This window comes from Lycorma delicatula, chromosome 7, assembly GCF_047948215.1.
Source record: "Lycorma delicatula isolate Av1 chromosome 7, ASM4794821v1, whole genome shotgun sequence".
NCBI lineage: Eukaryota > Metazoa > Arthropoda > Insecta > Hemiptera > Fulgoridae > Lycorma > Lycorma delicatula.
The window spans coordinates 89,487,550-89,614,100 of record NC_134461.1 but is presented as its reverse complement, the minus strand read 5'-3'; the positions used below and the strand labels follow the sequence as shown (position 1 = coordinate 89,614,100).

General features: G+C 31.2%; 2 protein-coding genes across 4 annotated transcripts in view; both read left to right on the top strand.

Moving 5' to 3' along the window:
* The first annotated feature begins 11,204 nt into the window (after window positions 1–11,204).
* LOC142328143 (lysosomal aspartic protease-like) lies at window positions 11,205–73,168 on the top strand. Its single transcript, XM_075371684.1, has 9 exons — window positions 11,205–11,450; window positions 15,072–15,234; window positions 29,240–29,363; window positions 34,042–34,160; window positions 42,367–42,563; window positions 48,515–48,637; window positions 55,481–55,637; window positions 65,814–65,906; window positions 72,790–73,168. The coding sequence occupies exons 1-9, from the start codon at window positions 11,365–11,367 to the stop codon at window positions 72,946–72,948; spliced, it is 1,221 nt and encodes a 406-aa protein (XP_075227799.1). The 5' UTR covers window positions 11,205–11,364; the 3' UTR covers window positions 72,949–73,168.
* A 34,591-nt stretch (window positions 73,169–107,759) lies between these two features.
* LOC142328117 (uncharacterized) overlaps window positions 107,760–126,551 on the top strand; it is a 19,431-nt gene continuing 639 nt past the window's right edge. The window contains exons 1-4 of one of the 3 annotated variants that reach the window (XM_075371638.1): window positions 114,804–114,947; window positions 117,550–117,678; window positions 121,631–121,828; window positions 125,797–126,551. The exon at window positions 125,797–126,551 is cut by the window's right edge and continues 639 nt beyond it. In XM_075371638.1, coding sequence (XP_075227753.1) covers window positions 117,592–117,678; window positions 121,631–121,828; window positions 125,797–125,835 — 324 coding nt within the window. In that variant the 5' untranslated portion in view covers window positions 114,804–114,947; window positions 117,550–117,591 and the 3' untranslated portion in view covers window positions 125,836–126,551. Of the gene's footprint in view, window positions 107,837–114,803; window positions 114,948–117,549; window positions 117,679–121,630; window positions 122,188–125,796 lie in introns of those variants that run through there. The other 2 variants (XM_075371637.1, XM_075371636.1) reach the window with 2 other exon arrangements.

Genomic DNA, 126,551 nt, shown 5'->3' with positions numbered 1-126,551 from the left:
CCAGTGAAATATAATACCAAGCCACCCATTGGTTCTAATAAAAAAAAAAACTGATAAGAAAAAGAGAAACATGTTAATTTTTTGAAGTAAAAATATTAAATTTGGCAAGTATAATGCGAAAAAAATTAGTTATTAGCTATCATCAGTAGAAAAAACAAAACTTTATTTGCATCTTGATTTTCAACATAGAGACATCAAAGATCTGCTTATAAATGTTCAATTATGCTATTAAATTGTACAAAATTAAAGACTAAAATCTCTTCTTAATATTCATTTCACGTTGAAGTTCATTTGAATGAATTCAAATAAAAAAGGGAAAAATTAACATTCCAGAAATTTTACCATTAAGATTTTTCATTGTACCGGTCCTTTTGAGCGCCTTAAAAATAATTTAGTAAAAGCAACGTCAAAGCCAGTGCTGCAAATTAAATGAAAAATGGCGATGTTTTGTGTTTTTAATCAGAACGTACTCGATCTAAGAACCAAGCGTCATATATTTCCTTCAGTTGTTCCTTCTAACTGTGGCATTTAAGCGTAACGTTAACTTGGTTATGTGAACTTTGACTTCGTAGACTATGAATATGGATTTTTCCTCAAATAGTAAAATTGGTTAGACATCGTTTTATCTTAATTTGCATATAATTATAACAAACAGGTATTTAGATTCATGATTTAGTCGGAATTATTTTCATCAGACATATCATCCTTCTTTTGCTGTTTTACGCAGTGTACACACATGAGAGCGTTTAACGCCGCGTCAAGCGCGGAGTTAGTATTTCAGAGTGCCGTACACATGGAGAGCGCTTTCACAGTGCTTGGATCGCGTTCCAAACAAACAATTTTCATGTTTTATCTACAAAACTACTGCCACAATTGAACTATGGAAATGGAAGAAGTAACATGTATTTAGGTATTATACCGTCGATGTAAAACAAGACGAAGAAGGCAACGGCAGTGGTGGTTGCATTTTATAAAGAGATAGGATAACAAACAGTGTATTTGTGACAATGTACCAAACATTGAGGGAACACTCACCAAAGTTTTTCAATTATTTTCGAATGACTATATCGTCATTTGATGAGTTATTAGCTTTAATAAAATATCATATTTCCCCATACGAGTACGTAGTGAGGGATAGCATTTCACCAGAAGAAAAACTCGTCATCCCATTAAGGTAATTGTTTATTATTTTTAAAAAAAATTATTATTTTTATTACTTAATTTATTACAATTATTAATTTTTAAAAGTAAAAGAGTTACAAAAAAATTATTGTCAATTTGAGGAAATTATTTACTTAAAATAATAGGGGACTTTACTTAAAGTCCCCTAAAATAAAAATATATAGGCTGATTTATAAAAACGGCAACGTCCAATGTCACGTGATATTTAGTTGTAGATATCTGAAATTGCAGAACTAGTTTGAGGTGCTATGTACTGGCGAAAGGGCAGATGAAGATGCTACATTTTCTAAACGTTGCTGGTTAGGTTTCTGGTTGGTTTGCTGACGGAAGGGTGGTGGTTGAGTATTATAACCGATGTTACTGGAGAAACTGTCTTGAGATACAGTTGGCATTTGACTAAACTGACGATTGGCCCCGAAACCAAATTCGTTGTAGGACTGGGGTTGCTACTGGTGATAACCTTGGGCTTCGGTTTGTATCGGTATGTTATAAAAATCTTGAGCTTTCAAGATTTGAATCTTAGTTCGAATGCGAGCATGTTCTGGTACTTTTTGCGGCTCCTTATACAATGACAAACAAAACAGTTTGTCCTCATCTTCTTCTCGTTTTTCTCTTCTTGCAATACCATTATTTAAAATATCAACAAAGTGCTTGTCAACAGGATTCAATTTAAATTTTTTGTTACCAACCACAACATCCTGACTCGGTCCAGGAACTGTCGGCGGCTGTAAATCCTCACATTGTAATTCTTCTTCGAGTTGTATATCATAATTGAAAGTATACATACATGTTATGTTTGCTTGCTCCGGTTCTAGTTTTTATTTTCTTCTGCTTTTTTAATTCCCTAGAAAAATTATCTCTTACAATTTTTCACTTTTTCTACAACGTAGTTCCTAAAAACAAAAAAAAAAGAATGCACTACATTACAAACAATGTATTTCCAATAGATAATATTTTATGATAATCAAACAATAACATAACATATGATAAACATACTATTAATACTGACTTAAGAATATAATATATTCACATAAACGGACACAGTAGGCCTACAGAAACAGACACAATATACTACAGAGATAATATGTAAGAGATATATGTGTACATTTTTTTATTTTCCAGATATTTCGCCACAGGATGCTCTTTTGCTGAAATACATTACAATTACAGATTGGGGAAGTCTACAGCTGCAAGTATAGTGCGGCAAGTTTGTTCAACTTTGTGAAAAATACTGAAACATCTTTGTATTCCACCTACTTCTGAAGAGAGGTGGAAAGAAATCAGCGAAGAATTCCAAAAATACGCAAATTTTCCGAATTGTATAGGTGCAGTGGACGGAAAACACATCCGAATTGTGCAACCAAGTGGCACAGGGTCTCTGTACTATAACTATAAACATTTATTTTCAACTGTTCTTCTAGCTGTTTGTGACGCGGGGCTTTCCTATATGTAGATGCCGGGGCTTACGGCAAAAGTCGTGCCTCAGCAATTTTCCACGAATCGTTATTCTACAAAAATTTAAAGGAAAGTAAATTTAACATCCCAGAACCTAAACCAGTATCAAACTTAGACAAAACAAATTTACCTTACGTATTTGTTGCTGATGAAGCTTTTGGGCTTTCAAAACACATTATGCGCCCTTATGTTGGGAATCAATTGCCTCATGAGAAAAGAATCTAACTACAGACTGTCAAGGGCTCGCCGCTACATAGAATGTACATTCGGAATATTGGTCAACAAGTGGGAAATTTTTCAAAGCCCTCTGAACGTTAAAATAGAATTTGCCGAATCAATTATCATGGGGTGTTATGTCCTACATAACTACGTAAGGTGTTGTGATGGGTACAGGGAGTACCATTTGTAGCACATTTATGTAGCACAGTGAAGAAATTTTGAATAACAGAAGCAAATACGCACAAACTGTGAGAGACAAGTTCGCACAAATGACGGCAAACTTCCATGGCAAGACCAAATGGTGTAATCATTTTTGACAGTAAAATTTCCAGGTTTTTCTATGTAATTCGTAAAAACATTAGTATTCAGTTAATTTTCATAATCATTATTTTTTTCGAAATTGAAATTAAAAAAAAAAGTTTTTATATGAAAATGTAATATATTAAAATTATCTATCTACATTCACTATTTCTTGCATTTTATTTATTTTATATACAGTTATATATTATTTAATTAAAAAGTTCTTTAATTAAAGGATGTAGTTAGTATTATATAAAACCACAGAACGAAAGATAAAGTTTTAAAAAAGCTTTTGACCAACTAATCGTCCAATTAATCTGTGGATTCATAGTTTTTATTATAATATGTGAAGTGTTTTAATACGTGTAATACTTTGATAATGTATTATTACGAAAAAACGTGCTTATTTTTTGCAAAGGAAATCTTATTTTTAATAGTAAGATAAGTTGGGTATTTATTCCGGCGGAAATGAAAATAAAGATAACACTTCATTACTAATCTAATAAATAAAGGAAACTGTTAATATCTATTGTACAATCTTGTATTATTTTTTAAAGCATTGACAGATCTATTGTTTGGGTATCGAAAGCTAAAAATAGACATGGTAGACCACGAAAGAACTTCCGCGGCGAAAATAACAGAAGAACTATAGACAAAACATTTCTTTACCGAATGAGTTCTAAAGACTGGGCGATATCTTTCTTACAAATGCGTTCAACTAGTGATACATTTTTTGTTTAATTTGTGTATGTACTTTATAAGATAACTAATTAATTGATTAGAATACTAATAAATTTTATTAAATTTTGTAATAATTAATATTACGTTCTTCCAGGGCTCTTAGAGCGGAAGCCCGTCTGCTCCCCCTACTGTTACGCCACTGCTTACTTCTTTAAGTAAAGAAATTTTCAATTAAACAATACGAAAATGAAATTAATTATGTGTAGGATATTTACCTAATTGTTTCTTCTCCTCCAACGTGCTACTTTCCCCAGAAAAATGTCGACCAATTCCTCCCAAACTGACTTCTTCAAAGCTCTATTCTTGTAATTGATACTTTCCATATCCCAAATACATCATCTTTTTTGTACTTTATCAATAAATAATTCAGTATCAGAAGGTTCTGGTACACCCTGCGTACAAAATGGACAAAACCACGCGCTCAATTGATCGATTATGTACTTTGTAAAATCTAACTCGCGCTCGACGCGGCGTTAAGCGATCTTATGTGTACAAGGCCATATAAAGCCTAGCAACTGAAAGCGGTCGGTAATCGAGCGATTGACGAGGAAACTACGAACGCCGCGCTTCGGCGACGTTGAATAAAAGCGCCCGATTCCATATGTAGACTTCCTATGCTCAATGTTATTTCTAAGCGCGCTTTGACCCAATGCGCGCTAGTCAAGCGCTAATCATGTGTTCGTAGCCTTAGTCAGGAATTTCGATTTCATTCGTTCTGGCAAGGTACCTGTTGTTATCAAGAGCTGACTTTCGAGTTTTTTGAGAACATGCGAGGTGTTGATTGGTCACTGTTCTTTTAGGTTCTATAGACTTGAAGCAATTGGCAGTTTTCAGAATTTCCAATTCTGTCAAAAAGAATTCTCTACAGTCGTACAACTTCTAAATTTCCTGTTTGGTTTTCTCGACAGTTCCTTATTTCAATCAATAAAAGAATTCTATACATTTTAAGTATAATCAATTTTGTCTTTGATGTAAAAACAACGACATAAAATACTACTTTACGTCTTGTTTTCAAGACGTAGAAGAGAGGTCAAAAGGCTGATCCGTTATGTCAAGTGAGGTAAGCCAAGGATAGAAAAAAATACCTGATTACATCAGATATTTTAAAAGTAGTATTTTCTGAGACTGCGTAACTTTTGATTTGTCTCCAAATTAACTAAATTGGGTTGAGTTCACAATGATAAGGAGGTAAATGAAACACGGTTTTACCACTGTATCTTGCTAACTCATCAATTTTATAAACATTAAAATTACTTTTAGTACGAGAAACTCTTTGCAATAATTTGACCTTATGTTCATCCTCTTCAAAAATCACACCTTTTGAACTAGGCCACATTTTGGTATCATTCTTTTTCCAAGACACTGCTGGAATTTTTTCCTTTTTATATGAATGATAAGGAGCATTGTCTAAGACAATAACCGAATTATCTTCCAGAAGAGGTAACATATCGATAAACCATTTCTCAAAAGATGCCGTGTCGTTCATCTCGTTATAATCTCCTGTAGCTTTAGATAAAAAATTCCAGAGACCACCATTGACAAACCCGGTATCATTACCGATATGCGTAATTATGAGACACCTACCTTTACCAGATAGAGCCTTACTACCGGTTAATAAGCCTCACAAAAAGGTTTCTTTTGACAAATTCACAGCTTATCTTTCCAAACGAACTTTTCACGTGGTCTTCGTTGACTCAAGTTTCATCCATAAAATCAGTTTCTTTATTTCAGTGAGGTAATATCTTCGCCATAAAATGAAATCATCCTTGTCAATTAAAGCAGTTTCTCGGCCCCGTTTTTCGTTTTAAAATTCATTTTAACAATTTATAAAAAATTGTTCTTTGGAAATCTGGTAGATCGTTACGCCATTTACAACTCGTAACACTTTGTCTATTGTAAGCAGTTCGTTTCCAAAATAATTCGTGTACTGTTTTACGAATCGCGTTTTTATCGAAATCGTCAACTTTTTCTTCAATTGACCAGCGAGGTTTTGGTTTTAGGAGACCGTAATTCATTAATAGATTTATAACTGTAAATCATATTGTACAATGAAACAGCACAACTTCCACTTATGTTAGCAGTTATATTAACGACATCCGAAGTCAATGCCGTTGGATTACTCAGTAAATCGCTTTTGAAAGCATTTAAAATTACATGTTTTTTTGCATGACTTAAGGGCTTCTTTTCGCGGCCTTTTCTTCGGAAGGGATAATTCAGCATTACAACAGACTAGTAACCGATAAAACTTATCGATGACAGCAGGCTTAATGCAAACATATTTGAAGCAGTGGTATTTCAGATAGAACATTTTGAAGATATATCCTTGAAATAATGAACTTGCTCGCAGTGAAACTGAAATATCTTGGAGAATAAGAATTCAAAATTTCGGTCTTCATTAGCTGTTATAAAGGAAATAGTTGTAGATTTGATTACATCTGGAAAAAATTCAATTATTTCTGTCTGAAAACTGGACAATACTGTAGAGTCACATTTTGAATCCAACACCAGTAGTAAGAGTAAGGGTTCTAAAACGAGAGAGAGAGAGCGAGAGAGAGTTTGATAAGTTAAATTTTGAGTTGAATAATTGTATTGAAATAGATTAACAACTTTATAAACATCCTGCTACAATTCTTGACAAGGATTTGTTGAAAATCACTCAGTGTACTACTGAAAATGATGTCACTGGAAGATGTTAATGTTGGAAAAGTAAAATTGAGTAATAATTGTATACAACAAAATCTATGGAACAAAGTTATTAAAAAAAGAGTAAAAATAAATCTGATTCTACGATTTTGGCAAGTAAGCAGTCTTATAAAGTTGGTAAATTTAATGAAAAGAAAAAAGGATAAAACCTAAAACGAAAGGGATTTTGTCACTAAATTTTCATTAACAATGGCAGAGTTATTTCAGATTTATTGTTAGGCCTTAACTTGATTTTGTCAGTTATTAAATATTTAAAACTAAATTTAGTTCTTATAACTCCTTTCATGTGGAAGTAAACAAAAATTGATTTTAATTTAGTGAAATATCCTGACGTCTGTTCCGAAAACGCCTTGATATTTGGGTTGACTTAGAGAAAATATGATTCATAATATCAGTGTGCCGGTGAAGAGTGGTTCTAAAGCAATAATGACGGACCAAATTAAAACTATTTTGAAAAAAATATTTCATTTTTTATCAGAATATCAGAGGGCAAGAGGTCTTTTATTCCTTTTCCTGTAGCCTCCGGTAATTTCCTTTCAGATAATAGAGGATGAATGAGGATGATATGTATGAGTGTAAATGAAGTGTAGTCTTGTACAGTCTCAGTTCGACCATTCCTGAGATGTGTGGTTAATTGAAACCCAACCATCAAAGAACACCGGTATCCACGATCTAGTATTCAAATCAGTATAAAAATAACTGACTTTACTAGGACTTGAACGCGGGAACTCTCGACTTCCAAATCAGCTAATTTGGGAAGACACGTTCACCACTAGACCAACCCGGTGGGTTAAAGGGCAAGAGGTCTGAGTATGATAAACCTTACTCTGCATTTATTGTGAGGTACTTTGTAGCGTAATCATGAATGTTTATATGAATGCAAGAAATAAAAAAAATTATAAATAATGAGTAAAATTAAAAAGCTAACAAATCAAAATTATTTAAGGCCATCAAGTAAGGTATGAAATGAATATTTTAAAAATAGACTTCAAATATTATATGGAGTTTCATAACAATATGAGTGATTACATGTATAGAATGTCTTCACTAATTCCAAGCTAAATTCTATGTTCATAGATGTTTCAAATTTTTATATAGCGTAATAGTTATGTCAGGACACATTTTACACTATTTAAAGGTAGTGGAGAGAGGTTCAGATCCTTTAGGTAGCCGGCAGTGTCTCATATTTTGAATGTGAACTTTGCCCAAAATTGTATATCATAATAATCCCCTTGTTGAGACAAAAATACTTATTCAAAAATTTCTAATCGATGTAATTTAAAAGCAATAATTAATTAATTTATTGGAGAGAAAATGCCCATGATTTTTATTTATTGTAAGTAAAGAAATTAAAAATTATTGGGAACTAACTTAATATTAAATTTAGTTTTCAGTTTATTAGTACAAATAACTAAATACTTAGAAAACAAAATTATTCATTTATAAAATGCAAACTGAAATCCATCAAAATAAAATCATCTTTTTGAAACGATAATTCCATTATCTTTTGCCGCATAAAAAGCATTCAAAAACATAATGGCACAAACATTCTTTACTGTTATGTTAAAACTTGAGGTATTATGGGTAAAATTGTTTGGTCTTTTATCTTTTTTTTTAAATCTAATTATTGTTTTAGTTTTATTTTCATAACCAAAGATCATCAATTGTTTCAACTGGATAAACAATATTTTTAATGCACCTCGAAAGAAAAAAGTCAAAAGGAGTTAAATCTGGAAAGCATGTTGGTCATTGAACTGGAAATATCTCCATCAATTTTTATCATTAAATTTTTCCTCAATTATTTCTTTATCCAGCAAACAATATGGGCAAAAATACTATTCAACATGAAATTTGGAAAACACAGTAGCCTGTTATTCTTTTTTGTTTAACCTCCGGAATCACCGTAAGGTATTACTTCAGAAGATGAATGAGGATGATATGTATGAATGTAAATGAAGTGTAGTCTTGTACAGTCCCAGGTCGACTATTCCTACCCACCGGATTGGTCTAGTGGTTAACGCGTCTTCCCAAATCAGCTGATTTGGAAGTCGAGAGTTACAGCGTTCAAGTCCTAGTAAAGTCAGATATTTTTACACGGATTTGAATACTAGATCGTGGATACCGGTGTTCTTTGGTGGTTGGGTTTCAATTAACCACACTTCTCAGGTACGGTCGAACTGAGAATGTACAAGACTACACTTCATTTACACTCATACATATCGCTGAACGCTTGAACGCTGTAACTCTCGACTTCCAAATCAGCTGATTTGGGAAGACGCGTTAACCACTAGACCAACCCGGTGTGTTAAAGGGCAAGAGGTCTGAGTATGATAAACCTTACTCTGCATTTATTGACTTATTGTGATGTACTTTGTAATGTAATCATGAATGTTTATATGAATGCAAGAAATCAAAAAAATTATAAAGTGCGTCGAAATAATCACCGGACAAATATGCTCAACTATTTCCATTGTCAAAATTTGGGACAAGTAAAAAAAGCCTGACCGTCAATGTGGTTTAGCAAAACAAAACACTTTTTGTTGCAAATGTGGAGTATTTTACACACTTATATAAATACGAGTTGTCTGGAAGATCATATCAGATATGATAAGACTGTGTATATACTGATAGTCAATATCCTATATTACAATAATATATAGATATATGTAGTATATGATTTGACAAGATCTCCAGCAATGTTTCCTATTGCTTGTAAAACGTTTTTGTCTCGGACTTACTGCGGGATCAAACGTAAAAACGTGGAATTCTGATCTGATAGAAGTAAGCATGAAGGATAAATATATTAACTTTGGTATTGATAGTGTAAATGATCGGAAGGTTTCTGAAATATACAATTAGACAAAATGTTACCATTAACAAATTGTTGGGTAGGCTGGGATATCGTTCAGAAAAGATTTCTTAGAAAGAATTACAAAATTACTTCGAAAAAACCTCATATAAAATATGGTGAAGTGCAGATGAAAATATTTTCGCGAAAAATGTTACGTTTTAAATGTTTAATGATGCAAATACAAAATAAAATATTGTCAAATTACAAGAATTATTTCATTATTGAAAATTATTGTCGTCAAATATTATTGTTCATTTCAAATATGAACAATACTACGAGACAATACACCGAAACAATAAAGGCTCAAAGTTTTGAGGAAAAATTGAAATCCTTGGTTTTATCAGTAATAACTAACTACCGCCGATGAAAAAGAGATGGCAAGCAAAGAAAAGCAGGTGAAGAAAGTCAGAAGGTGGATGGAAAAAAGGTAGAGAGTGAGAAACTAAAAAAAGAAAAACCAAACAAAAAAAAAGAAAAGGTAGAAATTTATAACTAGATATCAAACATAAAAATTTGACTCCGGTATGTAATTATGAACTGGTACCGCGACCCATATATCCCACCATCGTTTACCGGAAGAGTAGTAATTAATGCGTTGTCAAAGGGTTGGATAGAGAGACTCCAAACGCAGGTTTTTCAATCGAGGAATGTGTATACGACGGTAGAAAAAATTCCCTGTGTGATAGATGTCGGTCACAAATTGAAAACAAAATCTGGCAAATTGACTCTGTACACTTGTGGAAGAATGGTTCGACTTACCGAATTTAATCGCAGCGTGATAGACAAAAAGCGGATCGTCGAAGTGATTAAAGAAATATTGAACGAAAAAAACGACGCCTAATTAAAGAATGTAAACTCGTAAACCCGGAATAAAAATATTGTGTTCGTGCAATCGGATTCTTAAAAAAAAAAATATTCATATAGTCTCCTAAATAGGCTAATTCAAGCAGTAAAGAGTTGTTTAAAAATTGAAGAAACAATTATTTTAATTTCTTATCAGTTACGAACGGCGTAGTTCAAAAGTAAGCTTGAGATTTAATTGAAAATTATACATAAATTTAAATGGCGCCGACGCTTTGTTTACTGAACTTCGACACATACGGTTTTCATTCACTGATTAAAGTAATTAGTGTAACACTGGTAAATAGATGGAAATACAATAAATATGAAACGCTATATGAAAATATTTCAATAGAAAAATATTTACTTTTAGTAAATATTCCCTTCAAATGCAGTATTTACTTTAAATAAGTCATATTTACTTTATTGAATAATAAAAACTTCAATAATATATTATGTGTCACATACGCGCAAATATACAAGTGCGCTCTCGTGTCCTCAGCGACATCGACATGACCATAATGATTAAAACGGACCACCTTAAAATAGAAGTTTAAAATTAAACTACTTTTGAAAGGATTTAATTAATTTCTTCATTGATTAAGAACCCGTGAGATAAAATTTAGATTTCAGATAACAAGTAAAGTATAAAATAAAGCAAACGTTAATGTTGTCCTGTTCTAATGAATGCAAATAACTAACTTATGAACATTTTATGATATTGCGTTAATATCGGGAAAAACGCTATATTTAGTTGTAGTCAGAGTTCATGAACGATGACCAATTTTAAAGTAGCTGATTATACGATACAGACGTCTTTTCTCTTGTAGAGAAGTTCAATGCCAATGTTCATTTCTGTTGCTTCGTAGTAGGGAAGATTGTGAACTTTGGTGGGGGTAATGAAACTGAGAAACATAAAATGTTACTAGTTGCACCAAGTTGCTTCATTCTGTAACGTTTGAATGACACGTAAGTCGGGAAGTTCAAACTACTGATTTCTTATTAGCTGTTTATTTAAAGTTATTTTTAGAAATTAGATTGAAAGAAAAGGGATAATATACACAGCTGAAAAAATGAATCTCCAGCATTTTATGTTTTGTATTTTGATCGTGTTATTATATTTTATGTTCTCTGCTGAATCTACAAACAATTTTCTAGAGTAAGTATTTCTTTGAGTATGGTTTAGAAACTAATAGAAATAGAATAATTCTAAAATTACTGTATAAATTGCCTTTGTACATTAAACATTTTTACTAATCACAGTATTTTATTAGTTAATAAAGTTCTTTAAAGTTTGAATGATGCAGATATTTTTTGTTTAATACTCGAAGAACAATGGAATTTTTTTTTGGCCAGCTAGCATTGGGTTTGAAATGAATCGAACACAAATTTTCTTCAGAATTCTAGAATGTTTGGTTTTATCATTAGAATGTAGTTTTCAGACTTATTCGTTTATTGGTTTAATATTTATGTAATGTGTTTTTGTATTCCTTTTTGTAACGTAATTTAAGTTGTATGTTTTTGTGTGAAGAACTGATCCGATAAACGGGCTAACCGGCAGTGAATATATTTTTTAAAATAGAACAATGTTGTAGTAGTGTTGAAAAAATTGTAGTTAGTCATTATTTTGTGAATTTGATTTACATATTGTGACTATTCTGGTAGGTATTTTAATAATGAGAAATTCGATGGTGAATACTACCATGTTAGTTTTATTTGGAATAAACAGTCGTTTCACTAGTCACAATAATGCATATTTGTATGTAGAATAAATCATTATGGTAATGCATTCAAATATAAAGTAGGCTGTGAGTGAAGTGAGTAAAAAGTAGTAAAATTTTTGATAGTTCTGTAAATACTGTACTGAACTGTTTAGCAACTAATAAGTATTGCATTTGAAGTGAATAAACTTTTACCAAAACTGAGACGTAGATAGTTTTCCATTCAAGTATGTTTGTGGCAATTCAGTATTTATGTGTAGTTTCCCATTTTATTTATGTTTTATTACAATAATTACTCGGTGGCAAAGTGACCAAATGTCTAGTATGGTCCCTTGTTTTTGGAGTTAGTTATATAGAAAATAAATGCAACATTAATTTTTTTAAAAATTAATCCTTTAATACGTTAATTACATAGAAGTTATATGACATCGTTAGTTACTAGATGAAGTAAAAAGAATCTGATTACACAAACAAAAGTAATAAAAATCATCAGAAGTTTCAGTAATGTAGTAATACTTAAATTAAGTAGATATACTACACATTTTAGCTGGAATAAGGCAAAAATCATGCCAGAAAAATAATATTCAAAATTAATAGAACAATTAAGCTTTACTGAATTTCTTCTGAATGTTGCAGAAAAATGAATAAATAAATTAACTATCAAGATAAGGAGTAATTTAAGTAATTTACTTACACCACACATAAATGTAAAGAAAATTTTTTGAAATTTGTCTACAAGAAAATCTTACAAAATATTTGTTTACTTTACAAAAAAAAAGCAAATTAAGATTTGTTTGTTACAGATTTGAAAATTAAACTCATGAAATATTCATTTAATTTATTGTAACAGAAAAGTCAAGGAAGAAAAAGGATTGCAGAAATATAAAATATTTTTTAAAAAGTATCAATTTTTTTTTGTGTAATTCAATTTCAATGTCTTCTACCTATTCATATTCTTCTTCATTCATGACAATTTCTTAGCTCTATACCATCATAAGAAGCTTTACTGATGTAATATATTATTGAATAGACTATTGCGGTTTTTGATATTTTGTTCAGTATCATCCATACTAAATACTCAAGAATATAAAAGGACTTACTCATTTGTCTGAAGATTTTTTCTATCATGATACATTCCTTTACATATTGCCTGATAAATATTTCTTTGACCACTTATAACTGTTGTCTCCTAAAAGACTAGCAGTTCTGTTTAACTTAGACATGACTATGAAATTAACAGTTTATATCTTCCCTGTTACATCTTCAAACCCTGTTGTCATGAATACTACAAGGTCGTGTTGCATCTATGGTCATACTTGCTATTTTTTTATTGGCAACACATGTCATTTGTACATTTATACTCATGTAGCCCTTTCTGTTAGTATAACAACAAAGATGCCCAATGCTCAGATTTTTTTTTTCAATACTGGTATAATCTATAGTCCTAACTAGCTGCAGGGCGTGCCTACGCAGCTGGGCTCTCCGGGTAGGTTATCCTGGTGGGCAGCTTCTTGGAGTGGGATTATTAGGTGTCTAAAATTGATTACCTCTTGCACAAAAATATTTTTTTTTAAAGATGAAAATTGATATAACGAAAGTTAAATTAGAAATTTAACTCTAAAAATTCTACTAACGAATTGGGATTTTCCGCTAGTGATTGGTACATTCCGGTGCCTACTTTTTGGTTATAGTACATTATTTTATGAAGAAAAAAATGACAAATAAATAAAAAAAATATGTAAAAAAATCTTTAAACCACCACTCTTAAATTAAACACACTAAAGATAAAAAATAATTTTAGGATGGTATCTCAGATTGGATTTGACAACAAGCTTTGATGGTGATATGTAAGATTATGTGAAAGTCATAGCTTCAAATTAAAAATCTGATGTTTTTGCAAATTTTTTCTTATGTGTGTTTACGCCACTCTTTACTGTTTCTTTACTCTTTACGCCATTCATCACGCATAAGAAAAAGTTTGTGAACATCAAATTTTTAATTTGAACTATGACTTACACATAATCTTACATATCACCATCAAAGCTTGTCGTCAAATCCATTCTGAGACACCATACTAAAATTATTTTTTTACATTTTAGTGAGTTTGAGTGGTGTTTTAAAAATTGTTGTAATATATTTCTCATTTTCTCCTTTTTAGTGCATTTAATATAAGAATGGTTTTTAAAAAGCTTCTTTTTATATATTATCTTATTTCTACTTTTTAGTCTATATAAGTTTATACTTTACAGCTGCGCCTAGTGCACAGGTTTGAGCGTATTCAGCGACTTTACTTTTTATTTTATCAAATGTTTTGAACTATCTACTCCTTTTGTACTACATTTTGAACTAAGTCCTCTGTTATGACAGCTTGGAAGTTAAGTTCATCAAGGTACCTTAAAAAGAGTACAATTTTATGTTCAGGTGTTCCAGCACCTTTTATTTTTCGTTTGACCTTGTTAAAAAATTATTTATTAAACTTAACTAAATATTTTTTTAAATGTACCAATCATCCAGGGGAACAGTCCAATGAGCTTTATGATTTTTACGATCGTGCAAATTCACATAAATAACCAATATTACACTACAAATGCTTCATTATATTTTACAGGCTGTTTTAAAGCACCATTAAAAACTGTCCGGTGTTTACTAAAAATTAAATAAAATATTTTTTTTTAAAAGTTATTTTAAGTTTTTACAAACACAAAAGATTTTTTGTATATAGTTAACAGTAAATACTAATGGAAGAAATGTAAATGGAAAACTTTTAATTTTTCTTCACATGTAATTAAGTATTTGCTGAAAAATGGATCAGTAAATGCTGTTTTATTCCAGTAAACCTGTTACTCGTACTACACAAATCATGTACTTACATGTAATGTTTTTGAATTTATTGTAAAGAAGTTTTGTTCCTAGGTAAACACAGAAATCTGTTCTATAATAATCAGAAGAAAATTGTTAAGAGATTCATAAATTGTATTCTAAAAGAATTTCTTTGTTATTGTAAAAATATAGATTAATTATCATTCTCTTATCCTAAATATTATAAATTTTTTTGACAGGATTGAACTGATACGGCACAAGTCAGCTTTTCATAGATTGTTGGAAATGGGAATACATCCTGCAGCAGTTGGAAAAATGTTTGGTAAACATGTATCAAAGCCAAAACCAAAACCAAAGAAAGATAGAACTAATGACACAGTACAACTCTTTAAATATATGGATGTAAGTTTTTTCTATTTATTTAATTAAATGTCATAACGTAAAGATTAAGTAGCAGAGTGTTTCTATACCTATCTGTTATTAGATGTTGGCTCTTTCTTTTGCTTGGTGAAGTAACACTAATACTGTGTGTGCTGGTTGTAAAACCTTCTTACTGAAATCAAACTGAAAATTTCTTGGAGATTATATATTCTGGGATTGTGTAATTACTTATCTTTAGGAAGCTCAAGTTTGTTTTTAGATGGGTATTTTGTATGGAGCAAAAACAATTTATTACAGCATGTAAAGCTATTCAATACCGATTAATTGATTAGTAATGTATTGCTACCATCCTGGATAAGATAAAGTGTAGTCTTGTGATAAATTGTAAATAGGATAAATTTCTGCTACCTGGAGGAGGTAGGTAGCATGTGGGTGGGGTCTTGCAGCATTCCTTTGAGTAGTTTTTTTTTCTGTAATTCCCCTGTGGTTAGATAATTCATTTTTCAACCATCTTTTTCATTGTGCCTGATATCTACTGTGGATTTTGCCTAGACTCCTACTGAATCTATACTAATTATGTTAAGAAACATACTGTATCCTTGTTATATGTGTGATTGGTGGGACTAGTTCTGCCTTTGAACCTAACCAAGATTTTAGTTTTCTGTTTTATTTTGCTGTAAAAATGATCTATCCAGGGCTAACTAGTTCGGGTAAATTTAGAGCTTTTAATTTCTTAAAATAGAATTCTCCAATTACGCTAAGCTGTGCTGATACAAATGGTAAATTTCTATTATTAAATTTTGTACATCAATGCAAACATTCCTCAAAACTAAACTGCTAGTTTCTACATTAATACAAGTTAATAATTTTTAAACAGTTGAATAAAACTGATGTATAACTGCTGTTCAGCAGTAGTTTTGTGACTAGTGCTGTTGCATTGTGATTACAGTTGAAAGTATTTATGACATTTTTCTTTGTTGGAAAGCATAAGTAAATTTTATTCTGAATTACTGTGGATTGCTTTTACTTGCATATATTACGTATCAGTGTCTCACTGTTGGTCTGTAAAATATTATTTCTTTTCTTTTTTTTCTTATAATGATGATTTCAGCATCAGAAATGACCAAAAAACATTTTGAATGAACAGTTATAAAAAATTAGTGATCTTTTTTTAGTTTATAAATATTTGGTGGAAATTCATATTATTATTACATTTGTTAGCTAATCAATATAGCCATTGATTAATAATGTGTTACTCCCAACCAGGGTAAAATTACACTAATCTTCTGGGAATTGTTGGTAGCATGGGTATCATCTGCTCCTGCATATGCCTTGAAGCACTTCTTGAGTAAGATTTATTTTTCTTGTTTTGTAGTCATGGGTAGATCATGCCTTTCTTAATATCCATCTTTTATTGTACCTTTTCTTTGATTCCGACTTCCCAGAGGTGTTCTTACTGCTGGGTGCCTTTTTTGTGGCTTTTATGTTTATTACAAAAATTAATTTTTTTCATTTTATAGTCAAAACAGCAAAAAATAAGCACAAATTTAAAAATACAGTAGACCCCCATTGTGACAACTGAATGGGGTCCAGAAAACCAGTCGTAAATTGAAAATTCAGCTGTATGTAATATAGTCATGTACTGTATGTAATATAGTCATAATAAAATGAAGTATACATCTTATAATTAAAATAATACAAGTCTTTTAAACTATTTTTTTATTACTTTTCCAAAAAAAAACATTGAGTACAATAAATGAGATTAAAATTTTTACACAACCAAGTTAACAGAATTTAAAAAAAATACAAAAACTCAAATAAGATAAACCATATGTACGTACATAAGTTGAAAGAGTATGTGTATTAAAAATTAAAAAGTCTTTTTAAACAGTTCTTACCAACTTTGTTTATGGAATTTAATATGAAACGTATCTGTTGTATCTTACTGTCGCAATGATGACGGTTGAGGATCCGCTTCTTGACTGCTCACCTCTTGTATAACCTTTCTTGCTGTTTTGAAGAAATAATGAATCGGCTTCTTAACTTTTTCCTCCATTATTGGCTGTGGTTACTGCCATACTGCATTCAAAATTCGAGTCATTTGATCAAAAAATATTTTAAGTATTTTCAATTAATTTAAATGCTTTGGAAAGCTTTTCTGTCCTTAATTTTTTTTGTTCAGCTGTGGGTTCTGATTCGCTTACCTTGTTGTTGAACTCTTCTTCCATTTACTGAGTATCTTGTTGAACACTTGTAATAACTTCTTCATTGGAAAGATCCTCTTCAACATTCAACAACTCAGTAATATCTTTGTTACAAACTTCCAGGTTAAGATTACTGGCTAACTTTTTACAATTTCTGTCACTGCAATCAACACAGAATTTTATTAATTTCCTTGTCGTCGTCCTTGTCATTATAGTAATGAGGACAAATTTTTTTTCATCCACTTTGAATGGATTTTTCAGAAACTTCCATCTATGTGTTGTTAATAACTTTTAGGGCAGCTTGCAGTATGTTGAATTTTTTCCAGTATTCTATAATATTTGGGCCACCTTCCTTATCAACGGCTTTAAGTAATTGTCGAAAACTATCATGCAAGTTATTACTTGCATTCGCTTTGAAACATGCAATGGTAGATTGATCCATGGGCTGGACTAGTGAAACATATTCGGTGGCATAAAGATTATTTTTACATTTGAATTTTTATCTTGTTGGCCTGTTGCAGTGTGGCTTTTGACATTATCAATTAATAAAACTGCTTTAAATGGAAATTTTCTGTCGATGCAATACTTCTTCACTTGTGAAATAAAATGTTCTTCAAACCAATCTTCAAATATTAAAGCAGTCCTTAACCTTAATTGCCATTTTACACTTAACTGCCATATAACTGGAAGAGTATTTTTATCAATATATTTTTAAACACTCTCGGATTCTCAAATCGGTAAATAACTAACAGTTTCATCTTAAAATCACCCTGTGTATTTGTTCCTGCAAGAATCTTTAACAGCTTTAAAACCAGAATACTTTTTTATTTCCTAGCAATGTAAATTTGTGACTGAATTCTTTTCCAGAACAATCCTGTTTTGTCAACATTGAACAAGGTGTCTTGAGTATTCTCTTTCTTCAATAATTTGATGCGGTGAATCAGGAAACTTTGTGGCAGCTACAGTATCCGTGCTTGCAGCTTCGCCTTACACTTATGTTATGCATGCCAGCTCTTTGTCTGAAACGATTAAACCATCCCTTACTGCCGCTAAAAGTTGCATCCATTTTGCCTCTGTTCTTTCAGATATTCAAAAATTGAAACAGCCGTGGCTGATATCATTGCCTGCCTTAGCGGGATATGTAAAGTATGAGTTTGTTGTTTATTTACTCTATTAGTATCGTCTCAGTTTCTGGAATTAAACTTTTGCTTTTCTTTAATATGAAAGTATAGGAGTGGCATTAGTAATTTCTGTGATTTATTTTTCTTTGCTTTTAATTATAGTACTACTGGTAGAATGAGACAGTTAAAATTTTTCTGCACTTTTGTTGACTTTTGAACCTTTACCATGAAGTTGTAAAATTTTTTGTTTAGTCTCTAATGTTATTGCCTTCCTTGCAATTTTAAGCAGTAGCTCACACCTTGGGTTCTTTTTTGTTTATATAACATTTTTAATCAAGCATAGAATGTCTTGGTATGCATAGAAAAACAAAACAGTGTCACAGTATTGACACCTGTAAACGAATACAGTACACTACATAAGACTGAATAGAAACATTATGAACAGGAAACAAGAACATTCATACACATACGACAAACATCCATTGATGATATACTGCCGCCAAGTTGAAGGAAGGATACTCCTAACTACATATGGAAATGGGCTATAAGACTGCTATGTGGTTCTACAGCCCATATGCAGTTGTCAGGAGATGTGTAGTCTTAAGAGGGGTGGGGATAGGGGAGGTTGAAAGCAACCTTGAGACGTGTAATGTCATAGTATGTATAGTAGCTACACAAAACTAACATCGTATGAATTCGGCAAAATGACTGTGTTCCTTTGCCTCTGCTTCTCCTTAGTACACAGTATTGTACATCACGGTAGGCTACTCATATGGTCGGTCGCTACAGTGAGCTTTGTAAATTATGGGTCTACTGTATACAAAAATGATTGAGATAACCAACAATGACAGACAAATTCATTCATAATATGCCAAATAAATCTCAGTTTTTAGAAGAATGACCCAAAGATTTCTTAACACATCCACATAAGTGAAGATCACGGAAGAGTTCAGTACCATAAAGCACCATTCATAGATAGATGAGTATAACACATGTTTAATACAACTAGTAATTCATACATATAAAAATACGTAAGAGTAATATGCTAATTGAATAGACAGTTCAAATATAATATACTGTGTGACTACACCCTAAATACTGGGATTTCCTAACTTAAATTAACTTGATAATAAAATTAACTGAGTGGTAACAGAATGAAAAACTATCAATTACTAAAGACGACTTGTCAATTTTATATAAACAACCATCGTCAGATGGTATATCAGATTTATCAACCGTCAAGATCTTCAGATCTTTTAAAGTCTTAAACTGTTCGCTCTGCTCCCTACTATAATCACTAGTACCAAATAATCACCTGTTTCAATCAGTTTCGCTTTCTTTCATAAACTCTTTGTTTGAGTTATGTATTGTTAAGTGACAATTTATTGTGCTTTTTATTATTCTTTTTATTTATGTGAAAAATCGTATCTTATATTTTATAATATTTTATAATCTCATACCTGGTATACCTTGTTCACCGAAAATTCTAACAATGAAATAAAAATCCGTTTTTCCTTGTTTCTGCATATTATTGTTAACAAAGTAACTAACTACTTTCTTCAGTTGCTCTCTTATCTGAAGCTGAGCTAGTCTTGCTCACAAGTTTAGCATTTTTGTCTTAGTTGAATATTTTTATCAATATTTGTGTATTTTTCCAAACATCCATTAACTGAACTACATAACTAGCTAGCTGTTTATGATTTTGGTCAACTTTAATCGTTGGGCTTTGAATTTACTACTTTAAATCATCATTAGTTGTCATACTGGCAGTAAAATATATAAATAAGGAGTATTAGTAGAGTCAAAATAAGCTAAACCAGCATAAAATTAACAGCTGCACACCAATTACATATTGTAATTTTATAATCTGTAATAAAGCTCTTAAATATAAAGACTATTTTTATTAGTCTCTACAATATTTTGGTTAACAAATTTAAAACTATTTTCATCATTATTAATAAATTCAGTATGACTATGACTTTAATTATTTTCTCCTTATAATAATATTTTTCACTTCTTTCATTTTTTATTTATTTAATAAGCTCATCAAGAATTAAATTAGTTTATCCAATTAGTTATTTTTGAAATTTATTTAGATTATAAGACAAAATTTTATTATACCTATTGTCATCAGTTATTTATGAAGATGTTAGAAAAGATTTTGGGGAGGATGTTTTGTCAACAAAAAAGGTTTATGGGTGGTGTAAATGGTTTCAAAATCGCTTTGAAAACGTTGAAGAAGACAAAGGGTTGGGCATCCTAACACAACAACAACTGATGAAAATATCAAAAAAATAAAGGACATTATGATTACTATCATCAAATCACTATTAGGGAAGTTTCTAAAGAGGTGGGAATATTTTATGGCTCATGTGAAACAATTTTGACCCATTTTGGGTATGAAACTAGTGGTAGTAAATTTTTTCCAAAAATGTTTAATTTTCAACAAAAGCAAATAACAGAAGAATTGTCAGGTGATGTAGCTAGTGTCTCAGAATTACTCAATATATCATAACAGGTGATGAAATGTAGGGATATATTGGTTATTATGATGTTGAAACATAAATCCACGCAAACCCAATGGAAGCTTCCTGAAGAACCAAGATCAAACAAAGCAAACAGAGGCCAACTGAATATTGAGGATCTCATTATTATTTTTTATTACAATGGCAGTGTACATGATGAATTTGTACTTCAAGGTTGATAGAAATTAAGAGTGAAGCTCACACTTCAATGTTAATTTGTGATTTTTTGGCCAAAAATAACACTGTACTAATGCTGCAGGCCTCTGTATTCTACAGACATAGCATCCTGTGAGTTTTATATTCCATTTCATATTTCCATGCACAAGTTTCAAGCTTATATAGTAAATAAATTTAAAAAAAATTATATGTATATATAATATACATATAATTTTGTATATTATGTAATTTTGTATATTATACCATTTTACATGGCGCGTGTGCACACACACACACATACACACACACACACACACACACACACACACACACACACACACACACACACAGAGAGAGAGAGAGAGAGAGAGAGAGAGAGAGAGAGTGTGTATCACAAAGTTTTTCCAGGACTTTCATAACTTATTCTTTCATTTTTTTACTTTTGAAACAGCATTTTTTAATTTTTTTTCATTTTGGATTTCAGTTACTCCAATGAAATGAAGTCATACTGAATTTTTTAGGATGTTAATTAAGGAGCAGATTTAGTGATTGATTTATTATAGTTTTTGATCTGAAAACGTGAGTAAAATAGTCCCAGAAATTTATCTGCAGTAGTTTTTGAGAAATACAGGGTGGAAACCAATAAATTTGGGTAAAAACCTGTTTTTTATGTTGGATGTGTAATAACTTTGTTAAATGGGTAATAAACACATAAAACTTCTAAGTAAAACTTGTAGGGAATAAATACAATTCTGGGCAAATTGGTGTAAGATAAACTGAATAAAACAGAAAGGTTAGAAAAATTCAAATTTTATTTAGAAACAGTAGGAAAAATACTGATTTAATATAAACAGAAAACGAATTCTTTTTTGATGATGTGAAAAATTTATAAAAACAAAATTTACTCTTAAAAATTACTGTTAAAAAGAATGGAAATTATCAATTGTAAAATAAAAATTAATTAGATAACAATGTTATTATTAATGACAGAAATACAATAAATTATTTTAAAAATTATTATTTCATAGTTGGCAATAAAATAACAGCTGATTAACAATGTGTAATACTGTATTAATGTTTAAATCATTTGTAAGTTACGTTAAGCATATCGGGTACTGTGAACTATGCTATACATGTGCTGATTTTCTGTGAATTTTAGTTTGTACGTGATTGGTCTACCACTGATGTAATGCCATGTTTTTATACAACAGAAAAATTTGCTAATATGGTATTCATTTTGGGTGTTTGTAATGGTAATGCTACAGCTGCTGCAGTAGAATATGTAATACATTTTCCGAATTGAAGGATTTTAGATCCCAGAAACAATTAGTGCAACTTTTTGTACTCTTCGGGAATCAGGTTCACTACCAAGTATTTTATCAGCTGTCAACAGTAGGTCTAACATGACACTTTTATAGAGGAAATTATTATCTATACATTCCAGTGCAGTCCAGGCATCAGCAGACGATATCTTTTTAAGCAGATCAGAATTTTGCATTTGATGATTTGGAGAACGCTTAAACAAAACAAGTTTCATCCTTACCATAAACAGTCAGTTCAACGTCTATACTCACGAGACAGTCTACTTTGCTTGGAGCTCTGTAACTGGTGAAATACAAATCTATAACTCTACTAAAAGTATGTTTTGTTACTGACAAAGCAAATTTTACTCAAGATGGCATTAACAACTTACACAAACATGCACATGCAGAAGTAAGTTGTCTTGAAATGGTGGAAGGCAGTTTTCAACACAGATTTAGCATCAATGTATGGTACAGCCTTCTTCACAATCAGTTTGTTTGGACTATTCACATAACTAGTCGCTTAAATGCTGAGGCCTACTTGCACTTTCTTTAAGAAAAATTGCAGCTGCTTGAAGATTCAAAGTATACTTCCAGCATGCTGGCCTGTCTTCCCACTTCTCTTGTGCCATTTCCACTCACTTAAATCATTTCCCTGAGAAATATTGAAAGAAATTTGGAGGTCCACAATCCTAGCCACAAAGATCGCCTGATCTAACATCTTTAGATTTTTGTATTGGATACAAAACAAAAAAATACATTCTCAGCGGAATTAATTGTCTTTGTTATTAATGCAACTGAATGTTATGGATAAGCTTAAAGTACTAAAAAGAGCAACAGAAGCATGCCAAGAAATGTGTTGAAAATGGTAAGCCCATTTTTGAACATTTATTTTAAACTGGTAGGTATGTACAATACACTTTGGTCTAATGTGTTCAGTTTCTAAATAAAATCCGAATTTTTTTTAACTTTTCCTTGTTTTATTCAACATACCTTGCACTATTTTGTTCAGAGTAAATTCTCTACAAGTTTTGTTTAAAAGTTTTATCTGTTACTCATTTAATAAAGTTATTGTACTTCAAACACAAAAAATAGGGATTCTTTTTACCCCAATTTATTGGTTTTCACTCCAGATTTCTCAAATACTACTGTAGATACGGTTCTGGAACCTATTTTACTTGCTTTGTCAGGTCAAAAACTATAAGAAATCATTAATTCTGCCCCTTATTTAACGTCCTAAATATTTCAGTACAATGTCATTTCACTAGGTCTGACAACCTCATTTCAGCCAGGGTAGCTGAAATCCGAGTGAAATCTTTCACTAGCCATAACTCACAAACAAAGCTTTTTGGGATGTATGTTTATATGAACTTTTTCCACTATTTTCATGAGTAGAATAGCTTATGAAAGTCTCGGGAGAACTTTGACATACATTCTTTGTATACATATATCTTTTTTTTTGGATAATTGATTTACCATAGTGCTTTCTGAGGTCATTCTACTTTAGAAAATAATGAAAAAAGTTCATATAAGCTCGGTAATGGAAATGCTCCATTACCGAGCTTGTGAAAAATTTTGTCCTGTTTACTAGGCAAAGAATGAAATAAAACCATTATGAAATTATGGGAACCCAAATTAAGGGGTAAATGTGAGGTTTTCGATATGACAGATTGAATAAAACAGGTTCCAGAACCATATTTTCAGCATTAGTACTCACCACAACCATCCTGCCCATCATGATGCTGATATTAATGAAATCTACTTCATGCAGTCCGGGTGTAAGTACATGATGCCACCCAATGCCTTTCCTGGCGGTTCAAAGTTTCCCATTTTAAGTTGGGGATGACAAGCTGAATCCTTACAATAATTAACAAGTACAAAGTCTTCAACCAAGTGATCCTCCTCTTCATTTGCAATATTGCAACTAGTTGAATATGAAATGTCAATTGCACAGGTTCATTTTATTTACTGTCAAGGCTCAGTTTACTTGGGATGACATAAGTAACTTTTGTAATGAACACGCTTGGGCAGAAGTTAATCCATACACAACAGTAAAACATAATTTCCAACATCGATTTAGTGTCAGTTTGTGGTTGTGGTCTAGTTTGCTATCAGCTAATTGAACCATTCATTTTTCCAGTATGTCTAATTCTGACATTTGCTTGAAATTCCTTAAGCAACAATTGCCGCTGCTATTAGAAGATGTTCCACTAGCATCCAGTTACCGCATGTATTGTGCGATGTAGAACTCTGAGAATTTGGGTATTGTGAAATAGTATGCATGATGTCATCGATTTTTTTTCACCTTCAGCAAGTAGTAGGAATTTGTGAAAAATGTTAATTACTGTATGGTTGTATTATATAGTATTTATTTTAAGTGTTGTGAAGTATGTAACAAACCTTTTTTAATTATTGCAGTATATATAGTGTTTAGTAATTGCCGTTCTCACCCCATCTACTGTATCAGTGCTTTTGATAAGATTCATGGGACTGATTATCAGACAATACTTTCAGCATGAGTGTGCCTCCCCACTTCTCATGTGTTCTATCGGCATACTTAAATGAGCAATTTTCAGAGTGATGGATTGGCTGCAATGGGCTGCACTCCTAGCCATAAAGATCACCTGATCTAACACTGTTAGATTTTTGCGTGTAGGGATAGATGAAAAGTATTGTGTATAAAAGAAAAGTACGAACGCCTGAAGAGTTGGTTGCTTGCATTACAGATGCCACTGCACAATTAAGGAAAGTCGTGCAGAATTGAGAGAGCAATGCTAGCAATCTGAAAGCATGCAGTCAAATGTGTTTAAATAAAAGGACAGATTTTTAAAAATTTACTGTAAACTTTATTAAATGTATCAGTTACATTTTTATTTTTGTAACATTTTGTCAATTATATGTTAGCTTCATTTTCTGTAGACATTTAAAAGTTTTCATACAGTAAGTGTTAGTATGTTAGTAATTAAACCAAATTTCTTGAAGTTGTAGTGTTTTTTATTGGGTTGTTTTACATCTCAGGATTAATTTACAAGTTTTGGTAAAAACTTGTAAATAATAATTTACAAGTCAAAATTTTTTTATATCTGATGTTATGAATATGAAAACTACTGGAGACATTGTTCTGAAACCTGTTTTATTCAATTTTTCAGGTCAGAACCATAAGAAACTATCAATTTCACTCCCAAATTTGGGTTCCTAGAATTTCAGAATTGTTCTATTTCATTCTTTGCCCAGAAATCAGTCCGAAATATTTCCCTAGCTGTAACTTGCTAACAGAGTGTTTCCAGCCCCATGTTTGTATGAACTTTTTTCTTTATTTTTGCTAGTAGAATGAACTCAGAAAACACCACTAACACTATGTTAATCACTTTATATGTAATAAGTAAATTATCAAAGCTTTTTCTAATTGTGGGAACAAATCAAATTAGCTTTTTGTAAAATATGATTTTTTCAGTGAAACATAATTTAGACTACATGATGAATGAAACTGAAAAATTTATTGTTTGGGCCTTATGCTCAATCAGTTGTGAAATGTTTTCTTAGATTTATTATATCTAAAATCTTCCTGAAAATTAAATTAATGTTAAACTCTGATTGCCCCCAGTACTTTGTTAGTTTTAAGTAACATTGTTAATGGTATACAACAGTTGAATAACATTCTGATTAATTAGGTTACTTCAAAAGGCTCCAGTAATTAGTGCCTTTTTTAAAAATATAATCATCACTAAAGAAAAATTACTTTTATAACTGGAAAGTAATGTTAATCACAGTTTGACTGCTGTAATGGTGTTTTGTTATTGTTTTATCATTCAGCAGCAACAGTTGTATGTTTTGTGTTATGACATTTTATAATTCAAAACTTCTTTTACGATTGTCAGGTTTCATTAAAACACATCGGAAATTGCTTGAAAATTTTTATGGGGAAATAACAGTGGAAAAAAGTGGGATAAGTATTTCTGTGAGTTGTATGAATGTTGTTAGGTGTTATTGTGGGTTCCTGCATTCTAATGCAACAAATCAACTATTTTCAAAGTAATAAAAGATCTCTGCGAAAGTAGTATCAATAATTGGAATTTCTGTGAGAGATTTCAATGGTATTTTTCACAATGATAGAAGATGCATCATAGTTTTCAACACATTTGAAAAAATATCTACCTAAATAAACTTTAGTGATACATGCATCAGATGATTTTGTCACATGATTGTTGAAAATTAACTAATTCCGACAACACAGTTGCAGAAGACAAGAAATTATATTTTTACTATGATCTCAGAACATCAGTTTGTGTAATGGAAATAAATGTCATTTCCACATTCACAAAAATTTTGTTTTGCGAGTAATAAAGTAAAAGTTACATTGAAAATTTCTTTTTACTTTCAATCGTGTCCTATAAGATTTCATTTTGAAAAGCTGTAAAATGAAGGAAGTGTAAGTTGACATTCTTTATTGTCTTTACAATGCAATCAGGAAAAGAAAAACAGAAAAGATACAATTGAGTTCTTTTGTATGACAGTCCATGAGCATGTTTCATCCATACTGATCAAGGCACATATGTTGCAAAAAATGTATTAGTTTTAAACAAAGTGGATCTGTGGAGTATCTGTCATATTCTCCTGATTTTGACATTGCTTCAGCTAATGTTTCATGTTTTCTTGTTTGAAATCGGATGAAAGAAAAATGATAAGAAAATAGTGATAATCTCATTGTTAACACAATAAAGTATCAGAAGCAGGTTTTTGAGCATTGATTCCAGGATTGTTTCTGAAGACTTTAGTAACACTGGCAAAAGATTTTAGCTGCTGAGGGAAGATTTTTAATGTTTACAAATTTTACAAAATAAACTAATGTCAGGTATTTTTTTAAGCTACTTCATATTTTTATTTATTTTATTCCAGAAATAATGGGGTGATACTGAATTATAGTCTGTTATTGACAAATGAGTTTTGTAGACTAAGCCTTATGTATGAATGTATGTATATACAAAGAGTACAAGGAATTTTTTTTCAGTGCCCTTTTTTACGACTTTTTTATAATCTTTCAAAATAGTTTCCAACGCACATTATTCACTTCTCCTTCCTTTCAAAGAAACCCTGCAACATTTCGTTGGAGATTTGGGCACACTCATCATCTCAAGCCCTTAGGAGGTCTTCATTGCCCATAAAATGCCTCCCTTTCAGTGTATTCTTGAGTTGGAGGAACAGAGCAAAGGCATTTGGAGTGAGGTAAGGACTGTAGGGCGGTGGTTCTAACAGTTTTATTCCAGTGCTAGCCAAATACTCAGACAAAGTGGTATGCTGGAGCATTATCGTAGTGAATATAGTATGTGTCCATCCCTGAGTTTGGGGGCAGCGTCAGAGCTATGACAATGTTAGGTAGGCATTCCTTGGTATACCAGTTTACTCTAACTTTCTGTCTCTAGATTTTCAATAAAATTCACTCTAAAACTTCTCTCACAATGAAAAATACAGCCACCATTCTCTTCTTCACTGACCTAGATTTTCGAACAGCTATGGGTTGTTATGAATCTTGGTCAGGACATCATAATAATACAGCCAAGTTTTGTCACCTGACACAGTAGTGTTCAATTTTGAAAATTTACTGTTTTCAAATGTTTTCAGCATTTCACAGCACCATGAAACACTATGTGCTATCTGATCATTGGTCAAGTTATATGGCCACCCAAAGGATACAATGTTTTTGAACTTGAAAGTGATCTGAAATGAAATGAAAAATCTTTATTAACCCATTTTGTTTCTAAATACAATTTTTAAGTGATAATTATTTTCTAACATTAATACAATATAAAAATTATTAAAAAAATTCTCTGTTAGGTACACTTTTGTTAAGGATTAATAAGAAGACATCCTGAGGTCAAAATCTGTTTGGGATGGTACAGACTGAATTTTCCAACCGGCTGTAAAGAGCCGGAGTAGGTCAACCAGTTTAACCCATTTATACAATTTTAAGAATACATTCCTAGATTTCTTTTTTTATCTTCCTGAAAATTCTGTATTTGATTACAGAATTTCATTTACATAGTGAGTGATCCACAGTAACAAATTTGAACTTGTATAATAATATTGTAATTAATAGTAAAATAATAATTGCAAAACGTCATAAACAAATAAGCAAATACAAACTCATTTTGCAAATTAATACAAACTACTAATTGCCAAGGACACTATTTGTGGTAGGTCAAATGCCTGACTGTCAAGCATTTTTCATACTGCAGCAGTGTTTCCTTTAGTCACAAACAAAGATGGTCAACCTGACCTTGTTGTGTTTCAGGACCAAAATTTCCTCTTTCAAATTCTTGGTACCATCTAAATATTGTTGTACGATGAAGACGGTCCTCTCCAAGTGCAGGAGTCATTTCTTTTAAACAATGATCAACACTTAAACCCTCATTCAAAATTGCTTGGAAATTTAATCAATTTGCAAAATTGCTTGGTATTCAATTTTTGACCATGTACATACATACTACATGCATACTATACGTGATAGTTTGAGCTATAAATGTATGTATATATTTTATGTATTGCGATTCAAAATGAAAGTAAGTAAAGTTTGGTTTACTTTTGAATCTTTCCTAAAAAATATACATTTGTGAAATAAAGATCACATAATTTTTTCATGTTTGGATTTTTAGAAATTTCTGATAGATTTGTACTGAGAATAATATAAACATAAAATATTCATATAATTTTTTTTTTTTTAGAGTGAATATTATGGAGAGATTTTACTTGGACGTCCTGGTCAAAGATTTAAGGTTGTTTTTGATACAGCATGGGGCGATTCATTTGTACCATCAAAACAATGTTCTTATTTTAATGTTGCATGCCGTAAGTATTACTGGATGTAATTAGCTACTGTTTCTAATTAACCATGAGTGATAGAACATATATGCCATGAGATGTTTGCTAAATAGTCTGTAAATTTACCTGTTGTTTAAACCTTTGTGAACTGGAAACAGAAAGAAAAATCGCTTCAATAACATTAAATTAAATTTTAAAACATCAACCAAGTATATTTGGGAGGATTGCAAATGCAGTGATGTAAACGGTGTAATTCATAAATGATTCCATTTAGTTCCTATATTCTTTATTTACATTATTCATTTTTTTGTAACATAATATTAATTGCACAATTGCTAACATTTTAACAATTAAACAAATAGATTAAATTTTATGCAATTTCAGAAATATCTATTTTTCCCACTATTCAGTTTTTTGTGATTTTATTTCTCTTTATACTATTGATAAATAATACAATACAAATATTAAAATATAAAACTATTATTCAATTTATAACCTGGGTTTATATTATATATATATTAACTTAGCAAAAACAATTCTTTTGTTATTGTATTTGTCCATATTCTGCTCTGTACTAATATCTCAGACAAAAGTATAAAAACTGTTTACCACCAAGAGTACAGAATTAAATAATGCTTCTTACCTTAAGCTTATTAGTTTTTTATAGCGCTTTCAAAGTTTTCCCTCATCATTAGTTAAACTTTTTTTTTTCTCAAATTATTTCAAATTAAATTCAAACAATCCAATTCAATTCAATTCAAACATTAAAATTATAACATATAAAATATATAGTCAAAATAATAAAAATTAAAGTTAAAAATTAAATTTTTTTTATTATATCGCTAGCCACACATACAGTACTGTACTCTTACATATATATATATATATATACACACTTTATCTATCTTGCTTATGTACATACAGGGATGTACATATACACTACTTCACTTCAAAGAAGTAGTGTACTTCTCTTTGACCTAAGGTACAAGGAACAACAATCAGAGTTGCTTTATCTTAAAGAGTAACAATATTTATTAAATGGTGAGTTGTGGTGAACAGAATGAAGGTGTTACTTGTAGGGCTGAATATCATTTGCATTTTGGTGGGCTTGGTGCAGTAATATGCAATCATATATTTGGCTCATTGAATAAGGCAACAAGAAACCATATCCCTCTCTATTGGGGTATGTCTGGCATTGGATGCATGTTATTCTTAATGTTAGCTGTTTTTCAAGAATAAATTTTGACTTATAGGTTGCCTATGATCATTATAGTTAAGGTGCTTAATTTATTTACATACTTATTAAGACTAAGAAATTAAGACTAACACTAAGAAATACTATGAGATACCAAGAAGTCATGTAACAAATTGTATTAAAAAAAAATAAAATAAAAAAAATTAAAAGACTCATATCAGCAATTAAAATTTATAAACTCTTGAGATCTTTCGGTTCTTAAACCATGACTGTTATTTTATTTTGAGTTTAATTTCTAATATTTTATTGGAAACCATGTTTAAGAGATTCAAATTGTATTTTTTATAAACGGTATAATTAAATTGTATTAATCTGTTTGAACTGTCAGCACAATTTTAAAGGTATGTTTTAATTTTCATTGTGTCTTAATGTTTAAACATTTTATAAATGAATTTAATCAATATTTGTCTGTAGGTTCAATTTATTGCATGTTAATAATTCTTCAACAATTGCAAAGTAAAAAAAAAAAAAAATAGATAAAATTAAAATAAAACAAAAACTAAGTAAAGTAAACTAGAACATTAGTAGATTCAACGTGCATACATGATTCAGTACCCTGGATGAACAAAAAAGAATATCAGAGTTTTAATTTATTATATCTCTTGGATGTGGGATATAGTGTTGATTTAAGGTTAGAATAAAAAAAAGGACAGTTTAGGTTGTGCATGTGGCTGTAGATTGCTTCTCCATCATTCTCCTTGGCTAACAAAGATCGTTAATCCTGAACACAAAGCCTTCTGTGTTTTGTAGTTTGCTAAACATGATTCTGTATACAGTTCAATGTGCATTCCTTATAAAGTTTAATTTTGGTTATCCAAGTGACAGTAGCCTTTGTCGATGGCATAGTCAGTTTGAGGTGACTGATTCTCTTTCACATTTTGAAGAAAATGTGTCAGAGAATCTTTTCTGTGTAGATCCATAAAATTTGTGATCATATTCTGTTTAGTGATGAGTCAACGTTTCATCTTAATGGGAAAGTTAACTCAAGTTACGTACATATCTAAGGGGGGTTAAAAATTCCCATGAACTGTTATAGTGCAAAATGGACTTCCCTTTAGTGGCATAACAGTGCATTGGATTGGTTAAATGATATTTTCCTTGACCTCTGAATCAGTCGGAATGGATCCAATGACAATTGTTTATGGTGGCCTCCAAGGTTGCCCAATCTGACCCCCCCCATGTGTTTTTTTTCCTTTGGGGTTTTATAAAGGCTCTGTTGCATATGTGCCTCCACTACCTTCCCACTGATCTTCCTGATATGAAACACTGCATTGAAGCAGCTGTTGCTTCCATTACCTTAGACATGCTGGTTAAAGTATGGGATGAACTCTCATATCAGTTGGTTGTGTGGTGTATAACAGAAGTTGCTTACATTGAGCAATTGAACAGTTGCAGGGAAAACTATTGATGTTACTCTTTCATTTTATTTGTGATTTATTACTGTAAGTCAAAGTTAAGAATTATTAAATAGTTTTTAAACCCTAATATTTTTTTTTTCTAAACCATGCAATTATGTGTGCTGATTTATATTAATAAAAATTATGTCCAAAAAATCATTAAATGTGTACGTACTATTACTGTAAAATGATTAAGTTATTTTAAAAAAAATTATATTGGTTACCGTATAGAATCGCATTCAAATTGCAAAGCATTTTGTTTCAGATGTTAATTGCTATACACAGGTAACAAATATATATTTTCAAGAAAATAATTAATAGTTAAACAAAATTATAAAATAATTAAACAGAAATATTGTTCAGCTTCATGAACTATTTAAAATCAGTTGCATGTTAAGCACTTTTTTGTAATTAAAAACTACTGGAAAAGCTTTCAGAGTAAATAAAAATTTTCACTAACTGTATGTTAACTTTAAACTTAAGTTATATTACTTATAAATAACAAGACAAATCTTTCTTAATTTATTAAATATTGAGGTCAAAATTATAGCTGTAGATTTTGCTTTGAGGCCATCACTCTAAAGTGGTTAAAAATAAATTGAAATGCTTCTTTTAAAAAGCTTTTTAAAATGAGATATTATTCAACCCCATTTCCATTTGAAAATTATGAGGAAAGACAGTTAAAAACTATTAATTATGAGAAAAAACAATTAAAGCCCTCACCCCCTTCACTGTATTTCCTTACCTTAAGTAGGATGGAAAATAAATACATTACATATAATTTTTGGGCCTCTGTGATATGAGTGGTAGCATCTCAGCCTTTCACCCGGAAGTCCTGGACTTGAATCCCGGTCAGGCATGGCATTTTTCATACAAATTTCCATTTGGGCTAAATGATCATAGCAGTCGATGCCCATACATCACATTAAAGAAAAAAGTACACTATATGATAAATGTTTGACTTTTTTTACTGAACTCTTGTACAACCTCCTCAGTACTGCATAGTATGAGGCTCGGCTGATAAATTTTGCACATTAACGTGCTACATGGAGACAAAAGGTACTATTGAGTTGGGTGCGGCAGCAACATGATAGCTAAAATCCCCTTCTACAAATCTGTGATAATGCGTTGAAATCTGTTTACCAGTTCGTATTCAGTAGCAGTTAAAATGGAGTTGAGTATGGTCAATATGTCAATATGGTTATAACAGCGCACAGTGATGATCAAATTTTTAACAACAGAAAATGCAAATCCTACGAATGTTTTTCATCATTTAAAAGCGGTTTATGGTTGTGAAACTGTTGACAGGAGTACTGTGAATAGGTGAGCATTGAAATTTCATGAATGTGAAGCTGATAAAATGCATTGAGGATGCACCTTGCAGTGGGCGATCAGTTTCTGTGACTGATGAGAAACATCAAAAGGAGGTGGATGATTTGCTTCAAAGTGACCGGCGAATCTCCCAGCAACGCATCGCTATTCAGTTAGGCATATCTAAAGAACAAGTAGGCCATATTATCGAGCAATTGGATTACCGTAAAATCTGTACATGTTGGGTACCGGGCAAACTCTCTGATAGCTCTCTGCAAGCTGAAGTTTGAGCCTATTCCGCATCCGCCATACTCGCCAGATTTGGCTTCGTGCAACATCAACTTTGTCCCTCTTCTCAAGAGAGAACTCAAAGGTAATCATTACACCACGGACGATGAGGTGAAGGATGCTGTGGCCACTTGGATCTGAGAAAGACCACCAGAATTTTTCAGTGACAGAATGCAAAAACTTGTGTCATACATTGAAAGAAGTGTATCAGTGCAAATGAGGATTATATTGAAAAATAAATACTCCATTTTGTAGTTAAGGTACTGTACTTTTATTCATTTTTTATTTCATTCCAATATCTCTTTTCATTCCCGTCCTGTGCATATATGTGCAAAGTTTATCAGCCAAGCCTCATAGTTTGAATTTCATATATCTTTAAAAGTTTTAGTGTTTACTTTTATGTTCTGTTACTTTGTTAATATTAATATATTTTTTTATTTTTTTTTAATTTCAGGAAACCATGAAAAATATGATTCAACTAGATCTTCAACATACATACCAAATAATAAACCATTTGAAATGAATATTAGTGGACAAAGTATGGCTGGATTCTTTTCCACAGATACTCTCCATGTAAATATATTTTTAGTATACACTCTAAGAATTAAAATTTATAGATAATAATAAAAGAAATAGAACGACAAAACTTATTAGTATAGAAATGCTTAAAAGTTGATACCAGTTTATATTTTTAGTCCTGACTATCCATTATAAGTACTGATACTACTTGTCCCACTGACATGTCTTCACAAATACCAATATGCTGGTCAAAACTATTCTTAATAGATGTAATAGTTAAGGTTGTGATTGGCCACATTTTTAAACTTGCATGTTAAATAAATAAAGCACATGATTTGCACGTTAAATAAAAAAAACTGCATATGCCGAAATTGAACCGATTACAATACTTTCCCTTCTAGAGCTGTAGCTCTGCTACAACACTGTTTAGATGGGAAAGTAAAATCAGATTGTCAATTCAAATATAACGAAGGCATGCTGCCATCTATATATCTTAGTATATATGCCATAGGAACATGACAGAAATTTAAAGAACTGGTTCTTTAATGAAAGGCAAATATCTGAAACGTAGTTTAAAAGAAAAAAAGAAAAAACCATTGACATCACATTTTTCTCTTTCCTAAAGAGCAGCAATTTGTTTGAAAGGATTACAAACTAGATAGTAATGTAGTTTCTCACTCTTCTCTTACTCCTTTGTATTTCTACTTGTCTGCATGCCACTTTAATGAACAATTCTTGATGAACATGAGTGTTTGTTTATAGTTAGCATGTTTAATGTTTGGCTTTGTATTGGTTTCTTGTGTTTATCAACAAGTATGTAATACAAGTAAAAAAATATGTTAAATAAAATCACTGTTTAAGAAAAGATGGCTGGCAAAAGAAAAAAAAATTCTTAGCAGGAAGCCTAAATACAAAAAAGAAAACAATTGAAAGAATGTTTTACAAGAGGGAAGAGTTGTTTTGTTCAGTATAAAATATTAATCATGTATTTGACATCCTCTTAACCCAACTAATTTAGGTCTTTTAGGATACCTGAAACTTTAAATAAGGGAGACCACAATTTAATACTGCAAGAACTCATAAAATCAGAAATCGATCTGATTTAATGATTGTAATATAAAATGGCACAATTTTGTACTTAATTATTATATTGAAAGAATAACTGAACAACTAAACAGAATTTAAAAATGTTTACTTTTTTTAAGTTAGAAGTGAATTTACTGAAATAAAAATAATGCTTTAAGGTTTTTAGAAGGATCAAAATGTTATGTTCTGCAGAAAAATGAAAGAATTAGTCTGTAAAAATTAGTTAAGCATATTCAAACTTAAAATAATGTGTTATTAAACTTCTGGTGAAGGTATGTATATTGAGACATAAATTAATATTTTGTTCCTTTCAGTCGCTATTAAAAAAAAATACTAATAAATAAAGTGTTTTATTGAATTTATGTGCAAAAAAAATACAATTAGAGTAAATAAAACAGGAATGGAAGATTAGAAAATTACCTAATTTAGTAGATTAGTACTTCTGAAAATATATAGGTATGCTAAAACTACAACTGTTGTTTTAAAGTATTAATAATATTACAGATATTTTAAAACAGCATTAAGTTAATTTTAAATTAAGATTAATGTTTTATTTTTTTTTTTTTTGAATCTCTTGTAATAAAAATTATTAAAAATATTATTTTTTATATTTGTTTTTAATAGTTGTATTTCTTAAAAGATGCATCCACACTAATTTCTATATTCATATTTATGCCATATTGTTTTATGACTTCTTGTTGAAAGGTATGATAATTATTAAAAATCCTGCTCACACTTTATTCTGTTAAATACAACATGATTACTGATTGTCTGATTATGACAGAAACTAATACATCATAAATTTGTGTGCAGCTTGTATTTAGATAATTTTTTGAATCTTCCCTAGAACCTAAATTGAAGAAGTTCAAAATTTCTCCCTTTTTTGAGCAGCGGTATTGCCTCCATAAAAGAGGGTATATATTGTAAAATGCAAATCTTAGTTGTAAGCTTTTTAAAAGGTTCAATAAATAAATGATATGAAAATGTTTATTGATCCTTCATTAAGCTTTATTGTTCGTGTGAACAGGTACTCGTTTTTAAAAAAATAATTTTTTCACTGTGTACAGCATAAGCTCATATAAAAATATCTGATGTGTACAACACATGACTTTCTTGTATGCCTTTTAAGTTACATTTACACATTTAAGAAAAATGAAAAGTACATATAATTTTATTTCATTAAGCATTTTTGATATTTTTCCTTTTTTTTATAATGAGAGGTTAGTAATTATTAATAAATCAATATATTTAAATAAAAAAAGAAGTTAAAAAAGGTAGATGAAGTTCGATTCGAACCAATGTGCCTTCCTGTAAAATCTAAATATTTCATTAATTAAAATTTTACTTGGCTATAACTTATAACTCTGGAACCTATAAAAATAAATAACACTTATGATATATTATTGAAAAGCTCTCAATGAGGACTTATTACTGCAGTTAAGAAAAAGTCTAAAATCCAATTTTTTTTTTATTTTTGGCTTTTTTTGACACTTTTGGTTCACTCAATCGCAATCAAAAAGGGAGGTGCACAATTAGATGTTACAGCAGCCCTAAATCCAAAATTTCAACATCCTACAGCTAATCATTTTTGAGTTATGCGAGATATATACATACTTAGATAGATATATACATACAGGTGACACGCCAAAGCTAGTCAAAATGGATTCAAGGATGGGCAAAACGGATATTTATGTTGAAATCTGAAAATCAAAATTTTTCTCAATCACAATACTTCCTTTACTTTGTACAAGGAAGTAAAATGGATTATTTCATTATTAACTGAATACTTAATAAAAAGTTTTTCTGATATTTAATATATGTAGAGTACATATATTCTGCATATGTTTGTCTTTTATGATATGAGGTGTTAGTACATATCTAGTTTGCTAGAGAAATAATGTACTGTTTGTGCACAGGAATTTTTAGAATTTGGCTACTTACTCATAAGATACCATGGTGATGTCCAACTGCTAGAATATAGAGAACACATTCAACAAGGGTATAAATCGGCTCTTCAATTTGATTAGCACTTGTTTTCATCAGTCTACAGAGGAGTGCATACTTAAAAGTTATAGTGGGTAGCACGCCAATTGTGGAAATACTAATAGTGCTATTAGCTGTAATATCAGCTTGATTCCGTAGAAGAGTCTATCCTAAAAGTATATTTGAATCTTAAAGAAATTACTTACGTACATGTTTAAATTTGTATTTAAAAATTAAAATTAGAAATGCAATTTGCAATTTTAATACAGATTTTGATGATTGATTTGTATAATATTCCAGAAATTTCTAGATATATCATGAGCATCTTTTTTATTTGGGGTCCACTGGTAGCTGCGTCCTTTGTTGTTCATATATTATGTGTATGTAGTTTTCTACATTTGAATAATCAGGCGAAATGTGTTAATTGAATTTAATAATAGAACAATAGCCAAAGAGTAGTATTGAGCAACTGTTGTTGTTAAAAATAACTAATCCTGTCCAATCTTGCGCTATATACTGCTTGCACAAGAAGCGTATTCTTTGTACCACAGGACATTCATAACATGTTCTGAAAGTACTAACTAACAAACTACCTGAATTCATACTGTAAAATATTTCCAAGTTATAGTTGAAACAGGATCATCTGGTTACAAATAAAGTTTTGAGTGTTTCTTTTTAGTGCATCAAATATTTCAGGGTTGAACAATATAAGGGTCTTAAGTACATTTTTTAATTGACCGAACAAAGTTAGTTCCTACTCTAACATAACTTTTTAACATTTCTGCTGTTAGTGAAATATTTATGACCAAACATATTTTATGAAGTTTTGCAGTAAGGAGTATGCATAATGATGTTCCATGAAATTCTCAGTTTCAAACTGGTAGTTACTATTCTTAGACATAGGAAAAGAGAACAGTGGTAAAGGAGAGATTTCCATTTCCAAGTTGCTGTTGCCGATATACATAGTCTCCTCACCAAGTGCAACCTCTGCACCCTTCTTAGGAAGCGTGGATAGTATTCAGTACTCATACCAGAATCAACTAAATATCTTGGTTCTTCAGTACTTTTTTTTTGTTAATTCCTCTGGCTCATAATTCACAATTAAGTTAGTATATTAAGAGTTTGTTAATTGATTGAGCAAAGCAAGGTTTTAAGGAAATCTCTTGGAATTTTCCAATTTCAATTTGTTTGTGATGCAGTATGACCAAACTTCTAATATTTTTAAATTTGTACGGCACATTTCACCTTACATCCAATCATATGTCCAGTGTTCCTGGAAACCTTACTAATAATAATAGTTGGAGATTGGAATGCAAGCATTGGAAAAGGCAAGGAAGGAAATATAGTGGGTGAATACGGGCTGGGCAAAAGGAATGAAAGAGGGGACCGACTTATAGAGTTTTGCACGAAGTATAATTTAGTAATTGCCAACACCCAATTTAAAAATCATAATAGAAGAATATACACTTGGAAAAAGCCAGGCGATACTGCAAGGTATCAGATAGATTATATCATGGTTAAGCAAAGATTTAGAAATCAACTCGTGGACTGCAAAACTTACCCTGGAGCAGACATTGATAGCGACCATAATTTGGTGACAATGAAATGTAGATTGGGGTTTAAAAACCTGAAGAAAAGGTGTCAGATGAATCGGTGGAATTTAGAGAAGCTTGAGGAAGAGGAGGTAAAGAAGATTTTTGAGGAGGACATCGCTAGAGGTCTGAGTAAAAAAGATAAGATAGAAAATGTAGAAGAAGAATGGGAGAATGTTAAAAAGGAAATTCTTAAGTCAGCAGAAGCGAACTTAGGCGGAATAAAGAGAACTGGTAGAAAACCTTGGGTTTCAGACGATATATTGCAGCTGATGGATGAACGTAGAAAATATAAGAATGCTAGTGATGAAGAAAGTAAAAGGAACTATCGGCAATTAAGAAATGCTATAAACAGGAAGTGCAAACTGGCAAAAGAAGAGTGGATTAAAGAAAAGTGTTCAGAAGTGGAAAGAGAAATGAACATTGGTAAAATAGACGGAGCATACAGGAAAGTTAAGGAAAATTTTGGGGTACATAAATTAAAATCTAATAATGTGTTAAACAAAGATGGTACACCAATATATAATACGAAAGGTAAAGTCGATAGATGGGTGGAATATATTGAAGAGTTATACGGAGGAAATGAATTAGAAAATGGTTTTATAGAGGAAGAAGAGGAAGTTGAGGAGGATGAAATGGGAGAAACAATACTGAGATCTGAATTTAAGAGAGCATTAAAAGATTTAAATGGCAGAAAGGCTCCTGGAATAGACGGAATACCTGTAGAATTACTGCGCAGTGCAGGGGAGGAGGCGATTGATAGATTATACAAACTGGTGTGTAATATTTATGAAAAAGGGGAATTTCCGTCAGACTTCAAAAAAAGTGTTATAGTAATGATACCAAAGAAATCAGGGGCAGATAAATGTGAAGAATACAGAACAATTAGTTTAACTAGTCATGCATCAAAAATCTTAACTAGAATTCTATCGAGAGGAGAGTGGAGGAAGTGTTAGGAGAAGACCAATTTGGTTTCAGGAAAAGTATAGGGACAAGGGAAGCAATTTTAGGCCTCAGATTAATAGTAGAAGGAAGATTAAAGAAAAACAAACCAACATACTTGGCGTTTATAGACCTAGAAAAGGCATTCGATAACGTAGACTGGAATAAAATGTTCAGCATTTTAAAAAAATTAGGGTTCAAATACAGAGATAGAAGAACAATTGCTAACATGTACAGGAACCAAACAGCAACAGTAGCAATTGAAGAACATAAGAAAGAAGCCATAATAAGAAAGGGAGTCCGACAAGGATGTTCTCTATCTCCGTTACTTTTTAATCTTTACATGGAACTAGCAGTTAATGATGTTAAAGAACAATTTAGATTCGGAGTAACAGTACAAGGTGAAAAGATAAAGATGCTACGATTTGCTGATGATATAGTAATTCTAGCCGAGAATAAAAAGGATTTAGAAGAAACAATGAACGGCATAGATGAAGTCCTACGCAAGAACTATCGCATGAAAATAAACAAGAACAAAACAAAAGTAATGCAATGTACAAGCTAAACGAGCCTTCAGTAAGAAATATAAGTTGTTTACATCAAAAATTAATTTAAATGTCAGGAAAAGATATTTGAAAGTGTATGTTTGGAGTGTCGCTTTATATGGAAGTGAAACTTGGACAATCGGAGTATCTGAGAAGAAAAGGTTAGAAGCTTTTGAAATGTGGTGCTATAGGAGAATGTTAAAAATTAGATGGGTGGATAAAGTGACAAATGAGGAGGTATTGCGGCAAATAGATGAAGAAAGAAGCATTTGGAAAAATATAGTTAAAAGAAGAGACAGACTTATAGGCCACATACTAAGGCATCCTGGAATAGTCGCTTTAATTTTGGAAGGACAGGTAGAAGGGAAAAATTGTGTAGGCAGGCCACGTTTGGAATATGTAAAACAAATTGTTAGGGATGTAGGATGTAGAGGGTATACTGAAATGAAACGACTAGCACTAGATAGGGAATCTTGGAGAGCTGCATCAAACCAGTCAAATGACTGAAGACAAAAAAAAAAAAAAAAAAACATATTTTATTTCAATTTTCATTTAATTAAATCAGTTTTATTGAAGAGTTTTAGTTGTTAAATTCAGTACAAAATAGAAAGATGTACTGTTTTCAAAACTAGTTGGTGTCAGTTTCATACTTCTTTAAAGCCTGTTAAAATTTAGAAACTAAAATACTACTATTACTGTAATTTCATTTTTTTTATATTAATGATTTAAAGTTAAAAATTGTTCAGTATGATTATTGTATAAAGTTGAGCTATATATAAGTGTACCACTTCCTATAAATATGCAGGATGAACAATTGAAAACTAGTTCCAAATGTTCAATTATAATTGCCAGTAGTATCGTCACTACTCTATCATCAGTACAGTACAGTACAGTATTATCAGACTTTTCTGTTGTTAATCTTTTATGTTGTATGTTGTTAGCAGTTTAGTACAGTATGTTTTGTCTCAGAGTTGTGTTTTTCTAAAATGCCATAATTTGTGCCTGAAAAAAAATTTAATAATTGCAGCTTATGTGTGTTAAGGATCCTTTAAGGCGTGTGGAATGTTTAGCAAATAGTTTCCTAATGCCAGCAACCCAGCAAAGAGTAGCATAAAAGATTTGGTTTAAAAAATTTTATACAAGGTAAGTTGCAAATGCAAAAGAAAATAGGCTACTTTTTTAGCACTTCAAAGATCATACCTTATATTCAATGGAAAATTTTTGCAAGTCTAAAGAAATCTATTCAGAAATTATGACATCAAAGTAGTACACAAAGTAATACACATTGTACTGCAAGATTTTGCATTCATTAAATTTATGACCATATCATGTAATGTCTATGCAACAAACTCAGCGGAGCAGAAAAACGGAAACATCTTAATTACTGTAACTGAATCTCAATAAAATTGCTAACGGCGATTAGGCCTGATGTTGTATTTTATGACTAATAAAGCATAGTTCCATCTTTGTAGAAATTACATTTTTTAAAACATAGGGTTTTGGTCCACAGTTATCTCTACTGGTTATTTGAAAACCACATCATTATGAGATAATGAGTGGTGTGGTGTCTTGGTAATTATATTATGAGACCAATATTTTTTGAGTTATTACAGAAGTCTATTTCACAATTTTTTAAGAATTCCACACCCTGTTGACTGATAGCGAATTGAATTACTGCCTTTTTTCAGCAAGGTAGAGCCACATATGCCACATGTTTTGCGCTTCACTGGTCTACATTTACATGGCTTTTACTGAACAATAGTCATCAAAGGTCTGTGGTTTCTAGAACCCCCAGATTCTACTTGTGGTTTTTTCTGTGGGGCTGCTTGAAGGATAAAGTTTATGAAACAAATTCCCGCACTTCAGAACTGAAGGCACTGGGTTATGAAGGAGGTTGATTGTAATATTTTGTGTCAAATGTTTCTCAACGTGATTACTATAGCAGAAAATGCATCGCTGAGCAGAGCCCTCACTTCCAACATTTATTGTATTGATAAAATATGTGGTTGGTTTTTAACCTTAAAAGGCTTTTTGCAGCAGGCCAATTTTAAGTCGCTCATCCTGTGTAATGTAAATTTTTTTGTCATTAGTATGGTAACTTTTTTTTTTCAGATTGGACATATCAGTGTGACAAATCATACTTTTGCAGAAATTACTCAGTTACCTAATTTGTTTTTATCATCTAAAGCTGATGGTATCTTTGGTATGGGTTTTCCAGCACTTGCTGATAATGTTTCTAAGCCATTTTTTTTTAACATTATAAACCAATATCCAAATATACCACATATATTCTCCTTTTACATGAACAGGTTAGCAAATTTTTTTTTCTTATACACTAAAGATGATGTCAAATAGAAACTAATAATAGATAACTAATGTCTAATGTCTAATAGTAACTATGTACTAAGGGTAGCACATGCATAGGGATTTAATAAGAAACTAGAGATGAATTTCTTATACCAGGTGTTTCAAAGTCTAGAAACTGAAAACTATATAAAATAGGTCTAATGTTAGTATTTCAAACAAAATAAAATCATTTTAATGAGTAATGTATTTATAAACAGTTTTACTTTTTTTGAGATTTTTTAAATGGGATGAGGTTTTTACGACAGGCATTTTTAAGTAAAATTAAATATAAAAATTTGTTGGCAAAAGCTATTTTAATATGCTCTGGGAAATCTAAGATGGGTAAGATAGATGGCATTACCGCATTTATGCTGACTGTAACAAGATGTATGTCTAAAAGTCTTTTCCTGCTAATAGCTCTATAGAAGTTTATTCACAAACAGTATTGTTGAGAGCTTTCTAAAGCACTGTGCACCAAGCAGTGACATGGAATCACTTTGGGGATCTCCTGAATAAATGCTAGTTAGAATTATCAAAAAATCTCTTGTCTTTTATAGAATGACTAAGCTTAGAGATTTAATGAATCATGTTAAAAATAATATTCCTTTGATAATTTGTTTCATGCTTGATCTGATTGTAATTTATTTTCTAGAAAATAAATAAATTAAACCCAAATATTTAAAACATAGGTATGAATAATTAAACTTCACAAGCGTTAAACCCACTTACCATTGCACAGTAACCAAGCACAAAAAAAACTGTAAGCTAAAATTTTGCATCAAGCAAAGATTGCTTTAGGTCTGCTTAATTTAATTGTAATTAGCAAAATTTAATGCACTTATTCACCATAGAATTATCAAAAAATGTTAAGTCTTACTAACAGCCTTTTCCTTCTGAGCATATTCTATTTAATGAAGTACCAAGTAAAATAAAATGTATAGAAATAATAAAAAAATAGAATTTAATCAGCAACAGTTAAGTGAATATAAAAAGCATTATAAAGAATACAATAATAATTACTTCTTTTTATGAATGAAAGTTAAAATTACTAAATTCTACTTACATTATTATAGTCAGTATTACAATATTTTAGTCTTTTCAATAAATTTACTCAAAATATAAAGAAAGCTGTAATATTTAAAACTATTTTTAATTATTACAATCTTAATTTTATTAGAATTTACAGTGTCTCAATCATAAAGGTAAATACAATAATTGTTATTGAATTTTAATACAAATACCAGACTCTCAGTCATGAAAAATTGCATTTAATAAAAAATTGTAAATTTTTAAGAAGAGCATTTTGAAAAAAAAACAATGAAAGTTTCAGTTGAAGAGTAAATTTTTTTTGGCTGATTTGATGCTATTCTCCTTTCTTTTCTGTTCTGTGCTAATCTTTTTAACTACAACATATTTACTGCATCCTACACCCTTAATTATCTGTGTTAATTGTATTCTAATGTTTGCCTTCCTTTGCAGTTTTATTTTGTATACACCACTTCCCTTTGTCATTAAACCTGTAATTATAACAGATGGGCCAGCAATCTAGTTAATCTTCAAAAAATTTTGCTATAAATTTCTTTCCTCTCCCATTTGTCATAAGTTTTTCCATTTGAAATTTATCTACTCACTAATTTTCAACATCCTCCTATAACTATATTTCAAGAGCTTCTACTCTTGTTATCCACTACTGTAAAGTTCTAAATTTCATAAAGATTTTTACAAGGATTTATTCTATTAGATCCACATTTTATACCAGCATAGTTTATATATATATAAAAGCTTTCCTTGTTTGGATCAGGCTGTTTACTTCATCTTTCATCTATCTTTAGTAATTTTACCACCTAAATAGTGGGAGAACTTTGTTCTCCCATTTCTGATATATGAGTATATCATATTGTTTATCTGAGTATTTAATTTCTCCATTACTCTGTTTGGACATTACATTTTTTTTAGTCTTTATTTTCTTACCAATTTCCTTTCTTTGATGTAGAAGAAAAACATTCCTGTCAGAATCTCTTCTAACATCTTAATTTCATCTTTGCTCCTGCCAAAAGAGTAGTGTTATCAGCTAATCTTAAATCTTTATTTTTTTTCTCCTTCAATAGTTAGCTCCACACACAGTTTTTTCTTCAGTTCCTGTATTGCTCCTATTTACAAGTTGAAAAACAACTCGAATCTTTTATTTCATTCCATTCTGAATTAGATCCAGTCTTTAATTCAGAAAGACCTTTACTAAGGTTTACCTTCTTAAAGCTGATACTTTTAAAGATTAAATAAATAAGCTACATATGGTAATTTTCTTAAAATTTGTTAACATTTTATTCCATTCTATATTATCAAATGCTTTCAGTAGATCTGCAAATGCCAAACAGATGGATTATTCAAAATCTTTTATTTTTATAGCTACATCCATTTTTCAAATAATCTTTTTTTTTTCTAACTGTACATGTTTTTTTACACATCCATTTTAGATATACTTTCTGTTTTTTATACTTTTGTGTTCATTAGTTTCTATTTTTTTTTTTTTTTTTTTTTTTGTAGTTTTCTATTACTATTTTACCCAAAATTCTCCTGCTTTAATTATTTCTTTTTGAAGTATACTGATTTGTTTTCAGTTGAATGTTATGTTTTACTTATAAGTCTGAACCTTCAGTCTCTTCAAATTATAATTTACTTGTAATATTCTCTTTTACCGTGTTGAATCCCATTATTTTGGTCTTTCTTTTTTCTTTAATTTCCTAAATTTCAATCTGCATTTAATCATTGTGAAAGTGTAATCAGATTCTATGTCTGTCCCTAGGTATGTTTTAAATAATCTGTTTCTGAAATTTCTGCCAAATCATTCAATTTATGTATTCTTCCTTATCTCCTGACCTCACCAATATGTAATTTGTTGTTTGGTTTTTAAATAGGGTGTTTGGTGTTTGCAATCACTGGTATATTCCTTTTGTGCTAATTCTAAAAACCTGGTTCATCTTTCATTTATTTGACCTATCGTGTAATATTCTACTACTTTCTCTTCTCATTCTTCTGTTATAACTCTCCAGTCTACCTTTGCCATTAAATTATCTCTTCTTATTAATTGGATGATTTATTTCTTCATCTATGTTTTCTATCTTCATCTTTTTGTGAAGGAATTGGCATTTAAATCTGCTGTATTGTGAAACAGGTTCTGATTTATTCAAACTAAAATAACTTTTGTTGTGTTAGTTGGTAATAATAACACACTCTTTTTCCTCTTCTCTTATTTATTGTTACTCTTATTTCTTCATTCCTCTTTTTAAATTTTATGCCAATTATCTTACGACTTCCCACAACTAATGTTTGTTTTTTCATTTTACCTCATCTGTTCCTACTAAATTTAACTTCTGTACATAAATTTCCTATTTTCTTATTTAAAATTATCTAGCTTTTCATAATTATATAAACTTTAAACTTTCCATGATCTGACTCAAAAAATTTCTGATGAATTCTTCTTGAATAATTTTTATCCAGTGAACTGTCCAGAGAACTATTTATTTTACCTCTGAAATATTCCAAAAAAAGTTAAAAGCATTTCATAAAATAGAAAAGGAATGAGGAAAAACATTTGCTTGAAACTTACTGCTTCAGTTTTTCACTGCTTCAGTTGGGCAGTGCTAAAAAGCCCAAAATAGATATGCTATTTAGTGTTTGTTTTTAACCAATGACAGGTGTTTTCAACAATTACCGAACTTGCTACTCAACCCTTTCCAGGAATTGTTTGCTTATTCTACATAGCCCATATCCATCTATCATAGCAGCACTTACAGTTCAACTTCCTGCTTCTCAAAGATATGAGGATAATTGTGTCAGCTCATTTACAGATTGCTGATACTCGGCTACAGCACAGTATCTTTATATGGCTTTGGCATTTGTTTAGGTGTACTGTCCCCCTTCTTTGATAATACCCCACTACTCTGCCAGACCTTGCCTGCAAACCATTTACCTTGATTACTTCTTATTTGTAGTTAACCACAGTATAATACTCTTTCCCTGATTCACAACCTGGAAACATACACTGTTGCTGGCAGCTATTCCCCCAATCCATAAGCCAGAAAAATTGATGTTTCTTATAGCTATTTTATACTTAGTTCTGTAGCACTGATTGCTACATTCTTTATACCACTGTATCTCTTGTATCATTAACACTAAATTTCTTCTTTTCAAATGAGCCTAACTCATAAAACATTCTGAACTGTTCTTAATCTATTGATTTATAATTTATTTATTTCCTTGTCAGCTGTTCATTACCAATAAATCAAATGAATCTGTCAGACATATTCTTACTGACAATCACATAATTCTAGAATATAATCTTACAATTTTTACAATTTTTCTTCATAATGAAGATAAAAAAAAATTCTTAAAACAATGTGTTGGAGGATTTTTGTAAATTATTTTTATTAAACATTTCTAGGTATTTATTAATTTTAACAGTTTTTTATCATATGAACAATAAATTACATATTCACTTTTGTATCTTTTCCAAACAGAAAGTTAACTATTTCTTTATTACTAGTTGTATAAATCTGAATTTATATTTTTTTGAACTACCATTTACTACAATTAAGAATATATAACTTTGTTCTTTAACTTTTTTCTTCTTAAACTACTTTAATTTGATATGCATGCCTACTAAATGGACTAATTTTGATGGTTCTATTTTTTGAGTAGTAGAGGAAGTTATTTTGTCAGGGAAGATAATTAAATCCTTATTAACTGTAAGTTTAAAGAAATAAATATATGTCCTTATTGCTTAAGGAAGAAGTTTAAGGATACTGTCCTATTGCTAGTTTCTGTTGGGTACTAAATGAAAAATTTCATTGTTTGTGTAGATAATTTATCTCTTTTTCTATTGTCATCTGAGTAGTATCTTGCCACTGTTAGTTATTTTAACTGTCCATCTGATGGCAATGTCAGAGAAGTTAAGCAAAGATTGATTGCTGGTGGCTGTTGCATGTATACTAATTTACTCATTGCAGATGGATTTCTTCAATACTGTCACAAAAAGTATCTTTTGTTGTATAATTACATTATAATTTAAAAAATTCAGTTTGCTAATAGTGTAATAACTATTTTACACCAAGAAAATTTTCAAATTTTACTTTAGTTCTTTATCTATATTATCATTTTTACATTTTGTTTTGCAATTATATTATTAATTATATTTATTTTACTGTGCTCTGTAGCTCATTAGATGAATAAGTTGTGGGGGAAAGGAAAAAAGAGTAGTACAATTTAATAACTTCTTATCGGAGTAAAATTTTGTTTTTTTATTTCAACATTTTTTTTTTATACAAATCATTGAATAATTAAGTTTTAATCATTAGATGTTGTTTAGCCAATTGATGCCTGACAGTATCATTTTCATCAGAAAATTCAATAATTTATTAAGAAAATACCTTGGAAGAAGCAACTGATACATTTAATCCATTTGGTAGTTTTGATAAATGGATTCATCCTGAAAATTTTGATAAAAAATTGTAAAAAAAATATACCCATCCTACGTTTTAGTTAACTGTTTAAAAACTGTACGTCACATGCTAAATATTGTGTTTGTAAATAATAAAAAGTATCATCAGATAAGTTTGCCTCTTTTTTTTTTTTTTGATTTTTCAATTTGATGAACACCTAAATTATTTATTTTGATTATGCCTTATTATTCTGTTAGTGGTTACAAAACACAAGAGTTTAATAGTTATGAATATTTTAATCAGTAAAATATTACATTGCAATATTTGCAAAACATTTATTCATAGGGCCCACAGTTACCAAGAAAAATTTGTTTCCGAGTGGGTTAATAAAATTATAATTAAATTTTCAAACAACTTAGGTTTGCTAGTTTTGTTTAAAAGAATCAGTTAAATTATAATATTCATTTTTGCTATAGGGATATTACTACAGAAAAAGGTGGTTCACTAATTTTTGGTGCAATCAGTAAAAAGCATTACACTGGAAATATTACATATATCCCACTGAATGGAGTTCCATATTGGCAAGTTAAAATGGACAAGTAAGTAAAAATTAGCATTTTTGCTCTTAAAAATTAGTATTTTTACTATTAACAAGCTAGTAAGTCAGTAAACAAAATTAACTTAACTCTTCTGAACTATAATATTCAATAAAAAAGAATGTTCTATATTCTAACCAAAAATTTTATTTTGTGATTTGTGTTCTATATGTATAAGAAGTAAATAGTCTATTTATGATGTAAAGATATTTGTCAAAATCCTTCCAGTTGGAGAAAAAATGTTAAAAAATATCAGTTCATGTTAAAAAATATTTGCTACTGTATTTCATTTATGAGCAAAGGAGCTTTGATACCTGAATCTGTTATTAGGTTGATCTTTAATTTCTGGAAGAAAAGGAGTTTTTGCAGGAATTATGTGTTTAAAGATCACTGCAAAATCATAATGGGGTCAGAAAATGTCCTCCTTTTAATCTGTGTAAAACCATCCATCTGCAAAGGCTGTTTGTCATCTCCAACAGTAGAATTGTGCCTTTCTTATTATTAAGTCTTTTCCTTATCCTTGACCCTTGCTCCCACTTTCTGCCCTTTGAGTAGATTTTATAGGATCTGTGCCTAAGATGAATACATTCTGTAGAGTCTGTGCTTCTTCGAAGCTATCTGTTGAGGGGTAGCTATTTGTAGACCTTCCCAAGGACTCTGTTAACTTTGGTAAATGAACTCAGCATGGCAATTATAACTTATTATTTAACTTATAATAGTATATATTTAACTTAATGTATAATTATATATATATATGTATGTATTTTATTTAAAATTTCATAAAATAACGAAAATAAGATTCTAGCCCTTAGTCAGAAAACATAAACTCAACTGATCTAGAAACATGATATTACAATCAAGTTGTTAATCTATCTGTGCCTTTTGAATAACTGGACTTCTTAATACATTTTAAAGTATAAATACGATTGTAATTTAGATTGATTTGTAATAGTTAAATAACAAATTCAGTATTTGTAACCCTTTTAATGCTGGAACTGGAACTCGCAACTGATCACAAAAAATTGCCACAAATTGATTACATCAGCTCTGTGTTTAGTTGATCAAATTTTTAAAATGTCTTAATACATTATATCTGGACCTTCTACAGTGTACGAGGTATGTTGAAAAAATAATTTATTAAAAAGAATAAACTTATTCTTCTTTGCTGGTAATGTTTTCTTCAAAGTATTCCCCCCAGAGTTGTGACTCACATATGCCAGCATTTTTTTAAATTTCTAAAACATTTGTAGAACATTTTTGTACAGCCTTAAGTTCACATAGTGATTTTTTTTCTTTATTCCAGCTATTATCACGAATTGTAGACCTTTTAATGTGAACAAGAAAAATTTGCAAAGTACCATTCTGGGGAATACAAACTGTGGTGTCAGTATGGTGTTATTTTTTACTAGATAATCACAAATTAACAATGAAGTGTAAGCTTGAGCATTAGCGTGGTGCAAATCCAAGAATTATTTCCTCCCCATATTTTCTATAGTTTTCTTTACATTGCATCATGTAGACAGTGTATAACTGCTAATAAATACTGTTTGTTAATCTTGCAGCTTTGTAGTAAGAATTCATAATGGGTGCTGTTATTGTAACCGAAATACAGCAAGATCATTAAGATTTGATCGTACTCTGTGTGCTTTTTTTTAATCTTTGTTCTTCAAGAAACTTCCAGTTGGGATGATTGGACCTCCATTTCAATATTATAACCATACACCCATGTTTCACATCACCTGTTATGACATGTTTGAGTAATTCTGAGTCATTAGCAATGTCAGATGTTGTTTTTGTTGAAAATTCAGTAATGGAAAAGATTTTGCTGCTACTCATTTATAACCAAAATGTCAAAAGTCAAAATTATTTCATACGAGCCACAAAAGTTCCCACCATTTCAGCAACTTCTCTAATAGTAATTTGATGATTATTATTGATTACGTTATGTTTTATTTTGTCAATATTTTCATTGGTTGTTGATATATTAGGAGTCTAATCTTTTGTCATCTTCAACGCCTTCTTGAAATCTTTTGTACCACTCATAAATCTTTATTGTCGACATAATATCCTCTCTAAAATTCTCTTCACTCTATTCCATTTTCAGTGCTAATAGTTCAGTTTATTTTATTTTGTTATTTGTAGTTGCTTGTATAAATCAAATCGTCACTTGTAATAAATACATCATGGTTACTTGGCAGCCAAATTTGAAGTATGCATTTAATATGACTGAAAATTATTACATACATTAAATATTGATTGTGCTGCCACTGTGTGGGAAAAAACAAATTCAGTCAAAAAGACAGACAATGCAGAGTCAAAAAATTCTTGTTATTATTTTGTCACATCTTTATAATTATAGTAAAATTATTTTTTACTTCTTGTTTAGTATTACTTGCTTTTGTTAATGAAACATATTGAGTCATGGAATGTTATTAATTTTTTTAAAAATATTTTATTCATATGGTGTGCAGAGTGACATCAGCTTATAAATGTTATTATTGAAGTGAAATTGCATTAGCTAATTTGAATCCATTAGATTATCATGACGACTCTCTTACAAAGTTAATGCTCAAATTTTGGAGCGTGATCATTGATTTAGTGGTGATGAAGAATCAGCCAGTCTAGATGATTTTCTTTTAATCTTTATTATTAATTTTACAAATTATTGTCCTTCACCCCTCCAAAGTACTCCCCTCCCCTATTCACATACTTTTCCCAGCGGTGTTTCCACTTTGCAAAACAGTCCTGGATGGCTTCATTTGAAATGCCCTTTAAGGTCTGTGACAAATTTGCTTTAACATCATCAATAGTTTCACCAAACTGCGTCCTTTCATCACTGATTTAAATTTTGGAAATAAGAAAAAATTCCAAGAAGCCAGATCTGGCGAATAAGGAGCTGAGGAAGGACAGTCATCTGATTTGTAGCACAAAGCTAAGTGTGTGGGCACACTGTCATGGTGAAGGAACCATGAGTTGTCTCACCACAACTCTATTCACAACTCATTATTCACAACTCTATTGATTCTTTCATCACCACAACTCTATTGATTCTTTCATGTAACAATTGTAAAAAGCCTTTAGTATGTACAATTCACTGTTTTACATTGAGCCAAGGATTCATAATGTCCAATTCCATTAAAATCGAAAAAACAGAGTGAACCATTTTGACAATGGGTCAAGACTGATATGCTTTCTTGGGGCAAGGAGATCCTTTGTCAATTCATTGTGATGATTGAACTTTTTATCGATGTTGTGGCGATTAACCCAGCTTTCGACTTCCATTATGTTCCTTTGCATGAATGTTTCATCATCATCAGGTTGTTCAAGAAGTTGCCGAAAAATGTCCACTTAATGTTCTTTCTGCTGTTCAGTCTTGAAAAACACTTTCCTGCAACTCGATGCATGTTCAATTTTTCAATTAAAATGTCATGGCATGATCCAATCGAGATACTAACCTCTTTTGCAAGTTTTCTGACAGTCAATCAGTGATTTGTACGCACCAGGTCGTTAATTTTCTGAACATGGAAGTCATCAGTTGAAGTTGAAGACCTTGCTGGTTGAGGGTCATCTTCAATTTACGACCATTTTTAAATCATGAAAACCATTTGTAACATTCCGTACTACCCATAGCATCAACTGTGTAAGCTTGTTTCTAAAATTGAAACATTTCTGTGAAAGTTTTCCCCACTTCCATGCAAAATTTTTCTTTGTATTGTTGCTTCTAAGAATCACACATTACAAAAATTGCTACTAACACTTAAACACATTGCACTCAAATAACAAACAATAGCACGGACTCTAAACAAGATATCTACAATCCAAGAACATGTGGTTATAGAGGAGGTTATGTGGAACACAATACTGCCAATCGCACATCACTAAATGTTTCTGTTGGTATGCAAATAATAATGTTCAGGTATTTTCTGAACAGACCTCATACAGTACCAATGCGTTATTCTGAACTGTAGTAATCCAGACTATTGGGTAATCCATCCCGGTCATATAGAATTAACAATTTTTTTTGTGAATAATGAAACTAATTTTGTGATAACAGTAATAAAACAACTTTTAAGAACGTGAGTAATAACGAATGTTGTGACATGTAGAATGGATGAATTGATTCTTGTGATTGCTTGAGAATGACTTCCTTTCCACAGAACTTTTATTTGTTTACAAAAATATAACATAGTGTGAATGTAGTACTGTACAATATGTGGTTCATTTGTAATCTTTCCTTTATCCTGCTAACACCAATCTTTATTTTGGCTACAGTATTAGACTTTTTTTTACCATATGTTTCATTAGTCGATACTGTGTTTGATTACATGACTATGTTCTTATTCTTTTCTGTTAATATTTATTGTTTTTTTTTTTGTGAAGAAGAGCACTAAAAGAAAAAGTTGACAGTTTCAATGGAACAAAAACTAAACATGTTATTTTGTATATGCAAAAGGGAGAGTGCCACAAATATTGCACTTGAATCAGGTAGGTGTCAGGAAACAAACTACGTCCAACTGGAAAAAATAAAGAAAAAATATTGATTTAAGATTTTTATGCTAAAATGCTAGCAAAAGACAGTATAAGAGATAGAGTTACTATAAAAAAGTCAAAGAATGAAAATTTAGTTGAGGCTTTATAGTTTTGGTTCTGTCAAGAACATGAATAAGGAAGAGTTCTGTTTTGTTTGAGTTCCTTTTTTGTGTCAGATTATTCAAAGGCTGTAAGCCTAAACAAAAAATTAGGTGGCAACCTGTCATTATAGTGAATTTTGGGTGGCTTTCAGGATGGAAAGAACATCACGATATTCTACAGCTAACAATTTCTGGTGAGTCTTTTGAAAGATAATGTCGCTAGTGAAGAGTTTAACAAAAGATTTATAAGCTTGTTAATGAAGAAAATTTTTTCAATCCCAAATTTTCACTGCTAACAAGACTAGATTAAAATTTAAAATGTTATCAAAAAAAAACCTGGCCTCTAAACTTAACTTTTGCTAAAGGGCATAAATCCAACCAAGAAAGAGTGACATTGCTATTATGCGTTAACATGGGAATTAAAGTTACCTCTGTTTATAGTAGGGAATCTACTGGCTACTCTTCCAGCAAAAATCAGCTTGAATGAGTGTAGATTTCTTTAAAAATTGGTTTTCAATACATTCATTCTATTAATTAAAAACTTTCTGAAGAATCAAGGATTAGAAGACAAATCAGTTTCATTTATTGATAACACCAACCCATCCAGCAGAGCACCTTAGATTTGGTATTTATTTGTAAAACTTCTGCCATCTAATGTAACAGCTACTTGATCAGGGTGTAATAGAGGCTGTAAAGCAAAAAAAAAAAAAAAATGATAGCCTCTATTAGAAGTATAAGCCGCACTAGAAGGAAAATCAAGCTTTATGGACCTTAAAAAACTGGCATGAAGGCAGTAATTTATTACTCTGCTGAAGGTTGGAATGAGATTGAATAAAAAGCCTAGTAAAATGCTGGAAAAATCTTTGGCCAGATAATCTGATACTACAAAGATCTTTCAGTAAATTAAATATTTCTTTTGATTTTGATGGTACAAAGATGAGGGTTTTTTCCATTATTTAAAAAATTAGAAGGCTGTCCAGATAATATGACAAAAAGATATCACTTCATGGATGTTTTGCAACTGTGATATTGGACATCAGATTTTCAGCAAAGATGATATTGTTGAAGCTAGTTTATTATCTTCAAAGGGTTCAGAAGACAATAGCTCAGATAATGAATAACATGAAGAAACAACCCAATTTATGCTGAAGCCACTGGATATGTTTGAGTAACTACTGACCTGTTTGGGAAGCAGGAAGACTCATCAGCTGGCGAGCTTTTAATCTTGAACTGTTTACAAGATTCTACAACTGTAAGGTTATTTAAAACAACCAAAGATAAGTGAATATGTGTTTTACAGTAATTAATTTTTTTAATATAGTGCATTTGTATACAGTCGGTTATTTTTTTAAGTGCGTTGTCTTTATTAGGAGTAAGTAAATGGAATTTTCATAATTTTACTACGTATAAAACTGTTAATGTATTTTATGTAATAATTTTAGCATAATATGCCAATAAGAATATTATTTTTATTAAATTAGCAGTATTACAGTTTTAATAACTTTTTTCGATTGTTTTATATCAGAAAGTAACCTAATGTATAACATAAAAATATTATCACTGCTTAATCTAGACTTTCGCTGGTCTGGACCTGGAGCGATTCTGTCTAGTCCGCAGTAACGTGTTTGTACTGTATTGTAAATAGAATTTTAATCTGTTTTATCATGTAGTGTACTATCTTTTTTACATGTTTGTAATTATTGAAGGCAATTTTCTCAAAATTATTTCATGTTAATGCAGCAATTGGTTTTTTCTAAAACAACCCATTAAAAAAAATTATATTGTTCTTAAATCATTACATGATCGGATAAGCAGCCATTATCAAATAGCTAAGAGAAATAACAGGACACCCAGAAGCTTTGGCTAATTAAAAATTAAGTTTAATATAGTTTTCTCTCTTATTGAAAAATAGTTTTTCCCTGATTTTCAAATTAGCAGAGTTTTTAGGTTAAGCATTTTGGTTGTTTCATAGAACTTTCATTTTTTTAAATCCATTTTAATATTCAGATTTTGAATACCATAAAAGAATCTGAGTGTAGTATGATTGTCATGGGAAAAAAGAACATATTATTTTCAAAGCACATAAAAGAAAATTAAATATATTGGTAATAGTTAAATACAATTTTTTTTGTTTATTTTTTAAATTTGTTGTAAACTTAACTAATTATAAGTATTAAAAAAGATTTAACAGCAAAATATTTGTTTGTAATTTTAGGGTTTACTTTAAAAATCCAATGAATGAGTTGTGCGCGACTGGTTGTAATGCTATTTTTGATACTGGTTCCTCTGTAATTGAAGTACCACCAACTAATCTTACACAGCTGAATCGTCGTATTGGTGCATATTTAGTTCCAGGAACTAATCGATATCAGGTATGTATTCATTTATTTCTTTTATAGTTTCTTCCAACTAGACAGACAATATAAAGAAGCGAACAATATTACGACTTGGTTAACCCCAAAAAAATTAAAAAAGAAATTTTTTTCAGAAACTATATTTTTAAACAGTTTTATATTTATAATATAATGTTACTTTTATCTTAATATATCTTTATAATAATTGTATGTATGGAGGTTTAGATAGATCAGCATAGCAATAAACTCATTACGGAATTCTGAATTAGTTACTTTTCTAACAGGTTCATCTGATGGATTATGTACTTGAACTTCAATTTTATTTAGATTTTTAGCCTGGTCAGATGCGCTTATATTTCTGTTCAAAATATTTACTGGTGGCTGTAACTTGGAAGTTCATAGAGCTCCCTTTTGGGGGAAGGATTTCTCCTCCTCTTAAGGGAAGGTGTTTGGCTGCTGATGATTTTTCTTGCTTCAGGATAGTTGACATTTGTAGTATTTACACCTTCTGAATCACAGTTTCTGGATCAACAGTTGTGCTGCCCTTGGTCGGCACAAATAGAAGGTTCTCTGCAGAAGCATCTTCATGATGTCTCACCATACGCAGAGATTTGTTGTCTTTTAGATCTATCTGCAATGTGTTCAAAGTACTGTCATTTAAAACATTTCATAGGTTATGGTATAAAGCCCCTTCATTTAAATTATTCATTCTCAAAGTGGGCAATAACATCCCCTAGTGGGCACTGGCGGCCTTCAGGGGGGCAATAGAAGGCCTTAAGAAAATTGGGGGCGTGCAATTTTTCAGTTAAAAGCTTTGTTTTAATTATTGTAATGTTATATTGAACATGCTATCACTTTGTTGTTATATAACTATATAGATACAATTGTATTTTATTTGAAAGCAATTTTAATAAAAATACTTCTAAATATGCGTTTTAATTGCTCTTATTTAACTCTTCGTACGCTTTAAGCAGAATATTTTGCTAAATAAACAAACCTCAAAACGTTCTAAGCGGAATATATCGCTTCGCCCATTTAGCTACGTAATTAAATAGTTTTAGATCGTCTAATAACTTTTAGGGCACAGTTAAATGTTATTTTAAAGTTTCGTTGTCGTGCTAACTTCTTTCAATGCGCCAAAGCCATAAATGAGTCGCATACTAATGTATTTTTTTCGTCTTTTGTTTTGCTGCGTGCGCATCTGATTGTTCTGATAGTGCTCCAGGCGGAAATATCCTTAGCAATCTGACCCCTTTTAATGAATTAAAGATGCGATGTGGCTGAATAAACACGGGAGTTCACCAATCTTCTTAAAACCAGAATTTTCTATGTTTGGCCACCATTCACAGTTTCATTGTACAGAGCATTGTGTTATATGTATTTCTTTGACAGGTCAAGCATCATAGTTGGTAATCTGTTGGGCAACCAAGAATGGGCTCGTTTTAGAGAAGTTGCCATTTTCTCTTGTAATCGCAAGATACCTTGGGTCTGGGTGTACTACAACTGACAAATATCTACTGTTGACTTCTTAATTCAACTTTTAGTTCTCTCTGTAGCTTTACTTCTTTTTTGTTTCGCTTCTAGTGAATCGGTTGATTCGCCAGAATTAGGTAAATGAGGGTATTTACTGAACCTTCTGTCATGTTTGATTGTTCAAAAGTATTCATGAAAAAATAATCCCTTCTGTTGCAAGGCTATTGGCCAGGCTATACCCGCACTTTAGGACTACCAACCCTGGAGGCTTGATATTCAAGTGGAACCAGCACTGTCATGGCAGTCCACTCTATAATATGCTAACTTTTTTTTAAACCTCCAGTACCACCGTTAGGTATTACTTCAGAGGATGAGATGAATAATTTGTAGTGTGTGTGAAAATGCCATGCCTAACGGGATTCAAATCCAGGACCTCCAGATGAAAGGCCGAGATGCTACCACTCGTGCCACAGAGGCCAGCTCTGTATACTAACCTGAAATTGGAATTCAGGTGATCATTACCATGAAAGTCAACTTTTGGTATTAGTTTTTTAGGTTTTTCTGTTACTGTGTTTGATGGTTAATTTGTTGTTTGAGGTTAATTGGGACAGTGTTCAGTATGTTGATGAACTGTTTGAATTTTCAGATATATATATATATATATATATATATATATATATATAAATGTGAAAACTATTAACATTAAAAAACTACTTGAATTCAAGACCTCCTGATTATGAAACGTTAATGTTCATCACTCAACTGCTGTTGTTATTGCAATTGTAGATATACAAATAAGCCATCTGAACCATACAAAATCTTAAAATGGAGTTTACTCTTCTTAAACGGAGCCAAGTAGAAGCTACCATTTTTTTATTTAAAGTAATCTATGTTACCATCCTGCAAAAGGGCATCAATAACCATTGTAAACTCTGCCTGCCTTTGTTAGTAAAATGTAGTAGATATACCTGCATTTCTTTTTTATTTTTATTGAGATGCAGGTTTCTGACCGTAGTGCTTTGTATAATAACTTTTTCCACTCAGACAGAATGTTTTATAGGATTATCCATATTTTAAATAAAAGTTAACTGTTGTAGGTCATGGCCCCCAAGTGGCTCCAACCAGATAGTCATATCAGGAGCCTTTATACATTGTGGCAACATATAGTCACATTGAATACAGTCTACTGTTGCTGATTTTTCAGTTTAGCTCTTATTCTTTACTTGATATGTTAATTGAATACTGAGGTTGTAAAATTTTTCATGGTCTCAAGTTTTTTCCTTAATTTTTGTAATGGCCGATAATGAAATCTTGACTATGATTTGATATTAAAAAGATAATAATCTGCAGAAGAACTAAAATATATTTTGGAAAATGAGAGTAGTAATAGTGAACATACTGCTGAAAGTGACTGAATATGACTATTTAGATGACAGTAATGTCAAATCAGATAGCGGAAGTGATTGGAATGAAAAAAGATCTTACCAACACTGCAAACTATAACCAGAGACACTGAAACAAATGACAATGTTATTCAAATTACTGAAAATAACATTGAAATAAGTATATCTGCATCAAAAACCAGTCTAAAGACTACAAATAAGAAAGTACAGAATAATTTATAGGTGACCGGACCACCAGAATTGAAAAAGATTGATTTTGTTGAAAACCCTGTTCTTCGTATTCCTGTTGTGATTGATAATAAGTTGGTACTATTTTCAACTATTAGCTTTCAGTATCTTTTTTGACTTAATGAAACAAATAATTATTCAGAAGGTCTTAGGACAAAAATTAAACACCCTAAATTTGTTTATCAACATGGAACCCTATTATAGAAGACAAGTTTTGTGTGTTTTCCTACTTTAGTTTTGTGTGTAGAAATAGTCCCTACTTCTATACTTGGGAAACATTAAATTGAGTAGAATAAATACCCATTGGTTTACCCATTGCTTGTATATGTAATATATCGCACTCCATAATTGCATGGGCCAGAATGATTTACATCAATTATGAAAGTTCTTCATTTTTGTAATAATGAAGAAGCAGCAGGTAATCATTTAAATAAAGTACTACCTTTAATAGGTTTTGTAATGAAAAAATGCCTAATTTGTACTACCCTAAAAAAAGAATTATGCATAGATGAGTATAAGTTTTTGTAGCATGGGAGCCTAATATTTTGACGATATTTAAAAACAATAAAACATAATTACAAGATAAAATTCCTCCTTCTTACTGACCCATTATTAAAACCCTCATATACAGTGACGCTACAGAAGTGGGTGGTAAAGGACACATGTCTAATATCATGTTGCATTTAATGAAAGAAAAATAAACAGTAGACATTCACTTTACATGGACAGTTAATGTAATTCCCAAAGAAATTATTAGAATTAAAAATATATACTATTTGCATTCTAATAGGTGGTCAAAAAGAAATTCTAAAAGAAGTTTTAAAATAAAATCTGAATGTAGGTGAATCTCTAATGCAATCTTCATAAGGAGTAATCGCTGGAAAATGGCAAATTAAAAGAGATTTCAAAATCAAATATGTTGAGACATATTGGCATATACAGCAAATATGGTTTATTAAATAAATACAATTTTTTTTTTGCCTACTTTTCCACGTAATTCCTGCTAACTTTTCTGCACTTGTCCCATCTTTTTACAAGTCTTATCCTCTCAGCGAAGAATTCTTTATCTTGTTTTCAAAGCCAGTTTTGTACTTTTTTCTTTACTTTTTCATTGTTGTTGAACTTGATGCCACGCAAAGCTTCTTTCATCAGACCAAGGGTTGTAAGGAGGATAAGGTAAGAGCTCCTTACCCACTTTGCCAATAGTTACCAACATCAGTTGTGCCGTATGTGGTCGAATGTTGTCTTGAAGAAGAAGCAATCCTTTCCTCTGCCATCCCAGACATTTCCTCTTCAATGCAGGCTGGACTTTATTCTCAATCATGGCTGACTAGTATAGGCTGTTGGTAGTGCATTGCTTCTCCAAATAGTCGCGAAAAATCAGACCATGAGCACTCCAAAAGGTGGTTATCATGATCTTACCAGCCGACGATTGTGTTTTGAATTTCTTAGTCAGGTGATTCAGGGTGTTTTCACTGCATGCTTTGATGCTTGGACTCCAGCTCAAAGTGATGTATCCAAGTTTCATCACAGTGTAAAATCCTGTCAAAAAGTGCATCACGTTTATTATTGAAACGACTTTTGAATTCAGTACAAATGCAAAATCTCAGCTTTGTGGTGAATAGTAAGCTTTCTGGGAACCCACCTTGCACAAGTCTTGTGGTAGTTAAGTTTGTTTTGAATGATGGAATGAGTTGTGCCAACACTTAACCTCTGGTCTCTTTTCACGAACAGAGGTTTGCGTTATATAAAGTCTTTTTCAGTGCTATTTTTGAGCTGGTGGTCGAGTGTGTACCTTCCCCAGTTTCTCAATCTTGCTGTCTGAGATCTATTGCAACGGTTTTTATCCCCTTATTATTTAGACTATTTATTTCCGTTTCACGGGATTCAGAGTGTTTTGGCGCACGATTTGTTCGAGCACCTGCCTCATCACGGCGAAAAGAGTGGCGACAACTCCTGGTTGCAAGTCCCTGTAAAGGGGCCTTTACCCTTAGTCCTGCTCGCGCTCTTTTAGAGCGGGGGCTGTAATCTGTAACTGTGTTGATCTTTAATTTCATGCATTTGATACAGCAGTGGCGAAGAGGTGCAAAGAGTGACAGAAAAATATAGAAGGTCTCCACGTGGTTGTGGCTTGCTGCGAGTAGTCGTTATGCTTGTGGGCTTGTGCTCATTATCTAAATAGGATGAATACAGCGAGCATTTTGTTTGTATACTGTTAGGTCAGGGAATCTTTTACCATGACCAATGTTAGGGAGGTAGGTAAGAAGTCTAGCTGAAGGAGGGGGCCGGAGCTTTTTCCTTCGACCTCCTCGAACACTGGCTCTGACAATGATTGTTCAGAAATAGATGTAGGGGGACCACCTGGGAGTGTATGAACCCACTTATTGAAGAGTTTCTCCAAGCCGGGGGCAGGACTGTTAGCTCTGCCCCATTGGCCCATGATGTTTTGGCGGAACTAGATGGCTTTTTTTTTTTTATCTAGCAAACTCCAAGTGGTAGTGCAGCTACCAAGAGAAGATTATTGCCTTGTCCCAAATTCTTCTGAACAGCTTTCACAGCTCTCATTGAGGGTTTTGAAAATCTTGCCTCAAAACCTAAGGAAGTAAGTAATTGCAGTCCTTAAACCGGCCCCGGCCACAATGCAGCCACGTGGGCTGAGGTGGTTAGGGGCGGAAGCGCTTGACTGTGTCCAGCAGTCAGCTGAAGAAAGACCTCCAGGTTGCCCTTCAGGGTGACAGGAAAGGTCTTAAAATCAGGAACATCAAAGAGACCAGCAAGGGATTAGTTGTGGTAGCAGATAATGCAGAGACCATTCAGGCAATTAGAGATTCCACTGCGGTTAAGCAATTGAATGTAAAAATAGATCCGAAGGGAACGCATAGGCTCTGTATTATAGTCTATGGTATTGACCATAACCTTCCCAATGAAGATGTCTTGTCCCTCATTCGGGAGCAGAACACTGATTTTGATGAAGCCACCTTCCGGCGGGACTGCAGGTTTGGTCTAAAATGGGTAGGCGTGAAATATCACGTAGTCTTTGAGGTAAGTTCTGGTCTCTTTCAAAAATTTACGTCTGCAGGCAGACTATTTATCGAGTTAGGGTCCTGCCAAGTAAAAGAATATGTGAATGTCCAAAGATGTTTCAAGCGCTGCAGATATGGTCACAGGGCTAAATTTTGTAAGTTTGTCTTGATATGTGCTCATTGTGGCGAGGAGAGCCACAAGCCTGACGATTGTTCGCATAGGTCCAAGGCCAGAGCCTTGGACCTATGCAAACCTGTGCTAACTGTAACAGGTTGCACAAGAGTCATGAGCACCCACTTGATAGTAATGAGTGTAGCTGTTACGTAAGGGCCGTTGCATTTTACTTTAATTCCTTAGATGGTTAGGTTCAGTCAGCTAAATGCCAGGGTGTTATGTAGTCCAGGTTGAGTTAGGTGAGGTTGTAGAGAGACGGAACCTTGATGTCCTTCTGTAGCACCCATATGTAATTAGAGTTGATCTGCCAGGCTTTCACAGCTGGAAAAAGTTTTATGTACAGGAAGTCACTTGATAGTGTTTTTATATGGCAGGTTTCTGATGTGCATCACTTTGTGGTCAGACTTGCCATTCACAGTCAGAACCTTACAGTTATTTCATATCTCCAGTACAGGGATCCCGCTGAGGAACACCTAGCGAGATGGGATAGGATCCTTCATATTGTGGGTAATGGTCCAATCCTTATTGGTGTCTATGTTAATGCAAAGTTGCTTTTCTGGCACAGTGGGACCACTGATAGATATGGCGGTGGCTTAATTGACAGTTTCATTGTGCAGCACAATTTTGAGGTCTTTAATGTTACGGACCAGTTGGACACTTACATCGGTATGGTTAATGGACGAAGAGCCTTTTCAGATACAAATATTGACATCACCATTGGTAGGGACATCCCTGGCAGGGTCCTTGATTGGTGTGTGGTCGACGACTGTTCTAGCGACCATCAGTTAATACTTTTTGAAATAGCAGATGAGCTGCGCAATGGCCATGAGGGACACTTATCCCTGGTAAACTTTCCTGTTTACCAGGGATGCTTCCTGCATGGAAAGGCGGATTGGCCGAAATTCTCCTCTTTGTTGGAGTCCAGACTGGAGATTCATTCTCAAAACCTTGACAGCCTGCCATTAGATGTCCTGGCAGAAAATTTCACTTCTGCAGTGAAGCCGAGACTTCACTTCTGCGGAGGCTGAAGCCGCCATCCCTAGAGGCACTGGCTGGGAATGTTTATCGGGTTGGTGGTCTTGGAATCACAGTGGACGTCCTTGTTTGAGCACTTCCAGTAGTCCTTGGTCCTCTAACCAGAATATATAATAGGTTGTTCTTCGCCAGCCACTTTCCAGCATGTTCGAAGCGTTGAGACTTGGTGTTGTTGTTCAAAGGTGGCGACAAATTCCTACTGTAAGTTCTTCTTACTGTCCACTAACGCTCTTACCTGTGATTGGCAAGGTTTTTGAGAAGGTCCTATATTTGTTTATTAATGTTAGATTGGCCACTGGTCATTTACTTATGGACAACCAGGCAAGAGCACTGAGAATGCCATACTTAAAGGTGATGGATATAGCTTCTTCTAGTCCATATAAATATCTATTAGGAATTTTACTGGACATATTCAAGGCATTTAACAACTTATGGTGACCCTCTGCTCTGTTTCAGATGCAGAAGCGTAAGTGTACATGAAATGAATTAGAAGTGCTCTCAAGTTATTTCAGCCATCAGACTGTTTCCCTGCGTGATGGCGGCTTGGAGATTCGTAAGATCTCACAGTGCCTAAAGGATGCCCTCACGGTGATCTGAGTCCCCTTCTTTGGATCATAGAATTTGATTCCATGTTGTGTTTAAGATTGCCATGTGGTTGTCGTGTCGTCACTTATGCTGACGACGCACTGCTCCTGATTGAAAGGGATTCGCGTAATGAGATAGAGTTCTGAGCTGCTCATGCTTGTGAGACACTCTGACTGTGGAGTCTCCAACATAAGATGATTTTCAGCCCAGAGAAAACCACAATGATGTTGCTTAAGGACCGATTTGCTGCTTCCCAACGAATCCATGTTCAGATGGCTGGTCTCCCCATTCGGTACATATGGCTCAAAAATACCTAGGTTTTATCCTTGATAGAATTTTCGGTTCAAGGAATGGAACTTCTATAGTATGTAGCAAAGAAGGCCGCTGATGCTTTTTATGGAATCTGTAGTCATTCATCCCTATTGGGGGTTGAATTACCATACCATGCATAACCTTCACAAAGGTGACAGCAAAACTATTGCTGACAGTAGTATGCTATCACAGTACGCTATTCTTCAAAAGTACTTTCTTCAAGCGGACACATCATCATAACTAAGATTTTAGAGGTTAGGTTTACAAAAATATTAATCGAACAGCTAACACTGTTGACAAGGTTACCAGTTAACACTTACAAAAGTTTCAGTTGCATGCATTAAGCGTTTCCTTCACTAAAAATGTGTGTCTGTTTAATTATTGAATGACCCTCATATCTGGGTTCGACCACCAAGGCCAGATGCATATTATACCAGTGCCAGGGAAACAATTTAGTGATATAAGAAACTTGGTATCCATATATTAAAATGTTCTTCTCTAGGTTAAAAATTTATTGAAAATTGATGTCAACGAAAATATAATTTTTTGATTAACGACTTAGTACTTGAAGTATTGCTTGGAAGATGAATAACAAGTAAAAAAAATTTTTTCGCATGCAGCTTTTCAAGATAGTCATTAAATAGAAGAAAAAGTAATGTTGGTGGAAAAGGCCATATGCTCCTGGTAAAAAGATTTTGTCAGTGGAAACGATGGTTTAGATATAATAAAGTAATTATTTTACGAATAAAATAGCATTGATTACTATAACAAACCACATTCAGTTGGTGCCATATGGCAAACTGTAACCCCAAAGTACATGTATGCATGCATTCATTCAGGAGGCTGATGGTGCCAAAAGATATATTTATTTATGGATTTATAAGTGACATTAGCATCAAAATATTAGTAAATAGTTATGTCCTTGAAGTCAAAAACAAATTTGAAGTAATAATATCGGTAAAACCAAAAAAAAATGATAAGCTTACATTATTGGAAATTTTGCTGCCACTTCTTAGCGTAAAAATTAAAAATTATAAGTTGAATTTGTCGAAATCAGTAAATACGATTTCAATAAAAATCTTTATTGCATTTATTTTGTCGAATGGTTTTTAAATTTCTTAAAAACGTTAAATTTCATAAAAAAGTTAAATTTGAAATTTAATTTCCTAAAAAAAATTCTTTTTATTTTAATAAAATATTATATTAAGAAACAGTTTTTGTACAGTATTTTTTTTTGTTTTTATCTTTTATCCCTATCTTTTTTCTTAGTTCAAACAATCTTTGTGAAATTATTTAAATAAAAATTTAGATTTTGCTCAGAATTACTACAGAATAAAAACATATATTTAAACTCATTGCACAGACATGTGTCCAAGGTAGATTCACTTATTCAATTATTTAATGATCTGACCATTTTCTAGAAAATTATTTAATATAACACTGGTCTTACTTAAATATAATACTTAGAAAAATTTGTTTCCAGCATAGCTTTTATTTTACATAAGCTGATAGACGTTCTTATCCACAAAATGTCCATCATTAGCATTCATAATGATCTCTTTGTAGGTATAATTATGTTTTAATTTAATCTAACAGATTATGCTTTTTTATCTTAAGTACCATGAAGTTCTTATTGAATTAAATGATGAAAAGTTAATTGGGTATTCAGATCACATATTACCCTTTCATTCTTGCAAAATTGTAGATTAATTAACTACAACACTTAGTCTACATTAGTACAAAAGTTTAGAAGTTAATAGAAAACTTATGAAGAAGACATATGTAATAAAAACACCTATTTAATCATTTAAACTTTTTATTGAGCTTTAGGTATAAATTTGGAAACTGTGAATGTTGTTATCTTTAGTCACATTGTTTTGTTTGCTTATTATTGTGTAGAGAATAAACCATGTTGAAATTTTTGTTTTGTTGTAGTATATACATGTACTCTCAATTTCAGGTTGACTGTATTGAAGTACTGAAGTTACCTACAATATATTTTCAAATACAGAACACTGTATTCAAGCTGAAAGGAAAGGAATATATACAGGAGGTAAAACAATTTTTTTTAAATATTTATGAATTAAAGATACTTTTTCCTGATTAGCCTCCAGGAATTACCATTCAGGTATTACTTCAGAGGATGATATGTATGAGTGTAAATGAACTACTGCAGTCTTGTACATTCTCAGTTTGACTATTCCTGAGATGTGTGGTTAATTGAAACCCTACCACCAAACCCGTATCCACGATCTAGTAATCAAATTTATATAAAAGTAACTGCCGTTACTAGGACTTGAACACTGGAACTCTACTTCCAATCAACTGATTTGGGAAGAAATGTTCATCAGTAGACCAACCTGGCGGGTTATATTAAAGGTACTGAACACCAGGTACAGTATAATATACTATTTCATTATAGCAGCATTTCTCAACCTGGGGTTCTCAGTGATATGAAAGGGGGATTGCCTACAACTTTACACATAAACAACAATGAAATCACTTTATGAGAAAAAAATTATTTATTATAAACATTTTACTTATTTATAACTACACATGAAAAGAAATTAAAGTAATGAAAAGTTGTGTTTGTTTCTCATTTAAAAGTTTCTCCGTAAGTGAAACTATGTTAGAAACGCACAAAAGCAAATCATTTTCAAGTGATAAAAGACGATTCCTATCTTTATTTTTTAGCACAACCATAGACGAAAACCCTTTTCCCAGAGGTAAGACTTGGTGAAAGGGATTAATATTTTCTGATCTATGTTAGAAACGCACAAAAGCAAATAGTTTTCAAGCAATAAAAAACTATTCATATATTTAGTTTATTGCGCAACTATAGACGAAAATCCTGTTCACAGAGGTAAGACTTAGCGAAAGGGATTAATATTTTCAATGCTTCTGAGACTAAATTCCCATATTCACTTTGAGAAGCAAGTCAAAACATATCTAAATCTTCAGATGTGAATTATAGTTTTATCGGCAGACATTTTGATGAGCTGGTCATAAATCCCAACTGGTAACTTAGCAGTTGCAACAGTGTTTTCACTAAATGAATTTAGTACCCATCTCTTCATGAAAATCATTTTTATCTTTTGGAAAATACTCTGCCAACTGAATTTTTAGTTCCCGCAAATGCATCATTATGCTATCCAAGCTGTGGTGAAATAGTGACTTCGTTTAAATTTTTATCCGTATGAAATGAGTGAAAACACTATCAAAAGATTTGCTCTGAAGGCAAGTAAACCAGATATCAAGGTTTTTAATGAAAAGCTGAAAATTTTATGTCATAAATAAAATGTTTTTATCACGTCCTTGTAAATTTTCATTCAAGTTGTTTAAATGCAAAAATATATCAGTTAAGTAAGCCAACCACAACATATAGTCATTATTCTATAAAAACATTGTCAATGGCATTTGTTTATCCCGGAAAAATATTAATTCATTTTGCAGTTTCAATAACCAGGTTAACACTACCCTGCGATAACCATCTGACTTCTGTTTGGGAAAAATTTTTTTCTTTGTGCCCATTTCATCGCATAGTTTAGCAATAGTTTAACCGCTAATTCTGTAATAGTTGACTTTTAATAAAATTAACAACCATTTTTACAGCTTCACAAAGAGTTTTTTTCAGCATACTTTTTATGGCAACAGCATGTCTGTGAAGGAAGAGTGCATCCATTCAACTCTTGATATAAGATAATTTTTTCAGAAATCCACTATTCTTTCCTATTATTACCTTTGCACCATCACTGCATACTGCAGTATATGTTGTAGTTTTTAGTAGCTTCATAAAAAACATCAAAAAGACATTGCCTTGCATGAGCAGGTATTGATTTGCAAGACAAAATTTTCTCTGATTGATCTGTCGCTATCGCATTCATATGTCGCAAAACATGAGAACTGAATGATGTTTGCCACATCTGTTGATTCATCAAATTGAATACTAAAAAAATCACTTGAACTCACTTGCTGAATTATCTGACAACGAATATCGGCAGCCATGTAATCAATTTGCCTTGATACTGTGTCGTTAGATAGCAAAGTTTTTTCAAATTTTTTGCTTCTTCCTCACCTATAAAAAACATTGACCATATCACTTGCAGCAGGCAGTATGATGGGGTTCAAGATAAATATGGCATGAGATAAATTTCTGGATAACCCCATTGGTAACCTTCATTTCTTTCATAATTCACTAGTGTTATACTTGAATCACCAATCCCTCAGGTAGTCACCTATGATGGTGAGGAAATACTCAGGAATCCTAAATTCTGCTTAAGTGTGTTCAAAGTGGCAGAACTGAATGAAGCTTTCCTGACATCCAACATCACCAGCATCACTAACTGCCATCTAGCAGGAAGCCTGTGCCCACTTCACAGCCTCAATCACCTCAGAGGTGGCTTGAATGGTAGAGTGATCTCTCTGAAACCCATGTTGCCTCCTGAAAGATCACTGAACCTTCCAAACTGCAAATTTAGTCAGGTCTCAGCAATCTTTCAAGCAGTCATAATGCCTTGTCCAGCATGCATAATGGTTTGTAAGATCTCGTTTTTGTTTGTAATAAACACCAGCCCCATAATCTTCCAATGGGCCAGAAAAGAACTCTCCCTCAGGCATGTATTGTATATGACAAGAAGGTTTGCTTGGCATTTCTTCCGTATTTGATTGCCACCCCATTTGATTGCCCTAAAGCATAAGACCGAATATCTGTGCCACAAACGGCTACAGAACTACAAAACAATTTAACGATCAGTGTCCTAACTAGCTCCTAGAGCTAGCCTAAAAGCTTAAGTGGAATAAGTGTGTTACCATATACCACTCGGTTGCGTGTCCCACCGCCCACTTGTCATATATCATTAAAATGGGAAGGTGCACCCCATCAACTACTAAAACATATATGACTGTCAATTATTAATTTATCTTGTCAAAGACAGCAATTCACTGCCACGCCTAGGCCGCTGAATGCCAGCAAGTACCTGTCCATCATTAAAGCGCTTGGAGCCTTAATCTGACTGGTGGCCAGCCATATCCCTCGGTTAGCTTCCTACAGCAGCGCGGCAGGAGTCTTTTCCCTTAGGTAAACTACTGATGTTGGTTGAACAAAGCAACCGCATAAAGGACCCACATGGTCTGACATGGCTCTTGCCACTTGTGAGTGGCCAATTTTCCCCTTCACCTCTAAGTTCCAGGATGGCCTGAGTCCTGGCCCCCGCAAGAGCTGGGCAATCAAAATTTCATATGTTCGTCCGATTGGACCTCCCTGCAGATGCACAGCTCATCAGCTGCCAGGTAGAACCAAAACAAATATTGATTTAAATTTACATGGTTGGAGAGCTCGGGCTCCCCCTGCCCTTAAAAACGAAGGAGAGGCATACCATCCCCCCAGATCCTACATAAATCTATACAAGAACCTTCTCTTAGTTGTGGTGTGCCATTCTTGCTGCCATGCTTCCATTGCAAGGCTGTAAAGCCTCCTCCACAGGCGGGAGGTGGGCAGCTGTTTGAAATTTTGAACTGATGCATTGAGATCACCGTTCTGCTCTGATACAGGCTCGGCTTGAAACCGCATCCCAAATACCTCGGCCTCCCTGCCTTTTTGCAATTTCCACATGGCCGCCTGAACTTTCACCACTAAATCGATTGGAAGAGCCTTTCCCAATACAATAGTAGCCTTGTAGAAGGTTGTTTCAAAAACACCATTGCATACAATTAAGGCTCTGTGCTGGCAACTCCTAAATTTTGAATAAGTGCTCGATTTCTTTCCAACCTATGCGCCCAAATGGACGCTGCGTAAGAGGTCATACTTTTGAAGACACCTTAGTACATCATGTATAAATGATGGCTGGAAGTCCGTAATCCTGTCAAGCAATCCTACTAAGCTTGTGCCTCACAGAAATGGTGTCCACCGCTACTTACCCAGTGTGGTTGCTAAACAGCAACTTCTCATTAAAAAAATACCTAGGTACTTATGAACTCGAACTTGACTGATTACACAGCCTTTATACTTAATACGGGAGTTACGACTGTACGATAATTTGTGTGCACCCTTGAGAAGCATTAACTTCATCTTGGGCACAGAAATCCTTAAATTTTGAATGTCCATCCAGCCCTCTGCAGTTGACAAAGCTGCCTGCGCTCGGTCTTCTAGTTGTGGTCATGAATTTCCACAAACTATCAGGAGACAGTCATCGGCAAAAACCTGGGCCGTGACTCCTTCCGGGAATGTCAGTCCCAAAAATCCGTCGAATACTAGGTTCCATAGCAAGGGTCCAAGAACAGAACCCTGCAGGCTTCCCCTGTTGACGGATTTTTCCACAACTAGGTGCACATCCTTAAACAGAGCTACGCAATCTGAGAAGTACTATGGCCTGCAGGGCTACAAGAACATTTCGGCGTTCCAACTCATAGAGGAGAGAACTCCAACACAAGGAAGGAAATGCTGCCTCTATGTCAAACCAGTATATTGTATATGCCAAACCAGAGTTGTGGGTTTATCCTTACAGCAACCTCCAGCTGGACACCATTTGTTCCTGGTGCCTTCTTTTTCATGTAGCTGCCTACCTCCATGAGCTCGTTGGTAAATTCTGAGGCATCTCCCAACCCAACTAAATAGTCTACGTATTTCCTCGCAGAATGCATGGGAACAGACAAACATAGGAACTATCTTTCCCAAAAAGGCAGCCTTCATCACCAAGTTTGCACTTCCCAAACGAACTTCCGGTTCACCAACTTATAGACCTTACGTCAGGGGTCCTGATCGATCTCAGCACATTTTTATTGTAAAAGAGTTTTTTTGAGCAGAAAATACAGTGTAAGGTAAAAATTATAAAAACTTTACCAAAGTCTGAGATATATATCTTTACTACATATCAAAGAAGAGGCTTTGCTATAAATCAAGCTTCTTCAGGCTTCCAGTGAGCGTGCTGGGTGTTATTTTGTCACTGACTATCTGGTGTTTGGATTATGTTTTGAAGAATCATTTTGTGATGTATTCAAAGAGTGTAGGCAATTTTTATATGTATGTAGATTTTTCAGTTTCTCAAGTGTTTCTATTTATAATCTTTTAGTATTTGACTAAACATGCATTAATTTGAGATTGGACAAGTGTGTAATCACAAGATACTAATACTTGCATATTGGTGTTGTGCTAGATCACACTTGAGCATCTCAAAATGTATGAATATATGAACAGAACTATAAATGAACAAACATGTATACTCTTTTGGCATGTTATAAAATAACAGACATCCTTAATTACCTAATCCAAACACAGTGCCACATCCAACAATAATGTGCAGTTGTTAATGAAGAAAATTAATTTAAGTAAAAGGTATCTTAGATTTAAAGATTCTTAAAGTGTACATAAAACTGTTAAAGAGTGAAAGAGTGCAATATGAAAACAGTTATTTATCTTTAAAAATTATGTCATTGATATCTTAAATCAACCTTTTAAAATCTTTAAATAAGTAGTAAGAACCTAATGGAGTTCATGTATGTCAATCTGTAACTTTTTATGCTAAAGTTTATGGTAAAGAGGAACTTTACCATAAATATTCCTATAGCAAGCATTTTGGTTCTTTTTAAACAGACATTTGTAATTTTTATATTATTATAAATTACCCCAATAAACTTAAAATTAATCTTTGAGCAGGTTGGAAAATCTAAATGCATATTTTCAAAAACACTACAAACTAATTGTATTTGTAATACCTTTTGCTATTTCTGTCACAGAAGCATTATCAAGAAAATCTGATCTTAAATTCCTTATTTCAGCTGTAGTAATTTATATCATTCTGAGTTTTTGGGAAATATTTTTCAGACTTTATCTGTAGAAAATTCAACCCTTTAAAAATTATACATCATAACCCGATTGATCTTGAAAGAAAGGACTGTTAATGTTATGATAGTTTATCTATGCATTTTGAGTTCCTACATTACAGTATAATGAGAAAAAGATTTTAAAAAGTTATCTACGATTACTACTTGCTCTTTTAAATGAAATGTAGTAAATAACTACAAGATTTTCAGATTTAACTTAATGTTTTAAATAAGATACGGTTAAACCATACTTCACATTTAAATTACTTCTGACCAAGCTCTCCAAGTCTCTTCCTGAAACAGAAAAGCTGAATGGGAAAAAGAAAGAACAGCAGGAATTTCTTTCCTATCGTCAATGGGATTTGTTATTATTTTGATCATTCATTACAATATCAAGAACTACATTCATTAATTCATTTTTCTGGGAGATCAAATAAAATGTTTTATAAATTGCCTTTTTAAAAATGTTAGAAAACAAAAAAAAAATATAGATGGCAAACTTTTTTTTCCGTTGTGTGTAACCATATATGGAATTGGTAGGTCAGGCCATATTTCTTAAAATTTTATACCCAGGAATCCTGGTAATAGTTATTAAAAAAAATATATATGTATATTTCTTATATTTTCCTTGTTGTTAGATAGAAAATTAGCTAAAGAAATAAAAATTTGTGCACTACATCTATAAAAAAATAATTCAAACCTTTTGAATGTGTATTTATAAATTAAACAATTTCATTAGTATTATAAACTGTATATTAGAGTTAGAGCAACTCATTCTTATATAGTCAGAGAACTTTGCATTGTCAAACTATAAATTCCATTCCTCCTGTGTTATTATAATTTAATTAGGTGGCATTCTGTTATTTCTTCAGACAATAAAAAACAAATACATTTTATTAAAGTTATATTTAAACTTTTGACATTCTATTGAAATTTTGTAATACATTTAACATCAAAATGTAATGAAAAAAAGTTTCAGTTTTTGAAAAAATTCATTATTGAAACTTAATTCATAACTGGAGGATCAACAGTTTTCTATTTTATAATTTTAGATTACCTTATCTTATAAATGTGTGTGTATATATATATATATATAATTTTTGTCTGGTTTTACGTAGATTGATGTTGGACCTTACCACAATTGTACAACAGCTTTTGTTGAATCACCAAAAACAATGCCAGATTTATGGACTCTTGGAGGAGCTTTCATGTACAGATACTATACTATATTTGATGTTGACAAGCAACAAATTGGTTTAGCCACTGCAAATTTGTAATAATGTTAATTAAAACACATTAATGAATAATTCACATAATTAAAAAAAATGTTGAACAATAAGTTTATGTTTTTATATTTAAATAAAATTAATATGAAAAAGTAGTTTTGCAAAAATTGTCTTGTACTGAATTTTGAAAATATTAAAATTATATATTTTTAAAAATGTAAAAATTTTTTTCATCTGTCAATCATTAATGAATAAATATTTAAATATTGTTGATGACTTAAAATTTTTTGGTCTACATAGATGCTTTTTGTCTATAAAAGTATTTCGTATATGTATTTATGTAAGGGTTATTTGAGTCTGGTTTCTGGTCTTCGGCAATGTTGGCTTGACTTGACAGATTGTAGGAGTTGCGAGTTGCTATCCATTGTAATCGGACGGAGCTTCCCCTCACAGTAGCATTTGGGTTCCCATTACAGCATCTGATGTAGTAGTGGTCCCCAGAGCCCCGCAGTGTTAAGTCAGCATCAGTTGTCTTTCACTGGCACAACTGAAGCGGTTCTCTCTGAGTGGGGCTTGTTTGGTGGCTGCACCTCCTGGCACTAGTGGGCTTCGTGCTGGGTGAGCCAGACCTGCTGCTTTGGTGGGGATATTGGCATCTACCACGGAATGCCACATCAGACCAGCTTTGGGACTTCTTCTTGATCTTCTCCTGGTGGTGGACGAAGAGTGAATGTTCTTGCATTACTGTGCTGCTTATAAAGCCACCTGTGTGTGGTGGGGGTGTTGTGTTGTTAGCTGGCTTGGTGGAAGGAGCACGTGTGCAGGCATATAGGTGAAGTGCAAGCTTCCCTCACATCTAACAGCTAGCATTGCGTTCACCATTAGGAAGCACACCATGCGGCAACAATATATATATGAAGCTGCTTTATTATACTGAATAATTGATTTTAGCTGTTCTTTGATTTTTATTTATTATATGTAATTTTTTTGACAAGCTGCCAATTCTTGTATCATCTATTCTAACGTGGAATGACATGTAATACTAATATTTAAACTATAATTTTATATCATTAATCAAAATTTAAACATCCTTGTATGTAATACTTTTTATACTGTATTCACACTCAATTTGGATTTAAGACTATTCTGATATCTTGGTTATACATTTTTACTTGAGATGTATTTGTTTTCTGAAATTATATAAACATGCTTTTAAATTTTATATTCATGAATCTATGACCATATATTTAAATATGCTATTAAAGAAAAAGACCTTAAAAATTATACACCTATAAGAAAAACAAAAGAATTATGTGAAAAATTCAGAAAAAAAACATGAAATAAAACAAGCCTATAAATAAAGGTAAGGTTATCGATAATAAATTATGTATTACATTTAGAAGTACTTACAGAATTGGTATTGTCAGTTTACATGAATATAAGAAATTTAATTGATAATTAAAAAGGTAAATAGCACTAATAAAAATTTTGATATGAAAATAAACAAATTGAAGAATCATAATAATAGATCCAATTGAAAACACAATTTATATCAAAAGGACTTCAACAAATTTAGGTCTCATAATAATCATCAAAAACATAAAAAAACAATTGAATAACAATTTTAAAATTGTATATTGTAAGTACAGGGACAGGGAAGACGAGTTGAAATCAGTTTTGCGAGAGAATTCTAAGCAAAGAGTTATTATGCGAGTTTGAAGCGAGAATATTCTGCGAGGAGGTCAATGAAGGAGCGAATTTCTAGTGCGCACAAGTTCGATGCGATTAGGAAGGTGACGACACAAGTAATTCCAGTACATGAAAACAAGAAGTAGTTCAGTGAGTTACTGTTAGCCTACAAGTGAAAAATATAATATACTAAATTTCTTTCATAAATTATTAGGGTAGTTTTATTTGTGAACAGCAAAGATATTTGCAGTGTATAAACTTTATACTTGTTTTTTCTACTGTACTATTGTTGTTAATACCAGACTAGTTGTTAAAATTGTTAAGATTAGCGGTCATGCTAATGTCTTTTGTGAATGAGACTAAATTCTCGTTTTCAATACTTAACTAACTGTAAATAAATCCTGATGTTTACTTTAAATTCTGTTTTGTATGTAATCACTGTTTATTATTATTATTATTATTGTTGCTATGATTATTATTTATTTATTATTATTATTCTTACTGTCATTGTTATTATTGATTTGCCTTATTTATTTATGTTCTTAGACTAATAAATTGCAATTATATAAATATTTTCAATTGTCATTCTCTCAATATCAGGATCAACCCGCGAACACGCGACAATACTTAATAAAAACATTGTACCTGCGTTTTTATAAACTGCAACAGTTATGAAATAAGATGTTAAGAAAACAACAAAACCTAACAAATTCAGCCAAACATTAAGATTTAAAAAAATATCATGAAGAAAAAATTAGGCAATCCGTTAAGTAAATCGGCAGGCGAGATTAAAAGATTAAAATTCTTTAGTTTAAACCTTCTCTCCTTTATTATGTATTTTTTACATTGTTCTGTACATTTGTACATTTTAAAATTGTTCTGATAAAGAATGAAAACATTTTCCCTGATAATTTCTCCTGACTATTTCATTAAGCTTAGTAAAACTTCTTACAATAAAGGTTAAAATAAAATTAATAGTCATATTTACTCTTCGGTATTTTCGTACTCTAGGAAGCCATAATAAATCAACAAAAGTATAACCAATAAAAAAATGTATATGAAATCATGAAAAGATTACAGAAATACTATTATTAGGATAAATTTTTTATCATTTTATTTTTAAAATTTGAACTTCATTTTATTTAATTAAGCTTTAGTTCTATATAATTAAGTTGTATAATTACTTTGTAATAATTTAATAATACCAATTTTAATAATTTATGTATACACTAGGAGCTGTAATTTAAAGAGTTGTAGAACACATGATATGAGACATGATACACTTCAGAAAATGGCAAATCTTCTTTCAGGAATTATAAGTATTCTGAGGTAATTTCTTTATTTAACAGAATTTACTGTTGGGTATCAGCAAACAACCTAAACAACCAAACATAATATTTTGACTTAAGTTTGTTAATGTCGCAAATTATATCTGAGGCAGGTTGTTTGCTGACTTCTGTTTGTGTAAGGCCAGAAAAGTTGTAGATGTTCAACGTTAAAAATGCTATGTGACCAGGTGCATTGTTCTGATAAAGAATGAAAACATTTTTCCTGAGTATGATAATTTCTCCTGCCTATTTCATTAAGCTTAGTAAAACTTCTTACAATAAAGGTTCATTATTATAGCCATTCCCTTCTGGAACCCATTCTTGCAAAATTACAACCTTGACATAAATAAAGCACATTGAACATGACTTTGAATTTGGAACTTGCTTTGACAAATTTTGTTCATTTTTTGTTAATGAATGATATTCAGTGAATTGACTGTTGTTTTGAATCAGGATCTTAATGGAAGATCCAGGTTTTATCAAAAGGTGATATTTTAAAAAATGTGGGGATTGGCATCTAGTTGCTGAAGATGTCAAGACCAAATTTCCGCGCGACATTCATTTTGCTATGTTTTGAAAACCCAAAGGACTATCATGGCAGAAACTCTTCTCATGTTGGGATCCTCATGCAAAATTTTACATACAGTCTTTGTCAATGCTTACTGTTTCTGATATTGTTCAGACACTAAGTAGTAGTCTTTTCAAACAATCTGGTTATTTTTTTCTTAATTTTTCTCTGGTTCTTGTTGTAGAAGTAATCCAAGTTGATTATCATCTTTTACATTCTGACATCCTTCACTCATTGGCACTCTAACACACATGCACATTCTTCCCCTTAAGAATTTGAAAATATTCATATGGAGTTTTGTTCAAGTTTACTAAAAGTTTAAACTTAGCATTATTTCAACCTATAACACAAAACACAATTCCACTAAACAGTAAAGTGTTGATGTTTGTCATGCAGTTTCTGATATGTCCAATGTTTCTGCCATAGAATTCACAGCTTTCTCTAAATAATGAGTAGAACTGGTCTATTATTTATTAAATACAGCTCATACTTTACATTCCAGTTTAAATTTGACCAAAATATGTCATACAATACATGTAGTCATAAAGAAAGTAACAGAAAATTAGACAACAGTTATCTAATAACCATACGGCCTCATTTGATTACTTAAGATGCAACAACCTCGTCTACCCTGGATTAATGCAAATAACATTAATGACTTGTTTACAGTTATTGCCTCATAATGACAATTTGCAAAGCATACCAATCATTTTGTTAATCACTTATTTAAAAACTCTTAGCAACACATACATGCCAAGTTGAGTTGTGTGTTTGCCATCCACAATTCTCCAATAATTCACAAAACATGAAATACTGGATCACCAACTATCTATGAAGGTCAATGGAATGCAGGTTTAAAAAAAAATAAATAGGCATATTTACTCTCTGGTGTTCTCATACTTCTAGGAAGCCATCATAAATCAACAAAAGTTAACCAATAAAAAAATGTATATGAAATCATGAAAAGATTACAGCAATACAAATGTAACTACAATTAAAAATTAGTACTGAAAATGACACAAGGCTTGAAGATTCCACTCAATTGCACAGTTCTAGTAAATTGCTTTGCTTAGGATTATTTTATCAATAATGGTGGTAAAATAGAGTATGATTTTATAATATTTACACATACACACACAGATAAATAACAAAAATAACTAAAACAGTTGTTAACATTTATTAAAAACCTTAAATGGTGAACAATTATAACTAAAGAATGATGAAGTTTTTTTATTAATACGTAGCTTGTTAAGATTGTATTATTAGCATAAATTTTATATCATTTTATTTTTAAAATTTGAACTCAGAAAATGGTTCATCTTCTTTCAGGAATTATAAGTATTTCTAGTTAATTTCTTTATTAAACAGAATTTACTGTTGGGTATCAGCAAACAACTATCCCTAATATTTTGACTTAAGTTCGTTAATGTCTCAACTTATATCTGAGGCAGGTTGTTTCCTGACTTCTGTTCGTGTAAGGCCAGAAAAGTTGTAGATGTTCAACGTTAAAAATGCTAAGTGACCATGTGCATTGTTCTGATAAACAATGAAAACATTTTCCCTGAATATGTAAATTTCTCCTGACTATTTCATTAAGTAAACTTAGTAAACTTAGTAAAACTTCTTACAATAAAGATTCATTATAATAGCCATTCCCTTCTGGAACCCATTCTTGCAAAATTACTACCTTGACATAAATATAGCAGAGTGAACATGACTTTGAATTTGGAACTTGCTTTGACAAATTTTGTTCATTTTTTGTTAATGAATGATATTCAGTGAATTGACTGTTATTTTGAATCAGGATCTTAATGGAAGATCCAGGCTTTATCAAGAGATGATATTTTAAAAAAGATGGGGATTGGCATCTAATTGCTGCAGATGTCAAGACCAAATTTCCGCGCGACATTCATTTTGCTATGTTTTGAAAACCCAAAGGACTATCATGTCCAAAATGGACATGGATGGAAAAGTAGTGTTAATAATAAAACGCGATGGATGCATGATCAATTTTATTGCATTTTCCATTCATAATGCAGACAATAGCAATTCTGTAATATTAGTAATAATTAACAATGAAACAACAAATCATATCAACTGTCATTTTCTCATTAAATTTTTTCATTATTTAAATAAATAATTGCCATAATTACTGAATTTATTATTTTAATACTCAAAACATTACTGTGTTAATTAGGCAAGGTTAGCGAGTGTACGTTAAGTTTGATTAAATTATATTTATAAAATATAAATTGTTATATTGAGTGAGTTACTAAGATGTTCAAACTTGATTAGCGAGTAAAATAATATTTTTTCATTTTAAAATTATTTTTATGCCCAAAATCAAGGAAATATAATGATTGTTCAGGAGGGTTGGGATGGGGGTAGAGCCCCTCCGATTGTTACAATATACGGTCTAAATGTAAAATTATAATTTTACCTTCCGATAATTTAAAAAAAATATATATAGAAAAAAATCGAAAAAATTTATTGACTAAATTTTTTCCATTTTTTCTCGACTTAAAATTGGTTTTTAACATGATAATTATTTTTGAGTGATTTGGTAGAGAATTTTTGGGTGGCATATAACGAAAGTACCGAACATAATCGCCAGGTATAATTGCCTAGTAAATTTTTACACAGACTTGAATACTAGATCGTGGATACCGGTGTTCTTTGGTGGTTGGGTTTCAATTAACCACACATCTCAGGTATGGTCGAACTGAAAATGTACAAGACTACACTCATACATATCATCCTCATTCATCCTCTGAAGTATTATCGGAACGGTAGTTACCGGAGGCTAAACAGGAAAAACAAAGGTATAAATGCAATGTTCAGCATTTTAAAAAGTTTACGGTTGAAGTGTAGAGAAGAACAATTGCTGACATTTACAGAAACCAAACTGCAACAGTAATGATTGAAGAACATAAGAAAGAAGCCGTAATTAGAAAGGGAGTCCGACAAGGATGTTCCCTATCTCCGTTACTTTTTAATCCTTACACAAAACTAGCACTTAATGATGTTAAAGAACGATTTAGATCCGAAGTAACAGTGCAAGGTGAAAAGATAAAGATGCTACGATTTGCTGAGGATATAGTAATTCTAGCCGAGAGTAACAAATATTTAGAAGAAACAATGAACAGCATGGATGAAGTCCTACGCAAGAACTACCGCGTGAAAATAAACAAGAACAATACGAAAGTAATGAAATGTAGTAGAAATAACGAAGATAGACCACTGAATTTAAAAAATAGGAAGAGAAAAGATTATGGAGGTAGAAGAATTCTGTTATTTGGGAAGTAGAATTACTAAAGATGGAAGAAGCAGGAGCGATATCAAATGCCGAATAGCGCAGGCGAAACGAGCATGATTTGAGTGCATCGTCTAATTGAAGTTAGGTATAGGAAGAATTTTTGCGTGAAACCTTCGCTGTTAGCAAAGGCGGGACCAAATATATCCCATTTAATAAAAAATATTATGTCTGGAAATTAATTTATAACAAAATTCATTTTACATTTAGTAATTTTCGCTGATATTAATTAACAAATTAATACCTTATTCTGTCTTAGAGAACATAATATTACCAATTTTTTTTCTTAACTGAAAAAAAATATATCGGTTTAAAAAACAAAAGTTCAGTTTTGTAAATTACTATTGAAAAAAAATGTCTGTTAATTTTCGACTACATCGGCAATTGTGATGACGTAATTTGTTTTTATTAAGTAATTTTAATACAGGTAAAAGTAAAAAAAAAAACGTTTTGAAATTGCTTCCTTCTTTTATTTTAAATTCAAATATATATTTTAAAGCGATTATATATATTGAAGATTACTAAGTTACGTCAGGAGGGATTCATTAGAACAATTAAACAACTGTAATACAATTGACCAATCAGAAACACAGAAAAAGTAATTAACTTGTTTTTCTATTCTTATAACAAACAAAGTTGTTTGTCAAAATTTTAACGTTGGACGGATAAGATATGTCACGAGGGAGTCGCTCGGGTCTGTAACGATACACTCCGATGTGATTGACCAATCATAAACGCAGAACAATAATTAACTTGTTTTTCAATATCTTGTAACCTCATACGAAGTAAAAGACAGTATCTCCGAAATCGTTGAACCGTGTACATCTCCTTCGTGTGGTACCTTGAACAATCGTCTAGACTGGATAACCACATAATTTAGGACATTATTTTAAAGTGAGGGACATTTATTTTATTGCATACAACATAGTTTTTATTTTTTTTAATATATCAGTTTTAAATTAAACATTTTTTTTCTTGATTACAGTTTAATGAAAATTAAAATTTAACGTAGATTTTTTAAAGCACGTTGCTACAGTTTATATGATGATCTTTTTTTATGAAATTTTGTTTTTTAATTTAAAATCTATTCTAGATAAATAATAATCTTCCATTTTACAAAATTTGTTTTATTCAAAAAAAAAGAGGGGTGATGTAATCTTTTTTTGAAATGGATACATCAACATGGCAAAATTTTTATAAAATTAATTACCGATGAATTTTATGTAGGAACTAAAATGAATTTTATTCAAGAAAATGCTATAAAATGTATTAATATTTTCAATAATTTTATAGGAATTGCCAAATTTTTATATTACATCTGGATACTTGTATAAATAGTTAAGTGTTATTTATATGTACTGAATAGACATGTTTTTTCTTGCGCTTGGCTACCTTTAATGTCTACTGAAAACAAGTACAATACCTTGGTACGATGAATATCTTGCAGGAACTATCAAATTTTATTGTTTGATGTATTGAACACTTTAATTATTAGGAAATATTTTTTAGAAACTGTATTAAGATAAGATTGTAGTTTGAATTAAAAAACAATAATGTGCAGTTATGTATCATATTTAAAATACTCATATTCTTTTTTAGTTTTTTTCAGATCATAATAATTTGTTATTTCCCCGCTTGAACAATCTTAATCTTCTTTCATACAAAATCATTGAACCAAATCTTATTGGACATCCTCACATTTTCACATCTATGTTATCAATTTCTTTTTTCAGTAATTCTCTAGAAAGTTCTAGAAATAAAAGCCAATTATCACTTGTACAAATATTTTCCATTATTGCAGAGGTATTCTTTCTTTATTTCTCAAGAGTTTATAATAATAAGAAATTATCTTTTATCTTGATTAAAGATAATTTAAAATTTATTTTTGTTTCCCATATTTCTAAATTTTTCCTGGACATCAGTTGTAGTTAATTGCATTCATTTCTGGGTCTCTTGATTGTAACCTGGAAAAGAAATCTTTTGTAAAGGTATTTTATTGTGTAATCAACCAAACCTGTTTTAGCTAAATTTATTTTAATTTTTTTCAGCTCGCTAATAAATAAAACCTGAATATTCAATACTTGTTCTAATCCATTTTCAATATTTTCATTTGATCCATTACCATTTGTAGTGAATTGCCAACTGACACACAAATTTCTGAATACTGTAATACAATTAAAAAGGTTTTATTGTATTTTTTAATTATTTTCAAACAGGTGCAATTTTTTTATTTATTCTGATTATACAGATGACTAGGTAGAAAAAAAATAAGCACATACTTTTTTTAATTACTCATTTTTCTTCTAAATGAATTTTAGTCTACGCTTTAATATATTTTTTATGTAATTCTTAACTTTGTTTGATTAGGTACTTTGGTGGTTAAGGTACTGATGTTCTATACCTCCTTTGTCGCTACATTCATATCAAAAAGTTAGCCAATTATTTCAAATAATTTCTTCATTGAAATCATTTACAATTTTTTACTCTGTATTTTCTTTTCAGTTACAATTATTTTACTGAATTTATTTAATTATGTATAGCCATTTGTAAAACTTCATACAGGAAGAAAAATACAATCCCAGTTTATATTCATACCTTTATGGATTTAACTAGTCAAATGACCACATACTGTAAAGGTTCCATTTATTTTCATAATAACAAGCAGTACAATATAATCTTGTTCTTTATGTGAATTCTCTGTTTTTTAATGTAATGCAAACAATACAATTTTTTCAAATAAGCATTAGTTTCCTAACCTTTTAATTAAATATTTAAATTTAACCTCTTTGGAGAGATAAATGTTTTTACTATGTATATTTTGTATACAAATTATGTTTACACGGCTTTGTTGCCTCAAATACAGTAATTTTAACAATATACATAAAATAATTAGGTAGCTTGTAATTGCATGTCCTTGTTATGTAGCTAGTAATTTCATGCGGCTTGTAATTGCATGTTCTTTTTATGTAGCTTAGAAATATAACTTTTATCATAAAAAATTGTTTTACTAACATTGAGTAACTTACTAACATTAATTACACTAGTTTAAGTTTAGTTGATGGGTATTTTATGTATATCATTCATTCTGCTGTATTTGAGTTGAATATCTAAATTTAAATGTAATATAAATCGATTATCAATTATTAAATTATAACTGTTTCTTCAAAGAGGTTAAATTATAATATAATTGATTTTAAGGAACAGGGTACATAAACCACTTAAAGGCTGTTTATACAATTTCTCCAGTTTTGTTTAAATTTATTATTTTTAAATAAGGAGAAATTTGTGATTTACTAATTCATAGTATTGGCTTTTTTCAATCGTATTTGATCTGTTTATGTAAAATAGCCTTGCATCTTATTTTCTTTGTGGATTTGCTTTTATTTTATAATTATCCTAAGTAATTTCTTAAATAAATAACCATATTTAACAACAAAATTAATTCTAAAATGCCCCATTGATTATCTACATATAAACAAATTTAGGAATACAACACATCATCAGTTTTTTGGCATTCATTAAAAAAAAAACTTTTCACCCTAACCATCTAAAAAATAATAAGAAAATAAATGATGCATTTCATTCTATAAAAATATTACGTATGATTTAAAAGAAAATATATATATAAAAATTAGTAAAAGGATCAGGTAGTAAACCGATATCCTGTATCGATTTTTGTTACCATTCAACATTATTCTTAGCTGAAAATTTTAGCTCAGCCAAGTAAGTTCATATAACACACATTCCTGGATGCGATGTAGATCTGTTACCATCTATATCGGTGAACCTTAATTCAGAATAATGTTTTTGCATCTATTCTTGGTAAAGCGCTTTGATCTTGTACGAGAGGAATCCTTGCTGCCTTAAAAGGCGCTTATAATTTTCTTGAGCGAGTTATAATTTTCTTGAGCGAGTTGTCTTGTTTAACAATCTTCTGTGGATTACTCCTTTCTAACCTCCACTTTTTTCCTTTATTTTCTTCCACCTTGATCTATTAAACGGGTGTTTTTCAATGATTTCTCAATGGATATCTAACGATGCGGGGTCCGTAAAAAATTCAGTGTTCTTTGTATCTATCTAGTCTGGAGGAGGGTATAGCTTTTCTTGTGTACCTACTTAGCTAGCGATTCTATTTCTGTAAAAAATGCCTATATAAATACTTCTACCTCAGGTTAAATATTTAAGGAGTAAAAATGGACCCAGTAATCATTCCTAATAAATATTTTTGTTAGAAAAAGTTCAATGCTACCATACATGAAATAAATTTAATAACTAAAACAAAGCTATATTAATTTCACAACCGCTAATTGAATTTGTCTTACTTTCTTTTGTTTCAGGTAACTCAACGGTTCATTTAATATTCTAAGGGAGAGCTGCCATGTAAGTGGCCCTCCTTACATTGTGGTACCCCCTTTTATTGTAGTTTAATTTTCTACTAAAGGTACTTACTTTTGTTATTGTTTAATATTATAAATTTTCATGTTGTGTAGTTTCTAAGTTGATAGTATAATATTCTTATAAAATCGCGGTAGGTGCCTTGTCCTAGTAGGGTCCCCTGATAGGAACTTTCCTGTAGGGAATTTTTTATGTCTATTTTTGTGTATGTGTATGTTTCTGTTTCAGGTTTAACATAAATTTTACATTAAAATTACTTAGATAAGCAGTGTAAATTAAGTTTTATGAAAATAGATATAAATTTTGTATATGCTGTGTATGTTTTTTCAGGTACAATGTAGATATTATTTTATTATTAGTTAATTAGGTCGCGTCCGCGATCCCAATCCCTAATAGGGTCCTCCTCCCTAAGGGGGAGGTTTTTTAGTCGGTGAGAGCCCGACACTACCGTCTGTTGCGGGCACAGACGGTGGCTGATACAGCTTTTTCCTCCTCCTACGCAAAACAAAAAAAAAAAAAAAAAAAAAATTAACAGTTCATATTACGTGCATTACTAATCTTTTTGCACAGTGATTTTGAGTTGTAGGTGCTGTACTGGGAGTACTTTTAAATTCATGGAAGCTGTGACAAAAAAAATGGTTACCGATTCTCAAATGTAACATTGAAAGCGGAAAATGATTATGGAAGATAAAGAAAATTTTAGTTAAACTGACTATCAACCTAGTTTCAAATCTGGATTGAATAAAAAGTAAGTACCATAAATGTCTAACAGAATTTTTAAAATGCAGAAAAATATTTAAAAAAACGACTATAATTATTGCAGTCCCAATATGTATATCTAGAATTGTACATGGTGATTTGAACAAATACTGGGTGCTGAATTGAAAAATTATAAAATTTTGTGTAATACATTGCATTTTTAGATACATACCATTTATTTACCAATAAATGCATAATCAGTGTCATGCCAATATTTCAAAAAAGTTATTATTTTTGTGTATTCATTTATAATTTTTTAAATCAGCTAAGTTTTTGTTATTCAAATACAGATGAATTGTAATATATTCAATACAGTTTTTAAGTGTTATTTCAACGTTTGACAATATGTTTAAATTTAAACAATGTTTTATTTAAATTTAATTATTTAAAACAAATAATTTTTATTAACTATTTTACATCTGCAATGATATTAGATTATAAGAATTAATTACATTTTTAGTAAGTAGAAGCAAAGTATATAATGCGCTAACACCAATCAGCTATGCATAATCTAATTACATGTTCCTTCATTTAATGCTGGTAAAAGAGTAATCGATGAAACACATGATGTTACTGTTCCCAACTGTAAGGTACATTTCGCGAATCATCTTCTGTGACGTAGCAGAAGTTGTAACTTCTGCTACGTTATTCTGTAGTAGTCTGCTAACAGTTATTGAATTACATAATCTCTCATAATCACAATGTAGTGATGAATACAAAGCGCAAAAGAAATAAGAGGTACAATTGCTTTCTATTTCATTAAGAATAATGATTTTCATACGCGACCAGTCCCAGTGGTGATGGAGCGAAGGTGTTGCTTGTAGAGCTGAAAGATTTCCTGCCTTTTAGTGGGATTTCCTGCCTTCATGTTTTAAAATAAATATCTAAATATCAATCCGGTTTAAGTAATTATTGATTACAAACCATTGTTTAGCTGCTCTTCTGCAATGTTAGGGCAAATTAATAAAAACTGCCAAGTTTCACTTTAGTAAAAAAATCATGACTACGTCACTCATAATATTAGTATAAACATGAGATTATAATCTACAGATTTTAGTTTCACTGTATGCTTGGTCACAAAAAATGATCACAAAACACATCTCACAGTTGGAAACTGCAATATCATCATGTCTTTCATCAATTGCTCCTTTACCACTAAACAAAATGGATAAGTGGTTGAACAAGTCATTACATTGGAAATTCCTGATCTGCGACTTCTGGGCTATACAAGTCATACCATATAAAGTTGATTTCTTTAAATTTATGATGACAATATACAACCAGTCAATGTGATGAACAGAGTGAAAGGGCCAATTTCAGGGCTGAATATCAGCTGTAGTTAAGTCAGCTTCGTGCTGGTATGCAATAATTTTTGTGGGAAAGGCATCAGGAAAACCATTAAAATATCCATTTTCCTTAGAAAGCCTAACTATTGATGTTCAGTTTTTATTAAGATTGTTCAGCGTTTTTTTGGAAATAGATATGTCATGTCAGGTTATCTGTTGAGTTATGACTCCTTCAGAGACATAAAAATATTAATTATTATAGTGAACTAGATTCCTTGAGTCTATTAGAATCCCTTATTCCCCAAATAGATTCCACGAATATCGATTACATCTTTGAGCTTTGTCTTTGATAAAATTCTGGATTTATTTCTTAGGCTGAGGCAATAGCTACTTTCTTAATGGCCCCTTAACAGAGTGATATCTGTCTGCTTATGAGACTTATATCGCAGGCAAATTATTATATTAAAAGCACAACAGACTAAACTTAGATGTCTTGATGAAATTATTTACACTTCTTATAATTTAATTCACCAAATTTCTTCATAACAAAAAGCATAAAGTTAAATTTTATCATTTTAAGGCGGATTAAATTATGTGTTAACTAAATATTGGTAAACAAAAAATTATACTAATACAACTTACAGACTTTGTTACTTATTTGTAATTTAATCATAACTAAACTGGTAAGTTTTCTTTTTCAGCAATGTCAGACGGAGGACTTTTATCCCAGAATTTAATCATAAATAGAATTGTCATTTTCATCAAATTAGATTGGGGAGGAAACTATAAGGTGAGTTTTCAATTTAATTATTACAATGTATAAAACATGCAATAAGTAAAGCGGTAACATCAATGTACATTTAAGAATGTCCATCAGCTCTTACGGAAGGGAAGACATGTGTAAGGAAAGATTAGAAGGGCTCTAGCAAGAAGAAAAAAAAGTTTCATAGGTTTTTTAAGTTGAAGCATTTAAAAGAATTAGGAAAACTTGGGATTAACTCATCTTCATGATTCTACTAATCTTTATTTATTTTATTATAATATTTAAGGCTTAGTTCTATGTAGGGCTTATGAATGTAATTAAATTCCATTGTATGAATAACAATTTGTCTTTAAAATCAATACAATATTAGTAATGAAGCAATTAATTTGGATAACATCTAAAGTTCCAGGTTAACTCTTTCAAATTACTTCATATAAGAGGTGAAGCATATTGTGGCAGGTTTTAATGTATCTACCAAAGAGATTAACGATCTGTTTAATTTTCATGAGAAAGTTTTTTATGTTTTTTGGGGTAAGAGTGACATCTCCACTTTCACTGTTGGGAAATGATATTTATAACCACCGATATTCTTATGCAGAATTTACAAAATTTGCTAGAGCATTAAGAGAAATTTGCTAGAGCAAAGTGTTACAAGAATAAAGCTCACACAGACGAAAACCCTTTAAATCATTAATTCACTTTCAGGTGTGATTTTTAATTGCAACTTACCTGCAAATTACGGTAGTAAATAATTTACTTTATCTACTAAAAATTTGTGTATTTGCACTTACATGTAGTTTCTGCCTTAACTTAAAATTATGTTTTAATAAAAAAATTATTCACTAGATGGATTGTAACCATCTAACATAACATTGCAGATAGAATGTCCAGAATTCCCATTAATGATACAGATACTATTTTTGTTGTCCGTAAAGCAAAACGTCTGGGTTCTTTATTTGATAAATTCTTGTGGGATGATAAAATTGATTTTGTTTAACAAAATGGAGTGAACCGTTTTACTCTGAAGAACCTTTACAAAACACTAAGCTTGTAATCATTATGAATACATATTATGATTAAATATTTTCGCGTATAATGTGTAATGTCCAGTTTTTGGACTTCCTAAAAACATGAGGTTTTAAGAGAAAAAAAAATGGGCTTTTAGATCATTAGCGATGCATACTTTATGAGAAAGGTAACTGTACAATCAGTTTATTTTACAATTAAAAGATTTACTTTTTCAAAAACAATATTGTTCTGTTGATGAATTAAAAAAAGGACAAACATATGATTTATCTGCGATCACTTCAACATGTACAGATATAAGTATATGCTCAACTATAATTTTTTTTCAAATTTTATATTTATTCAGATCAGATAAAAAACATTTATTTATAAAGTAGCAAGTTAGGTTAAATAATTTGTTATAATAAAAAAATCACCCTTACCAACAATTCATATTATATCCCTAGGGCTTTGGGTTATTCGACAATCCTCAGGAGACATATTTTTTTTGTAATTTAAAACGTTAAAATTAAAAACGTAAATAAAAAATTATACACTACAATAACCTACCTACGCGGGTCATTGTATAGGGAAATAAGTTAGGCAACTTGATAATTATTAATTTAAATAGAAAATCATCTTCAAATTTGATATGTTCCTTTATTAATTTATTGTTATTACAATAATGTTTTGAGATTGCTTGTTTTATAATAATCGGTGGAAAAATCTAATATTTTAATAAAATTATTTGTAATTATTTTTATAATAATTAGTTGTAATTATGTTTATTTTATAAAATGTGATTAGCATAATTGGATTTATCGAAACAGCCATTCTTTATATTATTAATATGTTCTTTAGCTCCAATAGAAAAATAATGGTTGGTCATAACAATATATTCAAGATGGAAGTTTACACGTTTGAAACTATAGCCAACTTGCCCTTTTTTTTTTTTTGAAATTGACATTACACCCACGGGGTTGTTGTTGTGGCGATCTTCACAAATCAGCTGATTTCGAAGCCGCGAGTTAGTTTAATACAGATTTGAATACTAGATCGCGGATACTGGTGTTCTTTGGTGGTTGGATTTCAATTAACCACGCATCTCAGAAATGGTCGACCTAAAACTGAACTAGACTACACTCACATATCATCCTCAGAAGTAATACCCGACTGTGATTCCCAGAAGCTAAATTTGATAAAAAGAAGAAAAAAAGGAATTGAAATCAAGTTGTATACAGAGTGTATAAAAAATTCTCCCGGGATTTTCATAACATATTCTACACCTTAAATTTATAAAAATTTAATATAAATGTATGCCCTAAAATGCTTCGTTTGTGAGTTACGGCTAATGACAGATTTCACTCAGACTTCAGCAACCCCGGTGAAACAGGTCATACTGAAATTTTTTGGACATTGATTACGGGGCAGAATTAGTGATTTCAATGGTTTTTTATCTTAAAAATTAAATAAAATACCTACCACAACTGTATCTGCAGTAGTTTTTAAGGAATCTGGGATGAAATTCAATAAATTAGGGTAAAAACCCTATTTTTATGTTTGACGTACAATTACTTTGTTAAATGTGTAATAAACATCTAAAACCTTTAAATAAAACTTGTAGAGAACTTAATTATGAACAAAATGGTGTAAGATAATTCGAATTAAACAAAGAAAGTTTAGAAAAATTAGAATTTTATTTAGAAGCAATACAGAAGATCATACCTATCAGTTTATAATAAACATTTAAAAACAACAAGCCTGCCAGTTTCAAAACATTTCTTGGCTCGCTTCTGTACTGCTTTTGTAGCTGCTCTTCATAGTTCTTCAGGGCTATCCTTAAGTTATTAGGCAGCATCCATAATGTGAACAATTAATTCCTCATTAGAATGTATTTTTGTTATATACAATATTTTTCATGCATCCTGAAACGCAAAAATCTAAAAGGTGTTAGATCAGGTGATCTTGGTGGCGAGGAATCTGAACCTCCATAACCGCTCCATTTCTCAGGGAAATGATGGATACATTATCCATTACGTTTATTTTATCAATTTTGATTCTAACACAAGTATTTAAAAGACTATTTATATATGTTTGCAGATTTCATCAAATATAAGATAATCATGACAGAGTGAGTACAGCACTTATAGTTAAGATTTCATTATATGATAATCGGGTTCAGAAATTAAGGAACCAAATCGTCGAATAACATGTATTTAGTTGATTCATATGACAATCGCAAATTTCATCGAATTATAATTATTTTTGTTACCTTCATCAGTTTGTAAATATCAATGGTATTAAAGATTAACTAAAAAGCTGCTTACAAGGTACTTAATATAAAAATCATTTACAAATTAACTAACTTAAGAAGATGCATTAATTTAAGAATACAGTGTAAATTCAAGTGAGTTGTATTACAGTAATATTATTTATATTTAAAATATTGATTCTTTTGAATACTGTTGTCGATGTATTGAAAATTACTTCTTTAAAATAAAAGATTTGTTGGATGTTTAAATTCACTGAAATTGATGAGGCAGACTTAAAGACTTGTTGGCATACTCTACATTCCAAATACTATCAATTAGACATTTTATAACCGCAGATTTACCATCTTCTAAAATATTTATTCAGCTCATGAAATTACAAAAATGTCATTTACGACTGTGAAAAGGTTCTGTACATTAAGTTAAATGAATTTTTATTCCAGTAACAGGCTGTACTCTTATCTGTCTTACTGAGATCATGATTATAAACTTTGAACAAGGTTTAACATTTTGAGGTTGCAGAAGAATATACTTTCAAACTGATTTCATATCGAATCGTTTTCTATGACTTTGTGTCACTACTAAACATATGGGCATAACATAATCTTATGTAAAAACATTAGGAAATTATTTAAATATAAAATTATTAGTAAATAATTTTTAAAATTAATACAGAAAATCAGATTTTCAAGTAAAATGAAAACAAAATCCTAATTTATCTTTTTAATTCACATTGTTTTATTATTAAATGTATTGTAATGTTATAAATCCTTATTTGGAAATATTGTGCAGAAATTTTTAATAAGATTATAATTCTTAGTTTTATATTATGTAAAATTAATTTTTTTTTTCGACAGAGAAGGTAATATTGTTAATTATTTCAAGTACAATAATTTTTTTATATTTATTTGGTTACTTTCTTTCTGATTTTGTTCTGCTAAATTTATATTAACAATTATTTTATTACTGAAAAACTTTTTTTAATTTAATTACTTTTATACTATTTATTTATGTAATTGTGAAAATGGTTATTTCTTTTACAAAAGAAAAACTAAAAATATTTAGTGTTAATTACAAATATTATGAATAAAAACTTTCATGTTGCCCAGTAAGTATACATTAAGGTATTAAAACCTAATTTCATGTATATCAAAACAAGGGTTTATTCTGAATTTGTATTTATAATCTTGAATGATTAAAGACAATGTAAATGTTTGATGTTAACTAATGTAGGGCTCCTTCCTGACAAGAATATGTTCAAAAAAATATGAGATTTTTCTTTCTCAATTTATTTTATTTCAGAATGTAATATAATTGGAAGAACTTACAATTATTTCTGATCGTAACGTTTATTTTTTCATAATGCTGTACGGTTTAAAATATTGTAGATGTTCTGACCAAGGTTTTTCCATGGTTTCCCTTGGTTGTAAGGCAAATGGCAGAACAGTTAATTTTGCTTCCATGGTTTGTGCTTAAATTGTTTTGTGAGAACATATTATAGTTTAATCAGAATAATCAACCAATATTTATTTTCTTATAACAAATATTTGTTTGTAAATATTTAATAATAATAATGGACATGTTATAAAACCATACAAGTATTAAGTGAATTTATTTATCTTCCCCTACTACACCTTTATTTATTTACCTAATATAGCATAAATATTTGAAACTTATCTCCATTGCCTACGACATCTAAAAGTAAATTGCGGGGGGGGGCAGAGTTTTCGTCATTTCAACTTTAACATTGTTGTGAGAACACCAAACAACTTTGTTCAAAGTCGCCATTGTACATACAGTACAGTAGCACCATATGAAACATTAATGACTGTGTTGTTTTATTTAAAACCTTTTTTTGTCTTCAGTAATTTGACTGGTTTGATGCAACTCTCCAAGATTTCCTATCTAGAGCCAGTCATTCCTTTTTGGTATAATCCCTGCATCCTACATCCCTAACAATTTGTTTTACATATTCCAAACGTTGCCTGCCTGCAAAACTTTTCCTTTCTACCTGTCCCTCCAATATTAAAGCGACTATTCAAGGATGCCTTAATATGTGACCTACAACTCTGTCTCTTCTCTTAACTATATTTTTCCCCAATATTAAAATTCTTCTACCTCCATAATCTATTTTCTTCCTACTTTTATATTCAGTGATCCATCTACATTATTTCTACACCAGTTTATATAATCTACCTATCGCTTCCTTACCTTCACTGTGCAGTAATTCTGCAGGTATTCCGTTTATTCCAGGAGTCTTTCTGCCAATCAAATCTTTTAATGCTCTCTTAACTTCAGATCTTAGTATTGTTTCTCCCAACTTTTCTCCTCTTTTTCCTATATAACACCCCTTTCTAATTCATTTCCTCTGTATAACTCTTCAATATATTCTACCCACCTATTGATCTTTCGTTTCATATTATAAATCAATGTACCATATTTGTTTAACACATTATTAGATTTTAATTTATGTACCACAAAATTCTTAACTTTCCTGCATGCTCCGTTTATTTTACAAATGATTATTTCTCTTTCCACTTTTGAACACTCTTCTTTCGCTAGTTTGCACTTCCTGTTTTAGTATTTCTTAATTGTTGATAGTTTGTTTTACTTTCTTCATCACTAGCATTCTTATATTTTCTACGTTCATCCATCAGCTGCAATATATCGTCTGAAACCCAAGGTTTTTCTACCGGTTCTCTTTGTTCTGCCTAAGTTCACTTCTGCTGATTTAAGAGTTTTCTTTTTAACATTCTCCCATTCTTCTTCTACATTTTCTACCTTATGTTTTTTACTCAGACCTCTTGCGACGTCCTCCTCAAAAATCTGGAGTAGTTTTTAAGGAATCTGGGATGAAATTCAATAAATCATGGTAAAAAACCCGTTTTTATGTTTGATTTATGTAGTCTACCTATAATGCATTTTTTTTTTTTTTTTTTTATAGAGGTGGGGAACCCCATTTACGGGCGCCAAAGCAGTGTCGGGCTCGCTAACAGGTTCCGCAAGCTGTTACAGACTGTGCGTATGTATTCCTGCGCCCTACCGACTAAACCACCACCCCTCGCGACCGCACGGCCTCGGAAACTTTTATAAAATCTTTCATCTATCCGAAAACCGTAATTTACGCTCCAATGGGGTCAGGTCAAATTTTCGGGTCACCGGTTTGACCTGACCCCGACCTGTGACCTGACCCTAACTTGTGACCTCACCCCTGATCTTTAAACCTAACCGAATCTAATGAAAAAATGTGAGTGTTATAAATGCAATTATGTATATTATAACGAAGCATAAGAACATATAATCCGAATAGTCCATAGCAGAGAATTTCCTTGGCATTTGATAACGGCGATTCTTTTTGCCCTGTAAAAGAAACAGAAAAAACACGATTAAAAGTAAAATAATTAGTGTTTATCGATAAAAACTAGAATTATAACAAACTTAACGTACAAAAATTCACTTACAAATACTACCGCACGTTTTCCAAGACCTCGAGCGCGTTTGCCAAGTTGGCTTAATGAACGCAAGGATAAAAGAATTAAGTTAATCTTAAATAATGTTCAACATTATTAGTTTTCTCCGAAGTTCATAAACCAAAGACAGGCTACTCAAAAATATTACGTTTTACTAATTAAACATTTAAACTTCTCGTTCTACTGCCACCTAATTTTAATGCAACCTGGACTAACTAACCCATTTAGTCCAGTCCTCTCTGTTCAATATACAAATAATACTTTCTCTTTTAATTCATTCTGAATCAGAAGAACCAGTATTTACCAATATGTACCTTGAACATTAGAAAGGGAGGATATATGTCAATCGACGTTCAAAAGACACAACTTGAATAGGGAGGTCGAAATTTGACCCCCCTATTTAACCTACTGTTTTAATAAAATTAATAAAAAGGTCAGCGCACAACATACTTTTATGCGCATTGGAGAGATGTATAAAATATTCTTGGGAAATTATCCAAAATTACACATTTACAGAAAGAAATAAAGTGGAAAACGAAAAATACAATGGATAAATATTAAATTAGTAGAATATTAATAAATTTCTTACCTTCTTATAAAATTTAGCGGGGTCATGAATGTCGATGTAATGAGACGTGTCTTGTAGGTTTGGCTGTTGCGGTATGAAAATGGATGTAAAATCTGGATTCTTGTGCGGATGAATGTCTTCCTCTTCCGGGTTTATATTAATAATTTGAATAGGAGTGATAGGCGCAGAGAGAGGAGGAGCGGCTGGAGGAGAATATTGTTTATAGAGGAGGGTCGAGGGTGTTTGTGAGAGGGGTGGTGGTAGAGTCACAGGTATTGGTGGAGGGAATAGATCTAATTTAAAAGATTTATTAAGAGCCAAGTTGGGCGGAAGAGGTCTACGTAAAATTCTATTTAGCATATCATTTAAGCTATTGATGTAGGTAAAAGCATTCATGAAGGTATATTTGAAGTTGCTACAAAACGCATTCGATTTATTAAACAAAAAATGGACAACGTTTTCTCTGCTCGGCCAAATGTTTAATAACATATATTTTGGACTATCGGATTTCAAATACATTTCTGCAACTTTTGTTTCGGTAATTTTGCAATTACCAATCGCTAAGTAATTTAATTTTAAGCCCTCCTCTTTGGGAATTGCAGCGAACATTTTTGTGGATGTAATACTTTTATGTTTATCGGTTAGGGAATTGATTTCGGTAAGTTTTAACTCTGCATTTTTAATCGCGAAGTAATTGTATTTTAAGCCCTCCTCTTTGGGAATTGCAGCGAACATTTTTGTGGATGTAATATTTTTTTGTTTATCGGTTTGGGAATTCATTTCGGCAAGTTTTCTCTCTGCATTTTTAATCGCAAAGTTATTAAATTTAATGCCGCCCTCCTCTTTGGGAATTGCAGCGAACATTTTTGTGGATGTAATATTTTTTAGTGTATCGGTTTGGGAATTCATTTCTGATATCAAAAATATCAAAACAAACTACAGCGTCTCCTGAAAAGGTAGCATCCATAAAAATCACATATTTATTCTAATTAATGTATATAATATTATAAGCTACTAAATTTATTCAGTAGATAAATTCAAAATCAAAAATAAAATAAAAAAAAAGAAATCTTGATAAAAATACATAATTTAAGATATAGGAATGTTTGTTTTTCAAATAATTATTATTAAAAATTAAATAAAACCCTATTGTTAGATTTCAGGTGTTTAATTAGTTCGTAACTTTTACTATATCTTTTAAATTTGAAGCATTAAAAGGGGACTTTAGATTAATCTAACATCCTTGCAGAGGACACTGTCTCTCGATGATGGCTTCCTAGCCCTTTGGATACCGATCGACGATATACCTCCGATTACAACACATGTGAAAAAACACTTTGACGACATACGATAGATAGTAAAAACATGCGAAAAAATCTGCCGGCGATGTGTCGTCTATCTTTTTGACCTCATTTTTTTCGGTAATAATCATTTGTTGTAATCAATGTTTTATTTAGTTCTGATTTCCATTTGTATGAGGTGCTCAGTCCATCCTTTTTTGTTTTTTTTTTACCTTTCTATTGATTTCCAATCGGCTCTTATCAGGTTATATTGAAAATATTAATTTAAAATAAATTAATCCTAATGTTTTGTTTTTCACCTGCTGTTCTAAAAACAAAACAAATTGTTTTGTTTTATTTGCCCGTTAAAATCTGAATTAATTTGGAATATATAGTGAAATTTTACAATTTTGAGTCGTTTTATTTACTCAAATATGAAAAAACGATTTAGTTGTTAAAAGAATATTAGCGAGTCGGACCGATTTTTCCCGCAGATCATATCAATATTTAGAAAATAATATTCATTAACATGAAAATCAAAACTTTGTAATAAAATTTACTATAAAAATATAAACTATTAAATAAAATAAGTAAAAACTTACAATAAGATCCTTAGTAGACCGTATATTTGAGCAACGTATTTAATCAAAAAAAATATTTGACAAGAGATGGTAACTATAGAAAAGTAAAAAATTACTAATATGTATCTATGACAACGAAAAATATTCAATAAAAGAAATAATACAAGACCAAAATACTAAAAATTAAGTCTATTACGGGTGTAAAAATTCATCAATAGAAACTGAACACTGAACAGTCAGAAGTCGCCCTCTGTGAGAAGCCACTGATGCAAATTACTCGACAGATATTCGCTTCAGTAAATTCTGCCCTAATAAAGATTTGCCTTCTAATAAGACAAGACACCTAACTCTACCACGTAACCCTCAAAAACCGCTAAAACTAACTGCTTACCCTCGGAAGATCAAAGTCCCCGCTTGCCTAACTCTATTACCGTTCTACCACCACCCAAAACCGTATGTACCTGTTTTACAATACGATTTGTTTCGAAAATTTCTATGCCACGACAGCATATGATAACAAATTTAATGATTGGGGTGCTCTTTCCTACTTAACATTATATAATACTTATTTTGTTCATTATGATTTATTACATTATAAAAACAAACAATAAAGAATTGTATACCCGAATATTTAAAAATAAAATTAACATATCGTTGTTTATATAATTATGATGTACAGTCTTTGTCAAAAAAATTAGAAACTCGGTCTTAAAAAAGAAAAAGATAATCTATTTTTACCAAATTAGATGAACAATTATCACGTTACTAAAAATACTGACAACAGTTGTTTCTGATGCACGGCTTACACACACAATTTAAAATATTTATCATTTTATTTAAATGAAATATATTTTCGTTTATTTAATTCAATGACACAAACTAAAACCCCTGTGCATACCGAATTTTATTCGTGAGGGCGGGCGGTACTAATTAAACTATCGTAATTTCAAAATTTACATATAACAAATTTCGCTTGTACGGTAAGCAAGTTGGTGTAGCGGCGAGGTTTAACGTACCAAGTACCTAGTCGACCGTGCGATCGAAGTCACGACCCAGTCAGACCGAGATATTTTAAATATTATTCATTTATGTACTTTTACCGGTAACCTGTGTACTTTTACCGGTAACCTCACAACATGTTGTTGTAAGTAATTGTGGGAACATCTGATGTATGCAATTTATTTATGTAATATTAAATTCCATAGATTTTAATATAAATACAGAATACAATAACATAAGAAAGATACAATAGTAATACCCAAAGTAAATATACTCATACGTATGCTAAAGTAAATTATAAATAACATTTGCAGAGATGATAAAGGTCAAAGCTCTGTTGCTACTAAAGTAACTATGGCCCTCATGACCGATCTACTGGATTAGGGGCGTACACTCTGCACTGATAACCGGTACACCTCAGTAGCACTAGCCCATGAGCTACTAAAACGAAACGCTCACCTGGTTGGTACTTTGAAACGAAACAGAAAGAATAATCCCCAAGTGTAGTTAAAAAAAACTTCAAAAAGGGGAAAATTTTGCTGTTGAAATCAATACAGGTGTAGTTGTGTTAAAATGGCATGACAGAAAAAATGTCCTAATGTTGACGACCAAACACACCGATGATATGATAGAAGTTCAGAGACGAAACAATCCTGTTCAGAAACCGAAGTGTGTCGTAGAATACAAAAAAGGAAAGGCATTCATCGATACTTCGGACCAAATCAAGAGTTATTGCTCGTCTCTGAGACGCGGAGAGAAGTGGTACAGAAAACTTGCTGTGGAATCGCTTCTTGGAACCGATGTAGTAAATGCGCTATACTTATACAATCAGTTTACAAATGGAAACATGCAAATCATCGCATTCAAAGAATTGACAGGAATCAACGTTAGTGCCGTTGCTCCTCCTCCGACATCAGCAGACCAACCTCACCGCCTTGTCGATGTTGGCAGACAAGGAAGAAGGTGATGTCATAAATGTTATGAAGAAAAGTCAAAGGCCGAAGGCAGGAAGATTGCCATGCAAAAAACTACTCAAACCAAATATAAATGTATGGTGTGTGAAAAACACTTTTGCTTGGACTGTTTTTTTGGTGTACATAAATATTTTGTCTGAAAAGTTTTTTTTTTCTAGCAGATTTTTTGCAATTGCTTTTGTATAGTTTTTGTCATTAAAAATAACATCATTTTGTAATACTGATATTCTGCATTATTTCATTACATTTATCATAAAGTAATAGCCATGTGACACCAGTGTGGACTCCCTATCAACAGGCCAATAACAGTTTCATGACATACTGGCCATGCTCTTTCACTTGCCATGTGTTTTAATAGGAACTGTGAATCCAGAGCAGAGTTACACGGCCATATAACTAAACCTAACATGCGGTAACACATTCTACTCACGCGGCCATTAGATCTGTAACTCTGTGAATCCACGTTGGACTCGCGTGGCACTTAAAGTGCTATTACCGTTCTACCACCACCTAAATCCGTATGTACCCGTTTTACAATACGTATTGTTTCGAAAATTTCTATGCCACGACAGCATATGATTGGAGTGCTCTTTCCTACTTAACATTATATAATACTTATTTTGTTCATTATGATTTATTATGTAATATAAAAGCAAACAATCGTATAGCCGAATGTTTAAAAATAAAAAAATTAACATATCGTTGTTTATATAATTATGATGTACAGTCTTTGTCAAAAATTTAGAAACTCGGTCTTAAAAAAGAAAAAGATAATCTATTTCTACCAAACTAGATGAACAATTTTCACGCGACTAAAAATTCTGACAACAGTTGTTTCCGATGCACGGCTTACACGCACAATTTAAAATATTTATCATTTTATTTAAATGTAATATATTTTCGCTTATTTAATTCAATGATACAAACTAAAACCCCCGTGCATACCGGATTTTATTCGTGGCGGTATTGGCACTAATTAAACTATCGTAATTTCAATATTTACATCTAACAAATTTGGCTTGTACGGTAGGCAAGTTGGTGTAGCGGCGAGGTTTAACGTACCAAGTACCTAGTCGACCGTGCGATCGAAGTCAAGACCCAGTCAGACCGAGATATTTTTTACATTTTAAATATTCATTTATATACTTTTACCGGTAACCTGTGACGTCACAACATAGCAGTACTTTAAAGGATTTTTTGAGTGGGATTTAAACATTTTTTAAAAATGTTATTCTTTGATTTTCAAAGAAAAATGTGACCTTATTTAGTTGAAATTTCAAGATACTGTTGGTTACCGTGCTGTAACCCCATATGTATAAGTAATCTGACCAAGTTTGATAAAAATCGGTCCTTAGTTCGGGTGATAACGAACATTAACATCCGGAAAATTTCAATCTGGTTTTAGGTAGATTTCATAAGAAAACTACTTACTGTAATAGTAGCATGATTAGACTTTCGGAAATTTTCGACGTATCTTCGCGTTTCACATCCCCCACACCCCAAAATAACCCTCAGAAATTTGTATATAAATGTCTGTATATATATTTCACATTATTTGGACACGATAACTCGTTAATTTTGCGCCAATCACTTTCAAATCTATACGTAAAATATAACGTCCCAAAATCTCGATCGAGTTCGTGAATGCGCAAAATCGGACCGTGGCGGTGGAAATGGGAGACCTTGAAAGAAAAATAAAATATAACTGTGTTGTAAAGTAAAATATCGAATTCCTATTTAAAGTTCCTACTATTATTTGGATAAAGGCCTAAAAGTAATCTAAGTTTTTTGATATCACCAACCATTCGCCCAGGGTGTGGAAAACATGGTGTTTTGAAGACAAAAAATATATACCTCTCTTAATAGGCACACTATCGAATCGGTTTAAAGTGGTCGTTAATCCTCTAAACTTTACGTAAAACTTTTGTCTGAAACGATTTGTCATATGGCCAACCCATTCGGTAAGAGATGATCAAGATATTGCTGGAATTTTAAGAAGATAGGACTTCTCGTATGTTAAACCATAGTCGTATCGAGTAAATTTGAATATATATATTTATTTATAGTATATATATATATATATATATATATATATATATATATACATATATATTTAGCTAGCCTATGACATTCCTGGTGACGTAATTAATCTAACGCGGGTCATATACATAAATCGGTTCAGCCGTTGAGCTGCTACAGTCCAACAAACATACATTGCCTTCCTTTTTGGGCAGTCGTGTAAAAACAAATCTCTGAAAATTTTTGAAAAAATATTGAGTGTTAACTACACAAAAATAATTTATTCGGATCTTTTTTGGAATAACCCCCTCCAAAAAAACCACTTTTAACCGATGGACCAATAATCTATTTATTTTTAACGTCAAATAAGAATTAGGTGGAAATATGCATGTTTCAAAATAGCATGAAATATTGATATTAACAATAACCCGGTTGAAGAAAAACCCAATAACATACTACCATGCTGTTTTATACCGGTCGTTTTAAATATTCTCTATATTAACAGTTTTTAATATTTCACATATTAAAACTAACCAAACTAAACCTATGCTCGCTAACCTAGACTAATTAACATTAATGTTTTCATTATTTAAATTATAAATAATTGCAATAATTAACTGAATTCATTAAAAATTTATTTATTTTTTCCTCTGCCTCCCGAAACCAGACCACCAATTAAGGATGAACACGGTTCCGGGAGGTGCCTTTGCCTCTAGTCGCCAGACGATGGGAACTCTAGGCCCGGCTACGCCGTTCCTGGCCTCCATCACCCAGCAAAGGACTCGGTCCTTTGCTATTAGACCACCATTCTTATTGAATATTAGAAAATATTCAATAAGAATTAGATGGGAATATTCATTTTTCAAAACTAAAAATCAAAATTGGTAGTTTTTCGTTTCTTCCCCTTTAAAAGTTTGCTAGTTTTTCACCTGGAGATAACTGAAAATAGCAAGAATTATTGATATTAACAATAACCCCATAACCGTTTATATACCGTTCTTATAACCGATAGAAGGATACTGATAACTCGGTTCTTACCGATATGTATCGGTTATGTTCTTATCCGATATCTACAAGTATTTACCTGGAACAACTAAGGGAAACAGTTTAAAAAAATTGTATATATATATATATATATATATATATTAGAGTGGTCCAAATAGGGCAAAATTTTTGTCGAAAAATGTGCACCCGCTGATTTAAAAGTACTCTCAAAAACAAAATTTTTGACGAGTTGATGAACCCTTTCCGTTCGAAAAAAGTCATCCCCCACTCCATTTGAATTTTAAAGGGGATTTAACATGGGTTTTAGGTTATTTTCAAGTCGTGACGATATAGCGCTAGCATGTTTCATCACAAAACTTCAAAAATAACGTATATAAGGGTTTTTGGGGTCGGAGAACACGAATTTGAAGTAAAAAAACTCATTTTGGCACATTGTAACTGTCAAAATCGCTGTCAATCAATTGACAACTAGCGTTTTTATGTATAAAAATCAATGGTAGAAATTACAAATAACGTTAATAAGGGTTTTCGAGGTCGGAGAACACGAATTTTAAGTTAAAAACTTATTTTGACAAGTTAAAACTGTCAAAATCGCTGCCAATTAATTGACAACTAGCTTTTTTATGTAGAAAAATCAATGTACGTTAGAACAATTTAGATGTGGAGTAACAGTACAAGGTGAAAAGATAAATGTACTATGATTGTCTGATGATATAGTAATTCTAGCCGAGAGTAAAAAGGATTTAGAATGAACGGCATAGATGAAGTCCTACGCAAGAACTATCGCTTGAAAATAAACAAGAAGAAAACAAAAGTAATGAAATGTAGTAGAAATAACAAAGATGGACCACTGAATGTGAAAATAGGAGGAGAAAAGATTACGGAGGTAGAAGAATTTTGTTATTTGGGAAGTAGAATTACTAAAGATGGACGAAGCAGGAGCGATATAAAATGCCGAATAGCACAAGCGAAACGAGCCTTCAGTAAGAAATATAATTTGTTTACATCAAAAATTAATTTAAATGCCAGGAAAAGATTTTTGAGAGTATATGTTTGGAGTGTCGCTTTATATGGAAGTGAAACTTGGGCGATCGGAGTATCTGAGAAGAAAAGATTAGAAGCTTTTAAAATGCGGTGTTATAGGAGAATGTTAAAAATCAGACGGGTGGATAAAGTGACAAATGAAGAGGTATTGCGGCAAATAGATGAAGAAAGAAGCATTTGGAAAAATATAGTTAAAAGAAGAGACAGACTTATAGGCCACGTACTAAGGCATCCTGGAATAGTCGCTTTAATATTGGAAGGACAGGTAGAAGGAAAGAATTGTGTCGGCAGGCCACGTTTGGAATATGTAAAACAAATTGTTAGGGATGTAGGATGTAGAGGGTATACTGAAATGAAACGACTTGCACTAGATAGGGAATCTTGGAGAGCTGCATCAAACCAGTCAAATGACTGAAGACAAAAAAAAAGACCTGTTCAATACAACTGAATTCTTAGAGCATTCGTAGAGCATTAATAAATGCAGCTCTACTGCATTCAGTCTTTGTTATATCAAACTGAGTTTGATTACTCTCATGTGTTTCGGTATCACTAGACATTTTTGTCCGAGCACGATGAACTAATTACAAATATGAATAACTTAAATAACAAAAAGCCACTGACTTTTCGTACCGACTAAAAGGCGGTACCAGATCAGCTTAGTAAAGAACGTGTTGACACAGTTCCGTGATAAATTGAACCCACCGCCTTAGTCTAGTGGTGAACGCGTCTTCCCAAATCAGCTGATTTGGAAATCGAGATTTCAAGTCCTAGTAAACGTGATGAATTTTAAACCGAAATCACGTATCGTACGTCAACCTTACTATTTAAAAAATTAAGTTTGATTCAATACGGCAAAAAAAATTAAAAAACCACCGTATTGCAGGTTTTTTAACTTTGCTGAACCCCGTTTCTTTCTGCGCGCGTGCACGCTTTTTTTCGAATTACAATATATTTACACTTTTTTTTTTGTTACGAAGGATTTGGCGATTATATTTCTTCTTCGCTTCCGTCGCCCCAATTTAGCGAATATACAGGGCACGCCTCTGCAGCTAGACCCTGCGGACCGGTAATCTGTGCTAGCGCACAGATTTGAGCGTGTTTAGCGAAAGATCGGATCTGTACGTATTACGTCGGGTGAGTGCGATCAAAACGCAGGGCTAAAAGAATTAATTTTCGGATGACCGAGATCCGGTCGATCAAGAGCGTACCCGATGAGTTAAACGGTTAGCGCTCGACCTGCCGATACTTACGCCGTTTGAATCGTAAAAATCGGACCGGCGGTTGCCGAGATATTATGGCGGCATCCCGTCGCACCCCCTCTCCGATTTCCGATCGGAGCCCCGAGGGCGCTTGAAAATATTATCGTCTGACGGGGACCGCCGGGAACGGATGGGGTTGCGTCGAGGGAGTTCAGAAAATTTTTCAGAGCGCTAGAACCAACCATTTTCGAGATATTTACGATTTTCTTCCAAAAATTCGGATCCTGTTAAAAAGTACTAAATTTTTCCCAAACTTCGATATATATATATATATATAATATAAACAATAAATGTTTATAATAATAAAAACAATTGTAAAAATTAAAATATATTTTTAAAAGAATTCAACTAAAAAAAAAAAAAATAATAATTAAAAAAGAAAAAAGATGGTATTTAAATAAAGAAGAAAACATAGTTACGCGGTATTGAAATATTAAATCAACTTTGAGAGAGATTTAATTTTTAAATGAATTATGACGTTGTAGAAATAGCAGGTATTTAAAAATTAAATGTCCCACCAGTCTTACATCGATAAGAAAACATTTAAACGCGGTTATTTAAAATTTAAAGAGCTCTTTAATTCGATTAATCGAAACATTCGATTTTCATAGATATTTAATTTTTAAATGGATTATGACGTTGTAGAAATAGCAGGTATTTAAAAATTAAATGTCCTCACCTGTCTTACATCAATAAGAAAATATTTAAATGCAGTTATTTAAATTTTAAAGAGGTCTTTAATACGATTAATCCAAACATTCAATTTTCATACATATTTAATTTTTATATGTATTTTTAATAAGGACGATTACGTATGTGTATACAGAGTGTTTCTAAAATACTGGGCTGGCACTACTTTTTCGGATTCTATTTGTAAAACTAAACGAAAAATATCCTTAGGAATGGCAATTTCTCCTTCGTTCTGCCACTGTCCGCAATTTTGTTATTTTTATATAAAAACGTATATCTCCAGTTCGGATAGACGAATCACTTTAATATTTGGTAAGCGTCTTAGTAATAAAATTTTAAAATTAGAAAAAAATCAGGAATTTAATACCTTCGTAAATTAATAAACGGCGGCGATGTTTATTTTTCAATCCGTTGTATCTCCGTAAATGTTCATCTTTGTTTTATCTTTGTTAAAATATTACGCCTTTTATTGTGAACAAAATGTCATTTTATTTTTGAAAATCGGGTAACAAATAGTCAAGAGTTACGGGAAAAAATCGACGTTGTAATTTTATGTGGTAATTATTACGCGAGTAAATTATTACTTAATTTGATACGTACTACAATCGACTGTAAATAAAAGCAGTTAATCGAACTGAACGTAAACTGGAGAGACGCAAAATTACATGATTAACAGATCTGGACTAGAACATCTGCTGAACGTCTGCTGATTTAGAGCATATTTATGTTACAATAATGCTAACTTAATGTTATTAAATACATATATATATATATAAAGATAGCTAAATAAAAATAGTAAATTAACACTACTAAATATTACGATAAATGTTTATTGAGAAATAATCAGAAAAAAGAATAACAGATACCTATCTAATCTGTACTAACTAATTTGATGCAAATAAAATAAATGTCGTGTGTTTTTTTTCTGTAATATATTCAATAATAAATTTCAGACTGACAATACAAACTAAGAGACATAATTTTATCGGTCTACCGATTGGTTTCTGCGAATAATGAAATGATGCTATTTTGCACCACGGTTCTACTAAAAGTAAGAAATGACATACAATTAATTTTCTTAATTGTACAAAATATTAATGTGAGTTTTTGAACCTGTTTTACATTAATTATTTACAGTTGCACTGTTTGTAAATGACGACAGAATATTCCAAGGTAATAATAACAGCGATAGACAAAAAAGATTGTTTTAATGTTTCTCTAAGTGCGATACCACTTCTTGAATTGCTTTTTTGTGTATATTACAATGTGTAAATACAATTTTTCTTTTAAATAAATAATGCTTCGATAGAATTAAGGGAAAATATTGTTAAAATGTATAATTTTGCACGGTCATACCTGTGTTAGAATAATTTTGCCGATGCTTTTCTTGTATAAATAGCATCAGGCACATCCTGAATTAATGTCTAACAGTAATCGGCTAGCATGTTAGTATTCCATTTCCCTTTATAACGACTTTCCATCACCTAATTGTCTTGGTGAAAATGTTCACTGTGTTCATTACTTACATCTCCGAGGTTGTCCAGGAAAAAATCCAGATGTGAATGGAGGAAATGTATCTTCAAAGATGTATTACATCCCATAGCTCTTAATAATTAAGACCTATGGAACGGTCAATAATAATTCTCTTTATCTTAAAGTAAAAGAAAGTAAATCCCTTTATATTAAAGTAAAATTATTATGGAATATTCTTTTGTTTTAAGTAAAAAACAGAAGTTAAGAATTAAGAAGGAAATTTACTATTATAATGAAGTAATGATGTGAAGTAAGAAGTTGATTAACAATATTGTGGTAATTGTTGAATTTTTGTTTGCCGAGAAAATTTTTGTAAATGTCTTTAAATGAAGCCCAAGCTGCACTTTCTACATTATTTAACATCGAGTTAAATACATCATCTTTCACCGACTCTCTTATTTGAGGACCAACAAATATTCCATGATGAAAGTAACAAGGTGTCGCACACCCAGCGTTGCGCAGTGGCTCGTCCCAAAATCCTTTTCCCGCCATGATGTTTAAATTCGTTTATGCAGTTGGCCCACAAACAGAAGCAAGACATCAATGTGATTAAAGGCAGAATTATCAAAAATAAACAAACTTTTGAAACATAAAAGAATAAAATTTATTGACTTATATGAAAATTGGCGTCGAAATGTGGATTTTTACTCTAATATTTATAAATAGGAAGTGCCGTACTCACGTGTGCGTGTACACGCACTTCCAAATAAATATGGAGTGTAGGTTTTTTTGTTTATTTTATATAAAATTTAATTGACTGTATGTGGAGTCGAGAATTATGATCTGAATGATTAATTTCGTTTATTTCTTAACAATATAATAATTTCTAATAATTTTTCTTAATAAACAATTTACCTTGAATTAATTATTAATGTACTATTAGATACAGAGCGGTTCAGAAAATAATTAACTTTAATTATTTTAATTCAAAATGAAAATATAATGGAAACATTTTATATGAAATAGAAAATAAAATAGTTTTCATTAACATAAAAACCAAACCCGACCCTTTTGCAAATATAAATAAAAATAAAAAATGTTAACAGAGGACAAAACCGACTAGAGTTCGAAAGATTTCGAAAGTATCCAAAATAATACAACTACATGTCTTATTGCTAATTTTTTTTGCATTTAAATATCAATATTTTTTCCTGGACATAAAATTATTCATGAGGTATTATAAGAACATTAAATAGAAGTTGAAGTACGTTATTTAAAAAATTAGTCAATTAAATGAAATTCTATGATAACACTTCGTATATTTTCATATGTTGTAATACACATAAGATAAAGTAAAAACTCTCAGAAAAAATTCTTAGGCAAACTTAAATAAATTAATACTTCGACTAAAACATATATTAAAAATGAAACATCAAAATATGACGGACTACGAATTACAAGATAAAAATAAACTTTCATCGTGTTCAAATTTTGTAAAATTTTTGTGCAACTAAAAACTTTTGTCCCAAAATCCCTTACTTATATGTTCAAATAACCCGGTAGAAAATGAGATTTTGGGACGAGCGTATACGCATGCGCGCCGAATACTGTGCGCAATGCTACACCTTGTTACTTCATCATGCTAGTAAAGTTAGTTAATTTTACACGGATTTGAATACTAGATCGTGTATACCGGTATTCTTTGGTGGTTGGGTTTCAATTAACCACAAATCTCAGGAATGGTCGAACTGAGAACGTACAAGAAAGACTACACTTCATTTACACTCATACATATCATCCTCTGAAGTATTATCGGAAAGGTAATTACTGGAGGCTAAACAGGAAAAAGAAAGAAAAAGGTCCGTGAGAAGTGAATCATATAAGTAAATACTGAATATACTTCTTTCAGTAATTACTGATTAGTAAATACAAATGTTTATCCACAAAGATCGCAGTATTTATTATACTTAATCAGTATTTGTTATACTTGTCCAGTAATGGCTTATCGGTAATTACTGATTTTTATTCACTATGTCCATTATAATGAAATATCGTATATATTGAAGTATACAATTGTATGTATTGGCATCACTGATTAATAATTCTGTCACACCTCTTGTGTGAATGAATTGTTAAGGAGAGATTGTATTTTAATTTCAGTTTTATTTATTTGTTGGTTTTCCTTTTGTTTAACTGACTAAGTAAGTAATTTTATAACATTTTAATATAAATTAATAGAATTTAAGTTTGAGTTTTTTTGTATTTATGATTTGTTTAGTGTGGACCTGTGATGTAAATTCATTTGAAACTGTTGTAAAATCGTTTATTTAATAATCATGTTAAAAAATTCATATTTCGTGGTAATATTATTATTAAAGTTTTTAATTAGTAATTTTCTTTCTATTTATTGATAATTATAATATTTATTTTCTTTTTCGTTATTTTCCGATACTAATAAAAAAGAACAGTTGATAGTTGACAGTTTTGTAATTGTCAACTGTTTTGTAAATTGTAACTTCAACTGTTGAAACTTTCAATTATGTTACAATTAATGGAAAACAGAACTGTTTCATGATAAATCCTAGCAAATGTCAATAGTTGTTATTAGTGTCAAGTAGAACTCTTTAAAATACACGGAGATAGGTTACAAAGAACTATTGTGCCACTGAACAAAGGAAGAAAACCATCTTCACAACTAAGTACATATACTTACTCAATAATTTTGCAAATTATCGATTCTATTAAAAAGTCTCAGAACAATACTAATTCTAGATAATTTATGAAACAAATAAATAAAACATGAATATTGTAATATTGTATTAATACTCTTTAACCTTATTCAAGCTCTCAGAAGTCAATATTGAATTTTCGTATGTGTGAGTGTTTTCATTCGTTTGAGCAGATGATGGTCATTTTGTAAATTATCTGTTGCCCGTTTTTCACTTTGAATGCTTCCTTTTTTCACTATCTTCCTTACATAATGGCATCTAGTTTTGATTTATTGTGTATCATTGGTTTATAATTAAGTTTACTGACACTGATTATGTAGAGTGTTGGCTTTGGATTGACATCAAGTAATTAACTACCTGTAACTAGATGTCAAGCCAAACCAAACATTTGGTTGCCTGTATTGTAGTAACATATGCAGCTTCTATAGAAGAGAATGATACAGATTTCTGCAATTTACTTTTCCACGCAACTGATTTATCACAGTATTTAAGTAGAGTTTCACAGTTTATGTTTGAGTGAATTTGTCACAAAGGTAATTGGCATCACTGTATGCCTCAATTTGTCTAACAGTTGTTTTACTATAACTAATGCCATCTTCAGGAATAGATTTACAAATGTCTGAAATCTCTTTTACCAAATTAAAATGATGGTTGAATTTGTGCTCCAGATGCATTATTCAAGGCAAAACTTAAGTCTGGTGTTTTGCCTGAAGCTAAATAATTTAAGCTTCCATTTCCCTGTAATTTTCATCATTGGAGATTAGAGGAGAATTACCAGGTTACCAATCAAGTTCAGTTGGAAAGATTAAGGTTTACAGTCGCTAAACCCATATTTTGGTCGAATTAACTTTGCATATACTGATTGGACCATCTCCATAAATTTGTCCATTACAATGTTTATCCCAAGATAATTTTCCACTTAATTTATTTTTAATTCAAATCAAGGATTTAACTTTGTGATTCAAAGGAAGATACTCATGATCATTGAAGAAGGCCCTGTAATAAGAACTGTCGTCAACATGAAAAAATACTACAATTTCTTTACTGTAGAACAGCAGAGATCTGTCTTGCCATCTTCTAGACCAGACTGCTATAAGAAGTGTTAGGTATTTATACAAACACTTAGAAACTTGTTTAAGGCCATACAAATGTTTTAGTAATTCATACTCATTTTGTTTTCCATCTCATTTCCTTGAGGTTATTGCATGAACACATTCTTGTTTAGTTTGCCATTAAGGAAAGTGTTCACATCATGAGTAAGGTAAAATTGTCCTGAGGGTAACAGGGCTGAAATTGTCAAAATAATCAATCCCTGGATGTTTGATGATAGCCCTTAGCAACTAGTCTTGCTTTATAGTTTATGATGTCATCTGAATCAGTCCCGACAGCACATACCCACTGGTTATCCACCACTCCACAATCTGGAGGTTTCTTCTCTAGCCTGCCGTATTTGATTCTGATGAAGAGAACTTATTTTTTCATCTATCACTTTCTTCCATTTAGACGCTCTGTCACTCTGCATAGCCTCATGATAATTTGAAGGTGATAGATGAAGAAAAAAATATTCCTCCTCTTGATAGCTGGAATGTCTATTTGTCCCTGGTTAATTAAATAGTATATGTCCTCATTGTTACCTGTTGATTTTTCTAAAGGAATCAAACTCATAGCTTCTTAGACATATCAGTAAGGTCTTTACTCTGTATGGAAGAAAAATTATGAATTTTTGTTTCTTGCAATGTTTCTGGTCTGAATTTAAGATCCCTGCAGACAATCTTTTACTTGTCTAGAAAATAAACTCTATAACCAAACTGTAATGATTTTAAATCAAATTTTCATCTTTTATTGTCCAGAATCCAAGCAAAAAATTCTGTGACAATTGATATTCACTTACCTTTTCAGAAACAACTCAAAAGAGGTTTTTACTTTCACCTTCATTGGTGCTGTTCTATGTAATGTATATGAAGCAGAAAGGACTGCTTCATAACATCACCCCTAAGCGATTTGGGTAAGTGAAGTGCAGAATGCAACCAGGATTTTGCCATCTCGCAAATGATTCTGTTTTCTGTGTCAGCTACTTCAGATTGTTGTGGAGTATAAGATAGAGTCAGAATGTTAACACTAGCATTAATTTTTCCAAGCCTGTTTTAACTATAACAGAATGTTTGTTATTACATGGACATTCATTTGATTTATGGCTCTTTAATTTGCATTTATAAGAAATAAGTCCCACTTACCAGTTTTTAGATGATGGCCTAATTTTCCACAAGAAAAACATTTCTTGTCATAGAGATTGGCCGTAGTGTGACTCCCCTTTATAGAATTAGATCTAGAAGCACACTTCTTGGGTTGAGAAACGCCCTTGAGTTAAAGATTTTTCTTGTCCTTTTAACCTCAATTCATAGTTTAAAAGTTGTTACTGCAATTTAGACCTTGTCTTCTGTTCTGTTGGCAAGTCATGCCATGTGATATAGATGGGGTAAAATTCTTAAGGCAATATTTGTAAAAGATCTGCAGATGTCATCCTCATATATTGTTTTGCCTAAGAGTGTCATCTCATTTGAAGTTCATCATATTTGGCTAGTGGAATGTCAGATTTTGTTTTAGTTTCAACCTTACTTCGTGGGCAGTGATGCAACTAGCTTCCCTAAAAAAATTTCTGTCTAGAAAAAGAATAATTCTTTTCTTGGTCTCTACATTTGCTATGTTACATTAACAAGTATCTTCTGATAATAAGCACTTCCTGTCTCAGGCTTTACAAAGGTTCCATTAACAACTTGAAAAAATTATCTTTGCTTAAACATGTCTGCACAATAATATGCCTTATAAGGTTTTTAATTTTGTTTTTTTCCAACTTCAACAAATATTCCACAGATTGCCAACTAGACCAAATCGGTTGATAATTATATTTAAATTTAAGTGTTGGAAATACTTATCTTTCCAATTGTATATTAGAAAACCCACGTGGTCTATTCTCCATATCTAATTTGTTAATAACCAAAAACTGCCCACTACTTACTATGTCCAGTAAAACTCACTAAAATAAACTGAGATTGGTTACAAAAAACTATTTGAACACTCAACAAAATAACAAAAAACACAGACAGAATAAAAACATCATAACTAACTAATACATGTCTACTAAATAATATCGCAAATTATCGATTCTATTAAAAAGCCTCGGAAAATAAATAGAATCTCACAAAAATTAGAATTAAAAATAATATTTGAAAGTGATGTTTATAAAACGTATGAACATTGTACATAAATATTAATACCCCTTTATAATTAGTTCTTCCTCTTGCTTATTAACATTTAATATCCAATATAAAATTTGTTAGAAATGATTATGAATTGAATAAATCTATTATTGCTAAAGTGAATGTGCTAGTATTCCCTGAAGGGTGTTAGGAGACTTATGGTCATCTGGCTTTAGTTAAAGTTTAATAATTTATTTATTGAATTAAAAATTTTATATGTACATAATTTGAATTGTATGACAATGATGGTTAGCAAAGTATAACCTAATGTCATACTAAGATATGAATAAAGAAAGATTTACACACCAGTATTATGAATCTGTTTCACAAACATGACAATAATATAATAAATAAGAGTTACATAAACTTGTGCTTATTGACATTTTTATATCTAAACAAGTTTGCATTGTTAATTTTTTTGAATTCTGCTTAATCTGATTAATATAGACGTTCTTTTTATCACAACTTATTTTAGTGATATTTAAATGTAATATTAATTAAAAGTATAACATGCTTATTTATACAAAAACTTGTTTGAGCCACATGCAGCTTACACAGCTTCTTGATGTGAGCCTTAGAGGGATCACATGATTAATTTTAATATTGTTTACAAAGTATTCTTTATAAATTTTCTTGTAAAGGAAAGTTATGTTTATAATTCTAAGGAAACTACCTATTTCTGTCTCCTAGTACTATTATTATTATTATTATTATATTACTTACATAAAACTAAGTTACAAAAACAATATTATATAGAAAACAATAACATTACATCATTCTCTTCATCATTTCTGTTATTTAATTATCAATTTTGTTATAATTCAATTCAGAACATTTTTACACCAAATCATGATCAACAAACTTTCTATTGAAGGTTTTATGAGATAACAAAATCAGTCAACAGTTGAAGTAATCGAGACAAAAGAAGGCATCACACAAAGTACATTTTGTCATCACCCTTTTGATAGTTTTTCTGAGGTTTCTCTCTCTTCTGTTAGCTTTATTTTGTGGCAGCCACTGCACCTCTAAATTGCTGTTGACTTCTTACCTTCAGTGTTAATCAGCCTATTTACTGTTGCAGTCTCTTCTGTAGATCCATCTTGACTGACTTAAGTTTGCACATTATTGTCAAACGTCTGTAAAAAATATATAAGCAATTCTTCCTAAATATTAGGATTTTCATTGGAAGTTGTTGTTTGATAACAATGTCCTTCCCTCTTTTCTGTTTTGTTACCATTTTGTCTGTGTTTTGTTGAAAACATCAACACATCCTGTTAATTTTCAATTTCAATATATTTTTTTTACCTGTACATTGGGCTGTAACTACTTCACCTTTTTTCAGTTCGGTTTCTGTTAATTATTTAGTATTTCCTTTTTGATTAGCCATTAATGTACCAACAAGATTTGTGTGACAATCATGTAACTGAGAAGCCAGTGATACACTATACCAATTTTCATGATAGTATTCATTCAGCTTCGAGTAATGGTCCAGCAAGCTCCAACACGTATTTTCCTGGAACCACTTTGCCTGAAATTGCTTCTTTTCCAGCATATGTCATGAGATTTCATGTGTAGCCACAGACAAGACATAATTTGAAGTTTCACCACGTGCTGGTGTCTTTCTTCTGGGACAGTATTGATGAAAGACAAACTGTTCCCTAAAAAGAATTATTTTTTATCGATTCACATCTCTTCCTGGAGGATTCATTGCATCTTGAAAATTTGAGAGAAGCTAGTCGATGAGTTGTTGAACTTTGTACAGTCTCATTATTTGGTGCATTTCCATTATTTGAAGCATGGAACATTTTCAAAAGAATCTCAAATATTGTACAACAAGTTAGCTTACTAACCTGGTTAGAATACACTTGCTATATACTCTGCATTTTACCAAGACCCATCCACGAAATTATTCTACAGAATCTTTCCATTTCATTTATATCAGGTATATTCCATTTCTTCAATCTAGAGCTTTTTTATAATTATCGATTGCTCTTTTTCTCCTTCAAAATTCAATCTTTTGTTTTGCATAATGATTTGTCATTATGTCATTAAATTTGTCATTACCTTAAGAAATTGAAAATGTATGATTGATGAAAAGTGCATAATACACTTCTGGGAGGTTGGCGTCTGTACCTTTGCTGTTATTTTTCATCATTAACTAATAGTGGAAAAACATTGGGATAAAATATCATGTGTATCTAAGCAGTTAGATTTAGTTACATTAGAGTCATTATCTCCTTCATTGTTATCATTGTATAGGTGCACTGTTGAAAACATTGGAGCATTGGAGGCTCTAATGGTGAACACTCCAAGATAATCTCAGTTTACCATTAATAAAAGAAATCTGAATATTGCTGCTGCTACTTATGTCTGCCGAATTACAGACAGAATTGGACAGATTCATAGTTCTATCATAACTTTCCTCTGAATCGCTGTACAAACCTCTAATTTTTTGTCTTGTCATTTACAATTGGTTTGTCAAATTTTGATCTGTATTGAGGGTTTTCATGAGAATCTTTGCCAAAATTAGCATTATTACTAGAAATCATTTAAAAATAAATCAAATCACGAAAACGTTGTGCTGAAAAATACTAGAAATAGGTTTGGAATAAAATAACCTTTTTAGGATTAGAATAAAAACTATTAATTTATCAATGAACAATTAAAAATTTCCAGTTTATAGAGAATTTACTTAAGAGGAAATGAATGTAAATAACATTTATTAAAATTAAACAAATTTAGTTGTATAAAAGCAAAACGCACAAACTGAATCTGGAACTAAATGAAAACAAATACAAAACTTAGTATTAGTAGAAAAAATTCATAAAAAATATATTTAATAAAATAAAATCACATATGTTATTTTGAGTCAATGAATCAGTGAGCCAAGTGCCATGCCACATGGCTTCTTAAAGAGATTTACTATGAGCCACATATATGGCGTCCTGTGTTGATATTATTCGCCTGTTCTTATCTTTTTCATCGAGAAAGCTTGCATCAGTATCAGATATAACCTCATTCAAGCCACCATAAATCATAATCAAACAACAATCATTAAGGAATTATAAAGAGAGCAGTTTTTGAGAAGTGTGTAAAAGATTCAACAGTATTTTTATATATACATTTTTTTTTTTAATGGATGTTTATTTTTCTTTTAGTTTTTTTTTAATAGATAATGAATGGGCCTGCAGATAATACTTTTAACAATGAAGCTCTGCCTCTTAATAAAAACATTGAATTAGAGACTAAACAGGATAATGTAGCAGAAATGATGTGTTTTTTGTTACCACATCACATGACTGAAACTAAATACATCACATGAACATGTAAGCTTGTTTAATTTCTTTTTTTCATTTATTTCTCTTTCATCTGCATATGTTCTTTCCTGGTTTTCCAACATTTCTTCATTCTTTTCTTTATTTTTCCCTTCTCTCTTCTGAGCAAATGTTGTTTCTTTTTTCTAGCTTTCTGTGAAATCTTTACTGGTTTTCTGAACATTGTTCTGTATTGAAAAAATATTTTTATTTTCATTTACAACCACTGAACTGTGTTGATTTCCGTTCTTTTTTCTGTAAATGTGGTTGAAAATCTGTTTTGTGAGACTGAAAAAAGGTTTTGCATGAAATTTGCATCCATTTGCTTGTATTCTTATTGATTCTAGATTCTTTCTCAAGTTTTTACTCTATTTTTCTATTGGATTTATTTTATCTGATTTCAAACTGAAGATGCATCTGATGATGCAAACAGGTCCTCCGGTTTGATTACTGTATTTTAGTGTCTGATTTTGGCACCTACTGAGATGTTCTTGTTGAAAATATCCTTTGTTGGTAGGCTAATTTTATTTTTCCCATTCTTCTTTGATTGCTTTTTTATCTAAATCATTAATTTGGATTATTTCTCCCATATATTTAAATTTGTTAACTTTATTGATTTTCCATATTTCGTTTTTAGGGATTTGGGAGAATCTTGGTTGGTCATGAATTATGCAGTTTTCTAAGAAATTTTTAACCTTATTTCCCCTTCAAATTATTTTAGGTGGTTTACTTGTTCTGCTGCCTTTTTAAGGTTCTCCAAGAAAATGGTAATACTGTCAGCAAAGGCTAAGCAGTTAATTACAATTCCTTTCAGTTTCAGACTCAATTTTATTTAGTGGTGTGTTCTAACTTTTTTCACCTTTTCCCATTCTTTTACTACTTTCTTTAGGATACAGATAAAGAGAATTGATGCTAAACCACTCTCTCTTGTCTTATTTCTGTTTTAATTTCTAATTCTTCACTTATGAAGACAATTCTGTTATGAATTTTTGTTCTGACTTTGTGATTGGAAGAGCCTGTTCAGTAATGTTAATTGTGTTGGGATCCACACCAAATTCTTCTAGGATATTAAATAAGGGAGTTCTATATATTGAGTTGTATGCCTTTTTGAAATCTATGAATACAGTTATTTAGTTTTTATGCCCTGTCATTTTTTCCTTATTATTGTTTTAAGGTTCGAAATTAGCACAAGATCTTACTTTTCTGATTCCTTCTTCATATTCTCCCAGTTGTTGTGTCTATATTATTCAATTCTATTTTGAAGTGCTTTTCAAAGGATTTTATTTGTCAAAGATAAGAGGGAAATCCCTTTGTCTGTTATTTACCTCTGTTTCATCTTCTTATTTGTGTATTGGAAAAAATGCATTTTTCCAATCTTGTGGGATTTTTTCAGTTATCCGTATCTCTTCCACTAAGTTCTTCAATTTTTCTTTGTTGTTTTCATGATTCTTTCTGTAATTCTGCTGTAGTCAAGTTATGAACTGCTACCTTGTTATTTAATTTCTGGGTGATTTTGTCTATTTAAATTTAATTATGTATTTTGGGGTTTTCAGTTGATGTTGCTATATTTTGAAATTGAAATCTTACCTTAGTTTCTTAGTATTTTAATAATTTTTCAAAGTACTTGTTGGAATCTTGCAGTTATCTTTGTTGTTATGGTCTAATTTTCTATTTTTACCCTAAAGCAAAGGTTGGGTGATTAGTATGGTAAGTTTTTAAATTTTGGTGGTAAATTTTAATGTACTTATTTATTTAATTTTAATATACAGGCATGAAACTCATGAATACAAAATCATATTAAAAAAAAAAAAAATTACCTAATAAAATTATCATTCATAAGTTAAAATAGCTCTTTATAATGTATTAGTTTACCTTAAGTGTACTTTACATAGTAAAGGAGCCTATTAATAGTTGATCTATGAGAATCGATTGATCCAAGAAAATGTTGAAAATTATGCCTAAGCAATCTAGTTATTATTAATAAATCCAAATCAAAAAGCTGTAATAAATTAGGATAATCGAAATAACTACAAATAATTTTATTAGTAGATATTAAATCTGCCCTTTTCAGTGATGATTCAATTTTTAGTATTATAGTGTTTTTAGAATTTTTAGTATAAATTTAAAATATGAATAAAGCTGTGATTGGTAAAGTGCATATAAGATTAGATTTCAAAATCTTAGGTAGCGTTATCTCTAAAAGTAAATTATATTTATCACTATGAACAATTTCACCATAAACAATAATTAACACTAATGTTAGTAAGATTAGAAAAAACTGAATCAGGAGAGTTACCACAATAGTTTAACAAATTATTTGATTGTAAAAGATTGCAATATGTAGAAAACGATACCATCTTTCAATTTGTAAGGTGAGTAGCAGCATTTTTAACCTTTGAATTTGTATGATAACATTTAGCAAAAGAAACATTTCCTAAGTTTTCCCATATAAAATTTTATACATTAAAGTCACCTGATAATAATAATTTAACTGTCTGTGCTGTTTGTGTGTGGTAACTGAATTAGATATACAGTTATTTTTATTTTGTAAATTGTACGATAAATCATAAACATATTTACTCTATAGCATTAATTTATTGTCTTTTTATTACAGCAAGTAAATTTAGTACAACTGAAAGAGGAACCGCTTGACATTATGAATGGTGATATCGAAAAAGATCCCTTAGCAATTGAAGAGACCACCTTGGTTAAACCAGAGAATTTAAAAGTCGAAAATGAGATGGTAAGATGTTAGATTTTGTATACAGTGAAACACCAGTTATCCAGATAGTCCTTGAAAGCCAAACATGGATAATTGAAAAGAATATTTTAAAAAAGGTTTGAAAATACTGTAAAGTGGAACTAAAAAAGCAATGTGTAGAAATTTTCTTTTATGATTACCTTAACGAAGACCTAGATATACGTATTATTTTTGCTAAACGAATTACAAAGATTCAGTTAAAAAATCCAGTAAAATAAAGATTGATAAAAAAAGTCCTTTTGAAGAAAATATGTATTTGAATAGTCTTTAAATTTTCAAATAATGTATTAATTTTTTAAAATTACATAGTCTGAATTTAAGCGGTGTAGTTAGTTGGAAATCTGGAAAATTGGTGTTCCACGTGTTAACTTTTCATTATGTAAATTTTGGGTTACATACAGTATCTCAACTTGTTTATGTGTGTGTGTGTATATATATATATATATATATATAATTTTTGGCCCACCAAGCTGATTTAATAGTAAAGTCATTGGAAATCAGTTGTTTAACAACTGAAAATTGTTTAAAACAATTTCCTTCTTTTTTGCCTATTTTTTCTTTTAATTCTTGGATTATTGTTCTTGTTTTATGCCTTTTTCTAACTGAATTGTGTATGCTACTCTTGGCTGGGATTCTATTATTCAGAAATTTTTTAGCTAATATTTGTAAATATACATATTAGCGCTTCTGCAGTATGCACTTCATCAGATGTATTAAAAACCTATTAAAAGAAAGTAAAACTTTATTAAAACACATTAAATACATTGATGAAAAGGTGTGTACAATAGAAGTGCTAATTTGTAAGAATTAAAAAAATATCATGCAGTAAAAGGTGTTTTTATTTTAGTTATTATAAATTTATTATCATTGTATTATTTATATCTTATAAGATATATTTATTATATATTAATTTAATATATAATTATATATTATCAATAATATTTTCTTTGTTTTGTTTTATATATATATATATATGTATATAAACACACACTTTATAATCTACAGGATGTCCAGACTAAAAGTATCCAAAAGTACACCTTATATTAAGAGCAATAACTAATCTTAATAGAATTTAATAACTTTCTTATTTCTTTTTATTTCTTTTTAATAAACTTAGCAACTCGTCATGTTTTAATGTAGGTTAGTCAGCTTCAGTATATGCACTTTTTTTAGCTGGTTAGATGCCTAGACAATAATCTAACTCTTGCTAGGTGTTTGGGAGCATCTGCGGCATTATTAGACCAAACACCTTTAAAATTTTTTGTGTTAAATCATTCAAATCTCAATATTTTCTTTGGTATAATTTTTAATAAAACCCCAAGCAAAAACATCCAGAGAAGTGATATCTGAGAGATGTAGGTGGCCATGCAGTTGGACTTCCTCATCTGTTCGAATATCTGTAGAAGTGTTTTCCAGGAACATGCTAAAGTCTTCATAAAAGTGTAATGTAGCACCATTTTGTTGAAAACTGTATCCTTCAGGAATGTGAGGAACAGAAAATTTTGAAACATGTTGACATATGTGTGCCCTGTCACAGTGGACTCTTATGAAAAAAAAAACAGTTCTATAACATCATTTTTTCCCGTCATAGCCGACACTTACTTTCAGTATGTTCCTTTCATTCTTGATTACTGTATCCAGTTTTCGGTACAGGAAATTTGACAGTTGTCTTTAATTATCCCAAATGTATGAAAAATATCCTCGTCACTAAATAAAATATTATTAACATTGTTTTCAATGTGGTGATTATCTCTGCAGCAAACTGATATAATGGGCGACAATCATTTGGTTTAATGTGAAGAAGCAGCTGTAATGTATTCTTGCAAATGGTGTGCTTATGACCGATGTCGTGAACAGTTGAAAAAGGAGGAATCTTCAGTCCATAACTAGAGCGCGTAATAGACTTATCTGGCAGTGAATGTATTGCTTACTTTATGCACAGTCTCTTAACTAATTGAAACCTTCTGATGACTTCAGTTTGTGAAGCCCATCTTCTAGTCTCTAATTTGTATCCTTGGAATACAATAGATTTGGATGTAGGAGAATTGACCTTCAATTCAGTTCATAAAAGCCGTTGAACATACATAACTGATTGAAAGCAAAGCATAAACTGAACATTTTTTGTGGGGGTCTGCATCGTGTTCAATTCGGTTTGTCTGCACATGCATATTCTGGTGACTCTGATAGTATACTGAACGAATCTTTGAGATATATTCTGTCGTTTGAACCTAGATTTAAGAGATAACAGTGACTGTTTTCTTGTAGGCCATTAGTTTTGGATGCTTTCAGCCCAGACTTCCTGTATATAAAATGTATGGGTTTGTAGGTCTGATCAGCATGTATATAGATAAAATGTGTATAATAAATATATAACCTGTTATAAATTTGCTAAATAGTTAGTTTTGTTGGTTTTCCTAAAACATGTTTGTGATAATAAAATTTCAGCCAATATGTAAATATACTGCAAGAGAAGTAAAGTTCCTTATTATAATAAAGTTAACTCATTGATGATTAATTAATATCCAAAACCACTTTGATTATGAATATATCTTTAAAATATTCTATTTTTTTTATACGTGTTTAGTGCCTTTTTACAAGATATAATACTTAATGTTATTGCAATTCAAATAGTTTTACGTTATTCATAATTACCTTTGAATTATTAGTTATATTCAATTTACAGGTTATTATTGATAACGGAACCTACAAGGGAAGTACCAAGAATCTCATTACTCAAAAGAGATGTGTAAATAATTCAGTATATGATGGAATTATGAAAGAAAAATCCATTCAATTTAATCAAAGTTATAATTCAAAATCACATTTAAATATTCATACAAAAACAAAAAATTATGAGTGTAATTTCTGCCAAAAAAGTTTTAGTGATGTTTCTTATTTATAGATGCATATTAATTTACATACCTAGGAGAAAAATTATGTATGTAAATTTTGTCAACAGTTTAACGAGGAATCTTAAAAAACATACAAATAAGAAAAATTATATTTGTAACTTTTGTCATAAGTCAATAAATTCTGAATGCTGTTTAAAGCATTTAAAGATCCATCTTGCTACTCATATGAAGGAGAAAGATTATGTACGTAAATTTTGTCAAGAGTCATTTAATAACAAAAGCAATTTAACAACACATCTTAGTATTCATAAAAATGAGAGAAATTATGTTTGTAACTTTTGTCAAAAGTCATTTAATGATAAAAGCTCTTTAAACAAAGCTTCCAGTCTCTCTTGAAGTCATATGTTTGGAATATGATGTCTTGGATGTAGGAGAATTGATATTTAATTCAGTTTGTACAAGCCGTTGAACATGCATAACTAATTGAAACTACTAACCAAAGCTTGCACTCAAGTTGCAAAACATGCACCAAAGCATCTATCTTGACAGCTGCATTGGAGTCGGCTTGTCTGCATTTGTGTATTCTGCTGAATCTGAGAGTATACTGAACAAATCTTGGGGATATATCCTGTCGTTTGAGCTTATGTTGTAAGGGATTTCAAGGACTGGTTTCCTAAATATAAGCCATTAGTTTTAGATACCTTCACCCCAGACATCGTGTATATAAAATGTGTGGGTTTGTAGATGTGATCAATATGAATGTAGAAGTAATAAATATATTGACATGTTATAAATTTGCTAAATAATTAGTTTTGTTGGTTTTCTTAAAACGTGCATTTCATAATAAAGTTTCACTCAAGATTATAAACATACTATAAAATAAGTAAAGTTCCTTATTATACTAAAGTTAACTCGATGATTAATTAATATTCAATACCATATTGAGTATGAATATATGTTTAAATTATTCAATTTTTATACATATTTTATGGCTTTTTGAAAGATAACACTTATTAATGTTATTGTAATTAAAATAATTTTTATTAATTCATAATTATAACAAAAAATAACTTAATTTGCAGGTTGCTATGGATAAAGGAACCATCAAGGGAAGTACCAAGAATTTTTTTACTAAGAGCATAAATTATTCGTTAAATGATGGAATTATAAGTGAAAACTCCATTGAATGTAATTGTGCATACAGCGATGTAACGATAGAAAATTTAATAGAGAATATAAGTAGTGAAAACAAGTTGCTCGAGCAAAAAGGAAAAGAATTGGTTTGTGAATATTGCAATGAAAGATTCAGATGTAACTGTTATTTAAAGAGACACATTAACATTCATACTAAACAGAAAAAAAATAGTAACTTTTGTCAAAAGTCATTTAATTTTGAAAATGTTTTAAAGAGACATCTTAATAATATTAATACAACTGAGGAAAATTATGTTTGTAACTTCTGTCAAAAGTCATTTAATAGTAAATCCCATTTAATGAGACATCTTAATATTCATAAAAAAAGAGAAAAATTATATTTGTCGGTTTTGTAAAAAGTCATTTAATTGCAAAAGCTCTTTAAACAGACATCTTAGTATTCATAAAAAAGATAAAAATTATATTTGTAAGTTTTGTAAAAAGTCATTTAATCGCAAAAGCTCTTTAAACAGACATCTTAGTATTCATAAAAAAGAGAAAAATTATATTTGTAACTTTTGTCAGAAGTCTTTTCATCATAGTTCTACTTTAAAATTACATTTAAATATTCATACTAAGGTTGTAACTTTTGTCAAAAGTCATTTAATGATAAACGCGCTTTAAACAGACATATTAATATTCATACAAAAGAGAAAAATTATATTTGTAACTTTTGTCAGAAGTCTTTTTATCAAGTTTCTAATTTAAAATCACATTTAAATATTCATACTAAGGAGAAAAATTATATTTGTAACTTTTGTCAGAAGTCTTTTTATCAAGTTTCTAATTTAAAATCACATTTAAATATTCATACTAGGGAGAAAAATTATATTTGCAACTTTTGTCAAAAGTCATTTAATACTAAATACAATTTAGTGAGACATCTTAATATTCATACAAAAGAGAAAAATTTATTTATAACTTCTGTCAGAAGATGTTTAATCGTTTTTCTAATTTAAAGTTGCGTATTAATTTACATCCCAAAAGGAAAAGTAGGTATGTAAATTTTGCCAAAAGTCTTTTAATTGCAGTTGTGATTTTAAAACACATTAATTTCCACTTAAAGAAAAAAATTAATATTTGTAACATTTATCAAAAATCTTTTGATCAGATTTATATTTTGGAAAGACATCTTAACAATATCCTTATTAGAGAATCATTATGACCTTTTAAGAAAGTTGATTATGGAAAAACGTAATAGCATTCTTTAATATGTGTATAATTTAAAACTAGTATGACAAAATTTTTTTAATGTTTATAATGTAACGTTACATTTTTCTCATTTTTGTATGTTATAACTTAAGGCCGGGAATTTCTATCTTGTTTGACTGAAACGCAGATTTGTATATTACTGTAGTTTATAATATATGATGAGTATGTTTATGAACATTTTAAGCCCTGAACCATGGCAGTCAGAAAATTTGGTGTAAAAAAGTTGTGTAAAGTTTACAAGTGAGACTGTACAAATCACAAGTTTAAATGTGTTTTCTTGAACATTTTTTTTCCCAGCAAGAAGGAAGGTTTTTTATCATAGCATCGTAGAATGAAGCTGGTTGCATCAGGAGCCAATTGCGCATGAATCCCTCCAAGCCCTCATCATCTTCAAATCATTGCCCTCCTAGAGCTTCTTTAAGCGGCCCAAACAAATGAAAATCGCAGGGCGGTAGGTCTGGGCTGTAGGAAGGATGATCAAGTTGAGAGTCCAGTGCACTTCTTTTAGTTTTGAGACTGTTAGAGCTGCAGTATGGGGCCTGGCCTTGTCATGGAGGAGGATGGCCTCTTGAATCAATTGGTTTCATCTGTTACAGTGATATGCAGTCTCACCTCATTCAACAGCTCGCAGTAGTAAGTAGTCTTGATTGTGCGTCGGCAAAATGGTTGAAAGAACCTTGCCAGCTGACAGTCAAGTCTTGGCTTTCACTGGGGCTGCCTCCCCTTTCCTCTGCCACTCCTTACTGGCTTGTTTTGACTGGGGAGTGTAGTGGTGGACCCACGTTTCATTGCAGGTGATGATTTGACTCAACAATGCATCACCTTTGATCGCAACCTTGCTGTAAGCTTCGGATAGACCTCCAAATGTCTCAACTTCTGATCTGTGGTCAAAAGGCGAGGGGGCCTGTTTGATACACACTTTATGGAAGTTTTATTATTTTAGAATTATTTTACCGTTTTATTAAAGAAAATTCCGGGCGATTTCTTAACACACAGGCGTTTTTTGCCCCCCCCCAAAAAAAAAAACTATGGAACTGTAGGTCATTTTTGGTGATTGCTTGACAGCTCCCATAACCTATTCCGACCTGTTCTGAAATTTTGGAGACCCTCACCCATCAATCATCTTCAAGAATGTTTTGAACCGCGTGAATGTTTTCGTCTGTAATGCTGGATTGAGAATGGCAATCATTTTCGTGATTTTCCACTCATTCTTGTCCTTCCTTGAACTCTATGCCAGGCAAACAAACCGAGTCCTTGACAGTGTTTGGTCCCCAAACTGTGCAGTCAATCTCCAGAAAATTTCTGTCCCTTGAAACTCCTTTACGAGCAAGAAATTTTATAATTTTGCATTGCGCAGTAGAGGGGTGCACCTGTTGCTCCAACATCATGAGCGTTACTGGTGGATTGGTTGGAAGTGTGGAATGGTCGGCTCTCCCCACTCCTAATGACTCCACCCAAGCATATTAGAAGTGCAGGCCCAGTCCTACAACTGTAGACTCTCAGGAACAAAAATCTCATTTATATTTGATTTACCCTCATATGTTTATGCTCGCAAAATCTGGCAACTATGTGGTCTGAAAACAAGTCTACAAATGTGCAGAGCACTTTTTTCACCTGGCTGTTGTAATGAAGGCGTATGTAGATTTACTGACATAGGCTGTCAGAGATCTGCATTGCTTGCAAAATCCAAAACTTTAATGAGAGCCTGAATAGTTGTACTTTCTGTTATAGCAAAACTTTTTTTCCTCTCAAAATTTTTAAATTTGTAGTTTTTGAAGCTGTCTGCACTTTTAATGTTTACAGAACAAATTATGAAATGTTTAGGTATGTTTGGATCTTGAAAAATCTCATACTTAGTATGAAAAAGTTAGATTTGTGGTTGCTAGAATTGAAAAATTTGGTGAACAGAGAGAGAACTGAGAAAGTAAGGTGGAAAGAAAGATTTAACTAAAAGTAGGTAGGAGGATAAATATAAAAAGGAGGAATGTATAGCAACCCTGCTTATGCCCCTGGGCAATCTGAAAGTTGGAGACCATAAGGTGCTTATAAAAGATTTCACCTCCAATGAAAAAAAGAAAAAAATGTAATTTAAGTTGCGTTATTAATTCATTTTCTTTGTTTAAAAAATTTTATTTTTATGTTTAAAGTTGCATATTAACGAATGTTAAATTGAAAAAGATTGGAGGCCAGTAACCCCTTTAAGTGGACTGTCTAATTTGACATATATAATATTTTAATCAGGTTACTCTAAGGCTGCATGAGATATGTGACAATTAGACAATTATTTACTTCCAAAATAATGATTGTGAGCTGCAGATAGTGCTGATTTTTAGCTACCATTGTTACTATCATTACTTTTTTAATTATAATTCTGTCTAGCTCCTGTTATTCAATAGAGGATATTGTTACAAAATCCACTATAGGTGGTAAACAAACATAGCTGAAAAGGTAAAGAATACTGTTTAAACAAAAAAAATTACACACATTTTTTATTAACAATTTTAAAGGTTTGCCGACTAAAATTTTTGATGGTACGCTTAAAATTATGGCTAGTGAGGTGGAAATAATCTGTAAGTTTTAAAAGTAAGACAATAATTGCATTCTACAAAATTTGTTAATAAATAGTACTTGTTAAATACATATGGAGAAAAATAATACAGATCGGTTCAAAAAGAACAAAGGAATGACTGAAAAATTATAGAAATACACTCAAGGACATTCATAAAGTCGTGTTAGTTACATTAGTAATTTTTACTCTAATGTTATAGCTATCCACTCTGCATACCTAACAGAACATTCTAATTTTGTTGTCTTAAGTTAATGAATCTGTATTTGGTTACAGGATCTGTCTACAACTATATTGTCTTTACATTACAAATAGAATCTAAGATGACTACTGTTATAACTAAACTAGATATGGTAGAGTCGGTTGGGGTACTGCATTCAACATTCAACTGCAAAATAAATACCAGATTTTTTCATGTAACATTTTTTTGTTATTAGCATTTTAGATTAACTAGGCAATACGAAATAAAACCATTTTGCTAGCTTACAATATTTGATCATAATTCTATATGAAAAATATTAATTTGCTTATTACCAAAGTAATAATTTATTCCAGTACAGACTGCTCACTTTAAAATTGTTAAATATAATAATAAAATAAAAGAAGGAAATGGATGTTCAGACATTTTACTCACCAATACTCAATGATACTATTTGTGCCCCAGGAGCAACACCATTTTTTTCAGGTAGATCTGGAAAATTTGCGGCTGCTATTGCTGCTACATGTGTTCCATGGCTAGCTGAAAAGAAAAAAATTTTTTTTTTCATTTTAAATTTAAGATTTTTGAAAACATTTTCTGTAAAAGGGAACTTCATATTAACCTGGGAACAGGTAGATAGTTGCATTCTCCTTATGAAATGATATCTTAAAACCACCTCAAATGTTTCACAAAGAAGCAACTTAGAAGATTAAAGTAAAACTAAAACTTATAAGATTAAAATTCCAAGGCTATATTTAATAAATCAGTTTTCAAATATCTAAAATTTAACAATATTTGGTGAAGTAACACCTTGCAAAGGTAGATCCATGCT

Excerpts from the sequence above, each read along its gene's own strand:
- LOC142328143 (XM_075371684.1), top strand. The coding sequence starts at position 11,365 with ATGAATCTCCAGCATTTTATGTTTTGTATTTTGATCGTGTTATTATAT. Across the intron at positions 15,235-29,239 it reads AACTCTTTAAATATATGGAT|AGTGAATATTATGGAGAGAT; the intron begins GTAAGTTTTTTC and ends TTTTTTTTTTAG. Across the intron at positions 42,564-48,514 it reads TTCTCCTTTTACATGAACAG|GGATATTACTACAGAAAAAG; the intron begins GTTAGCAAATTT and ends TTTTTGCTATAG.